Source organism: Glycine max, chromosome 7 (genome assembly GCF_000004515.6).
Source record: "Glycine max cultivar Williams 82 chromosome 7, Glycine_max_v4.0, whole genome shotgun sequence".
Classification (NCBI taxonomy): Eukaryota; Viridiplantae; Streptophyta; class Magnoliopsida; order Fabales; family Fabaceae; genus Glycine; species Glycine max.
The window spans coordinates 35129851-35274029 of record NC_038243.2 but is presented as its reverse complement, the minus strand read 5'-3'; the positions used below and the strand labels follow the sequence as shown (position 1 = coordinate 35274029).

General features: G+C 36.5%; 3 protein-coding genes and 1 pseudogene across 3 annotated transcripts; 1 reads left to right on the top strand and 3 right to left on the bottom strand.

Annotated features, from left to right (window-relative positions):
• Positions 1-5369: 5369 nt before the first annotated feature.
• Positions 5370-9290, bottom strand: LOC100810791 (root phototropism protein 3). The gene is made up of 4 exons (XM_003528342.5): positions 8395-9290; positions 8193-8262; positions 6728-8020; positions 5370-6173 (listed from the first exon to the last, which is right to left on the bottom strand). Exons 1-4 carry the CDS (start codon positions 8721-8723, stop codon positions 5622-5624), a joined length of 2244 nt encoding a protein of 747 aa, XP_003528390.2. The 5' UTR covers positions 8724-9290; the 3' UTR covers positions 5370-5621.
• Positions 9291-21988: 12698 nt separating this feature from the next.
• Positions 21989-23856, bottom strand: LOC100810268 (uncharacterized; annotated as a pseudogene).
• Positions 23857-25382: 1526 nt separating this feature from the next.
• LOC106799309 (2-oxoglutarate-dependent dioxygenase 19) lies at positions 25383-106013 on the bottom strand. Its single transcript, XM_026129127.2, has 6 exons — positions 105922-106013; positions 105592-105816; positions 104115-104206; positions 41748-41916; positions 26019-26346; positions 25383-25628 (listed from the first exon to the last, which is right to left on the bottom strand). Exons 1-6 carry the CDS (start codon positions 106011-106013, stop codon positions 25383-25385), a joined length of 1152 nt encoding a protein of 383 aa, XP_025984912.2.
• Positions 106014-109975: 3962 nt separating this feature from the next.
• On the top strand, positions 109976-110395 carry LOC102662950 (uncharacterized). The gene has a single exon (XM_006584326.1). It carries the CDS (start codon positions 109976-109978, stop codon positions 110393-110395), a length of 420 nt encoding a protein of 139 aa, XP_006584389.1.
• The last annotated feature ends 33784 nt before the right edge of the window (positions 110396-144179 follow it).

Genomic DNA, 144179 nt, shown 5'->3' with positions numbered 1-144179 from the left:
GTCCAGTATTGTGAATTGAAAAACATGAGTAATTAAGAAGCTAAACACCACTAAACATGATTAGTTAGGTTTTCTTATGAAGATTAATTAGTAATAAAATTAGTAGATGCTCTGTATCAATATTATAATAACCCAAATTAATAACAAATATATTTAGGTTGCATCTATGAAAAGAAAAAAATATTTAAAATTTGAAAAACTATTAACGATAAATAAATATAAAAAACATATAAACAATAATTTAATAATAAAGTTTCATGTCAACGGATTGAGTAATGAATTTACGGGTTCCAAATAAAATATGAATGACATTGGATTTGATCAGGTTAAGTCAGATTCTACTTGAACACCCACAAAACTCAAACCGAAGTGTTTGAGTCAATTTCCAAGGTTATCTAAATCCGTGAACACTCATAGGTATAATTAATATAATTGACGAAGGATGAAACTAATAATCCATTTATGTTTTGCTATAAAAATGATGATGAAGGAAACAATAAATAAATGTTTCAACAAACTGCCAAGATTAAATATTATTTTTTCCAATTTGACTTTTGATTTCTTAACAACTGCCTTAACAGTAATAGTCAGCAAAATGGCAATTCATTTACTAAAAACACTGTTTTTTTCTAGAGTCCAGTTACCAAATTTATTAGTTGTTTTGTGCAAGAGATATGTGGATGCCTACAGATTTTCTTCATGTGTTAGGTATTGGTAGTTTAGTACACATTACATGATAAAATTAAGAATGAATAACCATTAAGTTACAAATTACAATGGACTACTATTTATGTACACTAGATAATATCGATCTAAAATTTAAACATACATAGAATAGCAACAGGGGATTATAAAACATTAGAATTTTGTATACAAATGTTTGTCTATGAAAGTTGTGAGGCTTGGTTAGCATAAACATCAAGCCCTTATAGAAGATTTTGAATCTTGATTAGTACAGCAATGGCATTAACAATAACATTGGCTAAAGAACTAGTCTGCATCAGTGTACGTAGGCGTATGGATGTCCAACTAAGGACTTCGGCAATTCATGATTGTGAATCCCACAGATCAACTTCACCATCCAACCTTCCCCTCCATGCACTGGTTTCCCACGAAGCCTGAAGGGACAACCACATTTCCTACTCCCGGTGTCTTTTCTAACGAATTTTTTATTTCTACGCTTGTACGTACCACTCCTTTCACACCCAATTAAGACAAATGAACTTCTTCCTCTGTTACCGGTCTCTGTGTCAGACCTCATAATCACTGCAACAAATCCATTTTCATGGGCAACTGTTCGAGCCCATTGCAAAACATCATCTCGAGTAGCGAATACCTACAACGCAACCGTAACATATTAATTTTCATACAAACCATCAATTCAACCAAATGACTCAAATTATCTATGATTACCTGAGACGTATTAAAAGCATTTGAACAATCCACATGTGGTTTATTCACCCCACATTCTTCTTGATTATCATAATCATAATAATCCATATGAACTTCTTGTGACATTGCAAAGTCATACCTCCATTGATCTTCGTCTATCTTAAGGACATATGCATCATACACAAGTACATTCAAATTATCATATAACCAAATCCAAAAATTTACTACACCTTAAATAACAAACATATTAACAGCACATATGCATCATACACAACTATATTCAAATTATCATATAACCACATCCATAAATTGACTACTTATTAACTAACAACTAATACAAATATATTCTAAATTTATAACTACATTATTCTAAATTTACAACTAATAAAACATTTTTGTACCATTATACAATTAAGTTACCTAAATCATTTAATATTATACCATTATACCTAATTAAACCAATAATCCACAATATATATATATATATATATATATATATATATATATATATAAAATAAAACAGGAATAAAAAAAATTGCTAATAATTTAACATTCCGGAAGTTACTAAGGTCTATTCCGGAAGAAGTGCTTCCAGAAAACACTTCCGGAAGACCTTTTTTCGGAATGGGTCTTAGTAACTTCCGGAAGATCTTCCGGAGGTACTCATTCCGGACCTTCCTCCTGCTGTGTCTAAAATTGCTTCCGGATACAGTTTTTTCTGTTTTTCTTCTCTAAAAACTAGCCAGAAAACGAAAAAAATACTCATAAATGCGTACCTCCGATGAAATAGGAAGAACAACCACTAACAAAACTTCAAATACGGAACACGGGACCACCAAATCTTCAAATACTTCACGGGACCACTAATGGAAAGTGCAAAAGGGACCACCACCGAAACAACAGCAACCAACCAAAACGAAAGAAACAAAGCAGAGAAGAAAGCGCAGTAAAAAGAAGCGTGAACGCGTTAATTTAAAGAAAATTACACAAGGGGAAAATCGTCATTACATATGCATTAAATATTATTTTATTTTTACTTATTATTATAAAATGAAAATTCTTTTTTCTTCACTTTGTTATAAAATAATAATCATTTTTTATTATATATTAACTTTTGTAATAGAAATTAAATGTTATCATAATAAATAATTTATATTTTTAATAAAATTTACGAATTAATTACTTTTTATGGTTTAAATTATACTAAATTGTCACACAAATTAATATTTTACATGCGCGTAAAAAACAAATTATAAATATTAGTCATAATTACGTTCACTAATTATTTAATTATTTATGTATAATAATATTAATTATTTTATAATTTAGTTTATCCATTAAAAGTAAATTATTACAAAATAAAATATTTTAAAAAAAACTAACTTTCGGAAGAATCTTCTTCCGGAAGTAAATGGATATCTTCCGGAAGAACCTTCTTCCAGAAACATTTCGAATGTCGTTCTTCCGGAAGTATTTTCTGAGTACTTCCGAAAATCAGAAATTCTTCTTCCGGAAAATTTCTGGAAAGAGGTTTTCCGGAATGTTTCCGGAAAAAATCTTCTTCCGAAAGATGAATTGCTTAAGGACAGTTTCGCCACTTCACTGTTTGCTGGATGCCCCAACAATAATGCTGGGTGCACGTAGCAACTCTCTAATTTAATTTATTAATATTCTCATACGAAAAAAATAAAGATATGTATGTTAGCAAATTATATATATATATATATATATATATATATATATATATATATATATATATATAAAATTAAAATCATAATATAAATAAATATTGTATATAAATTGTTATTTTGACTTTACAGGGAAATGTTTGAATTGTTATATAATGTTATTTTTATATATTAACAAATACTTTTTTTGTTTGATAGAACTAACAAATACTTTTAAAAATTATAGAAATTCAATTTAGAAATTAAGATAAGATGGTACATTGAAAGAGATAAACAATTAAAAAATCAAATTTACTTATAATATAAAAGTTGAAGTGTAAATTGTGATGTTAAAAGGTTTAACTACTTGTGTCATATCTAGACTTACTTATTCAATTCTATTCTAAGAGTCTAACAACATCCCCTTCGATCAATCATTTATCTTTCTTTTTATAATGTATTTTTTTGTTATGTATTTTTTTTTAATTATGATGCTTCAACTCATCAATTGAATGAACATTGCTGACATATTTTTTTCTTCCTAAACAGCATATTGTCAACCATTTGAGTTTGAAAGTATTCCAAACTACAATGGTAAAAGATGCATAGTAAAGTTTGCTAGAATTAATGTTATAAAGCAAGTACTATATATCTATATTTTTTAGGAGAACAAAATATATCTTTATATGTTATAACAAAGAAGAAAAAGCATGTTAAAAACACCATTTTAGTTTTAAAATTATCATTAGAATGGAATTTTAACTTACATATTTTTTTTAGGTTAAATTTACATGTTATGTTAGGCTAGCAACTACAATATTAAAAAGAAAATATTTAATCATTCACGTAACACGTAGATAAGTAAAGATAAATTAATAAAAATAGTTATTGAAAAAGAGATTTCACAGCTAGTTACAAAAATTGAAGAGAGAAAATATTAAAAATATTTAATTAAGATAATAAAGGAAGAGTCTCTCTCTAACTTATCTATTTTATTTTATAATATAAAATTAGTATGAGATAACAACGAAATATAATATAATTAATTATGAATAAATAAGTTCACCCGGACCCTGTCTTTTCTCACATGGCAGTGGCACGGTCTATTAGTTGATGATATGAAAGCATAAAACAACCCTGCACTCTATGTAATTTTAACAAAGGATTTTATTTATTGGTTATCCAGACTCATCGAGCCTAAGGTTTTGTCACATTATAGCCATCACTGTGGTCACGTAGGATGGCATGATCTATGTTGTCACATCTAATCATGTTTCTTCATTTAAGTTCTGCTATAATAATTTTTATTCAAGAATAATTCAAAGCTAAATTACACAAGTCTTTTGTGAAATTGTATAAATTCTACCCAATTCAAAGCTATAATTATTTTTATAATAAAGGTTAAACAAATAGTTGTTTTTACTTTTCCATGATTTCACCATATTTTTGTAGAATAAAATCATATATATTTATGTGTTTTTCAAACACACTATTAGTTCCTGTATATTCTAAACTCTCGAGTCCGTATAGTAACATCATTCCATATATTCTAACTTTGTTATCTGTCATCTTCCTCTTTTCTATATAAAGAAAAATTTCATCCTTAACGTGAATAAGACCAAAGCATTATTGGCGTGATAAGCGTGATACACACTTTGGGCAAGCAAAATCATGTAGTGTGAGGTCATTCTCATCACTAGGCAAGTTATGCTTTTAGGAGCATGATTAAAGTTTAAATCTTAAAGAGGCAATTGTTATTCTTTAGTCATAAATCATAATATCGCAGGTATTGCATAAATTATTAAATGCATTTAGGATACCCTGGTAAATAAATAAATAAATAAAAGCTTAATAAAAGGAAAAAATTAAGTGGCCTCACTTTGTGCATAATAGCCAAGATGTTTTTAAGTTAGGTTTTGTTGTTAACTATTACCTCGTAAGTTTGTCATAAAGAAACTACTTCGAAAACTGAAACGATTTTGTGTGTACATATGAATGGTACGGTTTTATATCTGTATACCATATTTAACAATGTGGAACACATTTATGTTTGATATTTCAGCCATATTGTATGACAATTTTTTTGCTGATTGCATAACAGGGCTAGGCAATGTCTATGACAGTTTTAGTAAGGATTTCATTATCAATAAAAATTGTAAAATTATGAAATTAATGTCTCTATAAGTCCTAACTATTTTAATTGGTCTAATGAAAGTCCATACTTCATAGTTTTTTTAATGACTTTTCTTCAGTTTGTCTTCAATTCTCGTTGGAAACTTAATGCATAAGAAAGGTAGAAAAGTTAAGCAGTGCCTCTAGAATTTGCAAAGGAAAACTATGATTTGATTTGGTGACAAATTACAATGTAGTTTGAATTTTATAGAGATTTCTATAAAAGAAAGAAAAAGAATTAAACGAAGAGAAGCCACATATGCTTGCTGTCTAAGAAAAAAAAGGAATGAAATATGGCAAAAAAAAGGGAAGAAAAAAAAAGCCTGGAACACAAATTGATACATGAAAGGTATTAGTTCCAATCCAAGGCAATTGAGAGTTTCTTATCTCTCAGGATATCGAGTTTCTCCACCTTCTAGTTGTTGTCTTCCTGTTCTGTTCTTCTGAAGTTGGAATCTGAGGTGAAATATCATGATTTTCCTCATTAGTCATTTTTGTGAGTTTGCTTAGTTTCTTCCACCCACTGGTCCATGCTGAAGTGTGCTTCTGCTTCAGCAACTTATCAAACTGTCTCTGCAGATTTTCCATGTCATTTTGAAGCTCCAAGTACTTGGTTTTCACAGTCTCCAGCTCAAACTTGAGTGTGTTGATGTCTTTCTTAGCTGCTGTCCATCCTTCTTGGAATGATTGTGGCGTCCCTTCGAGTAGTGTTTTCCGGTTTGGAATCATTGGCTGGTAGTGAGATTCAGCACCTTCTTTCAGAGAACTGTTGGCTAGTGCATTGCTTATCTTCACCTGTTCAGAGAATAGCACTTGCACCACTACCCTCAATGGAAGCCTTTCATTTTGAGCAGCATGCATACAGGCATCAATGGAGAGTTTCTGACAATCCATTACACGGCAGAGTCGCTTCCTTTCATGCTCCGTTAGTGTTGGATGTGCCTGTTAATTTGTTTCATGGCTATAAGAACTACATGAGTATGCATCTATTGCATATGTGAAGCTAAACTACTAGCATTTTTACATATACTGCTAAGGCTATGTTTGGATAAAAGTTTGGATCATGCTATTGGAAATTTCAATGTACATTCTTGATCTCGAGTTTCAAGATACAAATGAACAAGGAAGAATTGTGTTTTGGGATTAAAAATACTTTTGAGCTCCCCAAACTGATATCCAAAGATGCACTAAATGAGTGGAACAGATATCTATGAATTTTCAAAACCAATGAATATACAGCTAACCTTTCTATGAATAAATAACTTTACCCCAGGAATGACTGATTTTATGTTTACTGATCTCATTTTGTAACTCAAATATATTTTTCCACTGATGGAAATAGTAAGCATAGTATGAGACCCTAGGTTCTAATTCAAAATTTACCATGCATTTTTACTCAAATGTGGTGCATCCTAGGTAATTCAAAATCACACACAAGTTAATTAAGAAGCATGAAATAATTGTTCCATTTTCCTCTAGGAAAAGTAATCAATTACCTTAAGATATGAATCAACTGCTCTGTAGAGTCCATCATCAGAAGTCCTAGCTGACTCAGGCAAGGCTTCTGCAAGAACCTGAAACTTTGTGAGGGAAAGGTTTCTATCTCTGGAAACCTCAGTAAGATAACTGTCCACAAGTCTTGCCACTCTTGTCTTTGCATTAATGTTACTGCTCACATGCTTGTCAGAAAAGGGTGGTCTGCTTGGGCTTGAACTTTCAGTTTGCTCTTGAACAAGAAAATGCTCTAGCAGCCTCTGAACAAGATCCACATCATAAGTAGTCTCATTTTTGTTATAACATGGGATTAGAAGATCAGCCAGTGTAGCTTGCTCAAACTGCATTCCCACCCTTTTTTCCAATTCAGTAATCAATGCAGGTGCAACCTTCAACATGTTGTTTGCCATTCTGAGAAGCCTGAGAAGGAAGCTGCATGAGACACTGTCCTTCTGTGGGGGGATTATGCTGACGAGGCTCTCAACGATCATCCTTTGATCTTTAGCTTGAAGAGTTGAAGTGTCATCTCTAGGTCCAGCCACAATCATATGAAGTCCACCTTTCCAACTACCACCACCACCACCATTACTAGAACTACTGTTACTAGTACTACTATTGCTTCCTTCTTCTCCTGGGATTGCTGTGCCAATATTCATCAAACCAGGTAGCCACTTAGTTGCATAATGCATTATTCCAGCACCAATCAACTCAAACCTCATACCCTTTACCTTGATAGCAGTGATGACTCTAACAAAGTGATCAATCCTAAGGATTGAAACATCCTCAAACCACCAATCAGGAGGAACCTGCTGGTTCCTACTTGGGCTTGAGTTCTTCATGTCATTCCATTTTGGACTTGCAACTTTTGGTGCCCTTCCAGTGTATGACCACCTTATTCCCTTTGGATTGGCACATGCTTTCCATGCTATGGACTCACTGCATCTTCTCACAATTTGAAGATTCTCTGCCCATGGCGACAGCTTCTCGCAGCTCTTCAACACCACTATGGAGTCTCTCCATGAGGACAAAACCACATAGCTAAGAAAGGCTTCTGTCTTGAATATGAGATTGCCCTCTTCTAGGTCCTCTGTCATTTCAAGGTACTCGGCAGCGCATCTAAGGCCAGAGATGTTGCCTGATGTTAAATCAATTGCAATTCCATAGCAAAACTTGGATGCAAGTTCAAAAGCCTCAGGCCCTCCAGGGAGATCATCCATAACTATCTTGCTCAAGTCAGGGTCGCGCGAATCGTATATAATTCTGTTCAGCTTTCCACTTCTAGATAGCAAAGGGTACTTTCACAAACAAAACATAAGAAAAAGGTAATTAAATTCACCATAGTACAAATCAGTAGCATCTTATCTCTTCATTAATTTATTTTTTAATCTTTTCAAAGGAAGAGTAAACTTCCAAGCAAGAAATTTTTTTTATCTAATGTTTTATTTTTAAACAAAGTTAATAGCTAACCTTGTGCAAATGGAAATTTGCATCTCCAATTTGAACAAGAAGATCACTTGGAATATCAGCTGAAACATACCTGCATGGGAACATGAAATGGATATACCAACACTTCTAACAGTTCAAAACAATTTTATCAGAAACTTATTTTTATTTTATTTTCAGCCATGTATTGAAAACAATTGTACCAACACTGCATTGAACAACATACCAAGAGTTGCCTCTTTGCTGAAATCCCTCAGTCTTGACACTGTGCTTGGTTGAAGTGAGGAGTCCACTCCCATATTCCCTTCCTGCACCAGACTCACTCTCTGATTCCCACATGCTTAAAACCAAACCAGAACTCACAACACAACTACAAGGCAAGCTTGTTTTTCCAAGGAAAGTGGCTTCTAAGTGAGAGAAAAAGAACAAAGAGGGGGTAAACCAAAGAGCAAAATGAATGAGGAGAGAAAGAAAGCTGATGAAAAGGGAGGAGGAACCCCACATGGGGGTGCTTGGACTTATCTCAAACTTGTCGCTTTCTGCACAGAACAACATGTCAAGCAAATCTCACAGCCTGTGCCGTAATGGGCACACTCAGGAGTGTTGTTGTGAATCATCATCATCATTCATCATCTGGGTTTCTGTTTCTGTGTTTGTTTCATTCATATATTTGAATTAACAAACGAGATTGATAGATACTTAGATAGATACCCTTCATCATTCATATGTGCAAAACAAGCAGTTCCATTTTTCTTTATTCCTATATGACCATACATGTCTCTTCCTTTTCAACCTATTTTTTTTTATTATTCTTTTATGTGTTACTGTGTTTACTGCAATCCCAAAAACATTCCTTTTGACTACGGGAAAGGATCAAAATCAAAGGAGCGTTTCCAATTTCCATAGAAGCACTTTACTTTGTGTTGGTTTCTGATGAATGGAATGACTTAATTACCACACTGCCATTTTTTGATTGATTGCTGATGAGGGATGAGCTAACTACTCACCATTTATAGCTATTAAATGAGAAAGACTAATCATCATATTTTTACAGAATCTTTTCAGTATACTTAACCAGTCGCCATTTTAACAGAATCTTTTCACTATATTCCTTATAATATTGGGGAGAGATGGAAAAGGAAAAGAGAAAAGTGAGTGATAATGTGAGTGACGATACGTATATTGAGGGAAGAGAAAAATGAGTTGTAAAAAAAATATTGCGGCGAAAATGTGTATAACATGATGCAGTGATAAATGAGCATATTAGTATAGCGGAGCGGAGTGGAGGCCACTATCAAGTACCAAGTTTTATTTTGATAAAATTTATATATTGAAATAATATCTCTTATATGTAAGTTGATATGTATATTAAATTTTAGTTTAATATATTTTATAATAATATAATTTTACTTATGTCTATTTGTTTGTTATGATAACATAATATTAATATGTTATCTTTATAAATATATGTCTATCTATAACCAAATCATTTGTGATACATATTTGGATATCATTCTATTTAAGAAATGCATTTATGAAATATTGAAATGGTAATATTATTATGTCACTTGTTGAATTTTTTTTTCTTATTTTGATCTTTAATTATCTTTGATCTTAGGGTGTATACACTTTAACTCTAAGGATTTTTTTATATATTTCAAAGTAAAATATGTGGTGAAGAGAAAAATAAGAGAAATGGATAAATATATAAATTAAATATAAAAAAATGTGTAAAAAGTAAAGATTATATGAATATTTTTCTAACTTTAATTGTAAAACAAAAAAAAAATCATTCAAGCCATGTTTCCTCTAATGTTTTTGAGTTTGTTATCATTTTTTAAATATTTATATCCAAAATTAACACATTATAGAAATATACAATGATGTTTATATTTTTTATAAATAAGAAATTTCAAAGACAATGAAAATAATTAATTAGTTTTTTTCATTTACTTTTTTTGAAAAAAAAAATAAGGATAATATTATATTGAAGTCATTATAAGAATACATTAGCTTAACGATATTAAAATTCATGTTTTTTTTTTGTAACGGAACATTCATGTTTCAATGGCTTACATAAATTCATTTTATAAACTCTCCTTAAGAGAAAAAGTCATCTTAAACACCTTACAAAAAATTTAATAAAACTATTTTCTAACATTATAAACTATCGATTAAATCATTTTTCATAATTTGATATTCATGATCCAAATATAAAATTCAACAAAAAAATCCATTCAAATACAAATCCAAAAATCAATTTCAGTATAAATCTGTACGACTAAATACTATAAAATGACATAATTAAAGACAAAAAGAGAAAAAGATATATCATCATGTTCTTTACAATTATGTTCCTTTCTTTTTTTTTTTTTCCTTTCCTATAGGCTAATGACATGCAAACTTCAAATTTCTCAACTACACACAAAAATGGAAAAAATCAAAGCGTAACAAGCAAAAGGAAATTAATGAAAGGCAAAATTAATTGGAAATATAAATAAAGTTAACACACAAATAAAAAGTCTATAAACTGTAAGAGATTTTCTTTTTTTACCTACCCCATTTCTTCTCTATTCTCTTCTTATATCAAAACTTTTGTTATATCATACATGTTTTTATCATCCTTGAATATTAGAAAATTATATATTTTCATGACTTTTGTTCCCTAAAGACATAAAGATAATAAGAAATAATTAAAAACCTTATAATATGAATGAGATAAGAAAAAATTATTAAATTTTTTCTATTTTACCTATAAAAATACTTAAGAAGAAACAATAAAGTAAAAAAAAAAAATGTTACTAGTACTATGATGTGGATTATTGGATATTATTGTTATTGTTACAATGCAACAGAATGAAAAAAGACAGACTTCATCATTTATTCTTAAATTGTATGAAATAAATTAGAATATCATTGATGAGATTTTATTATGCTTTAACCATATATATATATATATATATATATATATATATATATATATATATATATATAAATATAAGAGGACATCTTTTATGAGAAGAAACATATTATAAGATAAGATTAAATCTAAATCGTATAATTATACATAAAAGATTAAGATTTAATATAAAAAAATCACACAATTTTTTAAATAATCATATGCCATTAAATTTTAATCCTTTATATTTGATTATATGATCTAAATTTAATAATTCACTCTCATATAAGATACCTTACTCTTATATGATAATGTGTTCTCTATGTCTTTGTTAAATGATACAAATAATAAATTTTAATATCATTTAATTCAATTGTATTTTATTCATAAAGAAATGCCAGGTACACATCCTAACGGCTTTTACGTATGATTTTGTTAATAAAATTTAAGTAATAAAAATGCAAAAAACTGTGATACCGGATCCTCCTAAGAACAGATGGTCACGAAAAGGAAAGGAGAATATGTGATTTTAATTTTGAACGAGGATTTTGTAAAATGTGATTTTTATACCATTGTGGTATTTGTATAGACTAAAATATATGATTGATTCTTTAATTATAAATTAATTTTTTTATGTTTTAAAATTTTTAAAATGATCCCCTAAAGAATTTTTTAATACATTTTTGTCCTCAGGTTAATTTTAACTCAATCATTCTTAAATCTGCGACACCGAAGAGCCAACTCTTGTGTCGTGGGTTCATCTTGAGTAATGTCAGTAGATTGGATTTCTTGGACGTGAACCTTGTCGACGATTATAATCTTTCCATGAATGTGGAATCACAGAAACCGATGTCGAAAACCACACCACCACGAGGGTTAGAGGAGTAATAGTTACGGATGATACAGTTTAACATCATTTAGGTAAAAACTCATGAAACGACAAATGTATTACTAAAAAAAATTCTGTAGAGAACATTTTAAAACATAGGAAATTAATTTAGAACAGAAAAATAAATTAGGGTACCAAATATATATTTTAACCAATTTTATAAGCTTGAGACGTGCAGTATTGATTGCAGGCTACTTTTTGGAGATTGCAAATGAATAATCGCCGTAGCATAAGGGAACAACAAATTGGATTTCTTTTTTTAATTGGTACTAATACGATTCTTGTTGTTAAAAAATAAACGTAACGGAAATTTATGATTCATCAAGTCTCCAGTAAGAATAAATTTTCACGAAATTCATTACTCTACTAGAACAAAGAATGTATAGATATATACACGGTAAAAAAAACAATTACTCCCTCATTACATGCATTCAACCAATTACATATTCTTGAACCCAACAGAACCTATTAGCATAACTGTTATGAAAAAACTCACGTGAAAATGAGCATATTTCCCTACAAATTGTTTATAATGAATATTTGAAAACACTTAATAATGATAAAATGTTTTTTACTAGTACTTTTTAAATGGTAATTTTTTATTTTTGAAATAAGTTCATTTAAACATTTAGTAATTTTTTGTGCGCGCCGGTAACTTTTGTGTGAAAAGGAAACCAACAAAAGAAACCATTGAACCAAGAGCAAAACTGTTGATTTTTCCATCAATGTAGTATAGTTGACAGATATAATAATTATCTCCTTTAATCATGTGTTCGCTAGCTTGATCCCATGTTCATATAAACAGAAAATACTTGTAGAGAGAATTATCCTCTTAAATAAATTTCAGTAAGGAAATTAGTTTTTTTTTTTTCGTAAGAAATACTATTTTTCTTTTCAAAATCTAACAAAGTGGAATGCCAAGCTTAAAACCTTATCCTTTTTTGGTAACAAAATGGAGTTACTTGATTTTTTTTTTTTTGTTGTTCTTTCTTGATCTTAGACTTGAACTTGGGATAGTATGTTTGTGTTTGTGAACAAGGGGAAAAAGGGAATGGTGGCAATGACGGTAGGGAAAGAGTTAATTAGAAGAAGAAGAAAAAAAGGAAAAAAAAATTATTATATGAAAAAAATAAATTCAAATGTATTAAAAAATTACCAGTTCAATAAGTTTTCTTTCTTTAAGTTTAAACGTGATACCTGTTAAAGCTGTAATTCTTTTTCATTTATCTTTTTATTTTATTCACGTTTTGTCTTGTTTTAATTTTTTAATATATTTTTCTTCTGATTAATACTTTACTAGTATGAAACCTGTGCGTAAGCGAGGATAATATTACTGTTGTCAACATGGTTTTTAAATCAATTGAAAAATAATATATATGTAAAATGATCAATTAATTAAAAATTATATAATTAAAAAGATAAAGTTATAATATTAAAAAAGGAGTTTAACCAAGTCTTTTACCTTAAATATAACTATGAATATTATAATAAATTAGTAAAATAACATAATTGTATTGGAATGTTTTAATGCAGCTCATACAAATCTTTATCAAAAGAAACTAATAATCCAAATCGACAAAAATTGGTCAATATATAATCTATTGTATGTATAATTATGGTTAAATCTGTCGTGTATGATAAACTAATACCTAATGACAAATAATATTAATAAATTAGTATTTTATGCATAGTTCAAAAATTCGGTTGGACCTGATCGGTCGGACTGGTCTAATAGGAATCCGGTGATCCAGGTCGGTTTTTTAAAACCAGTTTCGCGTAAAAAAAGATGCTCCAAAACACTTAAAAAGACCCGAGATTTATGTAATTGTATTATTCAATTATTATTTGTAGACTTATGTTATCAACTTTAATATTTCAATTATTATTTTAGATTTTGGAGTATGAATGAATTTTTCTTAATCAAATATGTTAGTTATATACTTATATATGATAAATACATATATAATTTTGATTTTTTTAATATATATCGAGTCAAACCGAATCAATTATTAATCCACCGATTGGACCATTGACCCATCAATCCAGTGCCTCAACCGAGTCATGGACCTGACCGGATTTCATAACTTTGATTTTATGTAATGAAAAATTTGAATATTAACTAATTAGTGTTAACACAAATGTATGTCTTTAAAAATATGTATCAACATAATTTATATTATAATAGTTAACATTATATTTTTTTAGATTTTTATTTCAAAGTCAATAATTATTGAATTTGTAAATTGAAAGAAAGAGAATATGATAACATCATTTTCTAAAAGCACTTGTACGAATATATTTAATGTGGATTCAAAATGCACTTAATTGTTATTATAGCGTGTAAATCTGCACCAAGATGATGGACTATGTTCATGTTTGTCCAAAAAACTTTTTCAACTGCAATGCAAAGCCTTCCCCACAATGTTCATGTTAATCAAATCTATTGATCACGTTAGTCAATATCGTTATCTCCATTACAACTACAATGATAGCAAGTTATAAAAATTAGGAACTATAATATTAATGATAATAAACTATATATTTTAGAGATTAAAATGACAATAATTTTAATTTTATAGATTTATATATTTGGCATTTTTTAAAATTTTAGAGACTACCATATGTCTATAACAGTGTCTCATAAGTTCAAGACTAAAATGAGAGTATACTCAATAAAAAACCTCATATTATTAAATTGTGTTTATAATTTACAATTTTTTTATGGAAACATATTCATATTATTTCATTGATAAAATAATCAACAATACAAGAAGGGACTTCACTAAAGAAACACGACCTGGAACTCAGTTGCTCTTGCTAATATGTGAGCAACCGAATTTACAATTTAATACATAAGTAAATTTTGAAAATTTTAACATGCATAAACTTTTAATTCGGTTTGTGGTTAGGTTTAAGCGAGTTTAGGTTCTAGCTTGATTTGCTTATGTGGTTGGGATGTGGAAGGAGAAGACAAATGGTGGAAGAAGAAAATAGTCAGTTTGCATCGGTGGTGATGAATAAGGACTTTTTTTTTTATTATTTGCTTAAATATTTTTAGTCTAAATTTTAATATTTTATTTTTCCCGTGCTCATAAAATTACTTTGATCATTTTAGTTTTTATAATTTGTATATTTTACTTTTTTTAGACTTCATAAATATTTTCTTATTGAAAAGAAATCATGAAATTAATACAAATTTATCATATTATACTGTAAAACATAAATAGCGTTACAACATATTAATTTTGGTAAAGTCAAATCCAAACCCAAATGTGTACAAAACGCTGTAAAATAATAGGTAATTTTTATACAAACATGGCTTGTTATAATTTTTTATTTATGAATAAGGGGCACAATTGTTGCAGTTGTGGGAGATGAAATTATTGTCATGTGAGTCTGTACTAAGAATTTGATTAGAAAATTGAGTAAAGAATAAGACGACCAACATCATATATCTGCTTCCTAACAACCAATAGGATAAGAGTGGCGGGGTCTTTGCGAGTATGGGGCGAACTGCCAATTACGTTATGCAATATATTCTTCTATCGGTTCATAATATCATTTGAGGAAAATTAATATTTTAACAAACAACAAGGGAAAATATTATTTTTTTATAATGAGAAAACTAAATATTTTAGTTTTATTTTAATTATCTTTTAACAATGTCATATTATAAAAAAAATAAAGACTAGGAGGATGAAAACACATAATGTTACATGTAATATACAATTTAATACAATAAAGATGAGGCGAAAATGGAATTCAAAACTAAGATTTAAAAAACAATAAAAATAGAATAAAAATAAGATTTTAGATCATGTTTATTAGATCAATGATATTAAGTGAAACTTCCTCTCTTAAATATAAGAAAAAATTCAATGTTGAACTAAAATATAAATAAATTTTAACTAATTATCTCCTATTTAATGCTAGTATCTCTCAAATCCTCTTTATTTAATTGGAATTTTATTCTCGAACAACCTTCTCTTTTTTATTCTATGCAATTAATGTAAAGAGTACATGAATTAACTTTTCTATTGTGACTATTAAAATTAAATGATATTAACTAATTTTCTTTACAGTGTGATTTAGTTTTTTTTTTTTACTTATATTTCAATACGAAAGGAGTATTTGCTTGTTATTGGAAATATCTTTCTGAAATAATATATACCTATTCTAAAAAGACATTTTGAGAAATGAAAAGGGGTTTCAAGGGATATATTCCTTTAAGGGAAAAAGGTATAATGGATAATTAAGGGGAAAAAGAGACATCAGTATGTACTTAGCAAAATTGGGTATATAAATAGCAAGTGCCATGAAGGCAACCAGCTGTGTCTAACAGGCCCAAGTTGACATAAAATAAAGATAACAACCGTAGACACGAAGAGTCTAGAATAAATAGTAACAATAAATGCTATTTACTTTCACAATGTTATTATTTTTTATTTTTCTTAAATTTTCAATAAAAAATTGGGATTTAATCTCATAAAGATGATAAATCTTTCAAGAATAATTAATTAAACAATGATATAAATTTAATTTTGATAATATCAAATTGGATCAATAAATAAATAACAATATCTAAGTTACTCATAGTTGAGAATTAATGCATGTTTAATTTACCATTTATACAACTCCAAATGTTAAACAGAGAAATAACTGTACCATTGGATTGAGAAAAAAACATGAATTAGTTGAATCCAACATTTTTCCAAAGACTAGTTAAGATAACAACCATATCATACAAAAAATTATTATAATATCTTATTTCATCCTATCAACATGATAATATTGAAAAAGACATAAGAACCTCACATCACATACTGGCTATGACACATCACATTCTGGCTATGACACTAACATAGTCATCTGACTTGAGTACCAAAGTTCTTGGAAGTGGCTTTTCCCTTTTAGGCCAATTGCATCTAATTCGAAAATCTTATTTTATTTCATTTCATATGCATGTGCTAAATGTGACATTTTCTACCCTACACATATATGTACTAATAATAAAAAAATAGAAATACAAAATTAGTTAAAAGTTTTAAAACACATTTAAAAAAATATTTTAAAAGAGTAAAATATTCACATTCACTTTTTATCATCATAATAGAAACTAGTTCAAATAAATAATAATATCATCTTGATTTAAAACAAGGTCATTCATTTTGAATGAAAAGAAGTCAAACTAATATCGAAAAACATGAAACAACTATACTATTTATGAAATTGTAATATGTGAAATAAAATCTCATGCCCTGATGTCACATTTATCAGAGCATTTCCCTGACAAAGGCCAAGCCTCTCCATCTCTAGCATGAAACTCATCATATGGTAACTCACGTGAAACAAAATGACATTTAGCCCAAACACAAACACACACCGGAAATGAGTTATCACATTCATATATTATAATAGAACATGTGAAATATATAATACTTAGAGCCGAATTTTCATAAACAACATTTCTTCACAAAATCACACACATTATTCACATTTATTCAAGTTCACACACTCCAGAGAATAACACCAAAATCTCAATCGTTAACTCAATGAAAGTCAAACATAAGCGTTATGCAACAAATACACTAGACTCAAGCCTACATGCAACGTGATACCATTTTCAGTGAAAAACCTCGTCGAACACCTAGAAATACATGACAAGATATGTCTCACAATGGATAAGTCAGGTTATTCTCACTAAGTGAAATCATGGGAGGATCAATCAGAGTCACTCTGTTTTGCGAAAATGCTCCAACCATGTGGGATATGCATAAACTTAAAAAGGAACACTCAAACTGAGTGTATTTACCCCCAAGACCTAGACTTCGAGAAGTCTGTCAAGACCTCTTCTTCCTAATTTAGGTCCAACCCATGAAATATTTTAACACACAAACTCTGCTTATTAACTATGTAATACACACAACTATTGAATATTTTTCAAAATCTCAATTATTTTCAAAATCATTTTAACTCATCGTGTCTCAAGTGATTAAACTCGTGAGATTTCCATAATGGAGACCATCACAAACTCGTAAAGTATTAAGTCGTCACCCTCAAAGGATCTGAAATGTGATTATAAAATTCATAGTTTATAACTTAATACATATAACATTTCAATACACATGTATCAAATTAAATAATAATATTTTCTAATTCCAACATAACAATAACTTTTGCGATCATGTCATAATAACAATACAAAATCATAGACATCAATTATCAGTATAAAACCATACGCATATAAGTATTTAATTATATGTATAATGATGCTAATAATAAAATATACTAACTTCAAATCTTATAAATATATGAAAAATACATATAATCATTTCACTGGACACATATATACTATAATAATATGAGTACATATTTTTTTAAATGTAAAAATTCTAGATTCGTGAATCACAAACTGATTCCTAAAGTATACTTAAGTAAATATATATCATATATGAAATTATAATCTAAAATAAACTGTTGCAATTGCATCACTAAACAAATTTATACTATAAATCATAATGTTATCTATATATTGAAAACATGTATGCATATACACTAATTATATTAAAATGCAAACTACAAGGAATTCAAGCACGAGAAATTCGGCCACAAGAATTTGAACTATGTAATTTAAATTAAAGCACAATTTAATTCAATATTTATACCACAATACACCAAAATTCAACAAAAAATTACTGCATAATAATTTCAATAATTTAAACCAAAAATAGAGTGAAGTACTTGAAGTTTTGAAACCATTCTCTATGGCATGAACATTCGTTAAACTCCACAAGACAATTAATAAAAAAAACTAAGCTTGTGGAAATTTTGATTTCCTATCATATAATTAAGGCAAGGGTTATATTCCTATCTATATGATTAACGTGAAGGGCCAAGGTACAGAGCTCCATAACAATTCAACTAAATAGGTAAAAGCCAATAGGATAAAAAGCAAGGCACGAGGAGTTCAAAATTTGAAGGAGAAAAAAAATAATTATATAATGTCTAGAACACCAATTTCAATTCGTTGCATATATAAACCTGAAATTTCATAACTCAACGTCATTGCAATTCGTAAAACTCTCGGAAATTCTCGGAAGCACGGATTGTGACAAAGATTCATATATGTGTAGTTGAAACAATTTATTAAAATTTATTTCACAACAATTTCGTATTCGGACATTGATTGATTTGTCAATTGATGATTAAAAACATAAGAATAAAATTGATTTTATAAAATAGTTCAAAATAACTTAAAATTGATCTTTTTGTAATTCTTACATATGTTCATTCTAACTTCTAAATATTATCTCGATATAATTGTTCAATAATTTTCTATTAATAATTATAATATTTCTAGTACTCTCTAGAACTTCTCCTTATTATTTTCTGGAATTTCTCTTTCGATTGTTCTATTAGGATTCTTGAGCATCACAGAGAAAGGTAAAAATATTTTATAAAATTACTCTAGGTTAAAATTCTCTTTGTATAATAAGAAAATTGATGACCTAATTTTTTTATTCTTATTTTATTATTATTATTATTATTATTATTATTATTATTATTATTATTTTAAAAGAAAAATAAAAAAGAACAGGCTGTTACATCCGTGTCCTTAAGATGATGATTAATAAAATTAGGGTAGCCAATAGGACATTAGCTAAGGATTAAAAAATACATTTATTGTGAAAATTAAAAAAAATATAAAAAAAATCATAAATAAGACAATTTTATACATTTAAACAATTTTTTAAAATTTTTTGTTCTGTGTGACAGTTATTAACATTTGTCAAAATTATATACGGAGATTAATTGCTGCAAAAAAAAAAGTGTACCCAGAATAAATTGTTCATGAATTAGTATTTATGATGGTTTGTGAAAAATATATGAAAGGGGGAGAATTTCAAAGCCGTGGGAGTTGTCCCTAGTAGGCTCCAATTTCTAGCCCCATATGCCTCTGCCCCCATTGGGTGTTGGGGATTGGCCAACCATGATGCATTAATCCCTTCTCAACAACTTGCAAAGACATACCCTCTCCATTTCTATTTTTTATTTCTCTGTTATGATCTATTCATTTCATTCCCATACCAATAATAATTTATTTATAACAAGAGAGTTTAACTTAATTGATAAGAGTATACAAGTATTGTAACCTTTGATATTTTTTTTATTTCTATGAATAATAATAATAATGTACACTGTGTACTGTCTAGGTGTTATGAATTTGGGTGAAATTTGAACCATATTAATTGCAGCAATCATTCAATCCACAATGTTGAATTATTGGGGTCCATCTAGTACGGTTTAGTTTTGGTGGGATGGTGTTTGGTTTGATACTGAAAAAGTAATTTTGATTTCATAATTAATTTTAAATATATTTTTATATGTTTAGTTTTATATTAAAATTTAAGATTGATTCTGCATTGAAATAATTTAAAGTAATTTTTAAGTTGGATAAAAAATTTTATACTAAAATTTACTTCTAATTTAATTTTATAATAAAATATCCAAATATAAATTATATCACTTTAAAATAATTTTAACCAAAATCAATTTTACAAAATTAATTTCATTCAAAATCAATTTTAATTTTCCCCATTCAAACACATGATAAAAGATGATATGCACTAAAGAATGTAGTATTGCGTTAACCCATTTCAATGCTTTGGACTCACTTTTCTTTTCAAGGTTCGTGTTGCATTTAGTCTTCGCAATATGTATATAAAAGAGAAGAATTGGTATGAATATTGGACAATGGTTCTCATTTATGTCAGAAACATTTTGCTCTTAATGGAAGCACCGAAAAGAATTTGCCCGCTTTTTGCACAACTGAAATCAATTTTAAGAGTGCTTTGCCACACTCATCATAAAATCTATTATGCTACAGTTAGTTATACATGAGATTTAACTAAAAATGAAAGAAACCAAATTCTTTTTATGTTTAAGACACCTGAAGAAATCAATATAACAATTCAATTGTGAATTAAGACCATAAAGGTTGCCATTTATGACACAAACATTCTCCTTCCCAAGCACTATAAAGATTTGGTCAGCTTTCTGACTTGACCAGATCTGAAATGTTTAGCCATATCACATGCAATACTTAAATCTGATCTGTGAGAAATGCTGTAATGTTTCTTTAGTTTGAGTAAAATTTACTCAACAGAATGTCAATGATTTAAAAATCTGTAAAGGGAATATTACGTGTAAATAATGTAACTCTTTTTTTACTTTATTTTTTATAATGTTACAGAAAATTTTAATTGTATTAGGCTTCAAGTTATTGGCCAATCACAAAAATCATACGTGGATGACAAAATAATTAGCTTGCCAATGAAATGACCCCAACAACCAACAACCTAAACAATGCCAGAGGATATGACAATTACATTATGGGAATGGAATTGGTTTTATAGGCATTCCCAAATATGGTTTTGTTTTTTTACACTGTTGTGGATCACCATGCACCAACTTGATAGGACCAGAGTTGTTGCTGTGAAAAAGAGCACCAAAGGATGATGAAATTGTGCCCAATTGATTAAGGTAAAATAGAATGCAAGTGCATGGTGTATTGACGCCTTAACCAGATGTTGCATTCACTAGGCTAAAATTGAAGAATCCCTGAATTAATTGAAAATTCATTCCAATAATATAATTTTTATACTATTTGTCTCATCGCAACAATCATTCTGTGGGATCAATCTATCGTTTGGTGGACCCTGAAAGATCACATACACTAAAGACATGTTGAGCCAAAACCATTCAAATTTCATTTCTAGATTTTCACACTTACATGTAATGTTCACATGTTTCCATTTTAACTCTGTCTTGGCAATGTGTATATATATATATATATTCAATAAAAGCAATCTTAAAAGGATTATTTGCCACTTCAAAAAGAATTAAATTCATGATTTCCTCTTATACTTGAGCCACCTTATTTAAGGATGAAATAACCTTGATGATGATACAAACATATAAGAGAAAGGTACATTGTTCAAAAGTGATACTATTTAGCTACAAGCACAACCAAAAGAACTAGAAGCACTTCTCTTCATCGAAGTTTCTTAATCTTTCTTGTCTTGATCTCAGCCAAAACACTTCTAGCCCACTCTGAAAAATGGGTTTCATTATGTCCAATTCTACCGTTCTTGTATATTGACATGCATCTCCGATCTTCTTCTGAATATGGACATTCATCCCCACTTGGGTCCCTCCAGCTTCCTTGGTGTTTCATGCCTGACCAGCTAGATATCCAACGGTAAACATATTGGCCAACGCCAGCAAGTTTCAGCCATCCTTTGGGGAAGAATTCCATGACACTGCTGTTTCTTTCCATGAGAAACATGTTGGTCAATTGAGCACCATGTGGAGATATCAAAATATCTGTCAAACTCATCAACTTCACCTGCATTGACACACATAATTATATAACTCATTTGGGCAAATTATGTACATGTTTTTTCTTCCTGTAGTGTTTGACCTTCTATCTGTGAATTTGATTATGACTATTTTCTGGTACTTCATATACTTGATAGATGAACATTTGAGGGCATAAAAATAGAGACTAATATGGTAAATTTTATAGTGGAAAATTTCTGGATCTCTTTTTCATCTGTGGCTAAAATTCAAGTATGTGTTCAAATTCAAACTTATTTCTTTGTTCCCAATTCTAACTACTCTAAAAAAAAAATCTGCCAAGAGACAACTAAAATCAACCTCATCTCTCTTTGAAAATATTTTATTTTTCTTGATTAAAGTACTATATTAGGGAACAGAATTGGGAACATGAAAAAGAGACCGTGGATTCGAGTCCCTACATGTATATATTGTTAATAAATAGATCAATGAGTTTAATAACCATTTACCTGCTCACAAAAGGTGAGATTATTGGAGTGAGCTACCATAAACCGGCAAACTTCAATCTTAGCACACTCCTTTCGAAAGATTTCAGCCACAATTGTGTCATTCTTAAAGGATCTTGGTCCTGTCCTAAAAAACAAAGTCATCCCTATCATTGGTGATCCTATATCATTGATTTCTACATCACTCCCCTTCAAGCTCACATTACAAAACATCCTAGCCTTGCACCTCATTAGATCATACACTTCCATTCTTCTTTCTTTGACATGCCACCCTCATTGTGCCTCATAACTACAGCCTCCTCAAAACACAATGGCCCATCTTCATCAACTCCATCAAACCTTTCAATAATTGGTGGCCCATTAAACATGGCCTCCATCAAGGTGTCAACCCACAGGCCCATCTTGAACCTGAGCTCACCCCAATGATACAAAACCCACCTTGAGGGCAATTTTGAGCAATTGTTCATCTTATGCCAAGCCACAAATGGTACCATGGCACATAAACCATGCCACAAATTCTCATAGTTGTAATGGTTATATGACACAAAAGTTAAACCTCATGAAGGTGGTGTTATAAGGCAATGCCTCAGGCCATGCCAAAGCATAGGAGTTCCATGACCCGACATGCGTGTCGCATCCTTTGAGACATAGAAGCTTACCATGTGATGGTTCTGATGGGAATTGCTGGTATTGGACCTCACCAACTTCATGTGTGTCATACATGGAACTCATGAACCATGTGTGGCCTTCAAGAGGTGCACGTGCATAACGGAGATCCTTGAGTGGAAGAAACGTGACCGAGGAACCAAGCTTATGGACCGTGGAATTGAGCTCATTGTGAGTGGTGTTGAAGATAGAACTTTCCCATGATGATGGTGGTGGTGAAGTTTGAAGGAAGAACCGGATGTGCAATGCAATGAAGAATGTGACACAAGTGATGAGGATGCCAATTGTAAAATTACCTCGACTGTGTTTGATATGGATAAGCTTTTGAGGGCTTAATCTGCATATCTCATTACGTGCTTTGTTAGTCATGGTAATATTGGCTATGAAATGAAAAGAAAATATTTAAAAGAATGCATTGAAACATGGTAAGGCCAATTGATTAACGATTGGATAGAGGTGGTAACTTGTGTATATAAAACAACCCCAAAAACATGTTATTTGGCTTAATTAATGAAGAATGTGACAGGTATAGTGGCATTGAACTTCCGTAATCCACTTTTGGAGAAGACATAGATTTTGAAACTTAAAGTTCTCCTAAAATACTAGTGAATGTAATACGTTGTTTGCAAGTTTTACTGCTTTATTGGTACACCTATTGCCCTGTCCTACATAGAAAAAACAAGATTGCAGAAAAAAAAAGGGAACGTTACAAATTTCATATTAATAATGTTACTAGCCTTGCCAAAGATCCTGCACAATATATGGAGGAAACCTTGAAACTTGTATGAGCATTCAGTTGAGATCATGAAACCAATGTGGTTCCCTGTAATTATAAACAGCTCGAGCATGTGAAACCAATCATTTGGATACCACACTTAAGTTCAACCCAAGTTGCTTTAGTTAAATGTTAACACACTCGGTTTTCCAGGAACGTATGAAACTTCATTCACAATTCAACTAGTTTCTGATGCATAACATATATAAAAATGACTAATCCAGACAAAATGGAGGTGTATTACCTACTGCTTTTCTCTCTCCTTTAAGTTACGCAAACAAATATGAATTACTTTTTTTTGACAGAAACAAAAAATATGGATTACTGAACATTAGTCAAAACATAATCTAACAACTACATAATAATACACAATTAAATATTTAATATTATTATAAAAATTATTTTATATTTATAATCATTCAGTTTTATTGTGCTCTCAAGGTGTAATATTCTTAATATTTGTATATTCTCATGTAACCGAAATATTCTTATGCAATTTAAAAGTAATACACTAATTTAATTAAAATATAAGACGTGACAAAGAAAGAATAATATTTGTATAGTTAAATTTATTTCATTTATATAACAAGCCTTTCTATACGAACAGAGGACAGGGCAGAGGGAAAGGTATCATGGCCTAAGCCTGAATTTCTTTAGTTCCACCTCAATTTTTTTTTTTTGAGACATGCTCATAATGACAACCAAAAAAGTAAACATTTTCTGTTAGCTCTTGGCTCCCATAAGATAAACTTTCTTGCTTTGCCACTCCCTTTTTGAACCACTTAGTTTAAAGTATATAAGACAACGATTGGTAAATGGCTTAGAATAAATAAAAACATAACATATATTTGTTTTTAATTTAGTGCATTATAATTTTTAAATATAAAATGAGAAAGTAGTATCTTTTGATTTTATTATAAATGTAAAGTTATTTAGAAATTGAATTTGTCTAGTATGCGCATGTGAAATCAAATGACGGTGTCCTTTTAGTTAATTTGATTCGCCATAGAAAACCAAATCCCTTATTGGCTAGCTTATTGTACTTTACAAAACATTCTTTACAAAACCAAATCCCAAACTCTAACTTTTGAGCCTATTGCCAACACTATATGATTCAAATTCAGATTTTAACTTTGTCTAGCACAGCCTTCCCATTAAGCCGGTTGCTTCTCTGAAGTTGCATATAGTCTGTATGTTTCATCCCAACATACGCTGCTGGATTCCTTTGATTGTCTAGTAACTCATTAGCTGGTTCCACCACAGTGTCTAAGGATGGTGCAATTACTACAGCTAAGGACATTCTTGTAGCTTTGTTGCTCACAACTGCTCTATGTAATACACTCTTGTACTTGCCATTGCTCACAACCTATTGTAAAACCAAAAGAGTTAGAGGTTATCACATAATGAAAATCACTGTTATAAAGTAAACAAAATAAAATATGAACTAAAATATAATTTTGGTTTCTTATCTGAATTTTTGGTTTCAGTTTGGTTTTTTAAGTTTAAAAAATTTCACTTTGGTTGCTTAAAGTGTTTCTGTTAGACTAAGTTGGTCTTTTTGTTAATTTATCAGAGTGAGTTGGTCAACTTAGCAATATGTGACCAAAGTTCACACCATTCATGCCAAAAAAACTAATGAAATGACCAATTTGATACTCATTAGACTAAAGTGCTTGAAACCAAAAGTTGAAATGAGGGTGTAAAACTATATTTTAGCCTAAAATATGCTTTAGCGATCAGGGTTTTTGCTGTGTACCTCAAGGTGATCAGACACAAAGACTAACAAGCAGTTTACAGTTGAACTGACATTGATCCACTTGCCATTGTGGAGCACTTGAAGGCCACTAACCCCGTTCTGCATGAGGAGGTTCAAGAGGCCATGATCAGAATGTGGGGGTATTCCCATTGCAAGTTCAGGTTGTGGACAAGGTGGATACATATTTGCTGCTATCATTTGCCAACCAGAATCTAGGTTCATTGTATCCTCTATGTAATTGGCTTCCAATCCCAAGCTTTCTGATATTCCTTTTAGTAGTTCCTTTCCCACTTTCCAGGTTCTTCTACAGTACTCTGCTGATGTATCCCTTCAACAGCAAAACATGTTAAGTTTAGCATACCGAATATCTTATCCTAATGGTTAGTACTTACTACTTAGCACACATTTCTCTGCCTTGCTAGCACATATAGATTTGAAATATGTTCTTAATTTGGATTTAGAATTACAATTATATATTTATCATGTTTTTATGATTTTTTTTATAAATATCAAATTTTAAATTCCAACTTGCAACTTCAACTTTTAGTAACTTCCCCTTCCAACTTCCAACCTGCATTTTCAACTTTCAACTTCCAATAACTTTCATTTCCAACTTCCAACTTCCATTTTTAAATTTCAACTTCCAATAACTTCTACTTCCAACTTCCAACTTCCAAATTTTAATTTCAAATTTCAAATTTTAATTTTCAATTTTCAAATTTAACTTTTCAAATTTCAATTTTCAATTTTAAATTTCAAATTTCACTTTCAAAATTTCCTTTTCTAAATTTGAAATAGTTTTCTTAAAACATGAAACTAATTTGAAAAATTTAATAGATTCTTTAAAAACAATCAAAAACTCAATCAGGAACAAACATCAAAGACAATACAATCAAACACACAATAAAAAATACAATCAATCAATCATCAAACACAGTCAATCAAATTCAATCACAATAATCAAGAACAGTCTAAACTCAAGTAGAAAACAAGCATCAAAAGTAATCAATCAAAGACAAGTGACTTGTTGGTATCATTTGATATTACTTGTTGGGGTTGTTGATCAAGTGACCTTTGTTTGTTGTCTCCATATATCGCATATTCACTTTTCTTGGGGAGAAATGTGGCCTTCGTTTGCTGTCTCCATAAATCACATATTCATTTATCTTGGAGAGAAATATGAATAAACTTTGATGCATGCCATGTGTTTGGAGAAATTGCTATCAATGTATTGACTTTGCTCTTCTCCATTTTCATAGTCTTTCATCATGATACCCAGACTTATGATTTTCTTCTCTAAATCACTTGAATAATTTATGACATTATCTTCCCAATTGATATATCCTTTCTTTTCTTTCTTCTCTTTGAAATTCATCTTGTCGGATTTTTCCATTCTTCTTTGAAACACAGGACAATTGAATCTCATGTGCCCAAGTTGATCGCACTCAGCATTTTGGGGCTAAAGAGGAACCTTCTTCTTTCTTCTTTCATCATCATCTTCTTTCTTCTCTAGTTTTTTTTATGTAGTTGCATTTCTCTCTACCATTGTAGGAATAAATGAATCAAATTCAATGGCTTCCCGTATCTTTAGATCTATGGCTTCTATAATGATCTGCATTCGGGTTTTCCAATAATGATAACCCTCACCATTGAACATAAGAGCCTATTGATATAATTTTTCTCAAAAAATGGAAATTTGGATGAGGCCATATCTATTCTTGAAGTTTTTAAACTTTATACAAGAATCCCGCTCTAATACCACTTGTTGTTCTTAAAAACTCTGAGCAAATTCGTGTTCTAAGTCACATATATATAGACCATTGATGGTCATGTAAAAAACCATTTGAGAAGTTGTGACTCTTAGAAATATTTTTCTGAAAATCTTGTCTGGTAATCGATTACAGGATTTGTGTAATCGATTACAGCTTTTAAAATTTGAATTAAAACGTTTATTAATTGCTGGTAATCGATTACCAATATTGTGTAATCGATTACACAGTCTAAAATTTGAATTCAAATATTTAGTGGCTGTTGTAAATCATTTTTGGCCACTGGTAATCGATTACATCCTCTGGTAATCGATTACCAGAGAGTAAATTTCTTGAAAAACACTTTTTAACTTAAATTACTTGGCCAAACCTTTTGCTATATCAAATAGGAATTCCCTTCCTAAAATACTAGTGATCATCTCGATGTTGTGGCTTGTATTCTTGAATCATTGTCTTGAATTTAAACTTGAAAAGCCCATTTGCATTATTTGCATCAAATCATCATGATCATCATCAAAACACCAAAGACATTTGCTTCTACAATCTCCCCCTTTTTGATGATGACAATATAAGTCCTGAAATCAAGATTCAAGCAAGCAATGTATATATATAAAATTTGCGTTCACTCCCCCTATGTTTTGGAATTGATGATCACGTTTTGGAATTGATGATCACTTGATTTCTAAGTTTTTTCTAAGCCTTTCTACACCCCATTTTTCTCCCCCTTTGGCAACATCAAAAAGCCAAAGTACTTGGGAATCAACACAGATATAATAATGAAGTGGAAATAGAGTAATTACAAAGTATAAGGCATACCCAACCAAACTCATAAATAAGACATAACCAAACCAGAATCCAAACATTTCAAAATTCAAAAACCACATAGTATCAAAGCATAAAAGTCTGAAATCCAAATACTACAAGATACATAAAGTACTGAAAATAATAATCTAAGTAGCATAGCCAAAATACACGGCTTATAAGAGACATAGATTTAGAAACTAAATTCTAAGAAGGTGGAGGTGGTGGTGGAAGATTGAAACTCTGACGAATGTAACCCACATCCTCTTCAAGCTGTGTGAGGCGAATATCCATGCCGGCAAAGCGTGTATCCAATGAGTCGAAACGTTCACCAACATAAGAACGAAGACCCCGTAATTCGGAAATGACTTCATTCATGAGTGTTGAATCATCTCGCTGAGGAGGAGGTGAAGGAGTACGCTCATCTCGAGGAGGGAGTGCGTCTTTCTTCAGCCATTGACCATTCCGATCCTTACGGTATCCAAAGGAAGTCACTGCACCAGCACCAATTGCAAAGGAACGCTTGACTTGAACAAATGGTTCATCATCAAGCAGAATTTGAAAATGACACAGAAACAAAGTTATCAATTGAGGGTAAGGGAGAGGTGCATTGGCCCGTAATGCCTTAAGCATTCGGTACCGAACCAAATGGGCCCAGTCGATCTGACGACCGGTAAGAAAAGCCCACATCAGAATCAAATCCTCCTCAGAGGCTTGTGCTAAATTTGAAGACGGGGGAAGCAAAATTCTAACAATGATATAGTGCATGATGTGATTATCAAAAGTTAATGATCCGGCCAGCAATCTACCGGTCATTTCAGCCTGGTCATTGCAGACCATGCGGCGAGCATCATGACTAGAATAATCAAATTTCCAGTCATCAACAATGGTGCCCTCAAAAGGTGCACCTTGACTGGGTAAATGAGTTAAAGAAAAGAACAATGACTGATCAATGATCATAGGAATACCATGCACCTCAGAGGAAATAATGCCATCCTGAATTTTTAAATTGCAGTAGAAGACCTTTACAAGTTCAGGACAATGTGGCAATTTTAATGACATGAAATCAACCAGGCCAGAATTTTGAAACACTTGATAGCAATCAAACATTTCATCATTAAAGAAATCTACGTCTAGGTACTTAGGGTCTAAGATGATCCTAGAAGAAAATTGAGAAAGGTACCGTAGACGCTGATCATCGGATGAAAACAAAGTGGATGATCTTGGAGATGACAAAGAGGGATGAATAGGTGCTGTGGGTACTTCGGATGGTCCGTGGCGGCGATGGGCAGCAACAGCGGCGATGGAGGATGATCCCTTTCTCTTCTTCGATGGTTCTGCCATTTGATGAAGTTTCAATGGATTTCAATCGGTGGAAGTGAAAGAGGAGTGAAAAAGAGGAAGATTGGGCTTTACGGGATGTGTTTTGGTGAAGATTTGAGTAAGATACGAAGGTTGGAAGATTTAGGGATGGAGGAGGCGTGAGGGGAGGCCTTGGCTGCGCATCAACACTGATTTCGTGAGTATTTATAGACGAGGACGAGTTGTAATCGATTACAAGGCTTGGTAATCAATTACAGGAGTAATAAGCCTTCTGATAATCGATTACAGGATGTTGTAATCGATTACAGGCTACCTGTTCTTGTGTAATCGATTACTCTGAGTGGTAATCGATTACCAGAGCACAAACTAGGCTAGTTCCTCTAAAATAACCTATGTTTATGCTAAATACATCTAACACTATCAATCATCATCACTAATATGTATTTAATTCATTCAAACAAGTATTAATCAAACAATTTGTTGGATCGAGTGGCCTCAGAATAATTAAGAAGGGGGGGGGGGTTGAATTAATTATTCCTAAAACTTTACCAATTAAAAATTACTCTTTTAAGGCTTTTACTTTTGTTGTTAAGAGAATATGGAGTAGAAGAGAAACTTAACAGAAAGTAAAAGCGAAAATTAAATGCACAGCGGAAAGTAAAAGAGTAGGGAAGAAGGAAACAAACACACAAGAGTTTTTATATTGGTTCGGCAATAACCCGTGCCTACCTCCAGTCCCTAAGCGACCTGCGGACCTTGAGATTTCTTTCAACCTTGTAAAAATCCTTTTACAAGCAAAGATCCACAAGGGATGTACCCTCCCTTGTTTTCTTTGAAACCCTAGTGGATGTACCTTCCACTAGAACTGATCCACAAGAGATGTACCCTCTCTTGTTCTCAGTCAAACCCAAGTAGATGTACCCTCTACTTGTACCACAAAGGATGTACCCTCCAATGTGTTAAGACAAAGATCTCAGGCTGTTACACCTTTGATACTTTGTGAATGGGGATACAAAAGAATTCTCAGGCGGTTAAACCTTTGAACGATTTTGTATTAGGGAATGGGAAGAATCAAAAGAATTATCAGATTGTGTCATTTTGAATTCTTTGACAAGGGAGATGGGAGACACAAAAGAATTCAGGCGGTTAGTCCCTTGTTCTTTTGGAAAAGAGAGAAGAGAGACACAAAAAGAATTCAGACAGTTAGTCCTTGGCGAATTCTTTTTGGCAAAGGGAGAAGAGAATGAAAAGATGAATAACACAAGTTTTCAAGGTTTGGAAAACCAGAAAACTTCAGAAAGCTTTTGGTACAAAGAAGAAGAAGAAGAACTTCAAAGAGATTTCAAGGCTTGTAAAGGATTGTTTGAATGAATTGGAAAAGTGTTCAAGATTGGAATAAAATGTAAAACAAAGCCTTGCTTTTATAGACTCTTCATGTCTGGTCAAGAAGACCATTTAGAAGAGTTATAACTTTTAGAAAAACTTAAAACCCATTTGAAAAAGTCAACACCTTTTTGAAGAGTTACATCTTTAGATTTTTCAGAAACAAACACTGGTAATTGATTACCACATATGTGTAATCGATTACACAAAGCTTTTGAGTGAAACAATGTGATTCTTCACTTTTAAATTTGAATTTCAACGTTCAAGAATACTGGTAATCGATTACCAAAACATTGTAATCGATTACAGCCTTTTGAAAATATTTGGAACGTTGTAAATTCAGTTTGAAAACATTTTCAAACTCATTTTGCTATTGGTAATTGATTACAACAATATGGTAATCGATTACCAGAGAGTAAAAACTCTTTGGTAAAGGTTTTGTCAAAAACTCATGTGCTATTCAAAGTTTTGAAAAACTTTTTAATACTTATCTTGATTGAGTCCTTTCTTTATTCTTGAATCTTGAGTCTTGAATCTTGATCTTGATTCTTGAGATCTTGAATCTTGAATCTTGATTCTTGTTTGTAGGCTTTCTTCTTGAGTCTTGAACTCTTGACTTGTTCTTGATTCTCTTGAGATGTTCTTTGATTCACTTGAGCTTTTTGTTCATCACTTTTGTCATCATCTTTTGTTGTCATCATTGTTATCATCAAAACACCTTTGAATCATTGTTGATTCATCATGAAGCTTTGCTTCCACACAATTAACACACACCAATCAAATATAATCAAATACTTACAATTAAGCACAATCAAACAAAAGCAATCATCAAAACATAATCAAAAACAATTATAAAAGACAATCAACATAACTATCAATAAAAAACATTAATGAAAATCAAATATTTAAGGAGTAAACAAGCATCAAAAACTCAATTTGCAAAATCCTTATAGATTTTGCAAGTGTTTGGTCAAGGATTTCTTTTGAGAGAGCATTTGACAACGAAGTTCTTTTGGAATCTCTCTCATTGTCTTTTGAGAGGATAAGACATTTTTGCCAAGCAAAAATCTCTCTTTAATTTTGTCCCAAGTCACACATATATATAGGCCTTTGATGGCCATTCAAAATTCAAATGATAAGATGTGACTGTTGGCGATATTCCTTGAAAATTCTCTCTGGTAATCAATTACAGAATTAGTGTAATCGATTACACAGTTGTTTTTCTTGAACAGTTGTGACCCTTCATTTAAAATTTGAATTCCCAACGTTCAGAGTCTCTGGTAATCGATTACATATGATGTGTAATCGATTACACACTTTCAAACCATTGGTAATCGATTACATGTGCCTTGAATGACTTGAAACCTTTCATTGTGAGGCAAGGCTTGATCTTGAAGAAATCTTGAATCAAGGCTTTGTTTGTTGAAACAATCTTGTATTAATCTTGAAGCAAAATAAGCCTTGTTTGATTCTTCTTTTGACATCATCAAAATCATGTATACATATATTCACATTCTCCCCCTTTTTGATGATGACAAACATGTGATTTCTTCTCAACACCATCAAAGCTTGCATGATTTACATTCTCCCCCTTTCTCAAGCAAATTCTTAATCCTTCTTGACATCATCAAAATCTTCATGATTTACAGTAGCAAATTAGAATGACAATAACTTTTAACTCGGATGTCCAATTGAATCCTGTAATATATCGAGACGCTCGAATTTGAAAATAGAATCTCTGACCAAATTCAAACGACAATAATTTTTTAGTCGGATGTCCGATTGAGTCCAGTAATATATCCAGATGCTCAAAATTGCAAACGTAACCTCGTAGAAAATTCAAACGACAATAACTTTTAACTCGGATGTCGAATTGAATCCTGTAATATATCGAGACGCTCGAATTTGAAAATAGAATCTTTGATCAAATTCTAACGACAATAACTTTTTACTCAGATGCCCAATTGAGTCCCGAAATATATCCAGATGCTCGAAATTTAAAATAGAGTCTCCTAGCAAATTCAAACAACAATAAGTTTTGACTCAGATGTTCGATTGAGTCCCGTAATATATCGAGACGCTCGAAATTGAACATGAAAGCTCGTAGCAAATTCCAACAACAATAACTTTTAACTCGAATGTCCAATTGGGTCCCGTAATATATCGAGACGCTCGAAATTGAAAACAAAAGCTCTGAGAAAATTCTAACAACAATAACTTTTTACTCGGATGCCCGATTGAGTCCCGTAATATATCGAGAGGCTCGAAACTGAAAATAGAAGCTCCTAGCCAATTCAAATGACATTAAATTTTTACTCAGATGTCCAATTGAGTCCCATAATATATAGAGACGCTCGAAGTTGAAAATGGAAGCTCGTAGCAAATTCAAACGACAATAACTTTTTACTCGGATGCCCGATTGAGTTCCATAATATTTTAAGATGCCCGAATTTGAAAACAGAAGCTCCTTGCAAATTCAAACGACAATAACTTATGACTCAGATGTCTGATTGAGTCTCATAATATATTGAGACGCTCGAAAATGAAAACAAATGCTCTGAGCAAATTCTAATGACAATAACTTTTTACTCGGATGTCTGATTGAGTCCCGTAATATATCGAGAGGCTCGAAACTGAAAATGAAGGCTCGTAGCAACTTCAAACGACAATAACTTTTAACTCGGACGTCCAATTGAGTCTCGTAATATATCGAGACGCTCAAAATTGAAAATAGAAGCTCTGAGGAAATTCTAATGACAATAACTTATTACTCGGATGGCCGATTGAATCCCGTAATATATCGAGACGCTCGAATTTGAAAATGGAGTCTCCTAGCAAATTTTGACAACAATAACTTTTTACTCGGATGTCCGATTGAGTTCTGAAATATATCGAGACGCTCGAAGTTGAAAATGGAAGCTCGTAGCAAATTCAAATGACAATAACTTTTTAGTCGGATGTCCGATTGAGTCCAGTAATATATCGAGACACTCAAATTTAAAAATAGAATATCCCAGCTAATTCTAACGACAATAACTTTTTACTCGCATGTCCAATTTAGTTCCAAAATATATCGAGACGCTCGAAGTTGAAAATGGAAGCTCGTAGCAAATTCAAACGACAATAACTTTTTATTTGGATGTCCGATTGAGTCCCGTAATATATCGAGATGCTCAAAATTGAAAATGAAAGCTCGTAGCAAATTCAAACAACAATAACTTTTAACTCAGATGTCCAATTGAGTCCTGTAATATATCGAGACACTCGAATTTAAAAACAAAATCTCTAAGCAAATTTTAACGACAATAAATTTTTACTCGGATGTCCAATTGAGTTCCGAAATATATCCAGATGCTCAAAATTGAAAATAGAGTCTCCTAGCAAATTCAAACCACAATAAGTTTTGACTCGGATGTCCGATTGAGTGCCGTAATATATCGAGACGCTCGAAATTGAACATGAAAGCTTGTAGCAAATTCAAACGACAATAACTTTTAACTCGGATATCCAATTGAGTCCCGTAATATATCGAGACGCTTGAAATTCATAAGAGAAGCTCTGAGCAAATTCTAATGACAATAACTTTTTGCTCGGATGACCGATTGAGTCCCGTAATATATCGAGAGGCTCAAAATTGAAAACAGAAGCTCCTAGCCAATTCAAACAACAATAACTTTTTACTCAGATGCCCGATTGAGTCCCGTAATATATCAAGACGCTCGAATTTGAAAATAGAATCTCCTAGCAAATTCTAACGACAATAACTTTTTACTTGGATGTTCGATTGAGTTCCGAAATATATCGAGATGCTCGAAGTTGAAAATGGAAGCTCGTAGCAAATTTAAAAGACAATAACTTTTTACTCGGATGCCCGATTGAATCCCGTAATATATCGAGACGCTTGAATTTGAAAATGGAGTCTCCTAGCAAATTCTAACGACAATAACATTTTACTTGGATGTTCGATTGAGTCCCGTAGTATATCGAGACGCTCGAAATTGAACATGAAAGCTCGTAGCAAATTCAAACGACAATAACTTTTAACTCGGATGTCCAATTGAGTCCTGTAATATATTGAGACGCTCGAAATTCATAAGAGAAGCTCTGAGCAAATTCTAACGACAATAACTTTTTACTCGGATGCCCGATTGAGTCCCGCAATATATCGAAAGGCTCGAAATTGAAAATAGAACCTTCTAGCCAATTCAAATGACATTAAATTTTTACTCAGATGTCCAATTGAGTCCCATAATATATAGAGACGCTCGAAGTTGAAATGGAAGCTCGTAGCAAATTCAAATGACAATAACTTTTTAGTCGGTTGTCCAATTAAGTCCCGTAATATATCGAGACGCTCGAAATTGAAAATGAAAGCTCGTAGAAAATTCAAACGACAATAACTTTTAACTCGGATGTCCAATTGAGTCCTGTAATATATCTGATGGAAGCTTGCCATTGGGGCTTCTATGGAGGCTAGATCTGTGAGCTTCAATGAGGTCCTTTAATGGTGATTTTCCACCATGGAGATGCAGCAAAAGACAAAGGAGAAGAGGTGAGAGGAGGCGCCATCCACTAGGGAATAAGCCATGGAAGAAGGAGCTTCACCACCAAGATGAGCCCTGGATAAGAAGTTTGGAAGGATGCTTCAATGGAGGAAAAGAAAGAGGGAGAGAAAGAGAGAGGGGGGACCACGAAATTGAAGGAATAAAAGAGGGAAAGAAGTGGAACTTTGAAGTATGTCTCACAAGACTCTCATTCATCAAAGTTACAATAAATGTTACACATGCTTCTATTTATAGACTAGGTAGCTTCCTTGAGAAGTTTTCTTGAGAAAACTTCCTTGAGAAGCTTCTTTGAGAAAACTTCCTTGAGAAGCTAGAGCTTAGCTACACACACCCCTCTAATAACTAAGCTCACCTCCTTGAGAAGCTTCCTTGAGAAGATTCCTAAAGAAGCTAGAGCTTAGCTACACACACCCCCTATAATAGCTAAGCTCACCCCCATGCCAAAATACATGAAAATATAAAAAAAAGTCCCTATTACAAAGACTACTCAAAATGCCCTGAAATACAAGGCTAAAACCCTATACTACTAGAATGACCAAAATACAAGGCCCAAAAGAAGGAAAAACCAATTCTAACATTTACAAAGAAGAATGGATCCAACCTTGACCCATGGGCTCAAAAATCTACCCTAAGGTTCATGAGAACCCTAGGGCCTTCTTTAGTAGCTCTAGTCCAAGCCTCTTGGAGTCTTCTATTCAATACCCTTGGGGGGTAGTATTGCATCATCCCCTCCACCTTGGAAAGGATTTGACCTCAAATTCCGAGGTTCTTCATACTCTAGGCTCCTTCCCTCGACACCTGTAAAAAAAACATATGTATTAGTGGTGTTGGGTATGTTAGAGTAGGGTAAGGTCTGAAAATCCCTTTCATGGACATCTTCCCATGAGGCAACATGGTTCCTCACCAACTCAATGAGTGGTGCTACAAGTATAGAAAAATATGGGACAAACCTTTTGTAAAAGTTTGTTAAGTCATGGAAGCCCCAAATTTCCCTTATACTTGGTGGAGGGGGCCAATCAGGAATGACCTTTATTCTCTTAGGGTCCGTGGGAATCCCTTGATCACTATTTAAAAAATTAAGGAAAGTAATGCAATAAAGCGTACCTTTTTCTGTATTTTTATGTTGATTATTCCTACAAAAAAATACGACAAACCTAAGGTGTCCCATATGAGCACCTAAGTTTGTATTAAAACCAAAAATAAGAACAAACCTATCTAATGAGTCCCTATGTACATCAATCATGAAGACGTTGGGTGCATGACTAATTTTACAAAAGAGGGTTGCAACACTCAACACATTCATCATATCACTTATTGTAGGGATTTGGTGCCTAATAATACCTATTTTGGGCACCAACAAAGCACAAGGATTTAAGCTCTTATGAACCAAACCCTCATCCAACAACTCCTTTACTTGAGGAATAACCTCAAGCCCAAGAGGTGTGGCAGTGCTAACAAGTGTCTGTTTACAAAAGAGAAAAGGTGGAGGTTGTCTAAGAGGGAAAGTTTCTTTAATGTTTGTCTTTATTGTAAAATGAGTTTCCTTCTTAGCTAACTTCTTGGAGGAGACACTTACCTCCTTACACTTCTCTTTAACCACTAATGGTTGTCCATCTTCTTGGGGGTAAATTTCTTCACTAGATTCTTCCCCTTTTGCTTCTTCACTTTCACTAGAGGAAGGTGAAGTAGTAGCCTCATCTTGACTACTATAAATGTCTTGGCCCCTCATAATCATGGTTTTTGTGGTGGGGCATTAAGAAGTAATGTGTCCTCTTCCAAGACATTTAAAGCACTTTATAGAGCTAGTTTTCTCTTGCGTACTAGCCTTAGGGGCTTGCTTTTCTATTGTCTTCCCCTTATCATCTTTGGGCTTAGAAGGTGTCACCCCTAAGATGCCTTGACCTTGGTCTTTCTTTGGATAAGAGTGAGAGCCATAAGATTTTGAAGTAGACTTCTTTTTAAGTTGTTACTCTACCCTTATTTCCCAATCTAAGTTAGCCTCTACATTGTCCTTCCCATGGAAGTATGAGAGGTTAATGTTAGCCGCTTGAGGCTTTCTTTCCTTTTCTCTTCTATGGGAGTGAGGTCTAAGATGTGACCTATGCCTTCCTTCGTAATAGTCACGAAGTTCTTCACTTAGGCTCTTGCAAGAGTTATGACTACTATAAGAGGCATGTTTTTCTCTTTTCATTTCTTTCATTATTTTTCTTCTTTCTTCCTCTCTTATTTTCTTTCTTTCACCTTGACTTATTTCTTCAACTCTTTTTTTTTTCCTTTTTCTTTTCTCTCTTGTTTTTATTTCCATAACTTGAGGGAACTCAACTCATCTAAGATTCTAGATAAATGGTCTTTATGACTAGTACCCTTGCCATTAACACTAGATGAATGATGACTCATGTTGGTTCCTAAGTTGTGGTTCTTTCTTGTTGGAGGTTTGAAAACAAAAGGTAAAAGAAACTATGGATGAAACTAGCCAAAATAAACACTAAAAGAGGTGTGAAAGATAAGGGAAAAAACTAATTGGTAAAATGCAAGCTATCTAGGCGGTTTGACAATGGAAGGTAAAGGAAATAAGCTATGAAAGTAAGCAAGAAAAGTAAACTAGGTGAATCCTAAGAGTGTTTGGATGACCACATTCAAGGTTCCCAACAAAACACTCACTATCCTAAGGAAAAATTGCCTAAAATTATCACACACAAATGGAAGTTTGGTAACCTATTAGAGGCTCCCATCACACTTCCAATGAAAGGCCTTTTTGTTACAAAACTTGAAAGCAATGAAGATAAGTAAATTGCAAATTAAAAAATTACAAAATGTCCTCAATTTTGGTGGTTGTTCTCTCTTTGGTGATTCACTCAATTTGGAGTACTTCTTAGTCCAATAGCTCTTAAAGTGGTTGGCCCCTTGCTTCTTGACTCAAATTCTTCAAGGGATGACACCAATCCTCCTTTTCCAATTCCCTATATGGCAACTCACTGGATACTGATTTTCCAGCCAACTTGTGTGATTTTTCGTATTTTTTATTTTTATCCAAATCACTTGTTTATTTTTTTATAACTTTTTTTCAAGGATTATTCAACAATTAAAGCAATGAAAAGGACATAGAAGCAAGCTAGGACTCAAAGAGAAGCTTAGAATGGCTCTAGAGTAGAGTAAAAAAACTAAAAAAAAGACTCAACAAACCTGTAGTTTTGGCACATGTCTTCACACTAATTTTCAATTGAAATTTCCAATTATAGAATAAATTTTGAGCCAAAACAACAAGCGCACTTCCCTTTCACCTTTTTTTTTTCTGGATACTGATTTTCTTGCCAACTTGTGTGATTTTTCGTATTTTTTATTTTTATCCAAATCACTTGTTTATTTTTTATAACTTTTTTCCAGATGTCTAGAAAATTCAGTAAAAATTTCAGCTCAAAATTCGAAGTAACCAATTCTCAGTAATTTTTACAAGTTTGTATGTCCAAGCTGCCAGCACCAGCGATTTTTTTTTAAGCATAGTATATTGATTGCCTTGGGCTTACTTTCAACCTTCCTATGTATGTTGAACTCACTAGTATTGTTTACCACAGTTTTAAGAGTTCAATATTCACTTAGGATCAACATTTCAGCCAGCAATTCAATCACCAAAACTCAAATTCACAATAGACACAATCATAAGGAAACCTAAAAGTTCAAGAAAAGGTTCACAATCAAAGACTCTCTAAGAATTTTGCATGAACATGTTAAGGAATAATTAACATGAAAGATTTGACTCAAATCAAATAATAGGTTAAAAGAATTTCATACACTCATGAACAAATGAGTTAGACAAAGAAACAAGAAAATAAAATTCAGCACAACATAAGAAATCTTATGAGACAAGTTTCATGACTAGACATGACTTCTATGACAAAACTACAATAGGTGAACAAGTCACTCTAGATTTTTGAGGTTTTCTTCTACTTTAATATTTTTGTAAGAATTTTATGATTTAGGTTTCAGCCACAAAAAATAACAAGACAAAACTCAAAGGAACCTAAACTCAACACAATTCATGGTTCAAGAACAAGAACAAGAAATTTGAACCATAAAAAATCAAATCTAGCTTCTATAGCAAGTTTAATCGGTGGAAACTCTAAAGAATCATGTTAAAAACATTTAGCACAAGACATGTGAAGAGATACATGGAGAAAAAAAATGAAGAAACAACAATGGAAGAGAAGGTAAAACAAAAAATTAATGGAGGTTTAAGGAGCACCTACTTGAAGCTCTTGTGCTCTAATTACCACTTGATGGTGTTAAACAAGTGGCCTCAGATATCTTAAGAAGGAGGGGGGGGGGGTTGAATTAAGATATTACAAATTATTTCCCCAATTAAAAATTCTATTTAACTTTCTATTCAAGTTATAAATTCCCTTAATAATGAATTTCTTAAATGTTGATTCAAATAGAACAATTTGAATATGAATACAAAAAAATAATAAATAAAGGAGTTTAAGGGAAGAGAAAGTGCAAACTCAGATTTATACTGGTTCGGCCACACCCTTGTGCCTACGTCCAGTCCCCAAGCAACTCGCTTGAGAGTTCCACTATCTTGTAAATTCCTTTTACAAGTTCTAAACACACAAGGACAATCCTTCCTTTGTGTTTAGAATTCTTTCACAACAAGAAACCCTTGGTCTCTTAATCCCTTTTCAGAATGAAGAAGAAGAGAAGAAGAAATCTCTCTTGAAAGAGATAGATTGAACAATTTGAGCACTCAAATAATTCCTTATTGAATCACAAGTAATTTGGCCAAGGAATTTGTAAGAGGATAAAACGATTTTCCTTTTTAAGAGGATAAGACCTTTTTGTTCTGAAAAACTCTTACCAAATTCGTGTCTCAAGTCACATATATATAGGCCTATGATAGCCATTCAAGAACCACACAAAAAGATGTGACTGTTGAGAATGTTTTCTGAAAAACTCCTCTGGTAATCGATTACAGTATGTGTGTAATCGATTACAAGCTTTAAAATTTGAATTAAAACGTTCAGAAACTACTGGTAATCGATTACCATATATGTGTAATCGATTACACAGTGCAAACTTTGAATTCAAATTTTAATAGCTGTTGTAAATCAGTTTTGGCCACTGGTAATCGATTACATCCTCTGGTAATCGATTACCAGAGAGTAAATTTGTTGAAAAAGACTTTTTAACTTAAAATTCTTGGCCAAACCTTTTGCTACTTCAATTGGAATTCCCTTCCTATTTAATATACCCTTTCTAAGACTCTAGAGACTGTCTTGATCATCCATCTTGAATATCTTTAATTTCTTTGTCTTGAATAAAGCTTTGAGACGCATGTGAAACTTTGGCATCATCAAAACATTCAGCTTGATCCTTTGTCCACAATCTCCCCCTTTTTGATGATGACAATCCCTGAAATCAAGGCAAGCTATATACAAGATGATAGCACGTTCACACAACCCTTACTCCCCCTATCTTTTGGCATGTATGCCTAACTTTACTTAATGATAAATTTCTAATTGATAATTGATTTCTAACCCAAGTTCTTCTCTCAAGTTCTCTCCCCCTTTGGCAACATCAAAAAGAACTAAGCAACATAATCAATATCCAAACAGAGCCAAACAATAAACCAAAATAAATCCATACATTGTCATAACCAATCCAAATCAAAGTCAAGAAATATAATATAAGTGCAAGATTACGATAACTAAGCAATAATAAGCCAAATACATGGCGATAAACCAAAGTACTAATAATACTTAATTACTAATAATACTTAGTCATAATACTTAAGCTAAGACGATGATGGAGGCGGTGGTGGTGGATCAAAGCAAGTACGGATGAAGGAGACATCTTCTTCAACTTTGGTGATCCTTGATTCCATGGCATCGAACCGCATGCCGACTTGCAATTCCATGGCATCAAACTTGTCACCAACAAAAGTCTGAAGTCCATCAAACTTGTCCATAAGCCTTCGAAGAAGAGTGGAATTATCTTCAACTGGTAGGTTTCCTTCTTCATCAGCGGGTTGAGCGCCCTTTTTGATCCAAGAGCCATCATGGTCTTTGCGGTAACCAAAAGAAGCAATCACAGCAGCACCAATTAAAAAAGATCTCTTGATTGGAACATAAGGTTCAGAATCAAGAGGAATTTGAAAATGGCAGAAAAAGAGTGTGACAAGATGTGGATATGGCAAAGGTGCATTTAATCGCAATGCCTTATGCATGCGATATCTTACAAGATGTGCCCAGTCAAGTTGACGGCCAGTATGAAAGGCCCACATGATAACAAGATATTCCTCAGAAACTTGGGCAAGATTGGAAGATCGTGGAAGCAAAATCCGCACAATCAGATAATGTAGGATGCGGCTTTCAAAAGCCAATGAACCGGCAAGAAGGCGTCCGGTCATATCCGCATTGTTGGTGCAAACCAACTGGCGGGCATCATGTGCAGAAAAATCAAACTTCCAATCATCATTCAGTGTACCTTCAAATGGTACACCGTCACTGGACAGTTGGGTTAAGTCATGGAAAAGGGATTGGTCAATGACCATTTTTATCCCAAAAACCTCAGAAATTAAAGTGTTGTCTTGAATTTCAAGATTACAATAAAAGGCTTTAACCAATTCAGGATAAACAGGCAATTGTAATGACATGAAAGGTATAAAACCTAGGTTCTGAAAGGCTTGAATGCAATCAAAAGTTTCAGCAGAAAAGAATTCCATATCAATAAACTTAGGGTCGATAATGGAACGAGATGAGAAAAGATTTGAATACCGTTTCTGCTGTTCTTCGGAAGAAAACAATGTGGAAGAGGATAATGAGGGTGGAATTGGTGTTGTGGATGCGCTAGTGGCTCCGGAACGATGAGCTCTTGAAGCTGAAGCGGAGGCGGATGAACCCTTACATTTCTTTGACGATTCTGCCATTTGAAGGAGTTTTTGCAAATTTCAATCGGTGAAATCAAAAGAAAAATGATAAAGAAGAAGATTGCAATTTATGGGAGTTGATTTGATGAAGAAATGAGTGAGATAGGAAGATTTGGAGGTTTGGGAATGGAGGAACGTCGCAAGGAGGAAGGGGCTGCGTAGGGATTTCTGGAAAATGTGATATTTATAGAGCAGGACGCGTGGTAATCGATTACAAGTAATGGTAATCGATTACAGGAGGAGGCAGCCTATTGGTAATCGATTACAGGCCATCTGTTCTAGTGTAATCGATTACAGTATTCATGTAATCGATTACCAGAACAAAAAATAGACTTTTCCTAAAAGAAAAACTTATTTCTAAGTCTAAAAACTTATACTATCTTAAGAGTTAATTATACTAACAAGAAAAGTAAACTAAATTAAACAAAACAAGTGTCATACTTAATCAAAACACAATCAATCATTCATAAAAATTACTTATCCAAATCACTAAGGTCTAAAAGGCCTAATTCTCTTCTTATTGAAAAGAATATTTCTTTTGGGAGAGGTTTTGTAAAGATATCAGCAAGCTGATTCTTTGTATCAACAAACTCTAATATACAGTCTCCCTTTAGGACATGATCTCTAAGAAAATGGTGCCTAATTTCTATATGTTTGGTTCTAGAGTGTTGAACAGGGTTTTTGGATAGATTTATGGCACTAGTATTATCACACCTAATAGGTATACGATCAAGAAGGATACCATAGTCAGATAATTGTTGCTTCATCCATAAAATTTGTGCACAACAACTGTCGGCAGAAATATATTCCGCTTCAGCAGTGGATAAAGCAACACTGTTTTGTTTCTTACTATGCCATGAGACAAGAGTGGATCCAATGAATTGACAAGTTCCACTTGTGCTTTTTCTATCAGTTTTAGATCCGGAAAAGTCAGAATCAGAATATCCTATTAAATTACATGTTGAGTTCTTAGGATACCATAATCCTAAATTTATTGTACCTAATAAATATCTCATGATTCTCTTAACTGCACTCAAATGTGATTGTTTGGGGTTGGATTTAAACCTAGCACACATGCATACACTAAACATAATATCAGGCCTACTAGCAGATAAATAGAGAAGAGATCTGATCATACCTCTATACTGTTTCATGTCTATAGATTGACCAGATTCATCTTTATCTAAGTAACAGCTAGTGCTCATCGGTGTAGCCATGTGTTTTGCACTTTCCATCCCAAATATTTTGATCAATTCCTTGCAGTACTTGGATTGATTGATGAATATACCTTCTTGAGTTTGCTTGATTTGTAATCCCAAGAAGTACTTTAGTTCTCCCATCATTGACATTTCAAATTCACTTTGCATATCAAGGGAAAACTCCTTGCACAATGAATCATTAGTGGATCCAAAAATTATATCATCAACATATATTTGAACCAACAAAATATCATTATGCTTTCTCTTTATGAATAATGTGGTATCCACTTTTCCTCTAGAAAATTCTTTTTCTAGGAGAAAATTACTTAAACGTTCATACCACGCCCTAGGGGCTTGTTTCAAACCATAAAGAGCCTTTTGTAATTTATAAACATGATTTGGTTTATCCGGGATTTGAAAACCTGGAGGTTGTTCAACATATACTTCTTCTTGAATTAAACCATTTAGAAAAGCACTTTTAACATCCATTTGATAGAGCTTAAAATTCATTATGGATGCATATGCTAAGAGCATTCTAATGGCTTCTAATCTTGCAACTGGAGCATATGTTTCTTCATAGTCTATTCCCTCTTCTTGATTATACCCTTTTGCTACTAACCTAGCCTTATTTCTAATAATTATGCCATGTTCATCTAATTTATTTCTAAAAACCCATTTTGTTCCTATGACAAGATAATTTTCAGGTTTTTCTACTAGTTTCCACACATTATTTCTTTCAAATTGATTCAGTTCTTCTTGCATGGCAATTATCTAGTTATCATCTACTATGGCTTCTTTTATATTTTTAGGTTCAATCATAGATACAAAATCCATATTATTGCATAAATCTTTAAGAGAATGTCTAGTTGTTACCCCTTTTGATATATCACCAATAATGTTGTCGGGGGGATGATCTCTTGAGGCTTTCCATTCTCTTGGAAGTTCATTATTTGCTCTAACTCCATTATCTTGAGAATCTTCATTGCTTCTTTCATCTTTTTCTTTAGAGTCATTTCCATGAATATGTGTATCTTCTAAGGAATCTGAAATATCATCTAAAAAATCCTTCCTTGGAAGAATGGCATTAGACTCATCAAAGGAAACATGTATAGACTCTTCAATTGTCATTGTTCTTTTATTATATATTCTATAAGCTTTACTATGCAGAGAATATCCAAGGAAAATACCTTCATCTGACTTAGCATCACATTTTCCTAAGTTATCTTTTCCATTATTCAATACAAAACATTTACAACTGTTAGTGTTTAGCTCTACTGAGCTTTAAAAGATTGGCTAAGATTTTGTTAAAACATAAGCACTTAGACAATGAAGGAAAGCTGGAGTTGCTGCACATGATGTCCAACGTTATGTCAAGGAATAAGATCGGGCTGCACAATGCACAAGGCAAGATAAAATGTCAAATGAAGAATTGAAGTTGCAGGATCCACGATGTCGGATACAATGTCCTGACATCCTGCTCGAGAATACTGGAGTTGCTGTGCAATGCAAGATAAAAGTCAAGTGCAGAAGTGAAGCTGCAGGATCCACGATGTCGGACACGATGTCCTGACATCTTGCCCGAAAATACTGGACACATAAATCTGTTATATCTTTAACAGATTATTGTGCAGTTAGCAAGAGATAAGAAGATCTATCTTTAGGAACGAATTAAAAGATCATTAAAGTTCGAATTTCAAAGTAGAAGAGTTCGTTCAGGGATTAAAGATTAAAGATTAAAGATTCAAACTAAAAGATCAAAAGTTATCTTTTAGTTCTTTAACTGCAGATTTTTTCAGAAGAAGATAGATCTCCTCCAGCACAAGCCGTTGCAGCCCAGAATCGTACACGGCTATATAATCATGGAGGCTGCACGAGTTCTGTACCAAGTCCGGGATTGAAGAGTTAGTTTGTGAGTTTTTGGGACTTGAGTCTTTTGTGAGCCACCTTGATGGTACCCTAACATCAAGTGTTGGACCTGAGTGTGTAGAGTTGATCTCTTGTGTCTAGAGTTGATCTCTAGTGTGTAGAGTTGATCTCTTTTGTTCAGAGTTGATCTCTGATGTGTCTTTGACTTAATTGTAAACACGGGAGTGTGAGTGAGAGGGAGTGAGCGGAGGTTCTCATATCTAAGAGTGGCTCTTAGGTAGAGATCGCACGGGTAGTGGTTAGGTGAGAAGGTTGTAAACAGGGGCTGTTAGACCTTGAACTAACACTATTGAGAGTGGGTTTCCTCCCTGGCTTGGTAGCCCCCAGATGTAGGTGAGGTTGCACCGAACTGGGTTAACAATTCTCTTGTGTTATTTACTTGTTTAATCTGTTCATACGGACACATACGATCTCCATGTTCTGAAGCGTAATGTCGTGACATCCTGTACGACATCTGTCCCCTGGTATCAGAATTTCAACAACCAAAGATATGAAGATGTTAGATGTTTGGTTTTCTGCCATTGAACAATTCATATGGAGTTTTCTTTAAGATGGGTCTTATTAAAGCCCTATTTAAAATGTAGCATGCAGTGTTAACGGCTTCAGCCCAAAAATATTTTGGAAGAGGTGTATCATTTAATAAAGTTCTAGCAATCTCTTCCAAAGATCTATTTTTCCTTTCAACAACACCATTTTGTTGAGGGGTTCTTGGTGCAGAAAAATTATGCTCAATCCCAAGCTTATCACAAAATAATTCAAATTCTTTATTTTCAAACTCACCCCCATGATCACTCCTAATAGATATAATCTTGAGATTTTTCTTATTTTGAATGATTTTTGCAAGTTTTCTAAATGCTTGGAATGCATCATTCTTATGAGTGATAAAAAGAGTCCATGTGTATCTAGAATAATCATCAACTATAACAAGAGCATAGTAACTTCCTCCAAAACTCATGATTCTGGAAGGACCAAACAAATCCATATGTAGTAATTGTATGGGTTGAGTAGTTGAAACAATGTTTTTAGATTTGAAAGAAACTCTAGTTTGTTTTCCCTTTTGACAAGCATCACATAGCCTATCTTTTTCAAATCTTAGTTTTGGCAAACCAACAACTAAATCCTTTGATATTAATCTATTTAAGTTTTCCATGTTTATATGTGCAATCCGTTTATGCCATAACCATGGATCATCATCTTTACTAAGAAAACATTGATTATTATCTAGTTTTTGACTTAAGTCTATCATGTAAACATTGTTAATTCTAAACCCTATATGCTTTATATTTGTATCATGTTTATGTTCAATGACACACTTTTAAGAATCAAATGATACCAGATAGCCTTTGTCACATAATTGACTTACACTAAGCAGACTATGTTTAAGACCTTCAACAAGTAGAACATTTTCAATGGAGGTTGAAGAATTTGTACCTATTTTTCCAACTCCAAGAATTCTACCTTTGTTGTTGTCACCATAAGTTACATGTCCGCTTTTCTTGGGAGAGATATGTGTAAATTTTGATTCGTCTCCCGTCATATGTTTTGAGCATCCGCTATCTATGTACCACTTTTTCCTCAAGGGTTCCTACAAAATCAAGGTTGTAACTTAGGTACCCAAACTTTATTGGGTCCTTGTGTGTTAGTATGAATAAAGGATCCTTTTGGGACCCAAATCATTTTAATATTGTTACAATTTCTTCTAAAATAGCATGTAGATGTGCCATGCCCTTTTCTTCCACAGTAAAAACATGTGATAGAACTAGAATTATATTTTTGTGTGGAAGTAGAGAAGTTTTTATGAAATTTTTGTTGTTTTTCAGATTTATATCCTAGTCCAGCCTTATTGGAGACATGTCTTTGTTTTCCTAATATGACATCTAAATTATTTTTACTATAAGAGAATTTTTCAAGTGAGTTTTTCAACTCTTTGATTTCTTTTTCATACTTTTCACAACAACTACAAGAATCTGACATTTTCTTGTCAGAAATAGTAGAAATATGAACTTTTTCATTTGGTTTAGAAATTGAGACTTCATTTCTAAGATGATCTAATTCTTTGTTTAATTTTGAAATTTCATTTTCTAAATTTGAAATTGTTTTCTTTGAAGATGAAACTAACTTTGCAAGTTTAATTGACTCTTTATGCAGATCAGCAAATGCATCTTGCAATTCATCAAAAGAAATAGATATGTTGTTTGAAGATGTTACCTCTTCATCACTTTCATAACTTTTAGCCATAAAGCAGAGGTTTATTTCTTCATTTTCTGAATCTTTAGAAGATTCCATATCGTTTTCATCCCATGTAATGTATGCTTTCTTTAATTTCTTTTCATTAATATTTTTCTTTTCAGACTTCTCCAGCTTTTTCTTGAAGATGGGACAATCAACCCTCAGATGTCCAGGTTGATTGCACTCAAAGCATTTTAGAGTAGAGGATGAAGTTTCTGTCCTTCTTTTAGGTTTAAAATTGGGTCGCTTTTGATTTCCTCTGACTCTCAAGAACTTGTTTAATCTTTTTACAAACAAACTAATATCTTCATCATTATCCAAGTCAATTGAATCTTCTTTATCACTATCTTCTTGGATTGCAGATGAGGCTTTAAGAGCGATTCCCTTCTTCTTCTTATCAGTTTCTTCATGCTGATTTAATCTTAGTAATTCCATTTCATGCTCCTGCAATTTTCCAAATAATGTAGCAAGAGACATACTAGATAAATCTTGAGATTCTGTGATGGTTGTTACCTTTGGTTGCCATTCTCTATTAAGACATCTTAAGACTTTATTTACTAGATCTTCATTTTGAAAAGTTTTTCCTAGAGATGCAAGATGATTAACTATGTGTGTGAACCTCTTTTGCATGTCTTATATACTTTCATTTACATTCATCCTAAAAAGTTCATATTCACGAGTTAAAGTGTTTATCCTAGATCTTTTAACATCTGTTGTGCCTTCATGTGTTACTTGTAGTGTATCCCACATATCCTTAGCACTTTTACAATTTGAAGCCCTAAAGTATTCATCTATTCCTAAGGCAGATGTAATAATATTTTTGGCCTTTAAATTATATTGTACTAATCTTCTTTCTTCCTCAGTCCAATCTGCTCTAGGTTTTTCAATTGTTGCACTTCCGGCTATTATAGAGGGAACATAAGGTCCTTGTTCTATGGCTTCCCAAATATTTAAATCTATTGCCTCTATAAAGATTTGCATGCGGGTTTTCCAGTAGTGGTAACCCACTCCATTAAAGATGGGAGGTCTATTTATAGAATTTCCCTCGGGAAACAAGTAGTTTGATGAGGCCATAATTCTTGAAGCTTCTAAACTTTATACAAGAATGAAGCTCTGATACCACTTGTTAAACAAGTGGCCTCAGATATCTTAAGAAGGGGGGGTTGAATTAAGATATTACAAATTATTTCCCCAATTAAAAATTCTATTTAACTTTCTATTCAAGTTATAAATTCCCTTAATAATGAATTTCTTAAATGTTGATTCAAATAGAACAATTTGAATATGAATATAAAACAATAATAAATAAAGGAGTTTAAGGGAAGAGAAAGTGAAAACTCAGATTTATACTGGTTCGGCCACACCCTTGTGCCTACGTCCAGTCCCCAAGCAACCCGCTTGAGAGTTCCACTATCTTGTAAATTCCTTTTACAAGTTCTAAACACACAAGGACAATCCTTCCTTTGTGTTTAGAATTCTTTCACAACAAGAAACCCTTGGTCTTTTAATCCCTTTTCAGAATGAAGAAGAAGAGAAAAAGAAATCTCTCTTGAAAGAGATAGATTGAACAATTTGAGCACTCAAATAATTCCTTATTGAATCACAAGTAATTTGGCCAAGGAATTTGTAAGAGGATAAAACAATTTTGCTTTTTAAGAGGATAAGACCTTTTTGTTCTGAAAAACTCTTATCAAATTCGTGTCTCAAGTCACATATATATAGGCCTATGATAGCCATTCAAGAACCACACAAAAAGATGTGACTGTTGAGAATGTTTTCTAAAAAACTCCTCTGGTAATCGATTATAGTATGTGTGTAATCGATTACAAGCTTTAAAATTTGAATTAAAACGTTCAGAAACTACTGGTAATCGATTACCATATATGTGTAATCGATTACACAGTGCAAACTTTGAATTCAAATTTTAATAGCTATTGTAAATCAGTTTTGGCCACTGGTAATCGATTACATCCTCTGGTAATCGATTACCAGAGAGTAAATTTGTTGAAAAAGACTTTTTAACTTAAAATTCTTGGTCAAACCTTTTGCTACTTCAATTGGAATTTCCTTCCTATTTAATATACCCTTTCTAAGACTCTAGAGACTGTCTTGATCATCCATCTTGAATATCTTTAATTTCTTTGTCTTGAATAAAGCTTTGAGACGCATGTGAAACTTTGGCATCATCAAAACATTCAGCTTGATCCTTTGTCCACAGATGGAAGCTTGCTTGTGGGGCTTCTATGGAGGCTGGATCTTTGAGCTTCAATGAGGTCCTTTAATGGTGATTTTCCACCATGTAGATGCAGCGGAAGACAAAGGAGAAGAGGTGAGAGGAGGCGCCATCCACTAGGGAATAAGCCATGGAAGAAGGAGCTTCACCACCAAGATGAGCCTTGGATAAGAAGCTTGGAAGGATGCTTCAATGGAGGAAAAGAAAGAGGGAGAGAAAGAGAGAGGGGGGAGCACAAAATTGAAGGAATAAAAGAGGGAAAGAAGTGGAACTTTGAAGTATGTCTCACAAGACTCTCATTCATCAAAGTTACAACAAGTGTTACATATGCTTCTATTTATAGACTAGGTAGCTTCCTTGAGAAGCTTTCTTGAGAAAACTTCCTTGAGAAGCTTCTTTGAGAAAACTTCCTTGAGAAGCTAGAGCTTAGCTACACACACCCCTCTAATAACTAAGCTCACCTCCTTGAGAAGCTTCCTTGAGAAGATTCCTAAAGAAGCTAGAGCTTAGCTACACACACCCCCTATAATAGCTAAGCTCACCCCCATGCCAAAATACATGAAAATATAAAAAAAGTCCCCATTACAAAGACTACTCAAAATGCCCTGAAATACAAGGCTAAAACCCTATACTACTAGAATGGGAAAAATACAACACCCAAAAGAAGGAAAAACCAATTCTAACATTTACAAAGAATAATGGATCCAACCTTGACCCATGGGCTCAAAAATCTACCCTAAGGTTCATGAGAACCCTAGGGCCTCCTTTAGTAGCTCTAGCCCAAGTCTCTTGGAGTCTTCTATCCAATACCCTTGGGGGGGTAGGATTGCATCAATATCGAGACGCACGAATTTGAAAATAGAATCTCTGAGCAAATTCTAACGACAATAACTTTTTACTCGGATGTCCAATTGAGTCCCAAAATATATTGAGAGGATCGAAATTGAAAACGAAAGCTCGTTGGAAAATCAAATGACAATAACTTTAACTCGGATGTCCAATTGAGTCACGTAATATATCGAAACGCTCGAAATTGTAAACAAAAGCTCTAAGCAAATTCTAACGACAATAAGTTTTTACTCGGATGCCCGATTGAGTCCCGTAATATATCGAGAGACTCAAAATTGAAAAAAGAAGCTCCTAGCAAATTCAAACGACAATAACTTTTTACCCAGATGTCTGATTGAGTCCCATAATATATCGAGACGCTCACAGTTGAAAATGGAAGCTCGTAGCAAATTCAAACGACAACAACTTTTTACTCGGATGTCCGATTGAGTCCCGTAATATACTGAGACCCTTGAAATTGAACTTGAAAGCTCGTAGCAAATTCAAATGACAATAACTTTTAACTCGGATGTTCAATTGAGTCTCGTAATATAACAAGACGCTCGATATTGAACATAAAAGCTCGTAGCATATTCAATCGATAATAACTTTTAACTTGGATGCCTAATTGAGTCCTGTAATATATCGAGACGCTCGAAATTGAAAATAGAAGCTCTGAGCAAATTCTAATGACAAAAACTTTTTACTTGGATTCCCGATTGAGTCCCGTGATATATCGAGAGGATCGAAATTGAAAACAAAAGCTCCTAGCAAATTCAAACGACAATAACTTTTTACTCACAAATCTGATTGAGTCCCCTAATATATCGAGACGCTCGAAGTTTAAAATGGAAGCTCGAAGCAAATTCAAACGACAATAACTTTTTAGTCGGATGTCCGATTGAGTCCAGTAATATATCAAGGCGCTCAAAATTGCGAAGGTAACCTTGTAGCAAATTCAAACGACAATTACTTTTAACTCGAATGTCAAATTAAATCCCGTAATATATCGAGATGCTCGAATTTGAAAATAGAACCTCTGACCAAATTCAAACGACAATAACTTTTGAGTCGGATGTCCGATTGAGTCCAGTAATATATCCAGACGCTCAAAATTGCAACTGTAACCTCGTAGCATATTCAAACGACAATAACTTTTAACTCGGATGTCGAATTGAATCTTGTAATATATCGAGACGCTCAAATTTGAAAATAGAATCTTTGACCAAATTCTAACGACAATAACATTTTACTTGGATGCCCAATTGAGTCCCGAAATATATCCAGATGCTCGAAATTTAAAATAGAGTCTCCTAGCAAATTCAAACAACAATAAGTTTTGACTCGGATGTTCGATTGAGTCTCGTAATATATCGAGACGCTCGAAATTGAACATGAAAGCTCGTAACAAATTCCAATGACAATAACTTTTAACTCGGATGTCCAATTGAGTCCCGTAATATATCGAAACGCTCAAAATTGAAAACAGAAGCTCTGAGCAAATTCTAACGACAATAACTTTTTACTCGGATGCCCGATTGAGTCCCGTAATATATCGAGAGGCTCGAAACTGAAAACAAAAGCTCCTAGCCAATTCAAATGACAATAACTTTTAACTCAAATGTTCGATTGAGTCCCGTAATATATAGAGATGCTCAAAATTTAAAATGAAAGCTTGCAGCAAATTCAAAAGAGAATAACTTTTTACTTGGATGCCCGATTGAGTTCCGTAATATTTTAAGATGCTCGAATTTGAAAATAGAAGCTCCTTGCAAATTCAAACGACAATAACTTTTGACTCAGATGTCTGATTGAGTCCCATAATATATTGAGACGCTCGAAATTGAAAACAGAAGCTCTGAGCAAATTCTAACGACAATAACTTTTACTCGGATGCCTGATTGAGTCCCGTAATATATCGAGAGGCTCGAAACTGAAAATGAAGGCTCGTCGCAACTTCAAACGACAATAACTTTTAACTCGGACGTCCAATTGAGTCTCATAATATAAAGAGACGCTCAAAATTAAAAATAGAAGCTCTGAGCAAATCTAATGACAATAACTTATTACTCGGATGGCCGATTGAGTCCCGTAATATATCGAGAGGCTAAAAATTGAAAAGTGAAGCTCCTAGCCAATTCAAACAACAATAACTTTTTACTCAGATGCCCGATTGAGTCCCGTAATATATCAAGACGCTCAAATTTGAAAATAGAATCTCCTAGCAAATTCTAACGACAATAAATTTTTATTTAGATGTTCGATTGAGTTTCGAAATATATCGACACGCTCGAAGTTGAAAATGGAAGCTCGTAGCAAATTCAAACGACAATAACTTTTTACTCGGATGCCCGATTGAGTCCTGTGATATATCGAGACGCTCGAATTTGAAAATAGAATCTCCTAGCAAATTCTAACGACAATAAATTTTTACTCAGATTTCCGATTGTATTCCGAAATATATTGAGACTCTCAAATTTGAAAATGGAAGCTCGTAGCAAATTCAAACGACAATAACTTTTAACTCGGATGCCTGATTGAATCCCGTAATATATCGAGACGCTCGAATTTAAAAATAGAATCTCCTAGCAAATTGTAACGACAAGAAATTTTTACATGGATGTTTGATTGAGTTCCAAAATATATCGAGACGCTCAAAGTTGAAAATGGAAGCTCGTAGCAAATTCAAATGACAATAACTTTTTACTCGGATGCCAGATTGAGTCCTGTAATATATCGTGACCCTCGAATTTGAAAATAGAATCTCCTAGCAAATTCTAATCCACAATAAGTTTTGACTCGGATGTCCGATTGAGTCCCGTAATATATCGAGACCTTCGAAATTGAAAATAGAGTCTCCTAGCAAATTCAATCCACAATAAGTTTTGACTCGGATGTCCGATTGAGTCCCGTAATATATCGAGACCTTCGATATTGAACATGAAAGCTCGTAACAAATTCAAACAGCAATAACTATTAACTCGGATGTCTAATTGAGTCCCGTAATATATCGAGATGCTCGAAATTGAAAATAGAAGCTCTGAGCAAATTCTAACGGCAATAACTTTTTACTCGGATGCCCGATTGAGTCCTGTAATATATCGAGAGGCTCAAAATTGAAAACAGAAGCTCCTTGCAAATTCAAACGACAATATATTTTTACTCAGATGTTCGATTCACTCCCAAAATATATCGAGACGCTCGAATTTGAAAATGGAAGCTCGTAGCAAATTCAAACGACAATATCTTTTTACTCGTATGCCCGATTGAATCTCATAATATATCGAGACGCTCGAATTTGAATATAGAATCTCCTAGCAAATTCTAACGTCAGTAACATTTTACTCGGATGTCCAATTGAGTTCCGAAATATACCCAGATGCTCGAAATTGAAAATAGAGTCTCCTAGCAAATTCAAACCACAATAAGTTTTGACTCGGATATCCGATTGAGTCCCATAATATGTCGAGACCTTCGAAATTGAACATGAAAGCTCGTAGCAAATTCAAACAACAATAACTTTTAACTCGGATGTCCAATTGAGTCCTGTAATATATCAAGACGCTCGACATTGAAAATAGAAGCTCTGAGCAAATTCTAACGAAATTAACTTGTTACTCGGATGCTTGATTGAGTCTTGTAATATATTGAGAGGCTCAAAATTCAAAACAGAAGCTCCTAGCAAATTCAAATGACAATAACGTTTTACTCAGATGTCCGATTCAGTCTCAAAATATATCCAGATGCTCGAAATTGAAAATAGAGCCTTTTGGCAAATTCAAACCACGATAAGTTTTCACTCGGATGTCTGATTGAGTCCCGTAATATATCGTGACACTCGAAATTGAAAAAGAAAGCTCGTAGCATATTCAAACGATAATAACTTTTAATTCGTATGTCCAATCGAGTCCCGTAATATATCGAGACGCTCGAAATTGAAAATAGAAGCTCTAAGCAAATTCTAACGACAATAACTTTTTACTCGGATGCCCGATTGAGTCCCGTAATATATCAAGAGGCTCGAAATTGAAAACAGAAGCTCCTAGAAAATTCAAACGACAATAAATTTTTACTCAGATATCCGATTGAGTCCCATAATATATCGAGAGGCTCGAAGTAAAAATGGAAGCTCGTAGCAAATTCAAACGACAATAACTTTTTACTCGGATGTCCGATTGAGTTCCGAAATATATCGAGACGCTCGAAGTTGAAAATGGAAGCTCGTAGCAAATTAAAACGACAATAACTTTTAACTCGGATATCCAATTCAGTCCTGTAATATATCGAGATGCTTGAAATTGAAAATAGAAGCTCTCAGCAAATTCTAATGACAATAACTTTTTACTCAGATGCCCGATTGAGTCCTGTAATATATCGAGAGGCTCGAAACAGAAAATAGAACCTCCTAGCCAATTACAACGCAATAACTTTTTACTCAAATGTCTGATTGAGTCCCGTAATATATCGAGACGCTCGAAATTGAAATCAGAAGCTCGAAGCAAATTCAGACGACACTAACTTTTTACTCGGATGCCTGATTGAGTCCCGTAATATATCGAGAGGCTCAAAATTGTAAACAAAAGCTCCTAGCCAATTCAAATGACAATAAATTTTTACTCAAATGCCCGATTGAGTCCTTTAAAATATCGAGACGCTCGAAATTGAACATGAAAGCACATAGCAAATTCAAAGACAATAACTTTTAACTCGGATGTCCAATTGAGTCTCGTAATATATCGAGACGCTCGAAATTGAAAATAGAAGCTCTGAGCAAATTCTAACGACAATAACTTTTTACTTGGATACTCGATTGAGTCCCGTAATATATCGAGAGGCTCAAAGTTGAAAACAGAAGCTCCTAGCAAATTCAAACCACAATAAGTTTTGACTCGAATGTCCGATTGAGTCCCATAATATATAGACGCTCAAAATTTAAAATGAAAGCTTGTAGCCAATTCAAACGACAACAACTTTTTACTTGGATGCCCGATTGAGTCCTATAATATATAAAGATTCTCGAAATTGAAAACAGAACCTCCTAGCCAATTCAAACGACAATAACTTTTTACTCAAATGTCCGATTGAGTCCCGTAATATATCGAGACGCTCAAAATTTAAAATGAAAACTTGTAGCAAATTCAAACGACAACAACGTTTAACTCGGATGTCCAATTGAGTCCCGTACTTTATCGAGACGCTCGAAATTGAAAACAGAAGCTCTGAGCAAATTCTAACGACAATAACTTTTTACTCGGATGCCCGATTGAGTCCCGTAATATATCGAGACGCTCGAAATTGAAAATAGAAGCTCTGAGCAAATTCTAACGACAATAAATTTTTACTCGGATGTCCATTTGTGTCCCGAAATATATTTAGATGCTCGAAATTGAAAACAGAAACTCCTTGTAATTTCTAACAAGAATAACTTTCTACTCAGATGTCCGATTGAGTCCCATAATATATCGAGACGCTCAAAATTGAAAATGAAAGCTCGTAGCAAATTCAAACGACAATAAGTTTTAACTCGGATGTCCAATTGAGTCCCGTAATATATCGAGATGCTCAAAATTGAAAACAGAAGCTCTGAGAAAATTCTAACGACAATAACTTTTTACCCGGATGCCCGATTGAGTCCCGAAATATATTAAGATGCTCGAAATTGAAAATAGAAGCTCAGAGTAAATTCTAACGACAATAACGTTTTACTCAGATGTCCGATTGAGTCCTATAATACATCGAGACGCTCAAAGTTGATAACGGAAGCTCGTAGCAAATTCAAACAACAATAACTTTTTCTTCGAATGTTCGATTGAGTCCCATAATATATCGAGACTCTCGAAATGGGAAATAGAAGCTTTGAGCAAATTCTAAGGACAATAACTTTTTACTCGGATGCTCGATTGAGTCTCGTAATATATCGAGAGGCTCAAAGTTGAAAAAAGAAGCTCCTAGCAAATTCAAACCACAATAAGTTTTGACTCGGATGTCTGATTGAGTCCCATAATATATCGAGATGCTCAAAATTTTAAATGAAAGCTTGTAGCCAATTCAAACGAGAATAAATTTTTCCTTGGATTCCCGATTGAGTCCTGTAATATATTAAGATGCTCGAAATTGAAAACAGAACCTCCTTGCCAATTCAAACGATAATAACTTTTTACTCAAATGTCCGATTGAGTCCCGTAATATATCGAGACGTTCAAAATTTAAAATGAAAACTTGTAGCAAATTCAAAAGACAACAATGTTTAACTCGGATGTCCAATTGAGTCCCGTAATTTATCGAGATGCTCGAAATTGAAAACAGAAGCTCTGAGCAAATTCTAACGACAATAACTTTTTACTCGGAAGTCCGATTGAGTCCCGTAATATATCGAGACGCTCGAAATTGAAAATAGAAGCTCTAAGAAAATTCTAACGACGATAAATTTTTACTCGGATGTCCATTTGTGTCCCGAAATATATTTAGATGCTCGAAATTGAAAACAGAAGCTCCTTGCAAATTCAAATGAGAATAACTTTCTACTCAGATGTCCGATTGAGTCCCATAACATATCAAGATGCTTAAGGTGAAAATGAAAGCTCGTACAAAATTCAAACGACAATAACGTTTTTCTCGGATGTCCGATTGAGTCCCGTAATATATCGACATGCTCGAAATTGAAAACAGAAACTCAAAGCAAATTCTAACGACAATAACAATTTACTCGGATGTCCGATTGACTCCCGTAATATATCGAGAGGCTCGAAATTGAAAACAAAACCTCCTAGCAAATTCAAACAACAGTAACATTTTACTCAGATGTCCAATTGAGTCCCAAAATATATCGAGACGCTTGAAGTTGAAAACGAAAGCTCGTAGCAAATTCAAATGACAATAACTTTTTACACGGATGTCCGATTGAGTCCCATAATATTTCAAGACTCTCGAAATTGAAAACAGAAACTCAGAGCAAATTCTAACAACAATAACATTTGACTCGGATGTCCGATTGAGTCCCGCAATATACCGAGAGGCTCAAAATTGAAAATAGAAGCTCCTAGCCAATTCAAAGGACAATGACTTTTTACTCACATGTCCGATTGACTCCCAAAATATATCCTGATGCTCGAAATTGAAAATAGAGTCTCCTAGGAAATTCAAACCACAATAAGTTTTGACTCGGATGTCCGATTGAGTCCCGTAATATATCGAGACGCTCGAAATTGAAAATAGAATCTCTGAGTAAATTCTAACGACAATAACTTTTTACTCGGATGTCCGATTGAGTCCCGAAATATATTAAGATGCACGAAATTGAAAACAGAAGCTCCTTGCAAATTCAAAATGACAATAACTTTTTACTCAGATGTCCGATTGAGTCCTATAATATATCAAGACGCTCGAAGTTGAAAATGAAAGCTCGTAGCAAATTCAATCGACAAAAACTTTAACTCGGATCTCCATTTGAGTCCAGTAATATATTGAGACGCTCGAAATTGAAAACAGAAGCTCTGAGCAAATACTAACGACAATAAGTTTTTACTCGGATGCCCGATTGAGTCCAGTAATATATCGAGAGGCTCAAAATTGAAAACGTAAGCTCCTTGCAAAGTCAAACGACAATGACTTTTGACTCAGATGTCCGATCGAGTCCCATAATATATCGAGACGCTCGAAGTTGAAAACGGAAGCTCGTAGAAAATTCAAACGACAATAACTTTTTCTTCGGATGTCCGATTGAGTCCCGTAATATATCGAGACACTCAAAATTGAAAATGAAAGCTCGTAGCAAATTCAAACGACAATAACTTTTAATCGGATGTCCAATTGAGTCCCATAATATATCGAGAGGTTCAAAATTGAAAACAGAAGCTCCTAGCCAATTCAAACGACAATAACTTTTTACTCCAATGTCCGATTGAGTCCCATAATATATCGAGACGCTCGAAGTTGAAAACGGAAGCTCGTAGCAAATTCAAACGACAATAACGTTTTCTGCGGATGTCCGATTGAGTCCTGTAATATATCGAGACACTCGAAATGGGAAATAGAAGCTTTGAGCAAATTCTAAAGACAATAACTTTTTACTCGGATGCTCAATTGAGTCCCGTAATATATCGAGAGGCTCAAAGTTGAAAACAGAAGCTCCTAGCCAATTCAAACGACAATAACTTTCAACTCGGATGTCCAATTGAGTCCCGAAATATATCGAGACGCGCGAAATTGAAAATAGAAGCTCTAGTCAAATTTTAACGACAATAAATTTTTACTCGAATGCCCGATAGAGTCCCGTAATATATCGAGAGGCTCAAAATTGAAAACAGAGTCTCCTAGCAAATTCTAACCACAATAAGTTTTGACTCGGATGTCCGATTGAGTGCCGTAATATATCGAGATACTCAAAATTTAAAATGAAAACTTGTAGAAAATTCAAATGACAATAACATTTTACTTGGATGCCCGATTGAGTCCCGTAATATATTAAGATGCTCGAAATTGAAAACTGAAGCTCCTTGCAAATTCAAACGGCAATAACTGTTGACTCATATGTCCGATTGAGTCCCATAATATATTGAGACGCTCAAAATTTAAAATGAAAACTTGTAGCAAATTCAAACGACAACAACGTTTAACTCAGATGTCCAATTGAGTTCCGTAATTTATCGAGACGCTCGAAATTTAAAATTGAAGCTCTGAGTAAATTCTAACGACAACAACTTTTTTCTCGGATGTCCGATTGAGTCCCAAAATATATTAAGATGCTCAGAATTGAAAACAGAAGCTCCTTGCAAATTCAAACGACAATAATTTTTTACTCAGATGTCTGATTGAGTCCCATAATATATCGAGACGCTCAAAGTTGAAAACAGAAGCTCGTAGCAAATTCAAACGACAATATCTTTTTCTTCGGATGTCCGATTGAGTCCCGTAATATATCGAGACGCTCGAAATGGGAAATAGAAGCTTTGAGCAAATTCTAAGGACAATAACTTTTTACTCGGATGCTCGATTGAGTCCCGTAATATATCGAGAGGCTCAAAGTTGAAAACAGAAGCTCCTAGCCAATTCAAACGACAATATCTTTTTCTTCGGATGTCCGATTGAGTCCCGTAATATATCGAGACGCGCGAAATTGAAAATAGAAGCTCTAGTCAAATTTTAACGACAATAACTTTTTACTCGAATGCCCGATAGAGTCTCGTAATATATCGAGAGGCTCAAAATTGAAAACATAGTCTCCTAGCAAATTCTAACCACAATAAGTTTTGACTCGGATGTCCGATTGAGTGTCGTAATATATCGAGACACTCAAAATTTAAAATGAAAGCTTGTAGAAAATTCAAACGACAATAACATTTTACTCGGATGCCCGATTGAGTCCCGTAATATATTAAGATGCTCGAAATTGAAAACAGAAGCTCCTTGCAAATTCAAACGGCAATAACTTTTGACTCAGATGTCCGATTGAGTACCATTGAGATGCTCGAAATTGAAAATAGAAGCTCTGGGCAAATTCAAACGACAATAACTTTTTGCTCGGATTCTCGATTGAGTCCCGTAATATATCGAGAGGCTCGAAACTGAAAATGAAAGCTCGTAGCAAATTCAAACGACAATAACTTTTAACTCAGATGTCCAATTGACTCCCGTAATATATCGAGACGCTTGAAATTGAAAACAGAAGCTCTGAGCAAATTCTAACGACAATAACTTTTTACTCGGATGCCCGATTGAGTCCCATAATATATCGAGAGGCTCGAAACTGAAATTGAAAGCTCGTAGCGAATTCAAACGGCAATAACTTTTAACTCGGATGTCCAATTGAGTCCCGTAATATATCGAGACGCTCAAAATTGAAAATAGAAGCTCTGAGCAAATTCTAACGGCAATAACCTTTTACTCGGATGCCCGATTGAGTCCCGCAATATATCGAGAGGCTCAAAATTGAAAACAGAAGCTCCTTGCAAATTCAAACGACAATATATTTTTACTCAGATGTTCGATTCACTCCCAAAATATATCGAGACGCTCGAATTTGAAAATGGAAGCTCGTAGCAAATTCAAACGACAATAACTTTTTACTCGGATGCTCGATTGAGTCCCGTAATATATCGAGAGTTTCAAAAATTAAAACAGAAGCTCCTAGCCAATTCAAACGACAATAAGTTTTAACTAGGATGTCCAATTAAATCCCGTAGTATATCAAGACCCTCGAAATTTAAAATTGAAGCTCTGAGTAAATTCTAACGACAACAACTTTTTTCTCGGATGTCTGATTGAGTCCCGAAATATATTAAGATGCTCAAAATTGAAAATAGAAGCTCCTTGCAAATTCAAACGACAATAACTTTTTACTTAGATGTCGGATTGAGTCCCATAATATATCGAGACGGTCTAAGTTGAAAACGGAAGCGCGTAGCAAATTCAAACGACAATATCTTTTTCTTCGGATGTCCGATTGAGTCCTGTAATATATCGAGACGCTCGAAATGGGAAATAGAAGCTTTGAGCAAATTCTAAGGACAATAACTTTTTACTCGGATGCTCGATTGAGTCCCGTAATATATCGAGAGGCTCAAAGTTGAAAGCCGAAGCTCCTAGCCAATTCAAATGACAATAACTTTCAACTCGGATGTCCAATTGAGTCCCGTAATATATCGAGACACGCGAAATTGTAAATAGAAGCTCTAGTCAAATTTTAACGACAATAACTTTTTACTCGAATGCCCGATAGAGTCCCGTAATATATCGAGAGGCTCAAAATTGAAAACAGAGTCTCCTAGCAAATTCAAACCACAATAAGTTTTGACTCGTATGTCCGATTGAGTGCCGTAATATATCGAGACGCTCAAAATATAAAATTAAAGCTTGTAGAAAATTCAAACGACAATAACATTTTACTCGGATGCCCGATTGAGTCCCGTAATATATTAAGATGCTCGAAATTGAAAACAGAAGCTCCTTGAAAATTCAAACGGCAATAACTTTTGACTCAGATGTTCGATTGAGTCCCATAATATATTGAGACGCTCAAAATTTAAAATGAAAACTTGTAGCAAATTCAAACGACAACAACGTTTAACTCGGATGTCCAATTGAGTCCCGTAATTTATCGAGACGCTCGAAATTTAAAATTGAAGCTCTGAGTAATATATCGAGACGCTTGAAAATGAAAACAGAAGCTCTGAGCAAATTCTAACGACAATAACTTTTTACTCGGATGCCCGATTGAGTCCCATAATATATCGAGAGGCTCGAAACTGAAATTGAAAGCTCGTAGCAAATTCAAACGGCAATAACTTTTAACTCGGGTGTCCAATTGAGTCCCGTAATATATCGAGACGCTCAAAATTGAAAACAGAAGCTCTTAGCAAATTCTAACGACAATAACTTTTTACTCGGATGCCCGATTGAGTCCCGTAATATATCGAGAGGCTCGAAATGGAAAACAGAATCTCCTAGCTAATTCAAAAGACAATAACTTTTTACTCAATGGTCCGATTAAGTCCCAAAATATATCGAGACGCTCGAAGTTGAAAATGAAAGCTCGTAGCAATTTCAAAAAACAATAACTTTTAACTCGGATGTCCAGTTGAGTCCCGTAATATATCGAGACGCTCGAAATTCATAATAGAAGCTCCGAGACAATTCTAACGACAATAAATTTTTACTCGGATGCTCGATTAAGTCCCGTAATATATCGAGAGGCTCGAAACTGAAAACAGAACCTCCTACCCAATTCAAAGGATAATTACTTTTAACTCAAATGTTCGATTAAGTCCTGTAATATATCGAGATGCTCGAAATTGAAAATAGATGCTCTGAGCAAATTTTAATGACAATAACTTTTTACTCAGATGCCCGATAGAGTCCCGTAATATATCGAGCGACTCAAAATTGAAAACAGAGTCTCCTAGCAAATTCAAACCACAATAAGTTTTGACTTGGATGTCCGATTGAGTGCCGTAATATATCGAGACGCTCAAAATGTAAAATGAAAGCTTATAGCAAATTCAAACGACAATAACATTTTACTCGGATGCTCGATTGAGTCCCGTAATATATCGAGACGCTCAAAATTGAAAACAGAAGCTCTTAGCAAATTCTAACGACAATAACTTTTTACTCGGATGCCCGATTGAGTCCCGTAATATATCGAGAGGCTCGAGATGGAAAACAGAATCTCCTAGCCAATTCAAACGACAATAACTTTTTACTCAAAGGTCCGATTAAGTCCCATAATATATCGAGACGCTCGAAGTTGAAAATGAAAGCTCGTAGCAATTTCAAACAACAATAACTTTTAACTCGGATGTCGAATTGAGTCCCGTAATATATCGAGACGGTCGAAATTCATAATAGAAGATCTGAGACAATTCTAACGACAATAAATTTTTACTCGGATGCCCGATTGAGTCCCGTAATATATCGAGAGGCTCGAAATTGAAAACAGAACCTCCTACCCAATTCAAAGGATAATTACTTTTAACTCAAATGTTCGATTGAGTCCTGTAATATATAGAGATGCTCGAAATTGAAAATAGAAGCTCTGAGCAAATTTTATTGACAATAACTTTTTACTCAGATGCCCGATAGAGTCCCGTAATATATCGAGAGGCTCAAAATTGAAAACAGAGTCTCCTAGCAAATTCAAACCACAATACATTTTGACTTGGATGTCCGATTGAGTGCCGTAATATATCGAGACGCTCAAAATGTAAAATGAAAGCTTATAGCAAATTCAAACGACAATAACATTTTACTCGGATGCCCGATTGAGTCCCGTAATATATTAAGATGCTCGAAATTGAAAACAGAAGCTCCTTGCAAATTCAAACGACAATAACTTTTGACTCAGATATCCGATTGAGTCCCATAATATTTTGAGACGCTCGAAATTGAAATAAGAAGCTCTGGGCAAATTCTAACGACAGTAACTTTTTGCTCAGATTCCTGATTGAGTCCAGTAATATATCGAGAGGCTCGAAACTGAAAATGAAAGCTCGTAGCAAATTCAAACGACAATAACTTTTAACTCGGATGTCCGATTGAGTCCCGTAATATATCGAGACGCTCAAAATTGAAAACAGAAGCTCTGAGCAAATTCTAACGACAATAACTTTTTACTCGGATGCCCGATTGAGTCCCGTAATATATCAAGACGCTCGAAATTCATAATAGAAGCTCTGAGCAAATTCTAACGACAATAACGTTTTAGTCGGATGTCCGATTGAGTCACGAAATATATTAAGATGCTCAAAATTGAAAACAGAAGCTCCTTGCAAATTCAAACGACAATTACTTTTTACTCAGATGTCCGATTGGGTCCCATAATATATCGAGACCCTCGATGTTGAAAACGGAAGCTCGTAGCAAATTCAAACGACAATAGCTTTTTCTTCGGATGTCCGATTGAGTCCCGTAATATATCGAGACACTCAAAATTGAAAATGAAAGCTCGTAGCAAATTCAAACGACAATAACTTTTAACTCGGATGTCCAATTGAGTCCCGTAATATATCGAGACTCTAGAAATTGAAAATAAAAGCTTTGAGAAAATTCTAACGACAATAACATTTTACTCGGATGCTCGATTGAGTCCCGTAATATATCGAGAGGCTCAAAATTGAAAACAGAAGCTCCTACCCAATTCAAATGACAATAACTTTTAACCCGGATGTCCAATTGAGTCCCGTAGTATATCGAGACGCTCAAAATTGAAAATAGAAGCTCTAAGAAAATTCTAACGACAATAACTTTTTACTCTCCCGATAGAGTCCCGTAATATATCGAGAGGTTCAAAATTGAAAATAGAGTCTCCTAGCAAATTCAAACCACAATAAGTTTTGACTCGATTGTCCGATTGAGTCCCGTAATATGTCGAGACGCTCAAAATTTAAAATGAAAGCTTGTAGCAAATTCAAACGACAATAACTTTTTACTTGGATGCCCGATGGAGTCCCGTAATATATTAAGATGCTCGAAATTGAAAACAGACCCTCCTAGCCAATTCAAATGACAATAACTTTTTACTTAAATGTCCAATTGAGTATCGTAATATATCAAGACGCTCAAAATTTAAATTGAAAGCTTGGAGAAAATTCAAACGACAATAACATTTAACACGGATGTCCAATTGAGTCCCGTAATATATCTGTCATACCCTAATTTCATCCGGGGACCATTGTTTAATGGAATGCAACCTTTGTTTGACTGCTTCGAGGTACTTGGCACCCTTTGTTGCACAATACGTGAAGTTCCATGACATGCCGAAGGTCAAAAGGAAGCATTGTTACACAATCCATGAGTTTCCGTAACATGCCGGAAATCAAAAGGAAGCATTATTACGCAATCTGTGAGGTTCTGTAACATTCCGAAAGCCAAAAAAGGAGTAATTACGTGACCCGTAAGGTCCCGTAACCTTACAGAAAGAAAACAAGTATCGTTACAAAATTCATAAAGTTTCGTAACGTTACGGAAAAAGAATCACCAAAAAAAGCAAAGGGGGTGTATTTAGTAAAAAGGGGGTGCAAATAGCAACCAGGCCCACTTGGGTCTTCCAGGATGTTCCTCCAGAAGGTGGTTGCTTCTGGAGGAAGCAACCTGGCTTGCCTAGGCGAGCTGGGTGGCAAGCTCCTCCCCTATTTTCCTATAAATAGGGGGAGGAGTGAAGGAGAAAGGGGTTCAACCCTTCTGGTATTTCGAGATCACTTAAAATTAGTGAAAAAAATTGTTTCCGTGAAGAAAATCCAAGACAAGGCGCTTCCATAACGTTTCGGTAACGTTTCCGTTGGTGATTTCGTGAATATTTTCAACCGTTCTTCGCCGTTCATCGTTTGTTCTTCGTCGTTCTTCGGTCTTGAACCGGTAAGTTCCCGAAATCGAACTTTTCAATTCATTCTATGTACCCTTGGTGGTCCCCATTTGTTTCGCGTACATTTATTTTCATTTCATTTACTTTCCGTACCCCTTTTTGACGTGCTTTAGTCATTTACTTAAGTCATTTTCTCGCCTAATAAAAAAAATAAAATAAATTTCCACCAATCATTTGAATTGTAATATCTGTTAGTTTCTGTTAAAATGAAATCCGACCGCTCGGTCATGCCGTAACCACGTTGGAAACCAAAAAGAGGTAAAATAATAATAAAAAAATATCTTTTAGTAAAATAAACCAAAAAAATCAATCGGACGTTTCTCTTTGGGATTTCTCTTTCTTAATTGAATTGACTAATAACTAAAGTGAAACTAAGACTAAAATCAACTTGCAAAGCCAAGCTCGTCCGCAAAAAATCACTAAAAAAGGATTTTAAGGTTCGATACCTCAGTTTTTCTCACCAAGTAAAAATGGATCATTTTAAGTTCCAACGCCTTAAAAGGACCACCTTCCAAGTAAAAAGAATCGCTTGATTTGCCCTTTAGAAAGAACTACGTAGGTCTGATTTCCTCTTCGATGGAGGATACGTAGGAGCAAGAGCCCCGCTTTTGTCGACCTCGAAAATTAAAAAGAAATAAAAGTTTAAATACATAATTCCACACAATTCTAAATTTAAGGTTGTTATCCTTTGGGATAAACGAGAGAGGTGCTAATACCTTCCTCAAACGTAAACACAACTCCCGAATCTGGAATATTCTTCATGACCGGTTTCCTTCGGTTTTTCCAACGTTTTCCACAAATAAACATTGGTGGCGACTCCGCGCATTTTCCTCCTTTGGAAGACGCACCCGTGAACCTTGGCTCGCTCGCCCGCAAAAGGGTAGGTTGCGACAGTTGGCGACTCCACTGGGGAATGTTTTTGTGAGTTAGGCCTATTTTAGGAAAGTGTGGAATTACGGAACTTTGTGTGTGCCTTTTTTTTGAACTGTGTAAATATAATAAATGTTGTCTTTTCCACATTTTTATACTGCATTCTAAGCACCCACGGGTTTGAGTAAAAAAGGGCCCCTATACCCAGGTCCATGGGAATCTAAGGAGTGGAGGTGAATCTATGGTCATGCTAGGTCTCCGACTTGCTTGATAATCATGAAACCACGTCTAGAGCTTTCTCTCTTTATAATGTGTTGTCGCTGGTATTCCATACCGCCGCAATATTATTATCTTGAGTGATGATACCTCTTGAAAACAGCCATATGAGATATGAATCGTTGGGAGTAGTTATTAGAGACCCCTAGATACTATCCTGCAGGTCCCTAAAATAGGGGCACAGAGCAAACACGTTGCGTGCCGTTTTAAACACTGCCATGCATGTAGTCCTAAATGTCATGTACGCCTTTGCTGTATGATTATTTGTGGATATTGCCATACTGTGTACATCCCCGTGTTACGCTTTTGCACGTCTGCATCATGTTGTCACACATGCATTGTATGTTGGTCTCGTCTTTTGTCACGGGAAGCCGGAAGGTCCATATCACCTTCTTAACTGTACACATGGGGCACTTCGCCCTCAAATGCGCAAGTAAGAAGATATGATTTTTCAGTCTCTCGTGTCCGTAAATGCATTCATATCATGCACCGCATAAACATCTCTTCAAGGCATTATAATGAACATATCGTTCCTGCATTTGTCTGTTATCATATTCCAGCATCACATTTTGCATGAGTCATCGCATCATCATGCATATGCATTCAACATACTTTTTGTTCTACAAACTGCATACCTTTTGTTTTCATGCATTTTCCTCTGCAAAACAAAAACAAAAAAAGGAAGCATGAAAATTCACGTTGCATTCTTAGTTGCATATGTTCGGTACCATGAGCCAACCATGTTGGGATCATAAACCCATTTCACTTAAAAACAAAATGATTGAACATGGTACCTAATGCATGGTTAACTAGGAAATGATGTTTCTTCGGGCATCTCAATTTCATAATTACATTTTCCATGCATAGCTTAAAGTATGCCGGAGTCATTCATCCCTATGAAATATTGTTGAAGTATTGGCGATCAGAATTGCCATTCCTTGGATTATAGGGTTGAACCAAGCTCAGGCTTTTATGAAAAGGTTCATCAAGTCAAGTTGAAATATGGAAGTAACCATCTTGCAAAAATTGGGGCAAAAGATGGATCGAGTTACATCGCTGCTTCGTCTACTGCCAAACATATTTAGGACTGTCGATGTCCCTGTTACTTCCAGTTTCACCTTAACGAAGACGTCATGGACCATGTTGAAAATCTTAATTGATTCAACCCCATATCCTGCGTAAAAATTCGCAATACTTCAACTGTGCATCATTCGCATACATCCATGTTGTTCATTGGTTGCATTGCTCATTGCATTCTTTCCTTGAAAAAAAAAGAGAAGAACTTAATCATTGTTATAAAAAAGAAAAGAACACGCTTTACGGTGCCCTTACCGAACCTGTGCTTGAGCTAGAGTAATGGGTATAGCAGAGGAGGTGCAAGAGAAGGTGAAGGCCGACATGGAGGCCATGAAAGAGCAAATGGCCACAATGATGGAGGCCATGATGAGCATGAAGAAGATAATGGAAGCCAATGCGGTTGCAGTTGCCGCTACTAGCGCTGTTGCTAAAGTGAACCCGATGCCCCCATCTGATCTCAACCAAATGAATCATCCAACCTCAGATATGGTGGACAAAGATTTGGGAAGTGCGGACGACCCCATGATGTGCAAATTCAAAACAAGCACGTCTTCCTGCCATATGGCTTGCCTCCCAACTATACACCACCCAATATGGCGTACACTCCCAATAAGGATATCAATAACTCCTCTCCCATACTCATTGAAATGTCTCTCAACCCATGGGGGAGGCACATGAAATTCCCCGCCATAATCTAGCCGACTTCGAGCCTTGCCTCGGATATGCCACTGAAGGACAAACAGTTGTTGATATACCCCTGCAAAACACATTGGAGGGCCCTCAGTATCACCCACAACTACACCTCTTGCATTCCACAACAAGTAAAAACCCTCGTGCTATGGCAGAAATGGGAAAGTTGGATCATCTAGAGGAGAGGCTCAGGGCCATTGAAGGAGGTAAAGATTATGCCTTTGCTAACCTAGAAGAGTTGTTCCTAGTACCTAATATCATCACCCCTCCCAAGTTCAAGGTGCTGTACTTTGACAAGTACAAGGGGACTACTTGCCCCAAGAACCATCTAAAGATGTATTGTCAAAAGATGGGGGCATACGCGAAAGATGAGGAATTGCTGATACATTCCTTCCAAGAAAGTCTTACTGGGGTAGCTGTTACCTGGTACACTAGCTTAGAACCTTCCCGAGTCCATTCATGGAAGGACCTAATGGTTGCCTTCGTTAGGCAGTGTCAGTACAATTCTGATATGGCTCTAGGTAGGATGCAACTATAGAACATGTGCAAAAAGGAGCATGAATCCTTCAAAGAATACACCAAAAGGTGGAGGGATCTGGCAGCCCAGGTGGCACCCCCAATGACGAAAAGGGAGATGATAACAATGATAGTAGACACATTAACAGTGTTCTACTATGAAAAATGGTGGGTTACACACCTTCAAGTTTTACGGATTTGGTCTTTGCCAGCGAAAGGATTGATGTGGGTCCAAAAAGAGGAAAATTTAATCATCCTGCTTGGACGAATGAGAAAACTGGGGCAAATGAAGAGGGTGAGAATGAGGGAGAAACCCATGCTGTGACTGCCATTTCTATACAGCCAAGTTTCCCACTAACCCAACAATGTCGTTACTCAGCCAATAACAAACCTTCTCCTTCCCCACCACCCAATTATCCACAAAGGTCATCCCTAAATCAACCACAAAGCCTGTCTACCACACAACCAATGCTAAACACCACCTTTAGCACGAACCAAAACACCAACCAAAAGGAATTTTGCAGCAAAAAGCCTGTAGGATTCACCCCAAATTCCGGTGTCATATGCTAAACTTGCTCTCATATCTACTCGATAATTCAATGGTAGCCATAACCCCTGCTAGGTTTCCTCAACCTCCATTTTTCCGAGGATACGACTTGAACACAACATGTGCATGTCATGGAGGAGCCCTGGGGCATTCCATTGAGCACTGTATGGCCCTGAAGCATAAGGTGCAAAGTCTAATTGATATGGGCTGGCTGAAATTTGAGGAGAATCGCTTGTTGAATCCTAACACTGACAAGCGACACCACACATGGGGCAATTTTGAAAGCTGTTGTTAGATGTCTCTAATGACTCATCAGGATCTTCAAGTTTATGCCATTATTGTAAACCATAGTTACAATGCTAAATAAAATGGATAAATATGACATCTTTGTCCCTCATCCTCTCATAATTACATTTTTGCTTCCACTGGAACGTGGGTGCAAGCCATTGGTTTGTTTGCTCGAGTGACATGCACTCCTGAGTGTTGACTTCCAAGACCGTTCAATCAGAAATTACTCGTCTTGCACGTTTGTGGGGGTGCCGTAAAACAACGAGTAAAGTTCAAAACAAATAAGTTTCAAAATAAAAAAAAGTTCAAAAAGAAAAAAAAAAGCATTTGATTGACTGTGTTTTCAAGACGTTCATGTGACCTCATTTTATCATTCCGGAAAGTTTATCTTTTTAGAGAGAAGTGAGTTATCAAGAATAGGATGTTGGACAAATGGCCTCAGTTATCTTAAGAAAGGGGGGGGGGGGGTTGAATTAAGATACAAAGACTATTCCCCAATTAAACTTTCACTCTCTCTTTTTGGATTAACAATGCACCCTTAACATGAATTACTCAAAAGACAATTCAAAATAAACTTCTTTAAAGCAAAAGATAAATAGCAATAACTAAAAGAAGTTTAAAGAGGGGAATGCAAACTTGATTTATACTGGTTGGGCCACTTCCCGTGCCTACGTCCAGTCCTCAAGCAACCCACTTGAGATTTTCCACTCTCTTTGTAAAACTCCTTTTACAAAGTCTAAACCACACAGGGACAACCCTTCCCTTGTGTTTAGGAATCCTCTACAACAAGAGACCCATGATCTCTTAATCCCTTTTCAGAAATAAGAAGAAGAGAAGAAGAAATCTCTCTTAAAAGAGATAGATTGCACAACGAAGATCAATCAAAATTCCTTATTGAATATGCAAGTGGTTGACCAAGGAATCTTTTTGAGAGGATAAGACATTTCAGTTCAGAAAAACTCTTAATCTTTTGAGAGGATAAAACTTTTTGGGCAATGAAAACTCTCTTTAAATTCGTGTTTCCAAGTCACCTTTGATGGCCATTCATAAACCATTTGAATAGATGTGACTCTTGGAAATTATTTTCTGAAAATCCCCTCTTGTGTAATCGATTACAGGCTTTAAAATTTGAATTAAAACGTTCAATAAACTGCTGGTAATCAATTACCATCCATGTGTAATCAATTACACATTATAAATTTTGAATTTTTAGTGACTGTTATGAACATTTTCAGCAGCTGGTAATCGATTACCAGAGAGTAAATCTCAATTTAAAATGATTTAGATAGAATTCTTTGGCCAAACCTTTTGCTTTTTCAATTTGGAAACTTCTTCCTAAGATTCTAGAGATCAACTTGATCATATATCTTGATTTTCTTGGATTCTTGGATTCTTGTCTTAGAAGCACTTGATCCTTTGGCATCATCAAAACATCTTGCTTCTACATAGGAGTCATTTGACTTAATCCATCAACTGAAAAAATCCTTTAACTATTTCTCGTCCTTGGAAAATTCTTTTTGCAAGAATCAACTGCTTCTTTCATTTTTCCTCACTCCGAGGTTGTGAAAACAAGACAACGATGGTTACCTCATAGCCCTACACTGGGGCAATGAAGGGCACCATGCATAAACCTCAAGCAAACCTAAGGGCTGATTAGAAGTTCTCACCCAATGGGTTCCCAGCTACAAGGTCATGACGAAAGATAAAATGGATACCTCAAAGCCCTACACTGGGGCAATGAAAGGCACCATACAAAAACCTCAAGCGAACCTAGGGGCAGATTAGAAGTTCTCACCCAATAGGTTCCCAGCCACAAGGTCATGATGAAAGATAACAATTGGTACCTCAAAGCCTTACACTGGGGCAATGAGGGGCTTCGTGCATGAGCCTCAAGTGAACATAGGGGCAGATCAAAAGTTCTCACCCGTCGATGTTTTTAAACAAAAAAAAAGGGGGACAAACCCTGGAATTTCAATGGACTGATTAAACATCAAACGGCTCCATTGCCGTCACTCCAAAATGGTCAAGTGACTAAATCAAACAGAAGATACACTCTGAGGGAGTTCCCGGAGAGATTTGCAAAAGATAGGATAAGGTTGCATGAATTATCACCTTTTTCAAAAGGACAGTCAATCTGTGTTTTCCAAAAAAATTAAATCAAAATCGAAATCAGGGAAATAGTGTCATGAACATTGTACAACTTTCCGTTGCATTGCATTGTTTCGTATGAAGTCCACATTTACCAAATTTCAAAGGTTGCATACATCTGCATCCCTAAAAATCATGTTAATTGCATAGATGTCCTACACTTAATGTCCCATCTTTTGGAATTTGGGATGACCGGCCCTCTCGATGAGTCAATCTCTTGCTTTCTCAAAACGGTGGACCCTTGGGTACATGCCCTCACCTTTAGGGGGCTACACGCCCTCACCTTCAGAGGACAATACGTCCTCCCCTTGAGAGGGCTACACGCCCTCACTTTTAGAGGACTACATGTCCTCGCCTTTAGCGGACTACATGTCCTCGCCTTCAAAGGGTTGTACGCCTTCGCCATCAGAGGGCTACACGGCCTCACCTTCAGAGGACTGCACGTTGTCGCAACCTACCCTTTTGCGGGCGAGCGAGGCGAGGCTCACGGGTGCGCTTTCCAAAGGAGGAAAATGCACGGAGTCGCCACCAACGTTTATTTGTGGAAAATGTCGGAAAAACCGAAGGAAACCGGTCAAAAAGAATATTCCAAGTTCGGGAGTTGTATTTACGTTTGAGGAGGGTATTAGCACCTCTCACGTTTGTCTCAAAGGACAACAACCTTATTTTTAGAATTGTGTGAAATTGTGTTACCCTAACTTTTATTTCTTTTTTATTTTTGAGGTCGACAAAGGCGGGGCTCTTGCTCCTACGTACCCTCCATCGAAGAGGAAATCAAACCTACGTACTTCTTTCTTAAGGGTGAATCAAGCGATTCTTTTTACATGGAAGGTGATCATTTTAAGACGTTGGACCTTAAAAATGATCCATTTACTTGGTAAGAAAAACTGAGATATTGAACTTTCAAATCCCTTTTTTAGTGATTTTTTGTGGACGAGCTTGACTTTGCGAGTTGATTTTAGCCTTAGTTTCACTTTAGTTATTAGTCACTTCAATTAAGAAAGAGAATTCCCAAAGAGAAATGTCCGATTGATTTTTTCGCTTTATTTTACTAAAAGATATTTTTTGATTATTATATTATTATTTTACCTCTTTTTGATTTCCAACGTGGTTACGGCACGACCGAACGGTCGGATTTCATTTTAACCAAAATTAACGGATATTACAAATCGAACGATCGGTGGAAATTTATTTTATTTTTCGATTAGGCGAGAAAATAACTTAAGTAAATGACTGAAGCACGTCAAAAGGGGGTACGGAAAGTAAATGAAAAGAGAATAAAAGTACACGAAACAAATGGGGACCACCACGGGTACATAGAATGAATTGAAAAGTTCAATTTGGTGTACTTACCGGTTGAAGACCGAAGAACAATGAAGAACGAACGATGAATGACGAAGAACGGTTGAAAATCTTCGTGAAATCACCCACAGAAACGTTACGGAAACGTTATGGAAGCGCCTCGGCTTGGATTTTCTTCATGGAAACAATTTTCCTCAACAATTTCAAGTGAATACAAAGTGCCAAGAAGGCTGAACCTTTTCCTTCTTCACTCCTCCCCCTATTTATAGCAAAATAGGGGAGGAGCTTGCCACCCAGCTCGCCCAGGCTAGCCAGGTTGCTTCCTCCAGAAGCAGCTGCCTTCTGGAGGAAGAATCTGGAAGGCCCAAGTGGGCCTGGTTACTGTTTGCACCCTTTTTTTACTAAATACACCCCCTTTTCTTTTTTTGGTGATTCTTTTTCCGTAACGTTACAAAACTTTACGAATTTCGTAACGATACTTGTTTTCTTTTCGTAAGGTTACAGAACCTTACGAATCATATAATTACTCCTTTTTTAGCTTTCAAAGAGTTACAGAAACTCACGGATTGCGTAACAACGCTTCCTTTTGATTTCCGTCACGTTACGAAATTTCACGGATTGCGTAACAACGCTTCCTTTTGATTTTCGGCACGTCTTGGGACTTCACATATTGTGCAACAAAGGGTGCCAAGTACCTTGAAGCGGTCAATCAAAGGTTGCATGCCATCAAGCAATAGTTCACGGACGAAATTAGGGTATGACAGTTGCCCCTCTTTACTTACCTTTTATCGGAGATAAGAGGAAAGCAAAGATAAAACACTGATTTCGTCCGTCTTCGCCCTTTCCGTTATTAGTCTATGACGACTCCAGTCTCTCCTTCTTCTTTTTTCTGCACAACACAAAACAAACACAAACAACAAAAACACCAATAACATAATATACATATATACATGTTTGGCGAAGGAATGGATCGGGAAAATAACAAAAACCACATTTCCCAGTCACCGGAGACTCCGCACTTGATGGTGGAGGACACATGAACAGCGTTAGGCAATCAATTCATGGGTCTCCAAACAAGATTTGAGGGTGGAGGATAGGCGAATAGCGCTAGGCAATCAATTCGCTGGGCTCCAGACTCGATAGTGGAGGACACATGAATAGCGCTAGGCAATCAATTCATGAGCCTCCGAACAAGATTTGAGGGTGGAGGATAGGCGAACAGCGCTAGGCAATCAATTCGCGGGGCTCCAGCCTCGATGGTGGAGGACACATGAACAGCGCTAGGCAATCAATTCATGGGTCTCCAAAAGATTGGAGGATGGAGGATAGGCGAACAGCGCTAGGCAATCAATTCGCGGGGCTCCAGCCTCAATGGTGGAGGACACATGAACAGCGCTAGGCAATCAATTCATGGGTCTCCGAATAAGATTTTGAGGGTGGGACCGAATGGTCCACCGGGTTCTTTCACCTAAAAAGGAAAACAAGCTTTTTGCAAAGAAAAATAAATCATTCGCGAGAGCACCATATCTTAGAGAAACGGTATACCCATGCCAAAGGTAATTTTCCTTGTAACCGAAAATGAAGGGCAGGATGTCAACATTTAGCTTTTAAATGAACATTCATGGGAAACATCGGGTCAAACTGAAACTGGGAATAAATCACTCATAGTGTATAAAAACTCACACAGGCAAGTGTTTTACCCTAATCCCAAACCATAACTGCACCATGACTTTATTTTGCACATGCTTTCCTATTGAACTAAAAGATCACACGCACGATCACAGATCAATAGGATTTTCTCGAAGGTAGTGTTTTGGAGATGAAGCTTGGTGTTTCAGTTTTTTTCCTCTTTGTTTAGGTAGGATGGGATATCGCCAGCCGAGAACGACTTTGAATGACAATCCTAAAGGAAGAACCATTTAAAAATGGGTTTTCCTTTGCCGGCAGTCATTTACCTCGCCGAAAATTTATTTGGTACGAAGATTCCTATCCTCTCTTTCTTTTATTGATCGGGAATTATTCTGTTTTCCTCTGATCTTTTCCTTTTTACTTTCTTCCGATCTTTGATCTGGAATCCTTCTTTTCCTTTCTTTTCATTTCTTCCTTTTCTTTCTTTTCATTTCTCCCTTTCCATCTCTTTCTTTGGGAATTCGGGTTTTAGCGTTCGTTATTTGCTCTCCCTTGAGGAGATTCTGCTGTCCTTTTCTTCAGGGGAAAGGATGAGGATTCTTTTCATAGGCCAAGGTTCAAAGTAGCCTAAGGTGGTGTCTCAACATGGTCTTTTCATCGTGGGAGCCCGATCTTGATATCTGGGGCAAAACAAATTCGTGTGTCAAGGTCTCGGTCTTAGGTTGAACTTCCATATCATTTCAACAAGGCACACGTAATAATGATGATTTGGAAACAATGTGCAATTAGTCATGGCCACAACTAGGTGGGCACTCAAGCATCCAGTTTATGGCATTGTGATACTACGGCTGGGGATTTACACAAACAGACCCAACGTTTCCAAATTATGTTCTTTCATCTGTTCAATGAATCCATCCATTCTTATCTCGGTTATTCAGGAAAATAAACTCTTAGCGTCAGTCCCTCATTTCCAAAAGATATGTTTGCTCTCTACGAATGATTTATGCTTCCTACGAGCATAACATGCTGACCTTCAAGGTCTTTCTTTCTTTTTCCTTTTTGTTTCATTTTTTTATGTTCACAAAAACTATACATCCATTGCCATCTATGAGAAAAGCTTTTCTTTGTACACCTACATTCCTATACATGACGAACTTTTTCTGTATACACACGCATTAAAACTCTTTCTTTTTACGTCAACACGGTCTATATACAAACCCTATTCATGTTCAAAGATTTCTTTTTTCGCTTTTTCCAACACACACCCGTAGTTTATACAAAAGTTTCTTTATATACACTCGTCGCTCACACACACAAGAATTTCTTTTCACACATTATTTACACACACAAAATCCTTCTATACACATTTTCTTTTACATATATATATATATATATATATATATATATATATATATATATATATATATATATATATATATATATATAACTCTTTTCTTTTCTTTGTATACATAGACACAACATTTGTTCACAACGCTTCTTTCTTATTTTTGGCGTTATCATGATTTTTGTTCATTTTATTTTTAGGACGACGTTCCTAAATAAAAAACTCTACACGGTTCCGGAATTTCAACAAACACTATTGACAACAACGAAGTAAGCACTAACGTAACAGTTCAAATGACATGTATGCACAAAACGAAACAAACGTTAGTCCCTCAAGTTATACAAAAGAAATAACATACAAATACGAATCTAGGGATCCCACGGTCATGTGGCTCTGTATGCCACCGGACTCTTGGGTCACGATAACAAAAAGTGGGGTGGTCGACAAAAGCAGGGCTTTTGCTCCTATGTATCCTCAATTTGTGATGAGAAACTCAGACCTACGTAGTTCTTGCTAACTGTGAGACTAAAAATAGTCTCAGTGTTTTCTTCACTAAAATGTGAACATGCTTTAATAAAGAGACAAACCTTCCAACTGATCAGAGCAACATATGCTTTTTTGGATGAAAAACAATGTGTCTATTGGGGAAGGAGAATATGCTGATGAAATTTTCTCATAACCATAAATGAGATTTTGGATGTTAGCTTTTCGTTTCTAAATGACCATTTAGAGGAAACACTGGGTCCAACAAAAATAGAAGAAAATCACTCAAAGTGTATCAATCTCACAAGATAAGTGTTTTATCCTAATTCCGAACCATAGATATGTCATGACTTGATTTTGCAAATCATTTCCTATCAAATCAAAGATTACATGCGTGATCATGGATCAATAGGACTTATTTTGGGAATGGTTTTTAGGTGGGGAATTTGGCTTTCATTGTTTTTGTCTTTTCCTCTTCTGTTTTTGTTTAGTGCGTGGCGAGAAAGTCGCTAGCGCACAGGATTTTGCCGGCAATCAAAGGGAGAGGACCACTTTAGGTCGTGGTTTCCTTTTTCTTGTTTACTTGGTGACAATTCTGTATTGTTCAGATATTGTCTGGTGCAAAGACCTTTCTGGATGTTTCTTTTGTTTTCTTCCGATCCTTGATCGGGAATTTTCTTTCCTTTTTTTGCTTTCTCCCACTCTTTGATTGGGAATTTTTCTTTTCTTTTTTTTTTTGTTGTTTTCTGAGGGCAAGGATTGGCATTCTCACCCTAGGTCAAGGTTTATGATAAGTTGGGATTTTGGCTCAAGGCTTGTAGAACGGCTGGTCATGATATATGTCAGGGTTTGGCCAGCGGTTCGGGGATAAAGGGGATGTCCTACATTATTTCCATGATACACATGCAACAATGATGATTAGGAAATTTTATGCAAAACTAGTCATGCATGCACCCATGTGGACACTCAAGCATCAAGTTTTTATGGTCATGTGACACTAGGGCTCAGGATTCATTTTCCCTATTTTAAGTCAATCCAGTGTTTCCAAAATATGTTCTTTTATCAAATCATGCATTCATTCGAGTCCATTTTGGGCGTTCGGAAAATTTTCACAGCATTCACTCTTCAGGTGTATACACATTTTTTTAAAAAAACTGGTTAAGATCAGTAAAATCTTTCAAAGAAAAGTTGGAAATTATCTCTTTTCACAAGCATGTTGTTTTTTAGCTAAACAACTTTTTATTTTTTTTTATTATTTTTTTTCTATTTTTTTTCTTCCTTCTTTTTCTTTTCTTGCTCACTCTTTTTTTTTCATGAGGTATTTTGCTACCTAAACATACATATATTTTTGTGAGGTATTTTGCTATATACATGCGTGTCCAAGGTATCTTGCTACCTAAACATACATATATATGTTTTGTGAGATATTTTTGCTATATACATGCATATCCAAGGTATCTTGCTACCTAAACATACATACATACATATATATATATATATATATATATATATATATATATATATATATATTTTGTGAGGTATGACTACCTTCCGAGCTTGTGCTTGTTTTATTTAAATTCCTAGGATCATGAGCAACTAGGTGTGTCCTGCTATGACTTGAGAAACAAAAGTGATCAAATAACAAGCAGAGATTTAAAAGGTACTAGGTTGCCTCCTAGTAGCGCTTCTTTAACGTCTTGAGCTGGACGCGTGATGGCTTGTCGGTCACGGACCTAGTACTTTGCTTACCTTTGGCTTTGGACTTGGTCGCCTATTGGTCGGCCATGGGTCATAAGCAACGCTCTAACCTTTTTGTGGATGAGCTGAGGTGAACTCTAGAGGTGATGGCGGTGCGTCTGTTTCCCGCTGTCGGCCATCCCCAGGCTGTTGTGGTGTTTCGCCCTGCGCCTGCCTGGGGACGCAGTACTTCTTGATGAAAGCTCGATTAGTAGGGGGCCTAATGACCTTGATGGGGGCGACAGGCACTCCGTAGAACTGACAAAGGCCCGTAATTAGAGCTTGGCAACTCCAAGACCCTGTTGGACTTCTCCGGGTCCATAGAGTGTCTTGCGGGCGTGATCCCTTGCTGGGGGGAACGGGCATCCTGTAGGACTGACAAAGGCCCGTAACCAGAGTTGGAAACCCCAGGGCCCTGTTGGACTTCTTCGAGTCCACTGGGCGTCATGTGGGCGCGATCCCTGCAAACAATAGATGACATCGGAAATCAATTGAGACATGTGTATACTTACCTATGTCATGACGGCACAGACCAACTAATACATCTGCAGGGGGAGATTGGCATTGTGGTCGCTGGGCAGAATGTTGCTAAATAGCAACGTCATCCATATCCATGTAAGAGTGGTCATGTTGGTGCGCATGATCCGCACTCGTCTTTTTGCAGCGGCACGGGTGAAATCTTTCCCCGGTATGCATAGTAGATGCGTGATAGCCTCCCTCTCTGGATGTGCTCACACAGTTGGTCACCCTCCAATATTAGGGGGTGGCCCAGAAACTGATAAAAGGAAACTACTGGCCCCTTAACCGGGAGCGCGAGTCTCGTTTAAGAATTTAAGGGCAAAGGACCTTATATTCTCTTAAGGTGTGGATATGGAGCACACTGAAAATGAGGACGCGTAGCCCTCTAAAGGCGAGGGCGTGCAGCCCTCTGCAGGCGAGGATGTGCAGTCCTCTGATGGCGAGGACATATAGTCCTCTAAAGGTGATAGGTACTAGTACCCAAGGGTCCACCTTTATGAGAAAGCAAGAGATCGACTCATCGAGAGGGCCGGTCATCCAAAAAGATTGGACACAAGATGTAGGAAATCTATGTAGTTAACATGATTTTTAGGGATGCAGACGCATGCAACCTTTGTTGTGAAATTTGGTAATGCTGACCTCATATGAAACAATGCAATGCAATGGAAAGTTGTACAATGTTCATGACATTCTTTCCCTATTTTGTGACTTTGATTTTGATTTAATTTTTTTGGAAAACACAGATTGACTGTCCTTTTGAAAAATGTGATAATTCATGCAACCTTATCCTACCTTTCGCAAATCTCTCCGGGAACTCCCTCAGAGTGTATGTTCTGTTTGATTTTGACCATTTTGGAGTGACGGCAATGGAGCCGTTTGACGTTTAATCAATCTATTGAAATTCCAGGGTTTGTCTCCCCCCCTTTTTTTTCTTGTTTAAAAACATCGACGGGTGAGAACTTTTGATCTGCCCCTATGTTCACATGAGGCTCATGCACGATGCCCCTCATTGCCCCAGTGTAAGGCTTTGAGGTACCAATTGTTATCTTTCGTCATGACCTTGTAGCTGGGAACCTATTGGGTGAGAACTTCTAATCTGCCCCTAGGTTCGCTTGAGGTTTTTGCATGGTGCCTTTCATTGCCCCAGTGTAAGGCTTTGAGGTACAATCGTTGTCTTTCGTCATGACCTTGTAGCAAGGAACCTATTGGGTGAGAACTTCTAATCTGCCCCTAGGTTCGTTTGAGGTTTATGCATGGTGCCTTTCATTGCCCCAGTGTAGGGCTTAGAGGTACCAATTGTTGTCTTGTTTTCACAACCTCGTAGTGAGGAAGAATGAAAGAAGCAGTTGATTCTTGCAAAAAGAATTTTCCAAGGATGAGAAATAGTTGAAGGATTTTTCAGTTGATGGATTAAGTCAAATGACTCCTATGTAGAAGCAAGATGTTTTGATGTCTTGATGATGCTAAAGGATCAAGTGCTTCTAAGTTTTATTCAAGACAAGAATCCAAGAAAATCAAGATATATGATCAAGTTGATCTCTAGAATCTTTAGGAAGAAGTTTCCAAATTGAAAAAAAAAGGTTTGACCAAAGAATTCTATCATTTCAAATTGAGATTTGCTCTCTGGTAATCGATTACCAACAGCTAAAAATGTTTATAATAGTCACTAGAAATTTGAATTCAAAATTTATAACGTGTAATTGATTACACATGGATGGTAATTGCTTACCAGTAGTTTATTGAACGTTTTAATTCAAATTTTTAAAACCTGTAATCGATTACACAAGTCTTGTAATTGAAGAGGGGATTTTCAGAATATAATTTCCAAGAGTCACATCTATTCAAATGGTTTATGAATGACCATCAAAGGTCTATTTATATGTGACTTGGAAACACGAATTTAAAGAGAGTTTTCATTGTCCAAAAAGTTTTATCCTCTCAAAAGATTGAGAGTTTTTCTGAACTGAAATGTCTTATCCTCTCAAAAAGATTCCTTGGTCAACCACTTGCATATTTAATAAGAAATTTTGATTGATCTTCATTGTACAATCTATCTCTTTTAAGAGAGATCTCTTCTTCTCTTCTTCTTATTTCTAAAAAGGGATTAAGAGATCGTGGGTCTCTTGTTGTAGAGGATTCCTGAACACAAGGGAAGGGTTGTCCCTGTGTGGTTCAGACTTTGTAAAAGGAGTCTTACAAAGAGAGTGGAAAATCTCAAGTGGGTTGCTTGATGTCATACCCTAATTTCGTCCGGGGATTATTATTTGATGATATGCAACCTTTGATTGGCCGCTTCGAGATACTTGGCACCCTTTGTTGCACAATATGTGAAGTCCCGAGACGTGCCGGAAATCAAAAGGAAGCAGGCTTACGCGATCTATGAAAATTTTGTAATGTGACGAAAATCAAAAGGACGTGTTTTTGCACAATCCGTGAGTTTCCGTAACTTCTTTGAAAGCTAAAAAAGAGTAAATACATAATCTGTAAGGATTTGTAACCTTGTGGAAGGAAAATAAGTATCGTTACGAAATTCGTAAAGTTTCGTAACGTTACGGAAAAAGAATTACCAAAAAAAGTAAAGGGGGTGCATTTAGTAAAAAGGGGGGGGGGTACAAATAGCAATCAGGCCCACTTGGGCCGTCCAATTTCTTCCTCCAGAAGGCGGTTGCTTTTGGAGGAAGCAACCTTGCTTGCCTGGGCGAGCTGGGTGGCAAGCTCCTCCCCTATTTTGCTATAAATAAGGGAAGGAGTGAAGAGGAAAGGGGTTCAGCCTTCTTGGCACTTCTTATTCTCTCGAAATTGCTGACGAAAATTGTTTCCGTGAAGAAAATCCAAGCCGAGGCGCTTCCGTAACGTTTCTGTGAGTAATTACGCGAAGATTTTCAACCATTCTTCGACATTCATCGTTCGTTTTTCGTTTTCTTCAGTCTTCAACTGGTAAGTACCTCAAATCGAGCTTTTCAATTTATTCTATGTACCCGTGGTGGTCCCCATTTGTTTCATGTACTTTTATTCTCGTTTTCATTCGCTTTCTATACCCCCTTTTGACGTGCTTCAGTCATTTATTTAAGTCATTTAATGCCTAAATCAAAAAATAAAATAAATTTCCACCGATCATTTGATTTGTAATATCCGTTAATTTCTGTTAAAATGAATTCTGACCGTTCGATCGTGCCGAAACCACGTTGGAAATTGAAAAAGAGGTAAAATAATAATATAATAATAAAAAAATACCTTTTAGTAAAATAAAGCGAAAAAAATCAATCGGACGTTTTCTCTTTGGGATTTCTCATTCTTAATTGAATTGACTAATATCTAAAGTGAAACTAAGGCTAAAATCAACTTGCCTAGTCAAGCTCGTCCACAAAAAAGTCACTAAAAATGGTTTGAAAGTTCATCATCTCAGTTTTCCTTATCAAGTAAATGGATCATTTTTAAAGGTCCAACGCCTTAAAATGATTACCTTTCAAGTAAAAAGAATCGCTTGATTCACTCTTAAGAAGAACTACGTAGGTCTGATTTCCTCTTTGATGGAGGGTACGTAGGAGCAAGAGCCCCGCTTTTGTCGACCTCAAAAAATAAAAAGAAATAAAAGTTAAGATAACACAATTCCACAATTCTAAAAAATAGCTTGTTGTCCTTTGAGACAAACGTGAGAGGTGCTAATACCTTCCTCAAACGTAAATACAACTCCCGAACTTAGAATTTTCATTTTGACCGGTTTCCTTCGGTTTTTCCGACGTTTTCCACAAATAAACGTTGGTGGCGACTCCGCGCATCTTTCCTCCTTTGGAAAGCGCACCCGTGAGCCTCGCCTTCGCTCGCCTGCAAAAGGGCATGTTGCGACAATATATATATATATATATATATATGTTTAGGTAGAAAGATACCTTGGATATGCATGTATGTAGGAAAAATACTTCACAAAATATATATATATGTTTAGGTAGCAAGATACCTTGGATATGCATGTATGTAGCAAAAATACTTCACAAAATGTATATATGTATGTTTAGGTAGCAAGATACCTTGGACACGCATGTATATAGCAAAATACCTCACAAAAATATACGTATGTAGCAAAATACCTCATGGAAAAAAAGAGAGCAAAAAGAGAGTGAGCAAGAAAAGAATAAAGAGGAAGAAAAAAATAATAAAAAATAATAATAAAAAAAAGTTGTCTATCTAAAAAACAACATGCTTGTGAAAAGAGATAACTTCCAGCTTTTCTTTGAAAAATTCACTGATCATAACCAGTTTTTGAAAAAAAATGTGTATACACATTTGAAGGGTAAATGCTGTGAAAAGTTTTTCGAACACCCAAGATAGACTCAGATGAATGCACAAATTGATAGAAGAACATATTTTGGAAATACTGGGTTGACTTAAAATAGGGAAAATGAATCCTGAGCCCTAGTGTCACATGACCATAAAAACTTGATGCTTGAGTGTCCACATGGGTGCATGCATGACTAGTTTTGCATAAAATTTCCTAATCATCATTGTTGCATGTATATCATGGAAATAATGTGGGACATCCCCTTTATCCCCGAACCGCTGGCCAAACCCTGACATATATCATGACCAGCCGTTCTACAAGCCTTGAGCCAAAATCCCAACTTATCATAAACTTTGACCCAGGATGAGAACGTCGATCCTTGCACTCGGAAGAAAACAAAAAAAAAAGATAAAAAAAGAAAAGAAAAATTCTCAATCAAAGAATGGGAGAAAGCAAAAAAAAGGAAAGAAAATTCTCAATCAAGGATCGGAAGAAAACAAAAGAAACATCCAGAAAGGTCTTTGGGCCAGACAATATCTGAACAATACAGAATTGTCACCAAGTAAACGAAAAAAAAAGAAGAAGAAAGGAAACCACGACCTAAAGTGGCCCTTTCCCTTTGATTGCCAACCAAAATCCTGTGCGTCAGTGACTTGTTCACCTCACACTAAACAAAAACAAAAAAGGAAAAGGCCAAAAACACTCAAAGCCAAAGTTCCTACGAAGAAAAACAAACCATTCCCAAGAAAAGGTCCTATTGATCCATGATCACACATGTAATATTTGATTTGATAGGAAATGATTTACAAAATCAAGTCATGACATATCTATGGTTCGGAATTAGGATAAAACACTTACCTGTGTGTGATTGATACACTTTGAGTGATTTTCTCCTATCTTTGTTGGACCTAGTGTTTCCTCTAAATGGTCATTTAGAAACGAAATGCTAACATCCAAAATCTCATTTACGGTTATGAGAAAATTTCATTAGCATACTCTTCTTCCCCGATAGACACATTGTTCTTCATCCAAAAAGCATATGTTGCTCTGATCAGTTGGAAGTTTTGTCTCTTTACTAAAGTATGTTCGCATTTTGGTGAAGAAAACACCGAGACTATTTTTAGTCTCACAGTTATCAAGAACTACGTAGGTCTGAGTTCCTCATCACAAATTGAGGATACGTAGGAGCAAAAGCCCTGCTTTTGTCGACCACCCCACCTTTTGTTACCATGACCCAAGAGTCTAGGGGCATGCGGAGCCACATGACCGTGGGATCCCCAAATTCGTATGTTCCATCATTTATCATTTGTATGCTATCTTTTGTTTAACTGAGGGACTAACGTTTGTTTCGTTTTGATTGACTTTTGTTTTGTGCATACATATCGTTTAAGTCGTTACGTTAGTACTTGTTTCGTTATTGTCAATAGTGTCTGTTGAAATTCCGGAATCGCGTAGAATTTTTCATTTAGGAACGTCGTCCTAAAAATAAAATGAACCAAAATCATGATAAAAAAGAAAGAAGTGTTGTGAATAAAATGTCTGCGTATGTAAAGAAAAAGGAAAATGTGCATAGAAGGTTTTTAATAAAAAAATACGTGTAGAGAAATTCTTGTGTGTGTGAACAACGAGTGTATATAAAGAAACTTTTGTATGAATCATAGGTGTGCGAAAAAGATCTTTGAATGTAAATAGGGTTTGGCCGTGTGACGTAAAGAGAGAGAGTTCCAATGCTTATACAGAAAAAGTTTGTCATGTATAAGAGTGTAGATATACAAAGAAAAATTTCTTCATAGAGAACCATAGGTGTATAATTTTGTGAATATATAAAAATGAAACAAAAAGGAAAAAGAAAGAAAGACCGCGAAGGTCGACATGTTATAGTTAAGAAGTATAAATCATTCGTAAAGAGCAAACGTATCTTCTGGAAACAAGGGACTGACGCTAAGAGTTTATTTTCCGGAATAACTGAGATAAGAATGGATGAATTCGTTGAACTGATGAAAGAACATAATTGGGAAACGTTGGGTCTGTAGCCATGACTAATTTTGCACGTTGTTTTCAAATCGTCATTGTCACGCGTGCCTTATGGAGTGATATGGGAGTTCGGCCCGAGACCGACACCTTGACACCCAAATTTGTTTTGCCCCAGATATCAAGATTGGGTTCCCACGATAAAAGACCCCATTGAAACACAACCTTAGACTTTTTGAACCTTGGCCTATCAAAAGAATCCTCATTCTTTCCCCCGAAGCAAAGGACAGTGGAATCTCCTCAAGGGAGAGCAAATAGAATGCTAAAACCCGATTTCCCAAAGAAAGGAAAGGAGGAAGTGGGAAGAAAAGGAAGAAATGAAAAGAAAAGAAAGAAAAAAGAACAATAAAAAAGAAAGAAAAGAAGGATTCCCGATCGAAGATCGAAAGGAAGTGAAAATGGAAAAGATCGGAGGAAAACAGAGTAATTCTCGATCAATGAAAGAAAGGGAATGGAAAATCTTCAGACCAGATAAATTTTCGGCAAAATAAGTGACTGTCGGCAAAGGAAAACCCATTTTTGGTGTCTCTTCCATTCGAATTGCCATTCAAAGTCATTCTCGACTGGCGATATCCCACCCCACATGAACAAAGAGGAAAAGACCGAAACACCCAGCTTCCTCTCCAAAAAACACTACCCTCGAGAAAATCCTATTGGTCCATGATCATACGTTTGATCTTTGATTCGATAGGAAATCGTGTGCAAAATAAAGTCATGGCGCAATCATGGTTTGGGGAATAGGGTGAAACACTTGCCTGTGTGAGTCTTTATACACTATGAGTGGTTTATTTTTAGCTTAGCCCGATGTTTCCCCTGCATGTTCATTTAAAAGCTAAATTTTGACATCCTGCCTTTCATTTTCGGTTACAAAGGAAGATTACCCTGGGCATAAGTATGTTGTTTCTCTAAGATATGGTGCTCTTGAGAATGATTTATTTTTCTTTGCAAAAAGCATGTTTGCCTTTTTTTGGTGGAAAAAACCCGGTGGACCATTCGGTCCTACCACTTTTATTCGGAGACCCATGAATTCATTGCCTAGCATTATTCATGTGTCCTCCACCAACGAGTCTGGAGCCCCGCGAATTTATTGCCTAGTGCTATTCGCCAATTCTCCATTCTCCATTTTTTTCAGAGCCCCATGAATTTATTGCCTAGCGCTGTTCATGTGTCCTCCACCATCGAGTCTGGAGCCCCGCGAATTTATTGCATAGCGTTGTTCGCCAATTCTCCATTCTCCACTTTTTTCAGAGCCCCATGAATTTATTGCCTAGCGCTGTTCGCTAATTCTCCATTCTCCACTTTTATTCGGAGACCCATGAATTCATTGCCTAGCACTGTTCATGTGTCCTCCACCAATGATTCTGGAGCCCCGCGAATTTATTGCCTAGCGCTGTTCGCCAATTCTCCATTCTCCACTATTATCCGGAGCCCCATGAATTTATTGCCTAGCGCTGTTCATGTGTCCTCCACCATCGAGTCTGGAGCCCCGCGAATTTATTGCCTAGCGCTGTTCGCCAATTCTCCATTCTCCACTTTTATTCGGAGACCCATGAATTCATTGCCTAGCGCTGTTCATGTGTCCTCCACCAACGAGTCTGGAGCCCCGCGAATTTATTGCCTAGCGATGTTCGCCAATTCTCCATTCTCCACTTTTATTCGGAGACCCATGAATGCATTGCCTAGCACTGTTCATGTGTCCTCCACCCACGAGTCAGGAACCCCGCGAATTTATTGCCTAGTGCTGTTCGCCAATTCTCCATTCTCCACTTTTAACCGAAGCCCCATGAATTTATTGCCTAGCGCTGTTCATGTGTCCTCCACCATCGAGTCTGGAGCCCCGCGAATTTATTGCCTAGCGCTGTTCGCCAATTCTCCATTCTCCACTTTTATTCGGAGACCCATGAATTCATTGCCTAGCGCTGTTCATGTGTCCTCCACCAATGAGTCTGAAGCCCCGTGAATTTATTGCCTAGCGCTGTTCGCCAATTCTCCATTCTCCACTTTTATCCGGAGCCCCATGAATTTCTTGCCTAGCGCTGTTCATGCATCCTCCACCCACGAGTCTGGAGCCCTGCGAATTTATTGCTTAGCGCTGTTCGCCAATTCTCCATTCTCCACTTTTTTTCGGAGACCCATGAATTCATTGCCTAGCGCTGTTCATGTGTCCTTTGTTATCAAGCGCGGAGCCTCCAGTGACTGGGAAATATGTTTTTTGTTATTTTCTGGATCGGTTCCTTCGCCAAACATGTGTACAAGTGTATATGTATATTATATTTGTTGTTCTTGTTGTTGTTTGTATTTTGTTTTGTGTTGTGCAGAGAAAGAAGAAGGAGAGACGAGAGTCGTTATAGACTAATCACGGAAAGGGCAGGACGGACGAAATCAGTGTCTTATCTTTGCTTTCCACTTATCTCCGATGAGAGGTAAGTAAAGAGGGGCAACTGTCATACCCTAATTTTGTCCGGGGATTATTATTTGATGATATGCAACCTTTGATTGGCCGCTTTGAGATACTTGACACCCTTTGTTGCACAATATGTGAAGTCCCGAGACGTGCCGGAAATCAAAAGGAAGCAGGCTTACGCGATCCGTGAAATTCCGTAATGTGACGGAAATCAAAAGGAGGTGTTTTTGCGCAATCCGTGAGTTTCCGTAACTTCTTTGAAAGCTAAAAAAGAGTAAGTACATAATCCATAAGGATTCGTAACCTTGCGGAAGGAAAATAAGTATCGTTACGAAATTCGTAAAGTTTCGTAACGTTACGGAAAAAGAATTACCAAAAAAGGTAAAGGGGGTGCATTTAGTAAAAATGGGGTACAAATAGCAATCAGGCCCACTTGGGCCTTCTAGTTTCTTCCTCCAGAAGGCGGTTGCTTCTGGAGGAAGCAACCTTGCTCGCCTGGGCGAGCTGGGTGGCAAGCTCCTCCCCTATTTTGCTATAAATAGGGGGAGGAGTGAAAAAGAAAAGGGGTTCAGCCTTCTTGGCACTTCTTATTCTCTCGAAATTGCTGAGGAAAATTGTTTCCGTGAAGAAAATTCAAGCCGAGGCGCTTCCGTAACGTTTCCGTGAGTAATTACGCGAAGATTTTCAACCGTTCTTCGACATTCATCGCTCGTTCTTCGTTTTCTTCGGTCTTCAACCGGTAAGTACCCCAAACCGAGCTTTTCAATTCATTCTATGTACCCATGGTGGTCCACATTTTGTTTCATGTATTTTTATTCTTGTTTTCATTTACTTTCCGTACCCCCTTTTGACGTGCTTCAGTCATTTATTTAAGTCATTTCGCACCTAATCTAAAAATAAAATAAATTTCCACTGATCATTTGAATTGTAGTATTCATTAATTTCTGTTAAAATGAATTCCGACCGTTCGGTTGTGCCGTAACAACGTTGGAAATAAAAAAAAAGTAAAAGATTTGAAAGTTTTATCTCAGCTTTTTCTTACCAAGTTAAAAGGATCATTTTTAAAGGCCCAACACCTTTAAGTGATCACCTTTCAAGTAAAAGAATCGCTTGATTCACCTTTAAAGAAAGAACTACGTAGGTCTGATTTCCTCTTCGATGGAGGGTACGTAGGAGCAAGAGCCCCACTTTTGTCGACCTCAAAAATAAAAAGAAATCAAAAGGTAAGATAACACAATTTCACAATTCTAAAAAATAGGTTGTTGTCCTTTGAGACAAACGTGAGAGGTGCTAATACCTTCCTCAAACGTAAATATAACTCCCGAACTTAGAATTTTCATTTTGACCGGTTTCCTTCGGTTTTTCTGATGTTTTCCACAAATAAACGTTGGTGGCGACTCCGCGCATCTTTCCTCCTTTGGAAAGCACACCCGTGACCCTCGCCTCGCACGCCCGCAAAAGGGCATGTTGCGACAGTGTTGTTTTCAATACATTTGCATTAGCATAACTCAATAACATCAATATTTTAATGTTCCTCATATTCAACAGTGCTTTGAAAGGACTTGATGATACTCCACAACCTAAATCCAAGGCTGCTGCTAGGTGGATTGTTGTTAAGGTACGTGCTTTAAATTTATTCTACTTATATATACTGCTTATGTGTGTGTACACTAATTGTTGTTAACGTTTAATTAATATTCAAATTTCATTATGTATTTAGTGTAATAGACAAAAAGGAAGCACTGAGTGCGGTTATTACATCATGCACTGGATGTCCACGATAATCTTAGGATCTTTCAGAAATAATTTGGAAACGGTAATTATTTATTTTAAACAAAGTTGGTTTTCTTATCATTATTATTACATTATTAATTTATTATTTATTTGATCATGCAGTATTTTAATTAAGTTAGACCATTGGAAGCAGAGAGATTCAAGGCGCTTCGCATCCAGTGGGCACAATATTATCTAAAAGTTAGAAATCAAACATAGGATGTTAGAGAACTATGTAACTTTAGGTTACTTAATTAGTTTACCATACTTTGCGTTACATTTTTTACAATTGCTGTTTCATTTTAACATTGAATAACCTTTGTTGATAGTTATTTATAGTTATCAATTGATTTTTTTTCAATTAATAGTTTACTACTTAGTTTTCTGCTAAAACCTATTTGAAAGCACAATGCAAATGATATATACTGTGTGCTGTGTGGTCTGATTTTAAATTGATAGGTTAAATTTTGGTTTTTTCGTAAAAATGGAGACAGTATTTAAAAAAAATCCTAAAAACAACATCGGTTTTTCAAAAAAACCGATATTAACGTATGTTAACATTAGTTTTTTACAGCAACCGATGTTAACGGTTGACATTGTTTTTTTGAAAAAAACTGATATTAGCGTACGTTAACATCGGTTTTTTACAGCAACCGATGTTAACCGTTAACATCGGTTTTTTCCAAAAAACTGATGTTAACGTTTTCGATATTAACATTGATTTTCTATAAAAAAAAAAAACCGATGTTAACTGTCAACATTAACACATTCGTTAACATCGGTTTTTTGTAAAAAATCGATGTTAACTGTCAACATTAATACATTTTTTTGGGTGTAATTCATATTATCAACATCGGTTATTTATATAACCGATGTTGTAAATTTTACGTTAACATCAGTTTTAGAAAAACCAATGTTAACGATGATACTTTCAACATCGGTTTTGTAACCGATGTTAAAAGTCATAAATAACCGATGTAGAAAACATATTTTCTAATAGTGCTAATTGCCAATTATGTCATTAGGAATACTTCAGAGATTTAAAATAGATCTTTGAATGGCATTGAAGGTCAAGGAACAAGAATTACCTTGAGATATTAATTATGGATGTGTGTGTATTGTAGAAACTAATGTTGGAAGTGCATTAACTACTGTTAACCAAAATTGATGTTGTTCACATGGTTTAATGAAACAGGTTGGGACAAGGAAGGGACAAAGGAGAACACACAACTTTTAGAAGAAATTGAAAAGGTTAGGTGATCGCAACCTGTTATGTTATTTTTTACTACAAAATTAGATCTTATGCTATGTATGTGATGAAGTATGCATATGCTTGCTGCATTCGTATGGCTTTCTGCATTTGTATCACCGTAGAGTGGTGGCAGTGAAGTGCCTTAAGAATGTCACAAGTGGAGATGCTGAGTTTTAGGCAGAAGTCACAATCATTGCCAGAATGCACCACCTCAATATGGAACTAAATTTGAGTTAGGGATTACGATATTTTTGATGATAATGAGTGCAATATTTATATATAGTGAGCACGAATCTATCCCTTAAGTTTAGGGATTAGGATCAACCTATCTATGTATGGAAATAATTAGAAAACAAATCACCCTAATTATGTAGTACAATATTTCATTTTCCCCTAATTATGTACAATATCTTAACAGTATACAAGAACCAATAGTAACAAAAAAATTTGAAATACCAAAACTACATGAAGTCATATTTATATGGACTAAAAACCTATTTAATCCTTAGTGCCTGAATGTTGAAGATTGATGAAAAAGGATTTTAATGGAAAAAGAAAATGTCATGGGCACTTAAGTCCCTCCCAAAAGTCTGAGCCTAACCTCTCCAATCCGCACTCCCTAGCCTGAATGTTGAAGATTGATGAACCAGCTGTTGTATATCTTAATCATGAATAGAAATAAGAATTAATTATCTTATGACATTAATAAATGTAACTCAGTTTTAAAAAATTGAACTGCTCTGAAACCAAACTGCATGAACCAAACTGACTTGTATGCTATGAGATTAAAAAATATAAGCCAAGTTTGTTTATGCTTATTAAATAATGATGAAAGGAACTAAGCCAAGTTTGTTTATTAAATACTGATGAAAGGAACCACAGGCCACAGCTCAAGTCCATGCCAAACACACACACAAACACACACACACACACACATACACCTACAATAATAAAGCATAAGCACCCCTGAACCCCAGAATTCCAAATTAGTTACATAAGGAACTGTTGATGTTGATATTTGTCTGTAATTGAAATTTACATTTTGTATGTTCTTGTATAAAGGATCATGGTTTCTCCACCTGCCTCGCCTACTCCTCCTCTTCCTTCTCCTCCTCCTTCCGACTCATCGCCTTTGTCGTCTATCGTGAAGCAGACACGCAAAGCCTCACGTCTACGATCGTTGTCTACTAGACCACCTGGTGCTGAGAGACCAGTGGTCCACGTTGATCCTGGTACCGGCAAGGCCGACGGTCCCCACAGGAAGAAATTAAGAACATATTTGGGGATTGTGGCGCGTGATAAGGTGGACGTCACGTACGAGAACTGGAAGGAGGTCCTTACTGCTTAGAAGGACTTGATTTGGGAGGATATTCAAGTATTTTTCTTTTCTTATTTGTTGTTGTTTAATTAATAGCCAAAAAATACATTATTGTAACAAATAAACCTTATTAACTATTGTCAGGCGGAATTTGAAATCCCAGAGGCTTCTGACAATAGGACAAAAAAGAAGTTACTTCAGACTGTCGGCAAAAGATGGAGGCAGTTTAAATCAAACCTCACGCGGAAATGGGCCCTTGCAGCCGATCAAGACGGTGTGGATGACACTGTCTGTGAGAAATACGACATAAGCAAGGAAAAATGGGCCCAGTTTTGCCAGACTCGCAGAGACCCTTCTTGGGAGGTATGTAGTTTGCCATTTAAGTTGTTTTACAAAAAACATCAACTTGTTATAATTCATTCTAGCAATTTGAAAGATTATTGTTTTATTTTTGCAGGATGTGCGGAAAAAGGCACAGGCCATCCAGAAACAGAACACTGCCCCCCACGTTTTGTCTCGTGGGGATTATGAATATTTGGAGTAGAATCTCCTGGCTGAGAAGACCAAGAAGAAGCTGGAGGAAGCTGCACAGTCAGGAAGCGTTGATGGCGTCATTGACCCTCCTTCCCCCGTCAAACGCCACGTGAAGTGGAAGATGGCCCCACGAAGAAAGCAGGGGAGATGACGACTAAGGCCGCAAAGGAAATCGCTGAGAAGATCGTAAGTCATTTTCAACTAACCATTAGAATTATATTTCAATATTTTGTGAATGCCATGTACAACTGTGTCTTTTCTGTGCAGGATTCCTTTGAGGAGCAAGCGACACAGGGATCCTTTGTCCCCCATGGACGTCAGGATGTTCTCACCGCTGCTATTGGACGTCTAGAGCACCCTGGACGTGTCCGTGTTGCTGGAGCCGGTTTCACCATCAAGCAATACTTTGGATTGGCTCCACGGACGTCCCGCAACTCTTCCTCACTGCCTCCCGAAGAATTGCAGCAGCTAACCCAGCAAATCAGGGACCAGCTAGAGGAGTCGATCACATAAAAAGTGACTCGGCAACTCATGGCATCGTTTAGCCAGATGCAGTCCTAGTTTAAGTCCCAGATGCAATCTTAGGGACTTACACTGCCTCCGGAGCCTCCGGTTGGTCCCTCAGGTCCTCGAGTAAGCACAAAGGGGAGTTATGTTGATCCCTCAGGAAACGATCCTGAGATGGGTGACTCAGATATGTGCGGCTTGTACATCAAAGCAAATCCTACCTGCCTGGGTGCCCTGGGGAGAGTTTATGAGGGATCCACTGTTGTTCATAACACTCTTTTGTTGCCTGGCCAAGTAAAGGTGGGTGTGGAGGAGGTTAAAGATCCAGATGCTCCAGTTCCTATACCCACTGATGAGGTTTCCTTAGTGGGGCAGGCAATTCATACCTTCCTTTCTTGGCCGACACATCTGGTCAAGTCTTTATCACAGCAGGTACTTTATTCTTACTATATGTTTCTTCTTTTTGAATTAATTCATTCAGCGTGCCTAAAATTAGGTCATTTAACTTTGTTTCATGAACAGACAGTTGTGTCTCCGGCAAAACCACCTCAAAAGTCAGATCCAGAGGTCGATGATCCGCTTTATCTGATGACATTGACCATCCCCAAGCTTTTCTTGAGGCCTTACCAGGTTACATGGGATGCCACCGTGTTCGGGGTCTTTAATCTAGACTTCCCGCACTACATAAAGCACGAAGACCTCTTCGAAATCACACACGGTGGTCAATGTCACAACATATCAGTGTTACAGTTGTGGATTATGTAAGTCATTTTTGATTACTTTTAATTACCTAAGTTATTGCTTTCAATTCATAAATATTTAACTTTGACTTAACATAAAGAGGCATCTGACTGATACAAGTATGCGAGCGGGGAATTCTGATATCTATGGATTCCTCAAGCCACAGTCCATTCAGAGGTCTGGGCAATCGCAGTTTGAGATTGAAAGTTACATAAAGAGTTGGATGTAGAGTTCAAAACGTGATTTCTACCTTGGAGCCTACCTGAATGGGTAAGTCACACAAAATAACTGAATTTAATTAATGTTTACTAATATACTAACCCATATTCATCCCCACTGCAGCAGACACTGGCAGATGGTGGTCATCGGGCCCAAGGAACACCTAGTTGTTTGGTTTTGTTCATTGCATAACAGGTCAGACAACTACCTTAAGGGGATAATTAACAGGTCAGTGTTCTTTTCAATGCATTTGCATTCAAATACCTCAACAACACCACTTTTTAATTGTTACTCGCCTGGAACAGTGCTATAAAAGGTCTTGATGATGCTCCACAACCTAAATCAAAGGCTCCTGCTAGGTGGATTGTCGTCAAGGTACGTCATTTACATAAAACTTCCACTTATATATACTTCTTATGTCATGCACTAGATGTCCACCATCATTTTAGGAAGTTTCAGGAATAACTGAGAAGCGGTACGTTTATTTCAAAAAAAATTGATTTTTTTATAATTTGTATTACATTATTAACTTATCATTTATTTCATGATGCAATATTTTAACGATCCTAGACCATTGAAGCCAGAGAGATTAAAGGTGTTGCGGATCCAGTGGGCACAGTATTATCTCCGAGTTAGAGCTGAGAGCTAGGATTTAGGGACATTAAGTTTAGCTTAGTTTACTTTGGTTTAACATTTTTGACATTTCCTATGTAATTTGAACATTGAATTCATTTGTTGATAGTTGTTCATAATAAATCAATTATTCAATGTTTATTGTGATTAAAATTGCTTGAAAGCAGAATAAAATGTTTATTTGCTGTGAATTGGGTCTGAAATTGCATTTTACAGGTACAATTTTGGGTTTATTGTAAAAACAGAAAGTTTATATAAAAAAAACTTGAAAACAACATCGATTATTAACAAAAACCAATGTTAATATAGTAAACAATATCGGTTATTTAGAAAAACATATGTCAACATGCACCTTAACATTGGTTTTTCAAAAAACCGAAGTTGATTATTTCTAATAACATCGGTTATTTATACATAACCGATGTTAATGTACAAACGTTAACATCGTTTATTTATAAATAATCGATGTTAATATATAAACGTTAACATCGGTTATTTATAAATAACCGATGCTATATATAACTAACTACAGTAAAATAAGTGTATAAATGATGGACGTTCACATCGGTTATACATGAAAAACCGATGTTAATATATTAGTTAACATCGGTTTTCTACCGATGTTAACCGATGCTATAGAAAGCCGATGTCAACGTTCATCATGCATACACTTATTTTGTTGTAGTTCTTTGTATATAACATCAGTTATTTAGAAAATCGATGTTAACGATAATACATTTAACATTGATACTTTCAACATCGGTTTTAAAACCAATGTAGAATGCCGTAAATAACAGATGTTGAAAGTGTATTTTCTATTAGTGTTATTAGCAACAAAGTACGATTAAAATAATTTATTTGATAAAAGAAGATTGTTAGTTAGCTTCTAACCAAATGATGGGATAATATCAAAGGATGGAGAGAAGAATAAAATAAGATAACATATATATATATATATATATATATATATATATATATATATATATATATATATATATATATTTGAAGATGTCATGAAGTAATATAGAAACATATGAGAAATAAATAAAAACAGAAAAAAAATTGTAACAGGAAATAAAAACACACACACATAGAACATTTCTCTGCTATGACAATCCATCATCTACGTCAACCAACCAGTGTGGTGAATGCAATATTGCTTATACGTAAATCACATATTCCTTTTTCATTATGTTCTGGAGCAGTCAAGATATGTGATTTAGTTCCATATATAGATTAAGCTCACAAACCAAAAAATAATGAATATTGAACGTGATTTATGCATGATTAACAAATTTTGCACTTCTGTTGTGAATGATAATAATATTAATATTATGGACTTACACCAGCCATATACCCCCATTAATTATGTGTTTTAGCACCTTGGTCACATTAATATCTCTGCCACACAACATGCCATCAGTTATGTACTTGAATAGATAGCGATATATTTAGACATTTTTGGTCATAAGAGTAATATCTATGTTTTAAATTATAAGGATAACTTATAATTATATATATTTGAGTAAAGAATATCTACATTATATTAAAATAAATTATTATTACCAAAAAATATTCAAAAAACTTGTATTGTCATTTGATTATAAATTATTATATATATAATTACATTTATTTATTTTTACAATAACTACTTACAAAGTCATACTATAACGATTTCTAATTCGTAAGTAATTTAAATATTTTTACTGAAATGTATAAAGTGTAAATTAAATGAATGTATTTAGCACTATTTGTGCGGTCAAAGGATCATATCTAGAGCCACCCGAAGCAAAGTTGACTCCCTTGAGGAGATCACCAGGCTGCATCACAAGTACCTACATGGTCATTTTAAGTCTCGTTAGAGATTATTATACTAGAGATAGTGTGTTATATATCAAATTTAGTATAGTATATTAGATCTAGATGGCAGAGTAGGAATTATAATGTCAAGCTTAGTTTGTGCAAGATCAATTAACTTTTTGATAGTATTTCCAGACAACATAGGGGTCATACATGTGTCATGCTCCTGAGCATGTTGCATTTAAAAACTTACTATAAACTTCCACAAAGTCACCTCCATACATGGAAAAACCTTTAGTAATTCCTGCATGCTCCAGTCCAAGAATATTATGATTATAAGATTATCATACCATAAGATTTACCGGTACTTTAGTATTTCTACAAGCTACTAATGTTCTTCGTTCATTGTATTGGATAACAAGAACATATTTGAACATGTATTACTTTTTGAGCCTAATAGAACAAGATAATCAAATACTTTAACAACAATTATTGTTTCATTGTAACTGATCATGAACCAACTAGACCACTTGGTCAGAGGTTCTAATACTATATATGTTTTGTAAGGCCACAGGATAAGGAAAGAACATACATTATAGCACTGGATTGCTTCCTCCATTCTGCCAACATCTTTTAGAACATACCTTTTAAGTAAATCAAATAAAATATTATATAATTGCACATAAAATTGCATGTTCAGATTTTTTAAACCAATTATGACACAAGAAGAAACCAACCAAGTTATTGTAAGCTTCCAAAAATCTGGGGTCAAATGCAACCATGTCCAGTTGACCTTGCTCATAATATATATTGGCCAAATTACCTGTGCACCATTTTAAGTTATTAGTATAAATTGGGTTCACTATATTAGTAATCATAAAGCAGCATAATTTGAATAAATGGAAAGTAAATTTGGAATACTATGTTTTAATCTAGAATATAGCAAGAAATGCTAGATTTTAAATGGAAACTAGTGGTACAAAATACTATGTTTTAAATGGAAACTGGTGGTACAAAATATAGCAAGAAATACTAGATTTTCTTACATAAATTACCCAAGTCAGAGGGTACTATGTTTTAATCTAGAATAGAAACCTAAAAAAATAAGAAAAAAGAAAAGAAAAGGCATGAAACTAATTTATATATAGACATGGAGATAGTACTAAACATGCATGTCATGACTTAAGCAACTTATTTAATGCATAGAGTTGTAAGAATAAAGCAACAAAAGAAGGAAAAGCTTATACCTTCATGACTGTGTTCTTTGGCAAACTAAACTGGGCAAGGATATAATCAGATTCATCTGCTCTTACCCTTATTTTTTGTTTTAATATATTAATTTGAATTGTAATCAGATTTCTAATAAACTTTTCCTATTTATCATACTTTATAACTTGAACTAACTAATGCAATAAGAATTATCGTTTCTTCTCTTAAGCTGCATGGTATTAGAGCTGCTATGACTAGACTTATCATTGCTTCTCCCTAGCAAATGTTGAAGCAGAACCTGAGTTCAAACAAACTCAAGCATACCATGAAGGTGTTATGACTACACTAAAAAAGACTGTTATAACACACTCCCCCTCAAGCTAAAGCTTTAGCTTGTTAGAATACAATAACTTGACCAAAAATGCGATTCTTGACCAGATTGAACCCCAAGAACAACAATTGGGTCAATGATTGGGACAAAGACCAAACTAGTGCATTTGGGACAAGGATGGGCCAGTACATCCAAAACAAAGATGGGCCACTGCAACTAAGACATATTGGGATATATCTCTAATAGTCCCTAGCAAGCTGGAAGGTGGACTCAACTCTTGTAGCTTGGAATGAAAAATACAAGTCCCAAATGAAAGTGAAATCCAATGAAAAATGCCAAAAATAAAATGGTTGAAAATGACATGAACAAAGATTAACCACTATATATGCAAGAAGCTAAAATCATCAAAGACATAATGCAAAGGCTTAATCACTAATAACAACGTTGAATCATTCCGAAAACAAATAAAAGTAGGAATTTTGTAGCACAGGATTAACCTAGGTCGACTCAAAGATATGATTCAATTTGGTTCCTACATTCATTCACTTATAAACAAAAAGGGGGGGATTTCATCGAACAAATTGTAAGTGACTATAAAAGAATGCGAAAATACAAAAACATAGATGAAGAAACGAAACAAAACAAAAACAGAATACAATTCAAGTTTAATAGCACCAATCCAATTCACCAAACGAATGCAAATCGAATTATCATAGTTACTATGAATGAGGTTCAGTGTGAAAGTTCAGTCAAATGCATTAGAGAAAATTCAATTGAATCAATCCATAAATTGTTTAAGATCGCAAATTAGGTTGGAAAATCATCCAAACAATTTGTGATTAAATTTTAAAATTAGGAAATGAATCCATAACCTAGTCCATTTTCAATCCTAAGCATAATCATAATCATGAAAATCAAAAATAGGATTCAAGAGAAAGATGAACATTCACAAAGATTAGAAATAGTAAACCAGAACTCAAATTCAGCCTTGCTTGGAATGGATCCTTAGATAAATGAAGTGTTTAGCCCTCCATGATCATCACCCATGGAAAAGCCACAAAATTTTGTGCAAAAAAATGGAAGAACAAAAGTGAAAAGAGGAAGAAGAATGAAAAAAAATTGAGAAAGAAAGATAGAAAAAAGAGAAAAAAAAAAAGAAAGCTTGCACAACAAGTAACTAATTCTATTTTTTTACAAAATGAAGTGACTAACTAACTAACACTAATATATAGAGTGACTACTCAGAAGGAATGGATGGGCCTTGATTAGGGCCATCTAATATACCTAATTAAACTAATTACACAAAACACAACCTAAACTCACTGCCCAATTATTCAAGTGCACAGATTCTAACTTCCAAGCTTAATTTGACCCTCTAAATGGCAGAATTGGCCAATGCTTATCGCTAACAAAATTGAATATCTTTTTCTTGGATTTCCATGGACTACTCAGACGCTCAATTTTGAGTTCTATAGTGTCCTCTAGATCTTGCACAAGGCAGATAGGTCAAGTAAGCACAAAATCCAAAACTTAGCTACAATTCTCAATTAAGCTCAATCATTTGCCTAAGACCAAAATTGAGTTAAGGTGAGAAAATAAAAGTCAAAGAGATTTCAATTGAGCTAAGAATAGTAGAAAAATATTAAACTACAAATGCTCAATAAACCACCAAGCAAAAACTATACCTCAAATTTTAACCACATAAGCTCAATGAGAATCCTTAACAACCATAAGGCAGAAGTAACCAAGCTTAACCACTAAGAGTAGAAGCTAAACATAAGGCTTAACCGCTCCAAATAGAAGCAAAACAAGCTTAGCTGTTAGAGATAGGGGGACCAACATGAAGACTTAACCTTAAAGCTTGAAGAAGTTTTTCTTTTACATGCCTACCTCACTTGAGTGACATTTGTATTGATTGTTGTATTGTGTGTTGCATCTTAGTCTCTATTTTTTCATATGGGCATCATGCATCATCATTTAGGAGTAAGAAGAAAGGTTCTAAAGTTAGAAAATTTCTTCAGTGTTTAAAACTCTATATTTTAATTTATTATATGCATGATTGTAATCGATTACACAGTTCAGATGAGACAATGATTGGTTTTTTAGGAGTCTTTGCTTTAATTGATTCCAGGTGATCAAAATTGATTACTTCTCTCGAAATGTGTTTTAGAAGTGATAAAGAACACTTTAATCAATTACATCAAGAATCTAATCGATTACATTGTTCTTGAAAGTTTTTTAGATTTTGGGAAGAACACTTTAATCAATTGAAATGATAATATAATTGATTACTTCATCGAAATAATAGATTACATTGTATATTTAATCGATTACAAGTGTTTATAATTGTTTTCTCTATAAATAGCCACCTTGTGTTCTCACTTCTGAGTGTATAAAAAGTGTGAAATTAGTATGAGCTGAAGTAAGTGATACAAAGAGAGAAAATAAAGTGCTTAGATACAATATGACTCACAACTTCTAAACTTTGACTATGAAGGTCATATTGTGAAAAATGAGTTGTGATTTTCTCTTAAGTTCAAGAAGGCACTCATTTGTTCAAGCAAGGTTCTTGTGTATGATTGATTAGGTTGTGTCTTTCTATGGCCGTTTTTCATGTACATTGTTAGTATATGCATGAATTTCTGAAGGCATGTTAGAATAGGTTTTTTTAGTTTGGGCTAAGGGTAGGTTTCTCTTAGGCTCATATTCACAAAGGACCCTAGGGTTGGGTACCTTAGTCTATTTTTTTAGGGTAGGAATTAAGATTGTTTGTGATTGCTTGTAAGAATTTTATATGCATAGTGAAAATCTAATTCAGGTTGGATTAGATAAATGGATTAGCTTCCCTAGAAATAGAGAGTAAACCAATATAAAAATTGGTGTACATCTTCTTTTGATCTTATCTTTCTTTCTCATTCTGGTCTTGATCAATTTACTGAAGGTTAAAGAAAATATCTTTTTGAGGAAAGCACTTTAACAAAGGATTATGTGTAAAGGGTGATTGATTAAATATTGGTTTATCAAAGGTTTGTGATACGACCCTTGGAAAAAAAAGATTTTTTACTTTGGTTTTTTTAAAGTCTGCTTTGATTTAGAAACCAATACACCCCCTCCCCTCTTGTGATGGAAACTTGCTTGTAGGGCTTCTATGGAGGCTGGATCTTTGAGCTTCAATGAGGTCCTTTAATGGTGATTTTCCACCATGGAGATGCAGCGGAAGACAAAGGAGAAGAGGTGAGAGGAGGCGTCATCCACTAGGGAATAAGCCATGGAAGAAGGAGCTTCACCACCAAGATGAGCCTTGGATAAGAAGCTTGGAGAGGATGCTTCAATGGAGGAAAAGAAAGAGAGAAAGAGAGAGGGGGGAGCATGAAATTGAAGGAAGAAAATGGGAGAGAAGTTGAACTTTGAATTGTGTCTCACAAGACTCTCATTCATCAAAGTTACAACAAGTGTTACACATGCTTCTATTTATAGACTAGGTAGCTTCCTTGAGAAGCTTTCTTGAGAAAACTTCCTTGAGAAACTTCTTTGAGAAAACTTCATTGGGAAGCTAGAGCTTAGCTACACACACCCCTCTCATAACTAAGCTCACCTCCTTGAGAAGATTCCTAAAGAAGTTGGAGCTTAGCTACACACACCTTTCTAATAGCTAAGCTCACCTCCTTGAGATGAAAGGCTAGAGCTTAGCTATACACCCCCTATAATAGCTAAGCTCACCCCCATGACAAAATAAACAAAAATACAAAAAAGTCCCTACTACAAAGACTACTCAAAATGCCTTGAAATACAAGGCTAAAACCCTATACTACTAGAATGGCCAAAATACAAGGCCCAAATGAAGGAAAAACCTATTCTAATATTTACAAAGATAAGCGGGCTCATACTTAGCCCATGGGCTCGAAATATACCCTAAGGCTCATGAGAACCCTAGGGCCTTCCCTTGGATCTCTGGCTCAATCTACTTGGAGTCTTTTATCCAATGGCCTTACGGGGTAGGATTGCATCATCTTGGTTCGTGAGTTCCATCATCTTTTTCATTAACCACCTAAAAGGAAAAAACAAACTAATGACAAATGCATAACCACCTTTTAGGCAGAAGCAAACTAATGACAAATGTTTAACCATCCATGGCAAAAGCTTGACATAATGCTTAACAACCATGGACATAAGAAAACATGCTTAACCACATAAAAGGAAAAAGCAAACCAATTACAAATACTTAACCACCATAAAGGCAAAAGAAACAAATGGCAAATGCTTAACCATCCACGATAAAAGCTTGACATAATGCTTAACCAACATAGATAGAAGCAAACATGCTTAACCACTTAAAAGGAACAAGTTGGCCTATGACAAATGCTAAACCACCATAAAGGTGGAAGCAACAAAGCTTAACCACCAATATTAGAATCTACACATGATGCTTAACTACTCAAGATAGAAGCAAACAAATGGCAAGTGCTTAACCACCATATCGGAAGAAGCAACAAATCTTAACCATCAAGAGCAGAAGCTAAATATGGTGCTTAACCACTTAAGACAAAAGAAAAACACAATATTTGAATGCTTAACCCCCATAGAGGCAGACGCAACACACCAACACTTAACCATCTATGGAAAAATATTTATATCGATGCTTAACCATCATGGACAAAAACTTGACTTCAAAATTTGAAATATGGGTCAAAAGCTTGACCCAAGAGAATTGGACAACACAGGTAATATGAATTTTAGGGAGGCTATAATAGAGAAAGAATGAGACTCGAGAGGGTGAGAAAACATGATTAACAAATTATTTTTTAAAAAAATATAAATAGTTGAGATAGAGGGGACAACAATGGATGACATGGACTTGGATGTTTGATAAAGGAGGTACAGAACATTAGGTTACCAAAGACAGATACAGACTTATTGAATCAAAGGTTAGGGTGTTAGAAATGACCCCCTGAGTGACACACAACATTATGATCAACACCGGGAACCCCAACCGAGAGGTGTTGGACTGGGCGATCTGTGTGATTTGGCTTGAAATGAAGCTGCCCAAGTCCATGTCCATCTTCATCACCAAGCCATATATCAACCTTGCCCTATCAACATTAAGATTAAAAGTGTGAGAGGTAGGCGTAAGGTTAAAGTAGTAAAGTACACTCCATGTCTGAGCGAGTGCAGTGAGGTCCTTCCGCAATAGCTTCTATGGGGCCCTGTCGGCGTTCGAGATGAATCCACCTTCGGGTGTGCATAAGGCTGCTACAATGTCCTGGTGGTCTAGGTATGTGTTCACGTACTGAAAGCATGTCAGATATTCCTCTCCTTCAGCAAGGATGATTGGGGTGTTGAGGAAGTCATTGATCGTCTTTGCATCAAACCTGATGACCTGCCCCCGCACCCTATAGTATTTTGGAGCTCTGTCCTTTAGGTCATAGATGTTGGAGCAGAATTCCTTGACCAGAGCATCGTCAATCTGCTTCTCCTGGAGTTTGGTGAGTACCCGGCAGCACTGCCTCCATTAGAGCTCTCCGTAAAATTCACCGAACATCCCTGTGGAGAACTCTATGTTCCTCTCCGGTAAGATGTTTCGGAGGTGAAGATTGTCATGATACCTATGCCATGCTGTCTCAGAAGTGAAGCAAGAGGAATCCCAGGTGGATTCCCATCCTTGTGTAGGAATTGCTCGGCATTTTCGTGAGGCCATCTGAAAAAAATAGAAATAGGACTAGGTTTAGTAAAAATAGGGATGCAAACAGTAAAGTAAGTAAATAAATAATAAAAATTAAAAAATTTGGCACTTAGCACCAAGTCTCGAGGGCTCTGGGCTTAGCGCTGCAGTCTCACTTAGCATGAGTTACGCACTAAGGGAGTTCTATTCTTTATGAGCATGCTAAGCACTGTGTGATGCTTAGCGAGCTCATAAATCCTTATGGGCGCGCTGAGCTTGAGCTTGCTCGTTAAGTGCCCTGATCAAGTTCCTCTGTCACTTAGAACTTGCTCTGCATGCTATGTCGCATTTAGTGAGTTCATTCCAAATCTTCCAATTTCCCATCTAGATTGCTCGTTCTCGCTAAGCCTCGCACTAGGCTTAGCGAGTTGGTACCTGTGCAAAAAAACATAATGAACAAAGAACAAAAGAAATGAGTAAACCTTAAACAGCGAGTTTTGCGTGAAGGAAAGTAAGTTTGAGTGAGGGAATAGGAAGTGAGAGCAGAGGAGGGAGAAAAACTTGAGACAGAAGGTGAAGACTAAGTGTGCAAAAATAGATTAAAAGTGAGAAAAGGTTGGAAGTTGGAGAGTTGTGCAGTTTTTGAAAACTACCAGCAGTTATGACATGTGCGCTTAATGAGTAGTGGTCGCTAAGCACACCAAGGGCAACGTCCCTTGGTATTCCCTCCAAAGATTTGAATTTAAATTTACCTGCACGCTTAGCGAGGATGCCTCGCTTAGTGCGTGTGTCGTCAGCTTGGCATTGAGTGCACGAATGCTCGCTTAGCACGGTGCTTCGTCAGCCCAATAACCTTTCTACTTCTTCCACCCTTGAAATCAATATATACAACTGTTGGGCTTTTTGTTTACCAGAATTGAAGAAGAAAAATTTTCAAAAAAAAAATGTTGGGTTGCCTCCTAGTTAGCGCTTAATTTGTCGTGTTTAGTTAGACGTTGTCCTTCCTTTTATGGATCGTTCAAGTAGACAACACTTGTTAACCTTTCTAACTAGCCTCCATTGTAAATTTTTAAACGTTGTCCATTGACGATCCATCTTTTCTCAGGGGTGCCCGCTGTAGGGATTAGGTCATTCTTTTCATTCCGAATGATTGTCATGCCCCCTTTCTTTGGTACCACCAGGACTGGGCTTACCCAAACACTGCCGGAAATGGGGTAGATAAGTCCAACCTCTAGAAGCTTGAGCACCTATTTCCGCACCTCTTCATTCATTGATGGGTTGAGCCTTCTCTGAGGCTGTCTACTAGTTTGTAATCTTCCTCCATCATTATCTTGTGCATACAGTAGGTAGGGTTATTTCCTTTGAGATTTGATATGTGCCACCCAATTGCCTTCCTGTGTCTCTTGAGAACCTTTACCAACCTGTTCTCTTCCTCTACTATTAGCTCATTGCTGATCGCCACACGCTTGGTCTCGTTCTCCTCCGAGAACACATAATTCAAGTGGTTGGGTAGGATTTTCAGCTCCACCTTGGTCTTCTCGGATGGACTCCCACTTTTCAATTCTTCAAAACTGGTCCCCCCTGTAGGAATATTTTCTTCACGATCTAAGTCTTCCAAGAAAGCCCTTAGATCTTTCTCCTCTTCACTGGTTAGATAATCCACTAGATTGATTAAAGCTTTCTCTAGTGATGTCTGTGTGGTCTAAAGAGCATCGACATCTTCTTTATTGACCTCCTCCACCTTAAAGCACCTCCTATCTTCCTCTGGGTATTTGATTGCTTCAAAAAGGTTGAAGGTTACCTTTTGGTCATCAACGCTCATTTCTAGATTTGCATTCCCCATATCTACCATATAATTGGTAGTCAACATGAAGGGTCTGCCTAGGATAAGAGGAATCTCTATATTTTCTTCTATTTCCATGATGAAAAAAATCCACCGGGAAAGTAAAGTGGTGGACTTTGACGAGGACATCTTCTACTACCCCGTACAGTCTTGTGATTGATCAGTCTGCGAGCTGGAGCGTCATCTTGGTAGGGTCTATCTTCAGATTTCCAATTCTTCTACACATTGATAGATATATTGAGTTGATGCTTGCCCCTAAGTCAATGAGAGCCTTCCCTATTGACTCATTTCCTATAGTGCAAGGGATTGTCATGCTCCCCGGGTCTTTGAATTTTTTGGGCAGCTTCCTTGGTATTGTAACACCCTGAAATGTTATTAATTATAAATCGATTTTGATTGTGTTTAGCTTGTTGTTTGAATATATGTTTGACTTGAATTGTTTGATATATGACTTGAATTAGTCATGTGTGAATTTCTTGATGTGGATGTTGAGTTATGTGGAGTTTTGTTGAGCAAAGTTGAAATTATGAGATTTTAGATTTTTGCCTAAACCTATTTTAGTAACATTGCAATCACGGATTCGTTAACCGTTGGATTGTCTTCAAATTTTGTCTGAAGCTTCCTAAGACTTGTTTCCACAGTCTGACCGTTGAGATTTTGAAATAACAACTTTTGGTCTCTTGCTAAGTGCGAATGGCGTGCTAAATTCAATTCCAATATAGAGGAAGTTGCGCTGAGCGCCCAAAGGTGCGCTAAGCCCAATTCCAATAGAGAGGAAGTTGCACTGAGTGCCCAGAGGTGTGCTAAGCCCAATTCCAACAGCGAGGAAGTTGCACTAAGCGCCCAGGGGTGCGCTAAGCCCGCCCTAGTGCAGAGGGGACTGCACTAAGCCTAAATTCTTGCGCTAAGCGCAAGAAGTGGACTTCGGCTTCGCGCGACAGTCTCGCTAAGCAAAATTTGTAGGTTATAAATACGTCCTCAACGTGAAAAACACGATTTTTCATTCTTCTCTTCTCCAAAAACGCCACCCAAACCCTAAAACCTCATTTTTCACCACCCAAGACCACCGGTGGCCGCCATTGCTTTCCGTTGGACCCCCACACCTAGAGGAACACTTTAATCAGAGTGGAATCCTCAGAATCCTCCTTAAATATTCGGTGGATGAAATCCGTCAATCCTCCATTTCAAAGTTTCTTTGAGGTAATCTTGACTTCTAAACCTTCTCCTAGCTAGTTTGAGTTCCTCTTAGTGTCTTTTATGTGTTGGGTACTGTAATAGGGTGTTTTTACACTTCCTTTGAAAAACCCTAGAGAATGAGACATTGTAAAAGATATATTTTTATAACATTGAGGTTATTTTTGCGGCATTCATTGAACCCCAGTCACATTGGTGTGATCGGAATTTCAAAATGATATTTCCTTTTTGTAGAACCCGAAATACCCCTCAGCCCTTTATGTTTTAACAAGGATATTTGACCCCGAATAGTGCCTTTGACCTTGTTTTTGAAACCCATACTAAATTCCCTTCGTTTTGGCATAATAGAGACTTGTGTTGGACCGACAAGCGTGAATGAGAGAGAGACCTCTAAGTGACGCAAAGATGAACTGACGGGGAGCTCACAATAGGTGAGGGGAGTTTATTATAAAAATTTACCATTTTTGATACCATAGTTAGGGTCAGGGAACCTAACTAAGGGAATACATGCATGTCCATGTTGCATGCTGAGTTTTTCTTTAGAAAACAATGCTTTTGACGAATGGGATGCGATAAATCTATTGTTGATGAATAAAATTATTGTCCTTATTTGACTTGTGTTGTTTGAAGACCTGGGAAGTGTGAATCTCAAGCATGAAAAATATATGTATATGCGGAATGCGACTTACTATTGATGTTGCTATTGATGACTTTAATTGATATTTATGATGATATTGATTTGAGATGACGTTGCTAATGAAGATCATGTCAACATGAATTGATGTTATCGTTGATGATTATGTGAATATGAAATCAGGTTGTTGTTGTTGTTGTTGATAACATCATTGAGATGAGATGATGTTTGTGTTGAGAATGACATTGAAATCGAATGTTGATGATGTTGGAAATGCATTGAGATGTGTAGGTTGTGTATGTACTTGGGGGGTGCAATTACCTTGTCGGATGTCCTTTGTGGGGAAAAATAGAGTGGTTAAAGAATCTAAACATCTCCGAAAGGGGATGGTTAGGAGCTTTAATCTGTCCATGGTCTTTGCACTTGATGACGCCATGTTTCGTACGTTGGATGTTGTGTATGTTCGTGGAGGGGGTGCAATGACCTTATCGGATGTCCCTGGTGGGGGAAAATAGAGTGGTTAAAGAGTTTAAACATCTCTAAGGGGATGTTTAGGATCTTTAATTCATCCATGGTCATTGTACTTGATGATGCCCACGTTCATACGTTGTATGTTGTGTATGTTCATGGGGGGTGCGTTGACCTTGTTGGATGTCCCTTGTGTGGGAAAATAGAGTGGTTAAAGAGTTTAAGCATTTTTGAGGGGATGCTTAGGATCTTTAATTCATCCATGGTCATTGTACTTGATGGTGCCCATGTTTCATGCCTCATATGACATGGGAAATAGTATAAACTATGGCAGTATATACTTTGTACTAGGGGGTGCGTCACCTGGTAGGGAACTCCCTTGTGGCCCAGGTTGATCACCGAGGGAGGGGGGAGTTACAGTGCACGACTGGGTGGCCTCGACAAATACTACATGGTTTCCCTAAGTGAGGTGTCGTGTGGACACTCTTAGGCTATTTCCTTGGGGATGGTACGTACCACATTGCATCTTAGAGTTGAGGTTAGGTGCATGCATCATTCTGAGCAGTATTGATTGGATTCATGGATGGATGATGAATAATTTTTGAATGTGAATGATGAATAATTGTTGAATATGGATGATGAATAATTGTTGAATGTGGGTGTTGAATAATGAATGTTGTGTAAGCTCATGATGTTTGCCTATGTTGTCTTGCAAATTGTGATTATTTGGATTTAGCATTGGTTCTTTTTATAATGAACTCACCCTTGCAATTTTGTATTGTGTGGTTGATACCTATGATGATCGTGAGCCTTGTTCGTGGGAGTATAATGACAGTAGTAGGGTGCAGAAAGTGAGATTCTGTTGAGGAGCCGCCGAGCTGACGTGATGACGTTGGAATTATTTTGGGAGAGAGTTGTGTTTTGTTAATCAACTCCTCCATAGTTGGTTCCATGATTCTTTTGTTAAATTAAAGATGTAAATCACAGATTTGAATTATATGTATGAACAAGTTTAATTTCCATTATGTGAATGTTGTGTACTGACTTACTATACCAATATATATGTATCCATTTAAGTAATGTGTGTTGTTTGGTGATTGCATGTTGAGACAAAAATCACCTTCATTTTTTTATAAGCAAATTAACGGAGTTTTCATTTAAAATTTGAAATAATCGCGATTTAGAATGGTGATATCGTAGCGACGAGGCTGGTCATTACATTTAGTGGTATCAGAGCAGGTCGAACCTTTCGACCAGTGAGTTGTAAGTCTACTATGTTCTTCTGTGTATTCTCTGGTTGCTTTATTGAATGCTTGATGTTAGTTGTTTGCTATTAGAACTTACTCACTTGTTGTGTTTCCATGAGTTATAGAGATTTGATTGTTGTAGTCATATCAGATTTGTTTTTCTGATGTCTGCTAATACCATGAGTTTCAATGTCGTGTCACGGGTTATCAAACTGGCCATCTGTATAACTTATGAAGAGCAATGGGATGATATGGCAAGCGATCAGAAAATACAAATGATGGAAAGTGAGTGTTAATGTCTTGAGGCATCAACTCTCAAAAGTAACCAAGTAGGAACTTGTGATGGTTGTGATTTTTGTGTGGTTATTTTGTTGTGTGTATTTCTTCCATGTCTAACTCCTTGGTGTGTATAGGGAGTGATGGCTGGACGGAATGATCGTGCAATAGCTGATGCTCTTCAAGCCTTAGCACAGGCTATAGGGAATCCAAACAAGGGAGAAGCTGGTGGAGCTATTGAGTACCAAGGGTTGGACCGCTTCCAACAAAACAATCCTCCTTCTTTCAGTGGGGGATACAACCCTGATGGTGCTCAGAACTGGATAAGGGAAATTGAGAAGATTTTTCGAGTGATGGCATGTCCGGAAGGGCAAAAAGTTGCTTTTTGTACATACACTTTGGTGGAAGAAGCTGAGTATTGGTGGGAGAATACTCGCCAATGCTTAGATGCTAAAGGTCAAGATGTGACCTGGGATGTCTTTAAGAGGGTATTCTTGGAGAAATACTTTCCTGAGGATGTTAGGAACAAGAAAGAGATGGAGTTCTTAGAGCTCAAAACATGATTGTAGCTGAGTATGCAGCCAAGTTTGAAGAGTTGGTGAGGTACTTTCCCCATTATCAAGGGAGGGATGGTGAAAGCTCTAAATGTGTGAAGTTTTTGAATGGCTTGCAACCTGAAGTGAAGCAAGTTGTGAATTACCAGGGTGTTCATCAGTTTCCACTCTTAGTTAACATGTGTCGGATTTGGGGTGAAGACTCTCGAGATAGAGCAAACTATTATAAGAGTATAGGTCCAATGAAGAACACAAAGAATGGACCTCAACATCAGGGAAAGCCGTACTCGAACCCTCATAAGCAATATGGTAACCGCCCCAACAATCAGAGGACTACTACAACAGGCTTTGCGGGGGGTAGTGGTAGCAAACCCAATACTTTCCCCACTTAGATCACTTGCTACAGATGTAGAAAACCAGGGCACATCTCCTCAAATTGTCTAGCTAAAGATATAATATGTTTTAATTGTAGACAAAGGGGGCATATTCAGAGAGATTGTCCATATCCCAAAAAGGAGCAGAATGGTGGCGGCCTAAATGGTCAAACTGGACAACCGAAGGCCAGTGGAAGAGTCTTTACCCTTAACAGTGTTGAAGCTTCGAAATCCAAAGATCTAATCCAAGGTAAATGTTTCATAAATGGGATTCCGTTACTTGTGCTATTTGATTCCAGTGCAACCCATTCCTTTATATCCTGTTTGTGTGTAGGGAAAATTAAGCTTTATGTGTCTTCTTTAAATAAAGATTTGGTGGTAGAGACCCCAACTAGTGGTTCTATGTTAACTTCTAATGTGTGTTTGGATTGTCCTGTGGAAATTTCTGGTAGAACCTTCTTGATTGATCTGATTTGTTTTCCTTTGAGCTAGATTGATGTTATTCTTGGTATGGACTGGTTATCTTCCAACCATGTCTTGTTAAACTGTTTTGATAAAATTGTGGTGTTTGATGATTCTGGAGTGAGTAAGGATATGATGTTTATCTCTACCAACCAAGTTGTGACATCTTTAAAAAAATATGCTCAAGTGTACATGATCTTGTCTAGCCTGGAAATAGAGACAAAGGTTTCCATGTGTGACCTCCCTGTTGTTAGAGAGTTTCCTGAAGTGTTTCCTAAAGATATATCCAATCTGCCACCCGAGATAGAGATAGAGTTTTCCATAGACTTAGTACCTAGTGATGGACCCATATCCATAGCCCCTTATAGGATGTCTCCTATAGAGTTAATTGAGCCTAAGAAACAGTTAGAGGAGTTGTTAGATAAGTAGTTTGTTAGAACTAGTGTGTCCCCGTGGGGAGCACCAGTGTTGTTAGTGAAGAAGAAAGATGGGACCATGAGATTGTGTGTGTATTATCACCAGTTGAATAAGGTGATGATTAAGAATAAGTACCCCTCTGCCTAGAATAGATGACCTTATGGACTAGCTGGAGGAGCTTCTGTGTTTAGCAAGATAGACCTTAGTGTTAGACAAATGGCCTCAGTTATCTTAAGAAGGGGGGGGGGGATTGAATTAAGATAACAAGAACTATTCCCCAATTTAAAATTTCACTCTCTCTTTTTAGATTAACAATGCACCCTTAACATGAATTACTCAAAAGACAATTCAGAATAAACTTCTTTAAAGGCAAAAGATAAATAACAATAAATAAAAGAAGTTTAAGGGAAGAGAGAAATGCAAACTTGATTTATACTGGTTCGGTCACTTCCTGTGCCTACGTCCAGTCCTCAAGCAACCCACTTGAGATTTTCCACTCTTTTTGTAAAATCCTTTTACAAAGTCTGAATCACACAGGGACAACCCTTCCCTTGTGTTCAGGAATCCTTTACAACAAGAGACCCTCGGTCTCTTAACCCCTTTTCAGAAGTAAAAAGAAAAGAAGAAGAAATCTCTCTTGAAAGAGACAGATTGTACAATGAAGATCAATCACAATTCCTTATTTGAATATGCAAGTGTTTGACCAAGGAATCTTTGAGAGGATAAGACATTTCAATTTAGAAAAACTCTCTTAATATTTTGAGAGGATAAAACTTTTTGGGCAACCAAAAACTCTCTCTTTAATTCGTGTTTCCAAGTCACATATAAATAGACCTTTGATGGCCATTCATAAACCATTTGAATAGATGTGACTCTTGAAAGTTATTTTCTGAAAATCTCCTCTGGTAATCAATTACAATAATTGTGTAATCGATTACAGGCTTTAATATTTGAATTAAAACGTTTATTAACTGCTGGTAATTGATTACCAATATGGTGTAATCGATTACTCAGTTTAAAATTTGAATTCAAATATTTAGTAGCTGTTGTAAACCATTTTTGGCCACTGGTAATCGATTACCAGAGAGTAAATCTCTTGAAAAACACTTTTTAACTTGCATTACTTGGCCAAACCTTTTGCTATATCAATTAAGAATTTCCTTCCTAATGTACTAGTGATCATCTTAATGTTTGTGTCTTGTATTCTTGAATCATTGTCTTGAATTTAATCTTGAAAAGCGCATTTGCATCATTTGCATCAAATCATCATGATCATCATCAAAACATCAAAGTCATTTGCTTCTACAATCTCCCCCTTTTTGATGATGACAATATAAGTCTTGAAATCAAGATTCAAGCAAGCAATGTATATATATAAAATTTGCGTTTACTCCCCCTATGTTTTGGAATTGATGATCACTTGATTTCTAAGTTTTTTTATCATCATCAAAACACCAAAGATCTTCTACAATCTCCCCCTTTTTGATGATGACAATCCCTGAAATCAAGACAAGCTATATACAAGATGATAGCACGTTCACACAACCCTTACTCCCCCTATCTTTTGGCATGTATGCCTAAATTTACTTAATTCTAATTGATTTCTAACCCAAGCTCTCTCAAGTTCTCTCCCCCTTTGGCAACATCAAAAAGAACTAAGCAATACAAACAAAATCCAAACATAGCCAAACATGAAACCAAAATAAATCCACACATTGTTATAACCAACCAAAGCAAAGTCCTGAAATATAATAATAGTGCAAGAGTACGTTAACTAGAGCAACAAAAAGCCAAATACACGGCGATAACACAAAGTACTAAGAATACTTAATTACTAATAAGACTCAGTCATAATAAAAATAACAATTAATCTAAGAGGATGATGGAGGCGGTGGTGGTGGATCAAAGCAAGTACGGATGAAGGAGACATCTTCTTCAACTTGTGTGAGGCGAATATCCATGCCGGCAAAGCGTGTATCCAATGAGTCGAAACGTTCACCAACATAACAACGAAGACCTCGTAATTTGGTAAGGACTTCATTCAGGAGTGCTGAATCTTCACGCCGAGGAGGAGGTGAAGGAGTACACTCATCTTGAGGAGGGAGTGCGTCTTTCTTCAGCCATTGACCATTCCGATCCTTACGGTAACCAAAGGAAGTCACAGCACCAGCACCAATAGCAAAGGAACGTTTGACTTGAACAAATGGCTCATCATCAAGCGGAATTTGAAAATGACGCAGAAATAAAGTTATTAGATGTGGATAAGGTAGAGGTGCATTGGCCCGTAATGCCTTATGCATGCGGTACCGAACCAAATGGGCCCAGTCGATCTGACAACCGGTGAGAAAAGCCCACATCAGAATCAAATCCTCCTCAGAGGCTTGTGCTAAATTTGAAGAGCGGGGAAGCAAAATTCTAACAATTATATAGTGCATGATGCGATTATCAAATGTGAATGACCCGGCCAGCAATCTACCGGTCATTTCAACCTGGTCATTGCAGACCATACGGCGAGCATCATGACTAGAATAATCAAACTTCCAGTCATCAACAATGGTGCCCTCAAAAGGTGCACCTTGACTGGGTAAATTAGTTAATGAAAAGAACAATGACTGATCAATGACCATAGGAATACCATGCACCTCAGAGATAATAACGCCATCCTGAATTTTTAAATTGCAGTAGAAGACCTTTACAAGTTCAGGATAATATGGCAATTTTAATGACATGAAATCAACAAGGCCAGAATTTTGAAACACTTGATAGCAATCAAACGTTTCATCATTAAAGAATTCTACGTCTAGGTACTTAGGGTCTAAGATGATCCTAGAAGAAAATTGAGAAAGGTACCGTAGACGCTGATCATCAGATGAAAACAATGTGGATGATCTTGGAGATGATAAATAGGGAAGAATAGATGTTGTGGGTGTTTCGGATGGTCCGTGGCGGCGATGGGCAGCAGCAGCGGCGGTGGAGGATGATCCCTTTCTCTTCTTCGATGGCTCTGCCATTTGATGAATTTTTAGTAGATTTTAATCGGTGGAAGTGAAAGAGGAGTGAAAAAGAGGAAGATTGGGCTTTACGGGGCGTGATTTGGTGAAGAATTGAGTGAGATACGAAGGTTGGAAGATTTAGGTATGGAGGACGCGTGAGGGAAAGCCTTGGCTGCGCAGCAACTCTGATTTCGTGAGTATTTATAGACGAGGACAAGTTGTAATCGATTACAAGGCTTGGTAATCGATTACAAGAGTAATAAGCCTTTTGGTAATCGATTACAGGATGTTGTAATCGATTATAGGCTGCCTGTTCTTGTGTAATCGATTACACTAGATGGTAATCGATTACCAGAGCATAAACTAAACTAGTTCCTCTAAAATAACCTATGTTTATGCTAAATACATCTAACACTATCAATCATCATCACTAATATGTATTTAATTCATTCAAACAAGTATTAATCAAACAATTAACACACACCAATCAAATATAATCAAATACTTACAATTAAACACAATCAAACAAAAGCAATCATCAAAACATAATCAAAGACAATCAACACACTTTACCTATCCAAATCACTAAGGTCTAAAAGGCCTAATTCTCTTCTTATTGAAAAGAATATATCCTTTGGGAGAGGTTTTGTAAAGATATCAGCAAGCTGATTCTTTGTATCAACAAACTCTAGCAAACAATCTCCCTTTAGAACATGGTCTCTTAGAAAATGGTGCCTAATTTCTTTATGTTTCATTCTAGAATGTTGTATAGGGTTTTTGGATAGATTTATGGCACTAGTATTATCACACCTAATAGGTATGCGATCAAGAAGGATACCATAGTCAGATAATTGTTGCTTCATTCATAAAATCTGTGCACAACAACTGCCGGCAGAGATATATTCCGCTTCAGCAGTGGATAAAGCAACACTGTTTTGTTTCTTACTATGCCATGTTCATCTAATTTATTTCTAAAAACCCATTTTGTTCCTATGACAGGATAATTTTCAGGTTTTTCTACATAACTATAAAATAAAAAAAATATTAATGAAAATCAAATATTTAAGGAGTAAACAAACATCAAAAACTCATTCAAAAGTTAACAAAAATCATCAAAGTAATCAATCAAAGATCATCAAAGTAATTAATCAAAGACAAGTGACCTGTTGGTATCATTTGATATTACTTGTTGGGCTTATTGATCAAGTGGCCTTTGTTTGTTGAATAAACTTTGATGTATGCCATGTGTTTGGAGAAATTGTTATCAATGTATCGCTTTTGCTCTTCTCCGTTTTCATAGTCTTTCATCATGATACCCAGATTTATGATTTTATTTTTATGAATCACTTGAAGAATTTTTTTTTTATTTTCTTCCCAAGTGATCTATGCTTTCTTTTCTTTCTTTTCTTTGAGATTCCTCTTGTCGGATTTTTCAATTCTTCTTTCAAAGACAAGATAATCGGATCTCATGTGCCAAGGTTGATTACTTTCATAGCATGATGGGGCTAAGGAGGAGTATTCTTCTTTCTTCTTTGTATTGATGTTTGATTTTCTTTTATTTCTTTTGTTTCTCAGAAATTTATTGAACCTTTTCACAAAGAGTCTGAAATCATCATCATCTTCTTCTGTTTCAGTCAAGTCCTCTTTGTCACTTTCTTCTTGAATAAAAGATGATGAGGCTCTAAATGCTATTCTTTTTCTCTTTATATCATTCTCTTCATGTTGATGGAGTCTCATAAGTTCCATTTCATGTTCTTGAAGTTTTCCAAAGAGAGTGGCAAGAGACATATTAGTGGGATCTCTTGATTCTGCAATTGCTGTTACTTTTGGTTGTCATTGCCTGCTTAAACATCTCAACACTTTGTTAATAAGATCTTCATTAGGAAATATTTTTCCCAATGATGCAAGATGATTAACTATATGAGTAAATCTCTTTTGCATATCTTCTATGGTCTCATATTGAAACATTTTGAGCAGTTCATATTCATGTGTGAGAGTGTTTATTCTAGATCTCTTGACATCAGTTGTGCCTTCATAGGTTACTTGCAATGTATCCCACATTTCTTTTGCATTTTTACAATTTGAGACTCTAAAAAATTTATCCATGCTTAATGCAGAAGTGATTATATTTTTGGCCTTTAAATTGTATTGAACCTTTCTTCTTTCATCATCATTCCATTCTTCTCTTGGTTTTTCTATAGTTGCATTTCCCACTACCTTTGTAGGAATAAAAGGACCAACTTCAATGGCTTCCCATATATTTAAATCTATGGCTTCAATAAGGATCTGCATTCGGGTTTTCCAATAGTGATAACCCTCGCCATTGAACATAAGAGGCCTATTAATAGAATTTCCCTCAAGAAATGGAAAGTTGGATGAGGCCATATCTATTCTTGAAGTTTTTAAACTTTATACAAGAAACCTGCTCTGATACCACTTGTTAGACAAATGGCCTCAGTTATCTTAAGAAGGGGGGGGGGGGTTGAATTAAGATAACAAGAACTATTCCCCAATTTAAAATTTCGCTCTCTCTTTTTAGATTAACAATGCACCCTTAACATGAATTACTCAAAAGACAATTCAGAATAAACTTCTTTGAAGGCAAAAGATAAATAGCAATAAATAAAAGAAGTTTAAGGGAAGAGAGAAATGCAAACTTGATTTATACTAGTTCGGTCACTTCCTGTGCCTACGTCCAGTCCTTAAGCAACCCACTTGAGATTTTCCACTCTCTTTGTAAAATCCTTTTTCAAAGTCTGAATCACACAGGGACAACCCTTCCCTTGTGTTCAGGAATCCTTTACAACAAGAGACCCTCGGTCTCTTAACCCCTTTTCAGAAGTAAAAAGAAAAGAAGAAGAAATCTCTCTTGAAAGAGACAGATTGTACAATGAAGATCAATCACAATTCCTTATTTGAATAGGCAAGTGTTTGACCAAGGAATCTTTGAGAGGATAAGACATTTCAATTTAGAAAAACTCTCTTAATCTTTTGAGAGGGTAAAACTTTTTGGGCAATCAAAAACTCTCTCTTTAATTCGTGTTTCCAAGTCACATATAAATAGACCTTTGATGGCCATTCATAAACCATTTGAATAGATGTGACTCTTGAAAGTTATTTTCTGAAAATCTCCTCTGGTAATCGATTACAATAATTGTGTAATCGATTACAGGCTTTAATATTTGAATTAAAACATTTATTAACTGCTGGTAATCGATTACCAATATGGTGTAATCGATTACCAATATGGTGTAATCGATTACACAGTTTAAAATTTGAATTCAAATATTTAGTAGCTGTGGTAAACCATTTTTGGCCACTGGTAATCGATTACATCCTCTGGTAATCGATTACCAGAGAGTAAATCTCTTGAAAAACACTTTTTAACTTGCATTACTTGGCCAAACCTTTTGCTATATCAATTAGGAATTTCCTTCCTAATGTACTAGTGATCATCTTAATGTTTGTGTCTTGTATTCTTGAATCATTGTCTTGAATTTAATCTTGAAAAGCGCATTTGCATCATTTGCATCAAATCATCATGATCATCATCAAAACATCAAAGTCATTTGCTTCTACACTTAGGTCAAGTTACCATAAGATTCGAGTGAAGTCTGAAGATATACCAAAGACTTCTTTTAGGACCTGTTATGGTCACTATGAGTATCTAGTCATGCCCTTTCACCCTTACCTTGATAGTTTTGTGGTAGTATTCATAGATGATATTTTGGTATACTCCAAGATTAGAGAGGAACATGAGGAACATTTGAGGATTGTGTTGCATACCCTTAGGGACCGACAACTCTATGCTAAGTTGTCCAAGTGTGAGTTTGGTTAAAGAAAGTTAGTTTCCTAGGGCATGTGATATCTCAAGGGGGCATAGCTGTAGATCCATCTGAGATAGAAGTTGTTCTTGAGTGGGAGAGTCCCAAATCTATTTTTGAGATTAGGAGTTTTCTGGGTTTGGCAAGATACTACCGGAGATTCATAGAAGGTTTCTCCAAGTTAGCTTTACCTTTGACTAAACTGACTCGTAAGGGTCAAGCTTTTGTGTGGGACACCCAGTGTGAGCATAGTTTTCAGACCCTTAAGGAAAGATTGACGACCGCTCTAGTGTTAGTTTTGCCTAACCCGAGGGAACCTTTTGAGGTGTATTGTGATGCATCAAAGATGGGTTTAGGAGGAGTGTTGATGCAAAATGGCCAAGTAGTTGCCTATGCTTCTAGAAAACTCATGACTCAAGAGAGGAATTATCCCATCCATGACCTGGAGTCAGCTGCTGTAGTTTTTGCCCTTAAGATGTGGAGACATTACATGTTTGGCTCCAAGTTTGAGGTGTTTAGTGATCATAAGAGCCTTAAGTACTTGTTTAGTTAGAAAGAGCTGAACATGCGTCAAAGGAGATGGTTAGAGTCTATTAAAGACTATGATTTTCAGCTTAGCTACCATCCCGGCAAAGCCAATGTAGTGGCTGACGCCTTGAGTAGGAAATCCCTACATATGTCTGCCATGATTGTTAGAGAGATGGATCTGCTAGAACAATTTAGAGACCTTAGCCTTGCATGTGAGGTTACCCCTAATAGTGTGAGATTAGGAACTTTGAGGATCACCAGTGGGTTACTAGGAGATATCAGGGAAAGCCAAAAGACTGACCCTTTTCTAAGGACTCGGTTAGAAGCCATAGAGTCAGGAAGAGATAGTAGTTTCAATGTTGGATCGGATGGAGTCTTGAGATTTCAAGGTAGGATTTGTGTTCCCAATGTGCCTGAACTTAGGAAGATGATCCTAGAGGAAGGACATAGGAGTAGTTTGAGCATCGATCCTGGTGCTACCAAGATGTATCAAGATTTGAAGACGATGTTTTGGTGGCCCAACATGAAGAGAAAGGTTAGTGAGTTTGTCTATGCATGCATAGTCTGTCAAAAGGCTAAGATAGAACATCAGAGACCTTCAGGGAAGTTATAACCCTTGGAGGTACCCCAGCGGAAGTGGGACAGTATTTCCATGGATTTTGTTGTAGGACTACCTAGGACCCACGGAGGTTTGGATTCTATCTGGGTTATTGTTGACAGACTGACCAAGTCTGCTCACTTTATTCCCATTAATATCAAATTTTCCTTGGAAAAATGACCTCTCTATATATTAGTGAGATTGTCAAGTTACATGGTGTGCCATCTAGCATAGTGTCTGATAGAGATCCTAGGTTTATCTCTAGATTTTGGGAGAGCCTGAACAGAGCGTTGGGAACCAAGCTTAGACTAAGTACAGCCTACCATCCTCAAACTGATGGCCAAACTTGATGTAGCTCCATGTGGAGCTTGTAGGCCTTGGATGTTCTTCATCAATGGATTCCTTTGCTTCTTGAGGTCTGATTGCAGCGAAATGGAGAAGGAGAAAGATGAATGGAGACGCCACTTCAAGTAGAAGATGAGTCTAGAAGAAGCTCACAACCATAGGAAGCCATGGATAAGAGCTTGGAGGTAGGAGAAGAAGAATGGAGGGAGAAGGAGAGAGAGAGAGAGAGCACGAAATTTATGCCTCAAAAGAGGTCTGAACTTTGAAGTGTAATTCTAAAATGATCAAAGTTGAAAAAAATGCACACACATGACCTCTATTTATAGCCTAAGTGTCACACAAAATTGTAGGGAAATTTGAATTTCTATTCAAATTTCACTTGGATTTAAAATTGAAATTGTAGAGCCAAAATTTCACTAATTATGATTAGTGAATTTTAGTTATGGTTCAGCCCACTAATCCAAGATCAAGTCCAAGATTCTCCACTAAGTGTGCTTCGGTGTCATGAGGCACGTAAAGCATGAAGGACATGCACAAAGTGTGACTATATGATGTGGCAATAGGGTGTAGCAAGCAAATGCTCACCCCCCCCCCCTCTAAAATTTAATTGAATTGAGCTTCTCCCAATTCAATTAAATTTATTTTCCAACACACACATCAAATATTCACTTAATGCATGTGAAATTACAAAACTACCCCTAATACAAAAACTAGTCTAGGTGCCCTAAAATACAAGGGATGAAAATTCCTACATTTCTAAGGTACCCTACCTACATTACGAAGCCCTAAATACAAGGCCCAAAAATAATGAAACCTTAATCTAATATGTACAAAGATAAGTGGGCTCATACTTAGCCCATGGGTCCGAAATCTGCCCTAAGGCTCATGAGAACCTAAGGGTCTTCTCTTGCATCTCTGGCCCAATCTACTTGGAGTCTTCTATCCAATAGACTTGTGGGGTAGGATTGCATCATTCCCTCCCCCTTGAAAAGGATTTGACCTCAAATCCCGAGGTTCTTGAAACTCTGGGCTTTTTTTCTCAACACCTGTAAAAAGAACAAAAACATATATATTAGTGGTGTTTGGTATGTTGAAGTAAGGTAAGGTCTGAAAACCCATTTCCAGGGCATCTTCCCATGAAGGAACATGGTTCCTCGCCAACTCAATTAGAAAAATATGGGACAAACCTTTTGTAAAAGTTTGTTAAGTCATGGAAGCCCCAAATTTTCTTCATACTTGGTGGAGTGGGCCACTCAGGAATGACCTTTATTCTCTTAGGGTTCATGGGAACCCCTTGATCACTATTTAAAAAAATTAAGAAAAGTAATGCAATAAAACATACCTTTTTCTATATTTTCATGTTGATTATTCCTATCAAAAAGTATGACAAACCTAAGATGTCCCATATGAGTACCTAAGTTTGTATTGAAACTAAAAATAAGAACAAACCTCCCTAATGAGTCCCTATGTACACAAATCATGAAGATGTTGGGTGCATGAGTGATTTTACAAAAGAGGGTTGCACCACTCAAAACATTAATCATACAACCTATTTTAGGGATTTGGTGGCTAATAATACCTATTTTAGGCACCAATAAAGCACAAGGATTTAAGCTCTTGCGAACCAAACCCTCATTCAACAACTCCTTTACTTGAGGAATAAACTCAAGCCCAAGAGGTGTGGCAATGCTAACAAGTGTCTTTTTACAAAGGAGAAAATGTGGAGGTTGTCTAAGAGGGGAAATTTCTTTAATATTTGTCTTTATTTCAAAATGTCTTTCCTTTTTAGCTAACCTCTTGGAGGAGACACTTACATCCTGACACTCCTCCTTAACCATTAAAGGTTGTCCTTCTTCTTAGAGGTAGATTTCTTCACTAGATTCTTCCCCTTTTGCTTCTTCATGTTCGCTAAAGGAAGGTGAAGTAGTAGCCTCATCTTGGCTACTATAAATGTCTTGGCTCCTCATGATCATGGTTTTCTTGGTGGGGCATTGAGAAGTAATGTGTCCTCTTCCAAGACATTTAAAGCACTTTATAGAGCTAGTCTTTTCTTGCATACTAGCCTTAGGGGTTGCTTTTCTATTGTCTTCCCCTTATCACCCTTGGGCTTAGAAGGTGCTGCCCCTAAGATGCCTAGACCTTGGTCTTTCTTTGGATAAGAATGAGAGCCATAAGATTTTAAAGTAGAATTTCTTTTAAATTTTTGCTTTACCCTTATTTCCCAATCTAAGTTAGCCTCTACATTGTCCTTCCCATGGAAGTATGGGAGGTTAATGTTAGCCTCTTGAGGCTTTCTTTCCTTTTCTCTCCTATAGGAGTGAGGTCTAAGATGTGACCTATGCCTTCCTTCATAATAGTCACGAAGTTCTTCACTTAGGCTCTTGCAAGAGTTATGACTACTATATGAGGCATGCTTTTGTTTTCTTAACTCTTTTAGTATTTTCCCTTTTTCTTCCTCTCTTATTTTCTCTCTTTCATCTTGACTTATTTCTTCCACTCTTTTTTTTTCCTTTTTCTTTTCTCTCTTGTTTTTCTTTCCACAACTTAAGGGATCTCAACTCATCTAATATCTTATACAAGGGGTCCTTAAGAGTAGAACCCTCACCATTAACACTAGATGAAGAATGAAGACTCATGTTGGTTCCTAAATTATGGTTCTTTCTTGTTGGGGGTTTGAAAACAAAAGATAAAAGAAACTATGGTTGAAAATAGCCAAAATAAACACTAAAAGAGGTGTGAAAGATAAGGTAAAAAATAATTGGTAAAAGGCAAGCTATCTAGGCGGTTTGACAATTGAGGGTAAAGGAAATAAGCTATGAAAGTAAGCAAGAAATTAAAGTGCAGGAAATGCAAACTAGGCGGATCCTAAGAGTGTTTGGATGATCTTATTTAAGGTTCCCAACAAAACACTCACTATCCTAAGGGAAAATTGCCTAAAATTATTACACACAAATGGAAGTAGGGTGACCTATTGGAGGCTCCCAACTTACTTCCAATGAAAGGCCTTTTTGTTACAAAATTTGAAAGCAAAGCTAATTTCCAATTACAAAATTACAAAAAAATTAGTCCTCAATTGTGGTTGCTATTCTCTCTTTAGTGTTTCACTCAATTTGGAGTGCTTCTTAGTCTGATGGCTCTTAAGGTGGTTGGCCCCTTGCTTCTTGACTCAAATTCTTCAAGGTATGGAACCAATCCTCCTTTCCAATTCCCTATATGGCAACTCACAAGCAAGGAAACAAAGAGACAATCAATAACCAAAGACCAAAAAAATTGAAATGAAAGCTAAACCAATAGAGTTTTAAAAAGACAAATTTTCAAGGATTATTCAACAATTAAAGCAATGAAAAGCACACAAAAGCAAGCTAGGACTCAAAGAGATACCTAGAATGGCTCTAGAGTAGAGTAGAAAAACTAAAAAAAAACATTCAAGAAACCTCTAGTTTTGGCACTTGTTTTCACAATAATTTTCAATTGAAATTTCAGAACTAGGATTGGTATAAAATAGGCACCAATTATAGAAAACATTTTGAGCCAAAACAACAAGCACACTTCCCTTTCACTTTTTTTTCCTGGACACTGATTTTTTTTATTTTTTTCCTTTAATCCAAATCACTTGGTTTGCTTTTCATAATTTTGGTCCAGATGTCTAGAAAATTCAGTAAAAATTTCAGCTCAAAACACATAGTGACAAATTCCCAGTAATTTATACAAGTTCGTATGTACAAGCTGCCAGCACCAGGGATTTTGTGACATCCTGGAAATTTCTACCCGAAATTTTTGAAAACGATGTATTTTGAATGAATATATATATATATATATATATATATATATATAAGTATTATTCAGTGTATATGCATATATGTTCTTGATAGAAGTAGGAATAGTGGGGGCAAGATATGCGGGTTAGGCTAATTAAGGAAGAGAAATCCATAACTGGGAGGTTATGGGTTAATTCTTAATTAATTAGTTTAAAAAAATCATCGTTTTGCGTGCGACTTAAAATTTAACGAAACCAACCTCTGAACCACGCTCGGGGTTTTATTCTGAGCATTTTGATATATATATTGCTTACTTTCGAAAACTGGCCCCGACGGACGCAGAGAAACGCGAGGAACTGGAAACAGAGAAACGGCACGCAAACCGAGGCAGGATTTTAGCGTTTCAAAGGTCAGATTTTTCTCACTTTTTGTGGCTGAGTATGGGTCACAATCAAAAGAGAAAGTGGGCCCTTTTTGCTCCACTCAGATGGGGACATGTGGCATAGCTTAAATAAAATAATAATAAAAGAGGAAAAAAGCCTTTTAAAACTAAAAAGTAACTCTCTCTCTCTCTTCACTCAGCCTCACATTTTCAGACAGCTCTTTCTCTCCCTCTCCCTCACGTTGCTTTTCTTTCTCCCTCATTCTCCATTGAAGCTCCAAACAAAGCTTCAACCTTTAGTGCTCATTTCTGCTCCAAATCACAAAAGGAGGGCATTTTCGGAGTCGTGAAGTGCGTCTCTACGTGTGGGACTTCGAAATTTCAGGTTTGGGTGGACTTCTTTCTCCTTTGATTTTCGTGGGTATGGGGTTTTGGGAGATATGATGGGTAGTCTTGCTAGGTTTCTGCTTTATGATGATTATTTGTGAAGAAATTTGTGGAAAGCATGTTGAACTTGCCATGTTTGGATGAGTTAAACATACCCATTCTGGTTTAGGGTTTTTATGATGATACTTGTGATGTTTATGTGCTAAAATTGCTTATGGAAAACTGTTAGAGATGAAGGGTAGAGTTAACCTAGGGTTAGAAGGTGAGAATATGGTGTTATGAGTGGAAAAAGAGTGAATTTTTGAGAGCTGGAAGGCCAAATCTGGAATTGGTAGTATTTAGAGGTTAGAGTGAGTTAATCCTAGCTTGAAATGCCATTTAGGACTTATGAGAAAGGTTAGGCTGTGCTAGAGAGAAAAACAAATGACCAAAGTGAACAAAGAGCCATTTCTAGGGTAAATTTGGGTGTGTAGGAGTCAAATTTTGATTCGGTGAAATTTTAGGTGTAAATCCAGTTTGAACAAGTTTGAATCGATGTTATAGACTTGTGTGAGGTGAGAGTTTGCTTCAAATTTACCTCATTCTCAATTTCACTTTTCAAACCTTGAAAATCCATTAAATTGAGGGGTTTTGGACACCTAGATTTTGTGTTGCTGTGTTTTGAAGCTTGACTTTGGGTTAGACATGATTGATACATGATTTGGGACTTGTAGGGATTGATTTGGGCAAGATTGGATGAGGGGAAGTGTGATTTTCAAAATATGCACTTATGCAGAATTTTGCTGTCAAATAGGTGCAGCAGGATTTTGGCTTTGTGCAAAAAAATGCTTGCGTGTGGTTGGCTGTGAAAAGGGTAGTGCAGAATGAGTTCTGGATTTTTGCTAGCAGATCCCAACGGTCAAAATGTAGGCTTATGTACTAGAGACTTCCAGTAAAATTTTCGAGTCGATCCAACGGTTAACGAACTGGAACGAAGGAATTGTTACTGGGGTCTTTAAGTGAGAAAAACTGTGATTTTGGTTGGTGTTTTGGGCAGAGTTTTCTGCCTTTGCCCTGTTTTCTTGGCTGTGATAGTTTGTGCTGTTGAATGTTGAATTACTTGGATGTTGGGGAAGCTTGGGAGGATTGATGGGGACCCGGTGTTGAGAGAAACGAGGATATGGGCTACGTGGGAGTACGTGAGCTCAGTTGGAGGTGGGCAACAGGGGATGGTGTGTTTATGCGCGATTTGTGGATGTGGAAAACTTGTTGTGCACCATCGCCCGACCGCCACCTAGTACCACATGTGATGGGTACCCCATAATCCTACAAGCTTGAGATGAGGAAGTGTAGAAGGGTGAAACTTCCTGCTTTTATTTGTTGACCACAGAGTGGTACCTGGAGATATGTCGCGGGGGTCAGGAGACCTTGGGGACGTCAGGTGGGGTGCTATTGCCCAAAACCAAGCTTGACCAATCCCGACCCAACCCGGGCATAGTCAGTCAGTGAGAACCTGTGATGTACCTAAACAGGCGAGCTCCTGGCAGTCAACAGATAAAAGGAACAAAGACCACAAAGCAAGGAGGCTTGTGTGGTGGCTGGCCAGCTGTGAATCTTGTGTGATATATGGGTTATGGCCTCTGGTAATCGATTACCAAGGGGGGTAATCGATTACAAGGCTTAAAAATGAAGACAGGAGGCTAAGATGGTCTCTGGTAATCGATTACCACGGGGTGTAATCGATTACCAGGCTTGAAAACGAGGTCAGGAAGCTAGGGGAGCTTCTGGTAATCGATTACCAGGGGATGTAATCGATTACCAGGCTTCAAAAGGGAACTGGAAGACTGTGGAGGCCTCTGGTAATCAATTACCAGTATTTGTAATCGATTACACAGAGGAATGGGTCACTGGTAATCGATTACCAAGTATGTGTAATCGATTACACAATGCCTTTTTCAGGTTTTCATGTCCTGAAGCTGTGTAATTCGAGTTTGGCCTCTGGTAATCGATTACCAAGGCTGTGTAATCGATTACCAGAGATGAAAAGCCTAAAGATACCCCTTTTACTTGCATGTAGTGGTTATGAGACGCATTGTGTTGCGGCGTAGTTAGATTCTCGTGAAAGAGTCTACCCCTTTCTTTTCTTTCTTGTAGATCGTGATGGCGGCGCAGCTAATCCATGATCGAGTAGAGATGGAGTGCCTAGAGAGAGCTTGGGAGACCCTCGAAGGCAACACAAGGTGCCGATTTCGGGGCACGATCCGATTCACGTCTACTTCGTTTGTGCATCCAGATGAACCCGCGCGTACGCTTCAGCGCACTGTGGAGTGGATACTACCCACGCCTACACCATACCGTCTAGTGGAGCCAGTCCAAGTGATCGAGGTGACGTCATCCGAGGAAGACCCTGAGGAGGATCCCGAGGAGCTACCTCTTGAGCCTGCTGTGGATGCTCTTGACTTTCTAGAGGGTGATGAGGACCCACTTCCTGAGGTGGATTCTCCCGAGGAAGTCATGTCGGCATCTGAGGCAGACTCTACGGAGGATAGTGGCCCGAGAGAGATGGTGACCAGTGGAGGCTCTTCATCATAGTGGACAGTTCCATGGACTAGTTTTATATACTTTTTGAGGGTGGGTGTATCTAGGACTGACTGTTAGGTTTACTCTTTTGTTTTGTATGGGTAGACCTGTTGTATAGGAATTTGATGATTGTATACATGTGGCTGAAGCCACCACTATGGAAAAAGAGTGAGTCTTTGAGAGTTGGAAGGCCAAATCTGGATTTAGTGGTATTTGGAGGTTAGAGTGAGTTAATCCTAGCTTGAAATGTCTTTTAGGACTTATGAGAAAGCTTGGGCTGTGCTAGAGAGGAAAACAAATGACCAAAGTGAACAAAGAGCCATTTCTAGGGTAAATTTGGGTGTTGAAGAGTCAAATTTTGATTCGGTGAAATTTTAGGCGTAAATCCAGTTTGAACAAGTTTAAATTGATGTTATAGACTTGTGTGAGGTGAGAGTTTGCTTCAAAATTTTCCCATTCTCAATTTCACTTCTCAAACCTAGAAAATCCATTAAATTGAGGGGTTTTGGACACCTAGATTTTGTGTTGCTGTGTTTTGAAGCTTGACTTTGGTTTAGACACGATTGATACATGATTTGGGACTTGTAGGATTTGAGTTGGGCAAGATTGGATGAGGAAAAGTGTGATTTTCGAAATCTGCACTTTATGCAGAATTTTGCTGTGAGATTGTGCAGCAAAATTTTGCATAAGTGCACAAAAGTGCTATGTTTTGCTGGTTGTGGAAAGAGTAGTTCAAAATGAGTTCTGGATGTTTGCTAGTAGATCCCAACGGTAAAAATGTAGGCTTATGTACTAGAGACTTCCAGTAAAATTTTCGAGTCGATCCAACGGTTAACGAACTGGAACAAAGGAATCGTTACTGGGGTCTTTAAGTGAGAAAAGTTGTGATTTTGGTTGGTGTTTTGGCAGAGTTTTCTGCCTTTGCCCTGTTTTCTTGGCTGTGATAGTTTGTGCTGTTTGAATGTTGATTTACATGGATGTTGGGGAAGCTTGGGAGGATTGATGGGGACCTGATGTTGAGAGGAACGAGGATATGGGCTACGTGGGAGTACGTGAGCTCAGTTGGAGGTGGGCATCAGGGGATGGTGGGTTTATGTGCGATTTGTGGATGTGGAAAACTTGTTGTGCACCATCGCCCGATCGCCACCTAGTACCACATGTGATGGGTACCCCATAATCCTACAAGCTTGAGATGAGGAAGTGTAGAAGGGTGAAACTTCCTGCTTTTATTCGTTGACCACAGAGTGGTACCTGGAGATATGTGGCGGGGGTCAGGAGACCTTGGGGACGTCAGGTGGGGTGCTATTGCCCAAAACCAAGCTTGACCAATCCCGACCCAACCCGGGCATAGTCAGTCAGTGAGAACCTGTGATGTACCTAAGCAGGCGAGCTCCTGGCAGTCAACAGATAAAAGGAACAAAGACCACAAAGCAAGGAGGCTTGTGTGGTGGCTGGCCAGCTATGAATCTTGTGTGATATATGGGTTATGGCCTCTGGTAATCGATTACCAGGCTTGAAAACAAGGTCAGGAAGTTAGGGAATGTAATCGATTACCAGGCTTCAAAAAGGGAACTGGGAGATTGTGGAGGCCTTTGGTAATCGATTACCAGTCTGTGTAATCGATTACACAGAGGAATGGGTCACTGGTAATCGATTACCAGGTATGTGTAATCGATTACACAGTGCCTTTTTCAGGTTTTCATGTCCTGAAGCTGTGTAATTCGAGTTGGCCCCTGGTAATCGATTACCAAGGCTGTGTAATCGATTACCAGAGATGAAAAGCCTAAAGATACCCCTTTTACTTGCATGTAGTGGTTATGAGACGCATTGTGTGGCGGCATAGTTAGATTCTTGTGAAAGAGTCTACCCCTTTCTTTTCTTTCTTGTAGATCGTGATGGCGGCGCAGCTAATCCATGATCGAGTGGAGATGGAGTGCCTAGAGGGAGCTTGGGAGACCCTCGAAGGCAACACGAGGTGCCGATTTCGGGGCACGATCCGATTCACGACTACTTCATTGGTGTATCCAGATGAACCCGCGCGTACACTTCAGCGCACTGTGGAGTGGATACTACCCTCGCCTACACCATATCGTCTAGTGGAGCCAGTCCAAGTGATCGAGGTAACTTCGTCCGAGGAAGACCCTGAGGAGGATCTTGAGGAGCTACCTCCTGAGCCTGCTGTGGATGCTCTTGACTTTCTTGAGGGTGATGAGGATCCCCTTCCTGAGGTGGATTCTCCTGAGGAAGTCACGTCGGCATCTGAGGCAGACTCTACGGAGGATAGTGGCCCGGGAGAGATGGCAATCAACGAAGGCTCCTCATCCTAGTGGACAACTCTTCGGACTAGTTTTATATACTTTTTGAAGGTGGGTGTATCTAAGACTGACTGTTAGGTTTACTCTTTTGTTTTTGTATGGGTAGACCTATTGTATAGGAATTTGATGATTGTATACATGTGGCTGAAGCCATCACTGTGGACACCTTTGCTCTGGATGACACTATGTATTTTGTATAACTCCCATATTTTGGACAGCTTTAAATGATGAATGTATTTATGATCAATCTTGTTATTTGAAAAGAAAGCATTAGCAACTTTATTTACAAAAGGGTTTACCGACCGTATTTTATTTTATTATTTTCACATGACGACCTAAAGTAATGACTGGTATACTCTTCCTTTTGAAACAGCAAAATAGTTTAGAGATTACGAGTGGTAAGAAAGAAATGACTCCGAATAGAGTTGTGAACTGACCATTCAGGACTCTATAGTGAGGATTTTCCTTCTGAACCTAACTATTGTGAAAAGAGAAAGAAATGAAAAAGAAAAAGAAAAAAAAATCTACCATCGTTTTTGTTATTTAAATCATTACTATTAAACCAGTCATTAATTTAGGGACGCCACAGATAGTGTAGTCTTCTTAGGTTTTGTGGTTAGCAAAAATAGGGTCCATGTGGACCCTGAGAAAATCAAGGCCATCCAAGAGTGGCCCACCCCAAAAAGTGTAAGAGATATTAGGAGCTTCCATGGGTTGGCAAGTTTCTACAAAAGGTTTATTCCTAATTTCTCTACACTTGCTTCGCCACTCAATGAGTTGGTGAAGAAGAATGTGGCATTCACATGGGGTGAGAGACTAGAACAAGCCTTTGCTTTGCTCAAATAAAAGCTCACCAAGGCATCCATTCTAGCTTTTCCTGACTTTTCTAAAACTTTTGAGCTATAGCGTGTAGGTGTGGGAGCTGTGTTGTTGCAGGGTGGACACCCTATTGCTTACTTTAGTGAGAAACGTCATGGTGGCACTCTCAAGTACCCCATATATGATAAGGAGCTTTAGGCCTTAGTTAGAGCCCTCCAAACTTGGGAACATTACCTTGTTTCCAAGGAGTTTGTTATTCATAGTGATCATGAATCACTTAAGTACATTAGAGGGCAGTGAAAGTTAAACAAGAGGCATGCAAAATGGGTAGAGTTCCTAGAGCAATTTCCATATGTTATCAAATACAAAAATGGAAAGACCAATGTGGTTGTAGATGCTCTTTCTAGGAGAAACACATTGCTTTCTACCTTTGGAGCTCAAATTTTAGGATTTGATAACATAAGGGAATTGTATGTTTCTGATGAGTACTTCTCTCCCATTTATGCTAGTTGTAGGCATAAGTCCTAAGATGGATTCTACATTGCTAAGGGGTATTTTTTTAAAGGAGGGAAGACTTTGTATACCCCAAGGATCCATTAGAAATTTGTTGGTCAAAGAGAGTCATGAGGGTGGGCTAATGGGCATTTTGGAATTGATAAGACTCTTGTCATCCTTAAGGAAAAATTCTTTTGGCCCCATATGAAAAAAGGTGTCCATAGGCATTGCACTAGGTATGTGGCTTACAAGCCATGTCTAGGGTGATGCCTCATGGGCTATACACACCCTTACCCATTCCATCTGCACCCTGGTAGATATTAGTATAGACTTTGCCCTTGGGCTTCCTAGGACCCAGAGGTGTGTAGACTCTATCTTTGTGGTAGATGGCACATTTCATACCATTCCATAAGGTAGGTGATGATAGTCACATCTCAAGACTCTTCTTTAGAGAAGTTGTAAGGCTTCATGGTTTGCCTAAGACTATTGTGTCTGATAGAAATGCTAAGTTCCTTATCCATTTTTGGAAAACTTTATGGACTAAGCTAGGAACTAAGCTCCTTTTCTCCACTACTTGTCAGCCACAGACTGATGGGCAGATAGGGGTAGTGAATAGATCTCTATCCACGTTGTTAAGGGATCTCCTAAAAGGTAATCACAAGTCTTGGGATGAGTACCTTCCTCATGTGGAGTTTGCCTAAAATAGGGGGGTTCATAGAATTACCAAGCAGTCACCTTTTGAGGTTGTCTATGGGTTCAATCCTCTCACACCTTTAGACCTAATGCCCCTTCCACTTGACACTTCTTTTATACATAAAGAAGGGGTATCTAGGTCAGAGTTTGTCAAGAAATTACATGAGAGAGTTAGAAACCAAATAGAGAACCAAATAAAGGTGTATGCAACTAAAGGCAATAGAGGAAGGAATGAGTTGGTGCTTAATGAAGGGGATTGGGTTTGGCTTCATCTTAGGAAGGATAGATTTCCTTCTAAGAGAAAGTCCAAACTTAGCCCCAGAGGTGATGGCCCTTTTCAGGTCTTGGAGAGGATCAACAACAATGCTTATAGGCTAGACCTTCAAGAGGAGTATGGAGTTAGCAACACCTTTAACATTACTAATTTGGTTCCTTTTGCAGGTGTAGTTGATTCAGATGATGTGGGGTCTATAGATTTGAGGAAAAATCCTCTTCAAGAGGGAGGGGATGATGCAATCCTCCCAAGGAGTGGACCCATCATCAGAGCCATGGCTAGGAGACTCTAGGAAGATTGAGCCAGGGATGTTGGAGAAGACCCTAGGGTTCTCATGAGTCTTAGCATAGATTCTGGGCCCATAGGCTAAGTATGAGTCCACTTATCTTTATATATATTATATTAGGGTTTCATTATATTTTTTGACCTTGTATTTAGGGCTCCATAGTGTAGGGAGGGTACCCTATAAGTTTAGGATACCCTAGTAATGTAGGATTTTTTAGCCCTTGTATTTTATGGCACTTAGACTAGTTTTAGTATTAGGAGTTGTTTTGTAATTTCACATGCATTAAGTGCACTATTTGATGTGTGTGTTAGGAAAGAAATTTAATTGAATTGGGAGAAGCCCAATCCAATTTAATTTCAGACCAGCCTAAGGGGAAGGTAGGTGTCATACCCTAATTTCATCCGGGGACCATTGTTTGATGGCATGCAACCTTTGCTTGACCGCTTCGAGGAACTTGGCACCCATCGTTAAGCAATCTGTGAAGTTCCACGACATGTCGGGAGTCGAAAGGAAATATTATTGCGCAATCCGTAAAGTTTCGTAACATTCCAGAAGCCGAAGAGGGGATGGTTGCGTAATCCGTAAAGTTTCATGACATTACGAAAATAAAACAAGTATCGTTACGTAATTCGTGAGGTTTCGTAACGTTACGGAAAAAGAATCAGCAAAAAAGGGGCAAAGGGGGTGTATTTAGTAAAATAGGGGTGCAAATACTAATTTTCGAATCTGGGCCCTTCTAGAGGTTTCTGGGCAATTTCTTACTTAAGGTGGAAGCAACCTAGCTCGCCTGGGCAAGCTAGGTGGCAACCACCTCCCCCGTTTTGTTAAAAAATGGGCTTCCGGGGCTTCCGGGACACCCGTAATGCTTCCGTAAAATTCCCATAACCCTAAATAAGCATATTTCACTTAATATGGGTGAGAAGGAAGAGAAAAAAAAAGAAGAAAATCAATTCCTATTGGCTTCCGTAACTTTTCCGTAAATTACGAAAGAGGGGGTGAACTTATCAAAATGGGGGATGTAAATAGCAATTTTAAAATTTTGATTTGGGGCTTCCAGATTGTTTTTCGAAGTTGGGTTGCTTCTCGGAAGCAACCCAGCTCGCCTGGGCGAGTTGGGCGGCAACCTCCTCCCCCTTTTTCCTATAAAAAGGCAAAAGGGGGTTGTTCTAAGGGTCCCTGATCCCCCTGGCTATGCATTTCAGCTGTTTTGGGTGAAAAAAATTGTTTCCGTGAAGAAAATCCAAGCCGAGGTGCTTCCATAACGCTTCCGAGATGTTTCCGTAAGCAAATCCGTGAAGGTTTTCCTCCGTTCTTCATCCATTCTTCGTTCTTCAACGGGTAAGTTTCCAAATCTTAGACTTTTTAATTCATTTCTTGTTTTTTGGCTTTCATCTTTATTTCGTTCAATTTCGGTTTCTTTTCTTCTGTTTTTAATGAGCTTTAACCGATCGTTTAAGCCGTTTTCTCACCTAATAAATGATAAAATGAATTTCAACCGATCATTTGTGTTGTAATCTCGTTTAATCACTGTTAAAACAACATCTAACCGATCATTCACGCTATAACCTCGGTTAAACCAAAAAAAGCAAGATAATAATAAAATAATCAAAATATCTTGAAAAATAATAATAAAATAATCAAAATATCTTTGAATAAAATAATCAAAAAAATCAATCGGACGTTTTTCTTCGGAAGTTTTCTTGGATGAATTGACTAATAACCAAAGTGAAACTAAGGCTAAAATCAACTTACAAATCAAGCTTTGTCCGCAAAAATACCAAAAACCGTTTTAAGGTCCAACGCCTTAAAAGGTCCTCTTTGCTTTTATCTGTTAACATGGACCGTTCAAAAGCATAAAATCAACATGTAACTTTTCCGCTTTTGCGAGAACTACGTAGGTCTGATTTTCTCTTCGATGGAGGATACATAGGAGCAAAAGCCTCGCTTTTGTCGACCTCGTGAGATGGTTAGAGGTCCAACGCCTTAGCTTTCTCACCAAGTAAAATGGACCATTTTAAGGTCCAACACCTTAAATGACCACCTTCCAAGTAAAAATAATCGCTTGATTCGCCCCTTTTTAAAGAACTACGTAGGTCTGATTTCCTCTTCGATGGAGGGTACGTAGGAGCAAGAGCCCTGCTTTTGTCGACCTCAAAAATAAAAAAGAAATATAAGATTAGATACATAATTTTACATAATTCTAATATAAGGTTGTTGTCTTTTGGGACAAACGTGAGAGGTGTTAATACCTTCCTCAAACGTAAAGATAACTCCCGAATCTGGAATATTCTTCATGACCGGTTTCCTTTGGTTTTTCTAACGTTTTCCTTTCAATAAACGTTGATGGCGACTCCGCGCATCTTCCTTCTATGGAAGACGCACCCGTGAGCCTCGCCTCGCTCGCCCGCAAAAGGGTAGGTTGCGACAGTTGACGACTCCACTGGGGATTGTTTTTGTGAGTTAGGCCTATTTTAGGAAAGTGTGGAATTATGAAACTTTGTGTGTGCGTTTTTTCTTGAACTGTGTAAAAATAATAAATGTTGTCTTTTCCACATTTTTACACCGCATTCTAATCACCCACGGGTTTGAGTAAAAAGGGGCCCTATACCCGGGTTCATGGAAATCTAAGGAGTGGAGGTGAATCTATGGTCATGCTAGGTCTCCGACTTGCTTGATAATAGTGAAACCTCATCTAGAGCTTTCTCTCTTTATAATGTGTTGTCGCTGGTATTCCATACCGCCGCAATATTATTATCTTGAGTGATGATACCTCTAGAAAACAGCCATGTGAGATATGGATCGTTGGGAGTAGTTATTAGAGACCCCTAGATATTATCCTATAGGTTCCCAAATAGGGGCACGGAGCAAACACGCTGCGTGCCATTTTAAACACTGCCATGCATGTAGTCCTAAATGTCATGTACGCCTTTGCTTGTAATTATTTGTGGATATTGTCGTACTATGTGCATCCCCGTGTTATGCTTTTGCGCGTCTACATCATGTCGTCACGCACGCGTTGTATGTTGGTCTCGTCTTTCGTCATGGGAAGCCGGAAGATCCATATCACCTTCTTAAACTGCACATGGGGCACTGCACCCCCAAATGCGCAAGTAAGAAGAGATAATTTTTTGGGCCCTCGTGTCCATAAATGCATTCATATCATGCATCGCATAAGCATCTCTTCATGGCATCATAATGAACATATCGTTCCTACATTTGTTCGTTATCATATTCCAACATCACATTTTGCATGAGTCATTGAATCATCATGCATATGCATTCAACATACTTTTTGTTCTACGAACTGCATACCTTTTATTTTCATGTTCGCTCATGCATGATCCTTGCATTTTCCTCTGCAAAACAAAAAAAAAAAGGGAAGCATGAAAATTCATGATGCATTCTTAGTTGCATATATTCGGTACCATGAGCAACCATGTTGGGATCATAAACCCGTTTCACTTAAAAACAAAATGATTGAACATGGTACCTAATGCATGGTTAACTAGGAAATGATGTTTCTTCGGGCATCTCAATTTCATAATTACATTTTCCATGCATAGCATGCGTATTCCTGAATCTTTCATCCCTATGAAATTTTGTTGAAGTATTGGTGATCAAAATTGTCATTCCCTGGGTTATGGGGTTGAACCAAGCTCGTGCTTTTACGAAAAGGTTTATCGAGTCAAGTTGAAGTATGGAAGTAACCATCTTGCAAAAAATTGGGGCAAAAGATGGATCGTGTTACATCGCTGCTTCGTCTACTGCCAAACACATTTAGGACTGTCGATGTCCCTGTTACTTCTAGTTTCACCTTGATGAAGGTGTCATGGACCATGTTGAAAATCTAAATTGATTCAACCCCATATCCTGCATAAAAATTCGCAATACTTCAACTGTGCATCATTCGCATACATCCATGTTGTTCATTGGTTGCATTGCTCATTGCATTCTTTCCTTGAAAAAAAAAGAACTTAATCACTGTTATAAAAAAGAAAAGAACACGCTTTACGGTGCCCTTACCGAACCTGTGCTAGAGCTAGAATAATGGGTGAAGTAGAGGAGGTGCAAGAGCAGATGGAGGCCGACATGGAGGCCATGAAAGAGCAAATGACCACAATGATGGAGGCCATGATGAGCATGAAGAAGATAATGGAAGCCAATGCGGTTGCAGTTGCCGCTACCAGCGCTGTTGCTAAGGTGAACCCGACGTCCCCATTCGGCATCAACCTAATGAATCATCCAACCTCAGATATGGTAGGCAAAGATTTGGGAAGTACGGGCGGCCCCCATGATGTGCAAATTCAAAACGAGCACGCCTTCCCGCCATATGGCTTGCCTCTCAACTATACGCCACCCAATGTGGCGTACACTCCCAATGAGAATGTCAATAATTCCACTCCTATACCCATTGAGAGCCAACAACCCCAAACTGATCATGCACATGTCTTTTAAACCGTGGGGGAGACACATGAAATTTACCACCACAATCTAGCTGACTTCGAGCCTTGCCTCGGATATGCCACTGAAGGGCAAGCAGTTGGTGATATACCCCTGCAAAACACATTGGAGGGCCCTCAATATCACCCACAACCACACCTCTTGCATTCCACAGTGGGTAAAAACCCTCATGCTATGGCAGAAATGGGAAAGTTGGATCATCTAGGAGAAAGGCTCAGGGCCATTGAAGGAGGCTGAGATTATGCCTTTACTGACATAGAAGAGTTGTTCCTAGTACCCGAACATGGTCATTCTCAAGTTCAAGGTTCCGGACTTTGACAAGTACAAGGGGACTACTTGCCCCAAGAACCATCTAAAGATGTATTGTCGGAAGATGGGGGCATACACAAAAGATGAGGAACTGCTGATACATTTCTTCCAAGAAAGTTTTACTGGGTTAGCTGTTACCTGGTACACTAACTTGGAACCTTCCCGAGTCCATTCTTGGAAGGACCTAATGGTTGCCTTCGTTAGGCAGTGTCAGTACAATTCTGATATGGCTCCGGATAGGATGCAACTACAGAACATGTGCATAAAGGGGCATGAATCTTTCAAAGAATACACCCAAAGGTGGAGAGATCTAGTAGCCCAAGTGGCACCCCCAATGATGGAAAGGGAGATGATAAATCGTGATGGTAGACACATTGTCAGTATTCTACTATGAAAAGATGGTAGGTTACACACCTTCAAGCTTTGCGGATTTGGTCTTCGCCGACAAAAGGATCGAAGTGGGTCTGAAAAAAAAAGGGCAAATATGATCATCATGCATTGATAAATGCAAAAATAACTGGGGAAAATGAAGAGGGTGAGAATGAGGGAGAAACCCATGTTGTGACTGCCATTCCTATATGGCCAAGTTTCCCACCAACCCAACAATGTCATTACTCAGCCAATTACAAACCTTCTCCTTACCCCCCACCCAGTTATCCACAAAGGCCATCCCTAAATTAACCACAAAGCCTGTCTACCGCACTTCCAATGACGAACACCACCTTTAGCACGAACCAAAACACCAACCAAAAAGGAATTTTGCAGCAAAAAGCTTGTAGGATTCACCCCAAATTCCGATGTCATATGCTAACTTACTCGCATATCTACTTGATAATGCAATGGTAGCCATAACCCCTGTAGGTTTCCTCAACCTCCATTTTTCTGAGGATACGACTCAAATGCAACATGTGCATATCATGGAGGAGTTCCGGGACATTCCATTGAGCCATGTATGATCTCAAAGCATAAAGTGCAAGGTCTAATTGATGCGAGCTGGCTGAAATTTGAGGAGAATCGCGTGTAAATCCTGACATTGACAAGAGATGCCACACATGGGGCAATTTTGAAAGCTGTTGTTAGATGTCTCTAATGACTCATCAGGATTTTCAAGTTTATACCATTATTGTAAACCACAGTTACAATGCTAAATAAAATGGATAAATTTGATATCTTTGTCCCTCATCCTCTCACAAACGCATCTTTGCTTATTCAACTTTCACCGGAATGTTGGTGCAAGCCATTGGTCTGTTTGCTCAAGCGACTTGTGCTCCTGAGTTTGGACTTCCAAGACCGTTCAATCAGAAATTACTCGTGCTACACATTTGGTGGGGGTGCCGTAAAACGACGAGTAAAAGCAAAAAAAAAATGTTTAAAATAAAAGAAAAAAACATTTGATTGGCTGTGTTTTCTAGTAAAAATATAGACGTTCATGTGACCTTATTTTATCATTCTGGAAAGTTTGTCTTTTTTAGAGAGAAGTGAGTTATCAAGAATAGGAGTCATTTGACTTAATTCATCAACTGAAAAAAATCCTTCAACTATTTCTCATCCTTGGAAAATTCTTTTTGCAAGAACCAACCGCTTCTTTCATTCTCCCTTGCTACAAGGTTGTGAAAACAAAACAATGATGGATACCATAGAGCCCTACACTGGGGCAATGAAAGGCACTATGCATAAACCTCAAGCGAACCTAAGGGCAGATTAGAAGTTCTCACCCAATGGGTTCCCAGCTACAAGGTCATGACGAAAGATAAAAATGGATACCTCAAAGCCCTACACTGGGGCAATGAAAGGCACCATGCATAAACCTCAAACGAACCTAGGGGCAGATTAGAAGTTCTCACCCAATAGGTTCCTTGCTACAAGGTCATGACGAAAGACAATGATTGGTACCTCAAAGCCTTACACTGGGGCAATGAAAGGCACCATGCAAAAACCTCAAGCGAACCTAGGGGCAGATTAGAAGTTGTCACCCAATAGGTTCCCAGCTACAAGGTCATGATGAAAGATAACAATTGGTACCTCAAAGCCTTACACTGGGGCAATGAGGGGCATCGTGCATGAGCCTCAAGTGAACATAGGGGCAGATCAAAAGTTCTCACCCGTTGATGTTTTTAAACAAAAAAAGGGGGACAAACCCTGAAATTTCAATGGATTGATTAAACGTCAAACGACTCCATTGTCGTCACTCCAAAATGGTCAAGTGACTAAATCAAACAGAACAAACACTCTGAGGGAGTTCCCGGAGAGATTTGCAAAGATAGGATAAGGTTGCATGAATTATCGCCTCTTTCTAAAGTACAGTCAATCTGTGTTTTCTAAAAAAAAATTAAATCAAAATCAAAATCACAAAATAGGGAAAGAATGTCATGAACATTGTACAACTTTCCATTGCATTGCATTGTTTCATATGAGGTCCGCATTTACCAAATTTCACGATAAAGGTTGCATGCATCTGCATCCCTAAAAATCATGTTAACTGTATAGATTTCCTACATCTAATGTCCAATCAACTGAATTTAGGATGATCGGCCCTCTCGATGAGTCAATCTCTTGCTTTCTCATAAGGGTGGACCCTTGGGTACACGCCCTCGCCTTCAGAGGACTACACGTCTTCACCTTCAGAGGACTACACGTCCTCACCTTCAGAGGACTACATGTCCTCACTTTCAGAGGACTACACGTTCTCACCTTCAGAGGACTACACGTCCTCACCTTCAGAGGGCTGCACGCCCTCGCCTTCAGAGGACTAGACGTCCTCGCCATCAGAGGACTAGACGTCCTCTCCTTCAGAGGACTACACGTCCTCCACTTCAGAGGACTACACGTCCTCGCCTTCAGAGGGCTACGCGCTCTCACCTTCAGTGGGCTCCACATCCGCACCTTAAGAGAATTTAAGGTCCTCTACCCTTAATGCTTAACCGAGGCTTGCGCTCCCGGTTAAGGGGCCAGTAGTTTCCTTTTATCAGTTCCTGGGCCACCCCCTGATATTGGAGGGCGACCAACGATGCGAGCACAACCAGAGGAAGAGGCTATCACGTAGCTACTGTGCATACCGGGGCAAGATTTCACCCGTGCCACTGCAAAAGAGATGAGTGCGGATCATGCACACCAACATGACCACTCTTACACAGATATAGATGATGTTGCTACTTAGCAACATTCTGCCCAGCGACCGCAATGTCGATCTCCCCCTGCGAAAGTATCGGTTGGTCTGTGCCATCCCGACATAGGTAAGTATGCACATCGATCAACTGATTTCTGATGCCATCTATTATTTGCAGGGGTCGTGCCCACAAGACACCCAATGGACCCGGAGGAGCCCAACAGGGCCCTGGGGTTTCCAGCTCGGGTTATGGGCCTCTGTCAGTCCTACAGGGTGCCCGTCCCCCCCAGCAAGGTTATACCATCGTGACATAGGTAAGTATGCACTTCTCTCAACTGATTTCTGATGTTATCTATTGTCTGCAGGGATCACCCCCGCAAGACACCCAGTGGACCCAAAGAAGTCCAACAGGGTCTTGGAGTTGCCAGCTCTAATTACGGGCCTCTGTTAGTTCTACGGAGTGTCTGTCGCCCCCAGCAAGGTCATCAGGCCCCCTACTAACCGAGCTTTCGTCAAGAAGTACTACGCCCCCCCAGGCAGGCGCAGGGCGAGACACCACATCAGCCTGGGAATGGCCGGCAGCCGGTGATAGACGCACCGCCACCACCTCCAGAGCCCCTCAGCTCATCTACAAAGGCTGGAGTGTTGCCTATGACCTGTGGCCGACCAACAGGCGCACCGCCACCACCTCTAGAGTTCGCCTCAGCTCATCCACAAAAAGTTTAGAGCGTTGCCTATGACACATGACCGACCAATAGGAGACCGAGTCCAAAGCCAAAGGTAAGCAAAGTACTAGGTCCGTGACCGACAAGTCATCACGCGTCCAGCTCAAGACGTTAAAGAAGCACTACTGGGAGGCAACCTAGTACCTTTTAAATCTCTGCTTGTTATCTGATCACTTTTGTTTCTCAAGTCATAGTAGGACACGCCTAGTTGCTCATGATCCTAGGAATTTAAATAAAACAAGCACAAGCTCGTAAGGTAGTCATACCTCACAAAATATATGTATGTGTGTTTAGGTAGTGAAAATACCTTAGATATGCATGTATGTAGCAAAAAGATACCTCACAAAATATATATATGTATGTTTAGGTAGTGAAGATACCATAGATAAGCATGTATATAGCAAAAATATCTCACAAAACATATATATGTATGTTTAGGTAGCAAGATACCTTGGACACGCATGTATATAGCAAAATACCTCACAAAATTATACATATGTTTAGGTAGCAAAATACCTCATGGAAATAGAAAAAGAGAGAAAAAAGAAAAAAAAAAATAATAAGTTGTCTAGCTAAAAAACCAACATGCTTTTGAAAAAGAGATAACATCCAGCTTTACTTTGAAAAAATTCACTGATCATAACCAGTTTTTGAAAAAAATGTGAATACACCTGAAGAGTGAATGCTGTGAAAATTTTCCCGAACGCCCAAAATAGACTCGGATGAATGCATAAATTGATAAAAGAACATATTTTGGAAACACTGGGTTGACTAAAATAGAGAAAACGAATCCTGAGCCCTAGTATCACATGACCATAAAAATTTTGATGCTTGAGTGTCCACACAGGTGCATGCATGACCAGTTTTGCATAAAATTTCCTAATCATCATTGTTGCATGTGTATCATGGAAATAATGTGGGACATCCCCTTTATCCCCGAACCGCTGGCCAAACCCTGACAGATATCATGTCCAGCCGTTCTACAAGCCTTGAGCCAAAATCCCAACTTACCATAAACCTTGACCCAGGGTGAGAATGTCAATCCTTGCCCTCGGAAGAAAAAAAAAAAAGAAAATTCCCAATCAAAGAATGGGAGAAAGCAAAAAATAAAGAAAATTCCCGATCAAAGATCGGAAGAAAATAGAAGAAATATGCAGAAAGGTCTTTGGACCAGACAATATCTGAACAATACAGAATTGTCATCAAGAAAACAAAAAAAAGAAAGGAAACCACGACCTAAAATGGTCCTCTCCCTTTGATTGCCAACCAAAATCCTGTGCGTCGGTGACTTGTTCACCTCACACTAAACAAAAACAAAAAAAGGAAAAGGCCAAGAACACTCAAAGCCAAATTTCCCACAAAAAACAAACCATTCCAAGAAAAAATCCTGTTGATCCATGATCACGCATGTAATCTTTGATTTGATAGGAAATGATTTTCAAAATCAAGTCATGACATATCTTTGGTTCGGAATTAGGATGAAACACTTACCTGTGTGAGGTTGATACACTTTGAGTGATTTTCTTCTATTTTTGTTGGACCCAGTGTTTCCTCTAAATGGTCGTTTGGAAATGAAATACTAACATCCAAAATCTCATGGTTATGAGAAAATTTCATCAGCATACTCTCCTTCCCTGATAGACAAATTGTTTTTCATCCAAAAAACATATGTTGCTCTGATCAGTTGGAAGTTTTGTCTCTTTACTAGAGCATGTTCGCATTTTAGTGAAGAAAACACCGAGACTATTTTAGTCTCACAGTTATCAAGAACTACGTAGGTCTAAGTTCCTCATCACAAATTAAGGATACATAGGAGCAAAAGCTCTGCTTTTGTCGACCACCCCACCTTTTGTTACCGTGACCCAAGAGTCCGGTGGCATGCGGAGCCACATGACCGTGGGATCCCCAAATTCGTATTCTTTTCATTTTTATGTTTCATCATTTATCATTTGTATGTTATCTTGTTTCTATGACTTGAGGGACTAACGTTTGTTTTTGTTGTTTTTTTCGATTGTCATTTGTTTTGTGCATACATTTCGTTTGGATTGTTGCGTTAGTGCTTATTTTCGTTATTGTCGATAATATTTGTTGAAATTTCGGAGCCGTGTAGAGTTTTCGTTTAGGAACTGTCATACCCTAATTTCGTCCGGGGACCTTTGCTTGATGACATGCGACCTTTCTTTGGTCCTTGTGAGGTGCTTGGCATCCATCATTAGGCAATTTGTGAGGAAACTTACGAATTTCGTAACGATACTTTGTAGAGTATGCTGATGAAATTCGTAGTACCCAGGCCCACTTGGGCCCTCCAGGCCCACTTGGGCCCTCCAGAATATTCCTCCAGAAGGCTGTTGCTTCTGGAGGAAGCAACCTGGCTCGCCTGGGCGAGCTGGGCGGCAACCACCTCCCCTATTTTGCTATAAATAGGGGAGGAAGTGAAGAAGAAAAGGGTTCAGCCCCTTTGGCACTTCTCTCTCTTTCGAATTTGCTTGGAAAAATTGTTTCTGTGAAGAAAATCTAAGCCGAGGCGCTTCCGAAACGTTTCCGTAACGTTTTCCGTGAAGAATTTCGCAAAGGTTTCGACCGTTCTTCGACGTTCTTCATTCGTTCTTCATCGTTCTTCGATCTTCAACGGGTAAGTACCTCGAACCAAGCTTTTCAATTCATTCTATGTACCCTTGGTGGTCCACATTGTGTTTCGTGCATTTTTATTCTCGTTTTGTTTACTTTTTATACCCCCTCTTGACGTGCTTAAGCCATTTTACTTAAGTCATTTCTCGCTTAACTTAAAAATAAAATAAGTTTCCACCGAACGTTTGAATTGTATTATCCGTTAACTTCGGTTAAAATGAATTCCGACCGTTCGATCGTGCCGTAACCACGTTGGAAATCAAAAAAGAGGTAAAAATAATATAATAATCAAAAAAACATCTTTTAGTAAAATAAAGCGGAAAATCAATCGGACGTTTTCTCTTTGGCATTTCTCATTCTTAATCGAATTGATTAATAACTAAAGTGAAACTAAGGCTAAAATCAACTCGCCTAGTCAAGCTCGTCCATAAAAATAGGCTTTTGAAGTTTGTCATTTCATTTTCTTACTAAGTAAAATGGATCATTTTTAAGGTCCAACGCCTTAAAATGATCACCTCTTAAAGTAAAAAGAATCACTTGATAAGAAAGAACTACGTAGGTCTGATTTTCTCATCCCAAATTGAGGAATACGTAGGAGCAAAGGGAAACACCCTTGTCGACCACAAAAAAGGAAAAATATAAAAAGGATATAAGGACATAAAAGGGAACGTAAAAATCAAAGTCATGTTTGCACATTCGATTAAAGGCTGCTGTCCCTTGGGGCGGACGTGTGGGGTGCTAATACCTTCCCCGTGCGTAAATACAACTCCCGAACCTTTCAACTTAAAAGTTCGTAGATCGCGTCTTTTCCGGTTTTTCCGACGTTTTCCTCGAATAAACGTTGGTGGCGACTCCGCGCGTATTCCTTTCGTGGAACACGCATCCCGCGAGTCTCGCGTCGCCCTCCCGCCGAAGGGTAGGTTGCGACAGTTGGCGACTCCACTGGGGACGGTTTTTAGAGAGTTAGGCCATTTAATCTTGTGCAATGTTTTACCGTGACTTACCCCTTTGTTGGTTTCCTTTCATTATGTTCTTGTGTATATAAACTCTTTGTT

What these genes read in the sequence shown, in the direction of transcription:
- LOC100810791 (XM_003528342.5), bottom strand. Translation starts at nt 8,723, where the DNA reads ATGTTGTTCTGTGCAGAAAGCGACAAGTTTGAGATAAGTCCAAGCACC. An exon ending in CAAATTTCCATTTGCACAAG is followed by an intron (nt 8,021 to 8,192) that starts GTTAGCTATTAA and finishes TGTTTGTGAAAG; the next exon opens with TACCCTTTGCTATCTAGAAG. An exon ending in CAGTTGATTCATATCTTAAG is followed by an intron (nt 6,174 to 6,727) that starts GTAATTGATTAC and finishes ACAAATTAACAG; the next exon opens with GCACATCCAACACTAACGGA.
- LOC106799309 (XM_026129127.2), bottom strand. Translation starts at nt 106,013, where the DNA reads ATGGGGAATGCAAATCTAGAAATGAGCGTTGATGACCAAAAGGTAACC. An exon ending in TCTGAGACAGCATGGCATAG is followed by an intron (nt 41,917 to 104,114) that starts GTATCATGACAA and finishes GTTACCGCAAAG; the next exon opens with ACCATGATGGCTCTTGGATC. An exon ending in GAATTGCAAGTCGGCATGCG is followed by an intron (nt 26,347 to 41,747) that starts GTTCGATGCCAT and finishes TTGCTGTTGAAG; the next exon opens with GGATACATCAGCAGAGTACT.
- LOC102662950 (XM_006584326.1), top strand. Translation starts at nt 109,976, where the DNA reads ATGGCTGGACGGAATGATCGTGCAATAGCTGATGCTCTTCAAGCCTTA.